Here is a 125375-nt window from a genome sequence, read left to right as displayed (position 1 = left end):
AGCACTACATTAGACATGTCAAATGTTAGCTCTTCAACTGTGAAGTTAGAAATAACAACATATGATTTGTGTCCAATGCTCAGCGTTAAGAGGCATGCACTTTTTACATTAGATGTAATATTTTGATTCATATTCTGTTTTGTGTTTATTCCTATGAAGTGTGTGTGAGTGTTTGTCTACTGTTTCATTTCACCCGCCCAGGGCCTACATATGGAAATGAGCTAAATCTGATACAAAGCATATTTTCTATTTTTTGAGATTAATGTATTTTTAGACCCCTGAATGTAAAAAACTCAACTAAATCCAACCACCAACACAAATAGTTATGCTGTACTGTATATTATGTTGTACTTGCTTTTTCCTTTAGAAACCATATCTTTATTTAGCATACATTTGACCTTTTATTTCATGTCATTGTGTGTAAATTATATTCCGTAAAGTTATTCATTTAAGAGATAAGGCACCAGGACCACACTCCGTCTGCACTTCACAATACAGCTTAAGTCAATGTTATGGTAACATTTTAGCGTCACGATGAACACACGATGTTTGTAAAGCAAAGATCAGCAGTCCTACCTGTAGTAGTCAGCTCGGTGCTGTCTTCAAACATACAATGCAAAGTTCTGTCAGCTGTGAATGTGCTTTGTTGTCGTCGTTTCAGAGAATATGTGTACTAAAGCAGGAAGCCAGAGACCTTTAAGCAGCAAACGTTGGAGCAAATAACCCTCTTGACTCGTTACGTCATCACGTTTTTCTGACGGCGGAAAAAAACAACAGAACAAGCATAAACACGATAAACTTTAAACAGCTGTTTATCTAAATGACCAATTATAAAAGAAAGAACTAGTGCTTACCCCGGTGTGATATGACATATATAAGATATATCCCGTTCACTGTTGAAATTAATGTGTCATGTATTTGCGATAATGCATAGCAACGGACCGTTGCTAGCTAACGTTAGTTACACACGGGCCTTAGTGCAGACGGGTCCTCGGTGATAGCAACGATAACGTAAATACAAACGGGTATAAAAGTGTTCAATTCATTTTTAAAGTTATATTTAAACATGTAATGTCCGTGAAAACTCACGTTCCTAGTTATTAGCGTTGGATGTTCTGACAACTTCCACAGCTCCGCAGTCTTCTTCTTCTTTTTCTTCTTCTTCTTCGGTTTTATTGCGGGTAGCAACCAGCGTTCAGCCGCATGACCGCCACCTACTGTGTTGGAGTGTGGACCAGAATTGTCTGTCCCTTAAAAAACTAAATAGTCTCCTAACCCAGACTCCGTTCTTTCACTCCAAGCTGATTTCTCTTTTTGGTGTTTCTCATTCTCGACAGTGAAAAATTACCTGCTCAGCTGATTCCTCTACTGTCTACTCGACAGTTCTCATATAATCCTGACGGATGTTTCTTTATTAAGTGCAGTGTTTTATTAAGTCCGGTATGTCCTACTCTCAGCCTTGTTCAAATGCTCTCCTCTTTAGCAGTCCTCACTGTTCCTACTTCTCGCTGAAATGCATAAAGTTGTAGACCTGTCTTTCCTTTATCCCAAATGTGAGGCCACTCCTTAATAACGCTTATCAAATCAAATTTATTTGTATAGCCCAATATCACAAATTATACATTTGTCTCAGTGGGCTTTACAGACTGTACAGGTTACGACACCCTCTGTCCTTAGACCCTCTGTCCTTAGACCCTCTGTTCTTAGACCCTCTGTCCTTAGACCCTCTGTCCTTACACCCTCTGTCGTTAGACCCTCTGTCCTTAGACCCTCTGTCCTTAGACCCTCTGTCCTTACACCCTCTGTCGTTAGACCCTCTGTCCTTAGACCCTCTGTCCTTAGACCCTCTGTTCTTAGACCCTCTGTCCTCAGACCCTCTGTCCTCAGACCCTCTGTCCTTAGACCCTCTGTCCTTAGACCCTCTGTCCTTAGACCCTCTGTTCTTAGACCCTCTGTCCTTAGACCCTCTGTCCTTACACCCTCTGTCGTTAGACCCTCTGTCCTTAGACCCTCTGTCCTTAGACCCTCTGTCCTTACACCCTCTGTCGTTAGACCCTCTGTCCTTAGACCCTCTGTCCTTACACCCTCTGTCCTTAGACCCTCTGTCCTTAGACCCTCGCATCGCACAAGGAAAAACTTCCTAAAAGCTTCTTTTGATCATTCCTTTAGCTTCAGATTTACTGAGTGAAAATGTCCATGATTTCTTTATGTTTCAGAGCATGTTTGGCTAATACGTCCACACTTGTATTACCCTTAATCCCTCTGTGAGGTGGTATCTGAGGGAAACAGCCAGGGTGGTGTTACTGGTGACGGTACTGTAGGGATACATCGTTTCAGACTTAATGTCATATCTCTCACTACTCTCTCACTGCTCCATGCAAAAACATTCCTGTTTGCTCTCTCTCCCAACATGGGAGAAGTATCCTTGTAGTTGTATCTCGATCTTCAGACAAGATTTACCCGGTAATGCATCATTAACTGTTTATAGGTAACAATAATAGGTAACGACATCTACAACCTGAGTAGTTTTAAAAGCACCACAATAAAGTCTCAAACCTTGAGCTTGTAAAACCTCCAACTGAAGTTTTTGCAGCTGTACCATAAAGCAAAACACCCATAATCTGATCTAATCCGTGATACATACATATGTTTAATAGCAGATCTGCTAGCTCATTCAATATCTTTATATCTTATGAATATGTTCATTCCATGTTAGCTTTGCATCCAACCACATACCTGAAAACGTTCACCTGCTCAATCCGTTGTCCGTACATCTTTTTATGGTGAACAATACTGTTTTGTCATGACCGAAAGAACGAGATCACGGGTACAAGCGGCCAAAATGTGTTTTCTCAGGTGGCTGGCGTCTCCCTTAGAGATAGGGTGAGAAGCTCAGCCATCAGGAGAGACTCGGAGTACTGCTGCTTTACGTTGAAAGGAGTCAGTTGAGGTGGTTCATCTAGTAAGGAGCCACCTGGGCGCCTCCCTAGGGAGGTGTTCCAGGTACAGCTGGGAGGAGACCCCGGGGAAGACCCAGGACTCGGTGGAGAGATTATATCTCCTCACTGGGAACGCCTCGGGATCCCCCAGTCGGAGCTGGAGGATGTGGCCCGGAGAAGGAAAGATTGGGGTCCCTTACTGGAGCTGCTGCCCCCGCGACCCGATCCCGGATAAGCGGTAGACGATGGATGGATGGATGGACAATACTGTTTTGGTTTTTCCTATAAAAAGCTTGAATCCCCACGAATATGACCACTTTCAACCACATTAACTGTCTCTTTTATTTTTTACATAATATGATTGCTGTTCTATCCTCTTTTCCACAAGGTCCCATCATCAGCAAACAATAACCGTCCAATATCGCCCTGAAAAAACATCATCTGTCATAATGGAGAAGAGAATTGGGCTAATGATAGTGCCCTGAGGAGCGCCGTTTTCTACCCAATACATTTCTGATAAGGCTGGCACAAATCTGACTTTTATAAATGTATCAAATACAAAATCTTAAATCCAATTATACGTTCTACCGGCTATTCCTGTCATGTTTAATTTAATCATTAATCCTTCCAAATCTACATATTTGTTTTAACACCATCACCGATAACTTGCGTTTCCAGACATATAACAGTCCTGAATCCACTCTGATGACAATTCCTCTGCTTTTGATGTAAAATGTTAATCTTTCTACGATCACTATTTCCATTATGTTTCCTCTGTGTGATGTTAGAGTTATTGGCCTGTAGTTCATCAGACTTGATGGGTCCTTGCCTGGTTTCCTAATAGAAATAATCACTGCTTCTTTTCCCACTTCCCATAGAAACCTAGCAACCTCCTCGATGCTAAATCTCCTAAATGCTTTAGTTAGTCCCGATCTTACTATTGCCCTCTTCATTTCTTCCAGAGTAAATGAAGCATCTATTGTACTGTTCATATCATCTCTTCTCTCTATTATTCCAGGACGAGCTGCTCTGGTCATTTCCGCTCCTTTGTTGCCCTCCTCAGTCAAGTTATCAGAGCTTCAGATTTGAGTGAGCGCTGTTTCCTCTTCCATCTTCAACACTGGATACATTCCCTTCTTGTTCCTCTCACGCTCCAAACATCTCACAGGAGTTGATCTTCCAATTTTACTACACAATATCTGCCAGCTTTGCCTTTTTCCTTTGCGTATAATTGTTCTAACCTTTGCTTGTGCTTGCTCATACTTAATTAAATTCTGAAAATGATGAGTTATTTTTTAATCCTGAGTGCTTTATTAATTTCTCTCACTGCTGCACCACACGCCTGTGGCCACCAGGGAACAGCCTTTCTCTTCATTACTTACTTCTAGAAATTGACTGATTAGCAGCTTCTAGTAATGTTGTTTTAAATTTATTATCAATCTCTTCAAAACCTTCATTTATGTCTAATTGATCCATTCTTATCTCACGTATAAACATTTCCCATTTTCCACTACTAAATACCTATTTCTCAAAATGGTGTCACTACCTTGTGATGTTTCTTCTGATACGTCCTAATTACATATTGCAGATCATTCCTAGAAACTAGGGTTGGATCTAGTACTGAAGTGTTCCCTGTGTGTGTATTTAGTTCCTTTCCCATCATTTAAACAAACCATGTCCTTTTTCTTCAATTGTTCTTCAATTACCTCACCATTTGCATGTGTTCTTACTTACAAAATGTCAAATCAGAAACGGTGTTTTAAAGACTCTTTAGCCTCTCGGGGATAATCTAGTCCAGATTTGACTTGTCACAAATAGGTTAAAGCTTTCACAAATTCAAAAGTGGGTTTCAGACAGCGTTAAGGTTTCCCCCTAAAATGTCTAACATGGTTTCACAACATGAGAGTAGATAGTAAAGGAGGATCGGAAGCTAACGTCAGCGTCGTTGACAACTCTGCAACACATTACCAACTGATATCAAATTACTTCCAGAAATAAAAACCTTCACAACAAAGGTTAAGTGCAGACTAAAAGCAAAACAGAGCTGTGCCCATTTTCAGCAAATGTACTGTAAATTACCAAGCTGTATTGTGTATTTGATTATATTTCCATACGTGTGGTGTTTTGTGGTTTTATGATATTGAAAGCTGCATATTTTAACTACACTGTAAAAGCCTAACTAGAGTTGAAACTCTCTGTGCAGCACATCAGTTTCATGCTCTGTTTTGGAACTATGTTGAATTGTGTCATTGCTATCAAATAAAAGTAAATTCAATTGAATTATTTTTGTCATTGTAATGTTTTTCTTTAACTTTATTTTGAGTTAAATGTAAATGTTTTTCATTCTCTCTTGTTTTACTTTCCAGTTTTTCATCTACCAAGTACACCTGTCCACATTCTAGCATTTGGACAGTCAAATGCAATATAACTGGAGTCCATCTTTGTAGGATAATGTGCATCTTCATTTACAGTTTTCATCTTATGTACTCCATCGTGTAGTCTCTGAGTCCATTGAGTTTGCGTCGTTGAAAGCGCTTTCCTCCAATTTATAGTTATAATTTTTTTTAGCAATCAGTAGACGTATGCGTGTAATATATATATATATACATATATATATATATATATATATATGTATATATATATATATGTATATATATATATATATATATATATATATATATATATATATATATATATATATATATATATATATATATATATGTGGTCTTTGTCCCTTACATTTGCATAGGATTCATTGGGATGGCATTATTATTTCAATCTCTTCCTATATATTTTGCCAAAATCCCTGCGGTACTAGACTGTCCCAGAATATATGTGAGTAGTCTTATTGTATTATTAACTAATTAGAAATAATACATTTAATTCAATTTGTTTTCTTTATTGGAAACTTTTTGGTAGATTTAAAGTCAACGTGTGTGGAGCAAACGTTAAATACCCGGCGCGGCCACTAGGTGGCGGTGTTATGCACCTAGAGAGCAGGAAGTTAAATAACAACCACATCACATCCGTGAACCAGAACAGCAACAAAAGCTCTGAGCCAGTCCAACCAAAGTTCTGCTGTAAGTAAACACGTTGTTACACGATTATAGCCACTACACATATGTCGTTTTTCTATTCGTGTGACACATCCACCCGCGTACAGCCTCGCGATGTCATTATCTGTACTGGACATGAACGTTAGCGGAGAAGCTAGCTGTTACAATCTGTTGAACTACCAGCAAAGTTGTATTTTATTTAACTATACACATGTACCGAATGTAGTAACGTTAGCCAAGTTTCCTCGGAAATGAATACTTGAATTGATGCTGGCGACAGTTCCTTCCGTATCCTGTGTGTAGTGATGTGGCAGTGACCAAGCCCTATGTTGACGAACAGTATCCACTCCCCAAATACTGCCCTGGAGCTAAGCTAAGCTAAGCTAAGCTAAGCTAAGCTAAGTCTGTGTGTAGACGTCCAACTGCAGTTATAAACATGATGATAAACTACTTACACTTGCTCATTTTTCTTGTGAAATACTGTGGCACACTGTTTTTCAAGACACTTCAAATTGCAACTTAATGCAAATCATTATTAATTAATGACTAGCAATTCAGATTTAAATTTATTTATCAAATGTATAAACTATTCAATTTTGTGAAGCTATAACTAGCAAATGTTTGGTGTTTTGTATTCAATAAATACCTTAATTGATGAGTTATTTATCTGAACTTGACTTGATTAGTTATCCGATAAATAGAGAGAACTGATTAATCTAGGGGTGTCAAACATGCGGCCCGCGGGCCAAAACCGGCCCGCCAGAGGGTCCAATCCGACCTGCAGGAGCTCAAGTGTAAAAATGAGTTGTTTTGATCATAAAGTAAAAGCCTTTGTAGATACACTGTGATCAGTAAATTGTAACACACATGTGTAAATGATAAACTAATAATATTGTTGAAATTGCATCTTTTTTTCTTAAGAAATTTCAGGTTGTTCATAATGTTTTGTAAAAAGATAAAGTTTGAACATTTTCAGAATGTATTTTTTTGCACTAAAACGAAGGGAAGTTGTGGTTATTTATATGTTATTATGCTGTGATGTTACTGGTCCGGCCAGTAATTGTGCTGCATGTGGCCCCTGAACTAACATGAGTTTGACCCCCCCCTGGATTAATCCAATAAGTGTGTCAGCAGTAGTGCTTTTTGTTGATGTTTTTGTCATTACTGTTGCTTTGCAGCTGACAGTCTCGAGATGCCATTTGGAGCTCCAACTGGGGAGAACTGTCTTCTCGACATGGACAGCAAAGCTGGAGATCTGTTCGGTGCTGAGGAAGCTCATCCAACTGGCAAAGGTGGAGCTGGAATCTTGGGAAAGTAAGAGCCCGTACATTTTATTTTCAATTGTGATGTGCGCTTAATTAATCACACAATGATAATGCTATTCTCACGAGGGCTTTTTATTCTATGTTGCTCAAATTTGAAGACCTATGCTCTGTAGGCTTAGCTATGCATTTCTTAATACCTCTCTATGTATTTACCTCTTACTGTCTTTGTCTAATTTAATAGGCTCTGGCTCCCAAAAGGCTACTCTGTCGGTATGGCTAAAGAGTGGATCGACAGGCGCCGAATGTCCATCCGACCTTGGGCCAGCTTCGTGGACCAACGCAAGTTTTCGAAACCCCGCAACTTTGGAGAGTTGTGTCAGAGGGTGGTGAAGAACGTGGACAATTTCAACAGCAACTACACCTTCATCTTCATGGGACTCATCCTCTACTGCATGTAAGGCCCACAAAGAGAAACTCATCAGTTGTTTTATCTGGGTATATTAGAAATCTTCAAACTATGCTGCTATAAGTAACACTAACTTGATTGGTGTGTGGATGTTTCGTCTCCTCAGCATCAGCTCTCCCATGCTACTGATTGCCTTGGCTGTGTTCGCTGGTGCCTTCTACATAATTCACCTCAAGTCCCTGGAGTCCAAACTGGTTATCCTCGGTGAGTAATAGTGAGATATCTCTGCAACACGACACATAGACGTCAACACGGCTACCGCTTCACATTCTGTTGACCTTGTTCGTTAATAACAGGCAGGTAAAGAACAGACTAAATGCATGTCTGCGGTTAGTGTAAGAAAATCCAATATATCCGTGAGCTTTTCATATTTATATACCTGGAAGAGGCAGCGCAGAAACACTTGTAATCAGTGGCATTATTTTGATATTGATAACCAGGCAAAGAGCTGAATCTCCCGCACCAGGTGAGTCTGGCTGGAGCCGTTTCTCTACCTGTGTTCTGGTTGGCCGGAGCTGGAGCTGCAGTCTTTTGGGTTCTGGGTAAGCTAAACCTCATTAGTCGTTCTGGGCATGCATTTAATTGTGATATTATTTGTAATTGTAAATGCATCTGGACGCTCTGTCGAAGAAAAGCCTTGTCATTGTGTTTCTCTTCACATTCCTCTTTTCCATTTGTCCCGCCTCCTCTCAGGAGCGACGCTCTTTGTGATTGGCTCTCATGCTGCGTTCCGTGAGCTGGATGGATCCGACATGGAAGAGCTCCTCATGGAGCCCGTGTGACGAGCAAGGCTGAACCCGCAGCAGCAGCAGCGGCGTGATCACAGATGAAACTCCTGGATCTGTTCCTTAGCTGTGTATTCCCTGTATTAGAATGCACCTTTTCTTGCCTCTGCAGTAGTTGTTGTTACAGACTTTATTGCCATTTAGGCAAACTCATTCACACATATAACTTGCCAAATGCACAAATTATTAATGTGTTAAGCATTATTTAAGCACATTATCATGATTATATGCCTTCTCTACATATGTAATACCTTGGATGCCTCAGGTTTGTGTCAAATAGCTTCCTGTAACGTTCCTTATACAGTGACATATCTTTCAATTTATTATTATTAATAATAGTAGTAATCATTTATTTTGGTCCCTTTTTTTTTTTTTACAGTTTTCCAAAAATATGCATATAAAATAAATGCATTACAATATTTCTTTATGTAAAGATTATGTACGCAATAAATGCAATGTTTGCAAAAGTGCTAAAAAATGATTCATTATCCAAAGAAAAAGTGCTAAAAGAAATATGCTGATCAAACTAAATGTTTTATTCAAGAGGATACACAATCAGATCTCACATCGGGTACTTAACGTAGATTAGTTGATGAGAATACATCTTTAAAGGTCAGCACATCGTCATGGTGTTTTGTATTGGGGGGGGGGGTTGTGGTACTTTGGTGTCTTTAAGCATATTTATCAGCTCAAAACATTCAGATCTGAAGGTCATTTTAGATATTTCTTTTTTTGAAATCCATTGTTCATTTGTTTGCATTTCTCTGTAATGTTCGGTGTTTTTGTATTTAAATTACATTTTTGTAAGTGCAATAAACCCCCCCCCCGTGTAAAGATATCTCCTTGTTATTCTGCCTCTGATGAACTCAGGTGTTGGTTTCCTGCTTTCTGCATCCCTGGCAGGAGTTGTAAACTCCGTGGCCCTTCACACTTCGTCTGCACGTTCTCTCATTATTCTGCTCGGGTGTGAATACACAGTGGAGCAGGACAGTCTCTATCTCTAATACATCGCACACGGCAGCGCCCACCAACCCCCTCTTGTCCCCCCTTTTCTTTATTTTTCACGTGAACCCTGTGACCTGTGGTCTGTGACAGCACAGCACGAGCACCCCATGCTCAGGTTGCCATGGCAATGACCTTGAAGGGCCCCAGTCAGACACATCCACAGACACACTCGCTTACACACTGCGGCAAAGGCGAGCGATCGATATTCTATTATACTGAGGGTGGCGAAGGGGGGGGGGGGGGGGAGAGGAGAGTCGCACTGCAGTGAGCTCACTGCAGAGACACAGGGGAAATTAGAGCGAGGGTGAGAGTGTGTTTGTCAGGGAGAGTGACAGAAGTGTGTGTGTGCGTGTGCGTGTGCGTGTGTGTGTGTGTGTGTGTGTGTGTGTGTGCGTGCGTGAGAGAGAGCAGGAGACACCACATTTGTCATTGGGCAGTGTTAGAACGGTGCCAGAAAGTTTTAATGTTCCTTCTCACTAAAAGGGACACGTCCTAAATGTTCACAGGATGTGGCAAAGTGACCTCTCAGATCACACCATGCTTACCTCGCACATCACAGAGCTGTATATGGTGCACTTTTATTTGTAAGGTGGGCACTAAGAGGCTCATTTAAACCCTTGTGGCAGAGAGAAGATGTACTGCCTTGCATTATTTGCAGGAATGTAACCTTTTGATAATAACGTGTATTAATCATAGTAGTTGCTTCCTGATTCACGTACTATTCATTCATTGTTAGTCTTGAACGATGAGTTTGGGGAACGGGAAGGACTCCCCTGCAGCTCATGCATGTTGGTGTCAGACCCGCTTACAGAGTGGTTTGGTGCATTAACCTGGGCCGCTGCCAACTCTTCCTCCTATGGCCCTTTAATTAACATTGTGCAGTTTGCAGGTCACAACACTAGGTGGCATCACATCCTCCTATTTCTACTTCCTCATTCCTGCTGTGAGGTACACCGCTTATGACTCACATCAACACATTTGCACCCAAGTGTGTGATATATTTGAATATATGTGTTGGAATAATAGTGAGACTGATACTGAGACTGGTCAACGGAAATAACCTTAAGGTATCAATACACGTGGGAAGCGATCCCATATACATGCGGGGGGGAGGGGGTAATGTCATTAACACGTTACAATCGACAGCAACGCTAACGCAATAAGATGTAACCACAGGGATTTATTGTAAGGGATGGTATTCAGTTCATTGTATTATAATATGCCAGCTTGATGCATCAGCTGTTTCTAAGACAGAGCAGCGCCGACAGATAAAGACTGAGGGGTTTATAAGATGAGCATTTTATTTGTATAAAGTGTGAAGTGTAGTTTTGCACGAGTAAAACAGAGACAGAAAGACACACAGACAGGTCTGGGTTGTATTAAATGTTCTAGATGTTTTATTGGTGTTGGTTTCATTTATTTGACACACATGTTCTACTAGTTGTGTTTTTTTTTTTTCTTGAATTTTCACCTCGTGCTGCCGTCTGAGATAGACCCAGCCCGAGACCTCTGGCCCTTCGCTGGTCTCCAACACATACATGCACACAGACCCGGGCCAGACCGGGCTGTACCAGGACCTGGACTAAACCAGAGCTGGACCCGATCCGGGAACAGACCCCAGGGGCATGATCTCACCATCACCACTCACCACATCACACTGGCACACCTGCAGCGACAGGAACCTGAAAGCCTTGGTTGGTGTCTTGTGTCTTTTGGTAAAAACACAACTGAAAACCCTGCTCTGCTGTTACAGGTTTAGAACAGCCTCCCGAAAAACCAGCAAAAATAACTGAAACCAAACAAAAAACAAAGACGGAGACACAGATCTCTCGCTTTTTTTTCCTATTTCACCAATATTGTGGATGTTTTTCTTCATGAATGTCTCTCTTGAGCTGTTTTTCAACATGTGTTTTTTTTATTGTTTCATTTAAATTCAGTATAGAATTATATAGATTTCCTAGAGCACACAGAAAGATTGAGTTGTATTTACCAACTTGGGGGGGGGGAGGGGAGGGGGGGGGTGTACTGTAATAGTTATTAACAAGGACAATGGTTCACACTGTGCACACAAACAGAGACAAACGGGGCAGGAGGGAGGGGAGGGGAGGGGTGTGAGAGACAGAGGGGGAGAGAGGGGGGACAGGACGCCATGGGGTGTGCTTTGTTAGGCCTAAATGAGGAAAAGCAGCTCTCACGTACCCCCCCTCCCATCTTGGAAATAAAAAAGACAAGTAAAATCATCGAAACCCCCCCGTACCCCACATATTAAAAAAACAACAACACTGTGGCCGTTGAGAACGGAAGAGAAGGAGAATGGATGGCGTGAGAACGGCAGGGAGACGACCACTCCGCTGGTCCTCCACAGACGGGAGACGGAGGCGAGAGGTGGCAGTGGAAGTGGTGTCGGCGGTGGGATCTCACTGTGTGATCTTTACAGCTGTGTGTGTGATTGGAGGACAAGCAAAGGGTTGGCGAGGAGAGGAAAGAGAGAGGGGAAGGAAGGTATAGAGACAGACGAGGGAGAGAGAGCAGGGGAAGAACAGGGAGGGGCAGGAGCTGGATGGCCCTTTTTTGCAGAGCATAGACACTCCCTTTGTATCCTTAGCTCATTCAAATCTACATACACAATATGCAGCTGCCGTTTGGTAGATATATTGGTTTATGTACACAGCAGTGAGAGAACACATGCAAAGAGTATCATAGGAGATGGGGAGAAGGGGGGGGGGGGGAGGGGGGCGGGGCAATGTCGAAAGTTGTAAAGGTGCTTTTGCTGTTTTTAATCTTTGGGGCAGTTGTGATGAAAATAGCTTAAAAGCGTTTTTTTGTCTTTAAGGGGGCGGGGCATCTGGAGGTGTGTCTTGCCAGGGATGTAGTGATAGGGGGTGGGGCGGGGAAGGGGGGGGCAGGGGAGAAATAAGTGGAAGATGTAGGGGGTTTGAGCAAAGATGCTCCATCGATCAATAGTATGTCTCCCTTTCAACCCAACCTGGAGTGCAAATGAGAGAAAGAAGAAACACAGAACAGTTCAGTTAATTCAAAGTTTCCAAGTCTCATTATATGAAGATGAAGTAGCATTAAGTAGAGGAATAGTTCAACGTCTTGGGAAGTATGCTACTGTCAGCAGTCAGTTAGCTTAGAACAGAAAGCGTGTGTCGATAATGACATCGTGGCAATAATCCAGTGCCTCTTAAATAATTGTTTACAGACGTTAACCCTAACCCTAAAGATACATTAACTAGTCTGAAGATAAGTTCATTAACACGAAACACGTTCCATCTTGTGTAAGAACTACATGTTGTGTTTCTACAGAAGCTGCACAGTTTCCTGGAGACAAGAAATAGTCCCGCACAACCGCCTTCAACTTTGCTTTAAAGAGAAACCGTACTAACCTCCAGGGTTCCTACGGAGGAGAAGTTTTCGGACTTCATCATAAACAAAGATGAGGAAACTATAGGGGAACGCACAGAACCACCAGCTAGGCCTGTGGGCGAGAGAACAGCAAGGATTAAAAAGAATGGAGGAAACAGAAAACACACTATGTCTTCATATCGCAGCGGGTACATTATGTAAACATGCACGACATGTAACGGTACTCACTTTAGAGGATACATCCTGAGTGCCACATCCATGCCTGGGCAGTAGGACAGGAAGGCAGCCAGGGCTGTCTCCTCAAACAGGCCGAAGATCAAGATCTTGTTCCTGGGTGGAGAAACAACAGATTCAAAAACTGAGATGTGTGTCACCCTAATCTAGAGGCTACCTCTAGAAATAAGATATCATTATCTGTTATGAATCATCTGATCAGCTCGTACATATCTAACCCGTACGTAACCAAAACAAGATGATACATCCTAAATTAATTGTAAACACACGTGAGTGTGTCGGTATCGCAGACTCACCTCATGCCCTGCTGGAACACAGAGTTACGTCTGGTCTTGCAGATGATGACATCAGCCCACTGCACAACCACGATACTGACAAAGAAGGCTGTGTGGCACGTGAACTCCACAATCTTCCTCTGCTCGTATGTCTGCGGGCGGGAGAGGACAGACGCTCAGTACCATGAAGTCACACAACAGCTAAGAGTTCACTCAGACACTTCACACTTACCCATTGCTGCCCGTAGCTGTCTTCCAGGTCGTTGCAAGAGCGGTCATCCCAGTTGAGCCTGATGCCGACTAGTCGAGTGGGCAGGAAACCGTTTTCAGCCAAGATGACAAAGTAAGCGAAGAAGCCTCCGAGAGCCTGGATCATACCTGAGGAGAATACACACACGGAGAGGTTTTTAACTTCCTTAATCTAGAATCCCACCAAAAAAACCTTGCATATAGGTCCAAAGATATTTACAGTGGTAGCCATTTTCATTTTCCACCTACCAATTTGTCCATAAGCGATGCTGATCAGCCTCTCATTCACCAGCTTGTCCCTGAAGGGGTTCCTGGGCTGACGCTTCATGATGTCGCTCTCAGCGGTTTCATAAGCCAGAGAGATAGCTGGCACCTGATGGGACAGATGTGAACGTTTGTACATTATGACTGATATAATGATAATATAGAAGCATGTGTGCATCCTTTCAGAGAGAATTGGAATTGTGAGAAAGATATTAAATATCCTAAATTAAATAAAACCACACAACCAAAATATGAACGTTATTAAAAAAGCATAACGTCTGCACAATGCCCAAGTCTTGCTGTTTATTCTGCCTCCATGTATTTAGCTAATTCTGTAAACAAGCACACATATGTCGCAATATGGTGTCAGTCCTAAGTATGTCGACAGCGACTGTATTCAGGGAGACAATGTGTGATGAGCTCTCACCATGTCGGTTCCCAGGTCAATACAGAGGATGGTGATGGTTCCCAGTGGCAGGGGGATGTTGACGATGATGAACAGCAGGAAGGGGGTGATCTCTGGGATGTTACTGGTCAGGGTGTAGGCAATGGACTTCTTAAGGTTATCAAAGATCAAACGGCCTGAAGGGAGAAAAGCACGCGGGTTACATCCCGTCTCTGACACCCACACGTTCACGTTCCAGCTCTGCCCTTTAGCTCTGCTCACCTTCTTCCACTCCTGTGACAATAGAGGCAAAGTTGTCATCCAACAAGATCATGTCTGCGGCCTGTTTGGACACATCTGAGCCAGAGATTCCCATGGCAACACCAATGTCGGCCTTTTTCAGCGCAGGTGAGTCATTCACACCGTCACCTGTCACAGCGACAATGGCACCCTGGGACAGGAGGAGGAGGGAGAGGAGGAGGTTATACAGAAGAAGTGCTACGTGTGACCACAAGTATCTGGAGGTTAAGACAGACGGTTAATTCTCTTCATACAGATTATTAACACAATGTTTAAGACCTGATCAGATTTCTTTCAAGAGGCAATACATTCAAACGTTTGAATTAATACATTTTAATCAAATTAAGCTGAAACCTTTCGGTGTTTCAAAAGCAATCTACCCATCTGACAGTGAATGTTTAATGTCTTCAGGGAAGCGTCATTCAACGGATCACTAGCGCCATCTGCTGTTGTAGAAGTATAGTGCTACGTGTAAGTGCACTCCCTGAATGTCATGTTAAGAACAAACGTCGTCTTCTCTTCACGCCAATATAAAACACAAGGACAGCGCTGCTTGGATTAGAGATCGTGTTGTCCATAAGGGGTTTTATTATAAACCAATATCAAGATGTTCGTACCAGTCTCTGGCAGCCCTCTACGATGATGAGCTTCTGCTGTGGGGACGTGCGGGCAAAGACGATCTCTGTGTGGTTCCTCAGGATGTCGTCCATCTGATCCTGAGACAGATCTTTTAGGTCTGTCCCGTGGATCACGCAGGCTTTGGCATCCCTGAACACAAACACGGAAGTGTTGATGCGAGCCTCGTAAATTGACCATCGTTTGTAAGACAGGCGAGTCAGTTTTTGTTTACCTGGGGTTGACCTGGCTGACGGGGATGTTGAGGCGAGCTGCAATGTCCTCCACTGTCTCGTTGCCCTCTGAGATGATGCCCACTCCCTTGGCGATGGCCTTGGCTGTGATTGGGTGATCTCCAGTGACCATGATGACCTGACGAGAGCAACGAAAAGGACATTTCATCACGTGATCTCAACTGCACTGTGACCCAGAAGAGATGAGATGTAAAAACTAAAGTAAACTCACCTTGATACCAGCAGATCGGCATTTGCCAACAGCATCGGGCACAGCGGCACGGGGAGGGTCGATCATGGACATGAGGCCAACAAAGCAAAGGTTGTCTGTCTGGAAGTTGACGTCCTCTGTGTCAAAGGCGAAGCCCTTGGGGTACTGATCTTCTGGGAGCATGACGTGGCAGAAACCTGGAGGGGAAGGACATGTGAGTGTTTGTGATCTCCAAGAATCAACGCCGATCTTCTAGCCTCATTCCTTAGCGTGTTAAATGTGTCTAAATGTTTATATATTGATTTTCTTTCTTCGGAAAACTACATTTCAATAGTGCATCGTTTTTAATTATTATGATGGATGAATCGCAGTTACCTTTAACGCATGTTTTGTGTTTCAGGCTGATGAACGCACTACTTTCACTGTAACTAATGTCTTTTAAGTGACACATTGAAAGCAGAAGCAACACAGTAGCACGCCAATAAAAAAAAGGATCCATCTAAATAAGGGAACCTCACGTCATGGTCACACTTACATACCCTGTCCCCATCCCTCCCACCCTATCTTTGATCCTTACCGAGCACTCTCTCTCCCAGTCCTCCCAGCTCCATGTACGCATTCTGGAAAGATTCCTTCAGCTCTTCATCCATAGGTTGTTCTTTGCCCTGCAGCAGGATGGTGGAGCAGCGGTCCAGGATCCTCTCTGGAGCGCCCTTCATCACCAGCAGGTAGCGGTTGTCATTAACATCTTCTGTTTCATGTACTGAGAGCTAAAGAGGATGATAGAAAGTGAGTTTAATGTAGTGAATAGGGTGTATATACTTTAGCTTTTTACTTAATGTTTACACACTGCAGCTGTGAAGCCTGGAATGAGACGCGTTGTGAAATCCTGTCATACATACTATTCAATATTATTGTATGCATACAGGGTTTCTCTCATGTTCTACATCTCAACCTGTAACTTACCTGGTATTTGTTGGTGGAGTTGAAGGGGATCTCGGCCACCTTCTTATTCCTAGTCTCTGGATGCTCTGACGGAGCCGCAGCACAGCTCGATGCACTTCAGCAGCGCGGACTCTGAGGCATCGCCGGCCACGTCACGCTTCAGGATGGGCAGAGCGTCTTGTCCTGCTTTGAACTGAGCACGGTTACACAGACCGGCGATACGAGCCAGAGACAGCCAAGTCACTGAGCTCTTGTCGAAAAGAGGCACCTGGAGCGGAGAGAGAAGAGATGGAATTATTAACCTTCATGAATTCTAATCATTTATCCTTGTTGCAGCGGTGACACACGTCGTCCCCGTCCTCGCTCACCAGACTGGTCCTCGGTGGTGTCGGCCTCGTGGATCTGGTTGTCAAACCACATGTGGGCCACGGTCATCCTGTTCTGGGTCAGGGTGCCTGTCTTGTCGGAGCAGATGGTGGAGGTGGAGCCGAGGGTTTCCACAGCTTCCAAATTTTTCACCAGGCAGTTTTTCTTCGCCATACGTTTGGCAGTCAGGGTCAGACACACCTGCAGACAAATCATGCATTATGTTAAACAATGTTAATCGCATATACACACTCATTCCCCCCCCCTCCACACACACACACACACACACCTATTACAATTTATACTTCAAGCTTAAGTGATTTTATTAAATATGTTTTGTATTTTAATTTAATTTAATTATCTATAAACAATATAAATAAAGTTTAATTCAACACTCAAGACGTTTCTAATGCTTTGTCCACTTACAGTGACGGTGGCCAGCAGCCCTTCAGGCACGTTAGCCACGATGATGCCGATGAGGAAGATGACAGCCTCGAGCCAGGAGTAACCCAGCACGATGGCGAGGATAAAAAAGGTGACACCCAAGAAGACGGCCACGCCTGTGATGATGTGGATGAAGTGCTCGATCTCTTTGGCGATGGGGGTTTTGCCGGTCTCCAGGCCAGAGGTGAGAGTAGCAATGCGACCCATGACGGTGCGGTCCCCGGTGCAGATAACGATGCCACGTGCCGTGCCTGGGTCGGAACGGAAACACAATGTGGTCAAATATCCGTAGTGATCAGTCCTATAAACTACTCGTGTCAGTTGTAATACTATGCATGCAACACTGTTGCCGTGGTGACCGTACCTTCCACACAGTTGGTGGAGAAGAAAGCCACGTTTCGGGTCTCTAAGGGGTTGTCATGGGTACAGTCAGGTGACCTGCTCTGAGGCTCTGACTCGCCCGTTAGGGAGGAGTTATCCACCTGATGGGGGAGAGAACAAGTAAAACATGTAGTTTCATACAACAAAGAATGCAAATATATATATATATATATATATATATATATATATATATATATATATATATATATAAAAGAATGCAAAATCTCTTTTATTGTATTTCTATATTTACATTACAGGTGAAAAGGGTAACAAACATTTATCTAAACCTCCCCAGTTGATTAGTTACAATTAGGAACATTTCTTTTCTGAAATTACATTTTTAAATTTGCTAATTAGAAATGATCTTAATCTAATCTAGAGATTAAAATGTACAAAAGTTAGTACAATAAAAACCTAAATGTGTATTTTTGATATTTTCTTTCCACTAGTCTGAAAGAAGACCTCTGTGTGTGTGTGTGTGTGTGTGTGTGTGTGTGTGTGTGTGTGTGTGTGTGTGTGTGTGTGTGTGTACCTTGCAGCCATGAGCAGACACCACCCTGATGTCAGCAGGGATCCTGTCTCCTCCTTTCACTTCAACCAGATCTCCGCCCACCACTTCTTCAGCATTGATCTGGACCTTCTCGCCCTCACGGATCACCAACGCTTGCTGCAGGGAGATATTAGCAATGGTTAAAAAATGCACACACACACACACACACACACACACATTGTACACTGTTGGTCTTTGATTGATTGATTGATTGATTGATCACACACGCCACTGCTAGTTTACCTTTTCCTTCTTTAGATGAATAAATCTGTTAACTGGCTCTGGTTGTGTGCATCTCCCTCTTTTGTCATGAAAATAAGCTTTCACACATACGTTGGCTTCGTTTGAGCATAAGACATATTTACCTGAGGCACCATGTTCTTGAAAGACTCCATGATTTTGGAGCTCTTGGCCTCTTGAAAGTATGAGAAGCAACCAGTGATGACGACGACAGCTGTGAGCACAATACCCAGGTACAACTGCAGAGAGAGAGACAGAGACACCATTTAAACATATGTAAACGTGGTCAGTGGACAGGCACTGGATACAGTATGTGGGGTGTTGTGGTGCAGATGTGAATATGTATGCGTGTGCTCACATTGTCTCCTGCGGGATCGTCCTCAGTGGCTGCCTGGATGGCGTAGGCCAGGAAGCAGAGGATGGCGCCGGTCCACAGCAGGACAGAGAATCCACCAAACAGCTGGCGACAGAACTTGACCCACTCCGGGGTGGTGGGAGGAGGGGTGAGAGCATTGGGACCATCCCTGATCAGATACTCTGCTGCCTTGGCATTGGTCAACCCCTAGAGGGAGCACAGAGGAAGTGGGAAGTGTCGTGAGCGGAGAAAGTCTGCACTGATGCAAAGCCAACACAAACACACATCTGTTTTCAGTTTGTTCACGCTCATATTTCTTATTACAGTGTTTGACAATAAACAATACAACCCAATGGAAGTCTGCCACCTAGTGGACAACTGGAGAAGCTGTCTAACGATACGCACAGAGAAATGAATATCATCAACTCACCTGGACGATGTCAGTCTGGAATTTCCTGCATACTTCCTCTATAGACATTTTATGTTCCGTCTGAAAGAAATAAAAATGAATACAGAGATAATTACTCATTTAATAAATAAATACAGTATGTTTAGCTATTTCTTGCATGCAAGGAACATTTGAGTCCAAATTGAAAGAAGAATTATGCTAACATGTAATGAAAAAGTGTTTTAAACATTTTCACAACATCCACTAACTTAATGGCATACAAGGTATTTGTAAATTTACTCCATGCATGCAGTTCACCTGAGAGGTAAGAGGACAGCCACATATGGCGACACCCAGGTGTCTGTTTCTTGCGCTGGCATGTGTGACGACCTCCAGAAAACAAGTCACCGCTCTTACCAGCGGAAATATGTTTTTCTGGCCTGCACGAGAAAGATTTCCCCTTCTCTCCAACACAGTTGGTATAAATTCACCTTTACTAGATCCTCAAAGGATGCATGGATGGTGTAAATAATGAGGGAATCGTATGTGACGAATGAATCAGCTTTGGACTGACTGACCCAAAGTTAATTGGTATCAAACACATTTTATTTCAACATTTAGTTCAAGTATTCACAGAATAAGAGAAGGTTTTACTTACAATCGGAACTTCCTTCTTCAGGTCGTCCATGTCCTTGGCCCCCTTCTTCTTCTTGGGGGATTTGTCAACTTTGTCCTGTGTGGTGGCAACGCGGTAACTGTCTGACCGGCCATACTACAGACACACACATATGTTTTATACATGCCTTCGGACTAGATTAAGTAGCCTGTGCGCCCTTCTTCATTAGCTTAACTGTTCTCTGGGATTGCACATTATATTAACAAAATAAATCGTCTCTTGAGTTGTTCAGAGAGCTGTATAGTCTGCCGTACAGTCTTCACTGACTGCCAGCTAAGTGAAGCCAGTGGGCTTGGTTGGCCTCGAGGTTTCTTTCACTTTACAGTAAATAATGTTGCGCCCTCGTGAAGTAGCCTTGAGAAGTAGCCTGTATTTGGTCAATTATTCTGAGGAGGAAGTTAGAAGAAGAGAATTATTATAATAATGAGTGAAGACATTACTGCTGCGTTTCCCCCGGACAACAACATCTACATTAGGAGTGCACTTCACACATTAAAGCCTCCCGTCTGCTCTGCCTTATCCATCTGATGTCTCCACTGATCAAGTCCTCTCGCTCTGATGTACACATCAAAACATAATCAAGTGCGAATGGTTTAACCAGGTTTCAACTAATCCTGCTCGTTTTCATTTATTCAGCCGCAAGGACACGAGAGAGAGAGAAAAGCAAAGTTTACACTCATCAAAGGCTTTCTGAGTCGAGTCCCGTATGTTCTCCACTATTAGCCCAGATACATCAGAGACACTTTGATGTCGAGATTACAAAAAAATTAATTCTCAAGTACATGCACGCAGCGCACGAGGCTCATGCACACACATCAAACGTCCTCTTCTGTCCACTTTACTGCACTGCCTGTTGTTCCAGGTGCTCTCTTGACTGTAATTGCCGCCTCAGAAATTGGCTTATGTTATTAACTAGACGCGAGTGGACTTTTAATAACCCTTCTAGTCCCTTAAGATCTATAACTGTAACTCTATGCTGTTGTCCGGAAGGAGAGCAGCAATACAAAAGGCCCCTCATCAAAGGTCAGAGGTGACATGGAGAGTCCTTCACTGACACAACCAACGGCCCTCAGTGGTCAATACGGCCAGAAACACTACGATGGGTTGACAGAGTAGCAAAGTCCTTTACAACGAATCAGACAGAAACATCAATCAACTAATAATCAATGACAGCATTCCTCTTAATTAAGGCACGCGTGTCCAGAGCTCATGTAATAAGATAAGAGGTACTGTAACGCTCTCAGAGAGGTAACTGCTGCTCCACCACTTGGTTTGCATCTGATATCAGATCTTCCACATAATGCTTAAAAGTTTACGTGCGTTTCATTTAAGATAAATCGGTGAGATTTCACTAATCAAAATTAAATATTTACAAAAAGCCCCAGTGAGGAAGTATGAGTTGAGATCTCAAGTCTCACACACCCTAACCACACCAGAACACACACACACACACACACCTGCACTGCGACAAAATGTAACAAAGACCAACGTGTCCCTGCATTTCCTACTTTGTGTGAAAACTCTTGTGAAATCCTGCATATTGAATTTCTATGTGGTAAAAGAAACCTGTTTTTCTGGTTTGTCATCTCAATGAAAATAAATAAACCGAGGGCTTCATGAAACAACATGTGGATGACGACGCTCGCTCACTTGATGGTGGAGGATCGCGGGGCTGCTCAACGACCGCTGCTGAATTGAAAGCAAACAATAAAAGCATTCGTTGGAGCACGTCAGGCGGAGTAGCATGTCAGTGTGGGAACGAGCTGTTTGACCTGACTACAGATACACACACCCCCCCACACACACACACACACACACACACACACACATGCAAACACAAAGAGTTCTGCAACTGAAGAGCAGGTGAGCAAATATCTTGCCGCAGCAAGACCAGGCAGGCCTGGTGAGGCCGAGGCTGCACGGAGCAGAAAGTGATGCAGTGGAAAAGTACTGCTGCTCATCCCCTCTGAGACCCTGCATGAGTGTGTGTGTTTGTGTGGGGGGGGGGGGGGGTGCATGTTTTATATGTACGTATTTTTTATTGGAGATTAACTGAGTTAATGACGGCTCCATCTCTCAATCAGGTGTCCAATCATCAACATAATCTCACAGATGACAGACAGGTGTGTGTGTGTGTGTGTGTGTGTGTGTGTGTGTGTGTGTGTGTGTGTGTGTGTGTGTGTGTGTGTATAAATGTGTTGGGAGAATATTGTTATGACTAGTTTGTCTTCAGACAAAGAGGAACGATGCAGCTGCTCTTCTGAGATTACTGAACACACACACACACACACACACACACACACACACACACACACACACACACACACACACACACTAGTGGTTGGTAAAGAGAAGATGAGGAGTGCCAAACAAAGCAGTATGTGGTGAAAGTAGAGACACGGAGAGATGGATGTTAAGGGGGTGGATGATAGACACGATTGGGCACATGGAAAGGGAGACATCAGTGGGAGGTGAGAGGCAGGGACAGATAAACACACAGAGAGAGAGAGAGAGAGAGAGAGAGAGAGAGAGAGAGAGAGAGAGAGAGAGAGAGAGAGAGAGAGAGAGAGAGAGAGAGAGAGAGAGCTACAGAGAGAGAGAGAGAGAGAGAGAGAGAGAGAGAGAGAGAGAGACAGAGAGAGAGAGAGAGAGAGAGAGACAGAGAGAGAGAGAGAGACAGAGAGAGACAGAGAGAGAGACAGAGAGAGAGAGAGAGAGACAGAGAGAGAGAGAGCCGTTGTCACCCTTCTCTTGTGCTCCTAATTAGATATTGACCAGCAGTCTTTGTCTGCTGGCTCTGTGTCAGTGTTTGACCTGCAGTGACCCCACTCTAATAGATTGCAAAACATTACTTACTTGTGTGTGTTTGTCTCTTCTCAACATGCTAATAGATTCTATATTGTGTGTGTTTGTCTCTTCTCAACATGCTGATAGATTCTATATTGTGTGTGTGTCTCTTCTCAACATGCTGATAGATTCTATATTGTGTGTGTGTGTCTCTTCTCAACATGCTGATAGATTCTATATTGTGTGTGTTTGTCTCTTCTCAACATGCTGATAGATTATATATTGTGTGTGTGTCTCTTCTCAACATGCTAATAGATTCTATATTGTGTGTGTGTGTCTCTTCTCAACATGCTGATAGATTATATATTGTGTGTGTGTCTCTTCTCAACATGCTGATAGATTATATATTGTGTGTGTGTGTCTCTTCTCAACATGCTGATAGATTATATATTGTGTGTGTGTGTCTCTTCTCAACATGCTGATAGATTATATATTGTGTGTGTGTGTCTCTTCTCAACATGCTGATAGATTATATATTGTGTGTGTCTGCGGATGTGACGGAGGAGTTATCTGCATGCCTCGAAGAGAAAAGAGAGGTTACTGATTTATCTTGCGTCTGTGTTTACAGTATGTTGAGTATGTTAAGTGCATAGCTGGCTTTGTGTGTGTGTGAGAGTGTGTGAGGGTGTTGGCCTCTCCCTTCCCCCCTCCACACACACACCCTGCTACCTGATAAGATTTATCTTTGTTGCACCAACAGTATGTTGCATTCTTTTTTGCAAAAACATGAAACTCTCTCCGTCTCCGTCTCCAGCCTGTTGAATGATTCAGCAGATTAAGATGGAGTCTTTATGGTGTCCGTATTCAATTTGAGGATCCTTTTATTTGCAGGAAACATCAAAGTGTGCCTGCATGTGTGCGTCTGTGTGCTGTCCAGCTGCCTCACACACTTCTGGGTAATGTAATAAGCCCCCTTGGTTCTGGGGAAGGAAACAGAGACTCACGGCTGGAATTACAGACGCTCGCTCTCCCCCAAGCACACGGACGAACAGACTGGACTGACACGTCTCTATCATCAGGAAATGGAAACATTGGATGCTCCTCTATGGATGACGTCGTGCCATCCCTCACACCCAGTTACATGTTGCTTTATTAAAACATCAATCAAGCCGACTGCTTCACGTGTCCGCTCGCGTCTTTGATTTGATACTAATCTATTCTGCGCTGGCGGACCAAACTAAACCTCGAGTTTTGTTCTCTGATGAGCGAGTGCGTTTGCAGAGCAAGTAACCATGGTGACCGACACGGCCATTGGCATGGTGACGAAGCTCAGCAGTGGCCTAGTACTCGTAGCCAGGATCCCCTGATGTGATCCGGGACGAGGAATAAATGATGCATCTGTAACAGGACACTGTATTCACTGCTGGATAATATAGACAGGTGATTGATTCAAGGAATTGGTGTGTGTGTGTGTGTGTGTGTGTGTGTGTGTGTGTGTGTGTGTGTGTGTGTGTGTGTGTGTGTGTGTGTGTGTGTGTGTGTGAGCAGAGGTGAGTCACTGCGTTGGCTACAGTCCGTATGTGCAGCGTCTACACGCATTGCGGCAGAGAGATGGAGGGAATAATAGAGAGACCAAGTGATTGTGAAATAATACGACAAAACCCTCAGACACAACGTGAAGCGTTACGTCAGAGGAGGGGCACACTGCCTTTTTCTCACTTGAAAAGGAACTGGTCCTGCTCGAGGCACATTTTGACTTACACACCCACCATAAAACTACGCCGTTAATATATTTTTGCAGACTGAAATGCAGTTATGCATCTGTTGTATGCTGTGTCTTTCATGCAGAGCACGTTGAGGACAACGGGTCGAGGCATGCACACTGAAGGTGGGTTTGACTGGGACCTGTTTGACTGGGCAACATATTGTTGTTCCCCTTTACTCGCACGCATAGAAAGTCCTACACCAGGAAGAACTAATGTGCATTTATACGCATACATTAGCTGTTGTCTTCACACAGAACTGATATAAGGAAGTGGTTTGTGAATGGTAGAAATACTACCCTGTTCCAGTGTATCATAAGGTAACCACCACAGTATCTGTCATAGCAACATATGAGTCTACACTTCCTGTTTGTACACAGCAGCCAGATGAAGAAGGAGCAAATCAGCTCCTCTGCACTGACAAGTGAGCGCCACATCATGGCTTTAATACGCGTGTTCCACTAGACCTGCAGAATGTACTGAAAGATAAAACTCTGCTCATTTATCTTTGTGCTCGTGGCACCGGTTTTATACAATCTTTCAATTTAAAGACAAGTAACATTCGATGGATATTGTATGTAATCCATGTAATCTTCTCTTGTAGTCGTGTAGTAGTTCAGGGAGTGGGTCGCAGGCCGGGTCGTGCCCGACGCTTAGCTCATTCAGGACATGTGCATAAGTCTGTCAGAGGGCTATGCATGAACGTTTGCCGGATTGTAATTTAAATGCTACATCTGTAGACATGCTACTATGCATGTGGTGTGTGTGTGCTGTTGCGTGCACGTGTGTGTGACCTTGCAAGGTCATTGGGCCATCTGCTGTTTCTTGCAGCAGGATGGCCGGCTCTGGACAGCCGAATGACATAGCTGTTGGGATTAGCTATGTAGTCTGATTACTACGCCGGATTACCCCATGTGCTTCGTCCTCTCTTTGTCTCTCTTCTTTCTCTGTAAGTCGCTCTCAGGAAAATCAAATCTCCACATTTATCATGGTGCACAATCATTTGGTGAATATCTTCTAACAGTGTTGAGGAAGTGACTAGATTAGAGGGCTACTTTCAACAGATGATTAGGGTTTGAATCCCTTCAAAAGAGATGGTAAAGATATTTGTTTCACTTATCTGTAACAGCCTTGAAAGTGATACGAAGGCTCCTTATCTTTATATGTAACACAGTGAACACACGGCAGAAGGAGGAGATGCCAGATAGGAAGAAGAAGAAAGGGAAAAGATGGCATTCAACTTTTTTGTGACACAGACTTGATCCGATGGAATACTTAACATACACAGAGAAATAAAAAGATGGTGGCCGCTTAAGCGCACTAAAATAAATTCTTAATCTCTGAAGCACATAAACATATAGGGATGAGAGAGATTAATTCTCTGTAGCTCTCAAATAATCTATGTTGGGCTCTCTCCAAAAACTACAAATACACAAAAAGCAAGAAACTCAACCAACCCAAACTCAAGTTGTCCCCCTCCACTCCCCCCTGTCCATCTGTCCCTTCCATCATTACCTTCGTCTGTTCATTGAGACACTTGTGTCACAGTTTATCTTCAGTTCTAAACGATGCACTGTCCCGCCCTGTGAGCTCTGAGGGATGTATCTGTGCTTTGAATGGGGCCTGCTCTAGATTGGGATTGTAAATCTTGGTTTGTTGGTGCTTGTAGGGAACATGGCATCTGGCCACGGTGTGACTGAGGGCACCTAGGACTCCTGAGCAGGCAGCTGGTCACACAGACATGTCCAGATGTGCATCCATACACACAGCTGCTGACGGCACAATAAAGAACATACCCATGGACTGGGGAGATTTTCAAGCACGTGTCTCATTGTGATTCTAAACCAGTGTGTCTGGAAGAATATAATTACTGTAAATCTTAAACCCACTTCAGACGTTTGTGTGAATGGCAGCATTACATGGTGACAGCATACAATTCAAATGCACCAAGTTGTTGTAAAATGATCTGTTTTTTGTCCATTGTGGCTGCCCAGTGTTACACTTTGGTGTATTCACACAGGGACACACACTCTTCTCAAACATGCACACATCTCCAGGACAACACCCTGAATTAGTCATCTCGTTGTAGTCAGGCAACCTGATCCCTCTGAAACGCTCTCATTATGGGAGACCATCAACACGTTAATGTTGGAAAACTGTCACTGTGCCTACTATTATCCTGTTTTAAAGTAATGTATGAAGGAGACAGCTCTGACCTTTACATTTTATTAGCATTACACAAGCTGCTACTGAGCTCACAGCTCAGGCTTTGCTCTGTTGGTCTAGCAGACTAACTCCTGTTTGTGCTGAGGCACAAGAGAAATCTGGACTCCGTCCTTCAGCAGTACTGCCACTAAGGACACTGTACTCATTACAGCAGATATTATTGATCAGAGACCTACAAGAGGCTTGAAGAGGAGCATTTCAAAGGTCACCACATTGACCTTAATTGACCTAGGCCGCAGGGCAAAAATATCCCAGAGTGCTGTGCGGTCAGAGAGATCATGCGGTTGATTAAATCCTATATGGACGTGCTTTTCTATTGGTTCCTGCGACGTGTGGGACAGATCAGCTGTGGTACGGTGCAGCCTATCAGCATCAGGCAGCAGGTGCAGTGGGGAGGGATGTGCAGTACTCTGCACCAAACTGAGGGCTGGGCCTCTGCAGAGGCCACGCTCATCCAACTCCTGAACTACCTTCCACTAACACCTCAGATTCTTCTCCATCAACGCCTCACTAGTGCCAATATAAAAGAACAGGCTGTTCTGGAAACCTTTACATCATGACAGGTAATCAGTGAGTCTAATCAAAGTCTTATATGGGATCTCAACACTGAACAGGTGCTTCCATAATGCATTCAAAGCAGCTCAGCCACACCCCTGGTCACCTTCTGCCTCAGGGCTGCTGCTACACCTTCATCCTGCTTTACCTCCCCTATCTCTCATGGGGCACCTGCCCACCTTCACACCTCTTCAATCTCTCATCTCAACCTTCAGTCAATGTCCTATGAAGATCATCCACCCGTCCACATCCCTCCACTTCCTATCCCATCTGTCTTCTCCTGTCCCCCTGATAACCAATCGCACAATGTGCAGCAAGAGGAAACAGGAGCCATGGTAATGTGAGCCTCAGGTCATTATCCAGTAACAAGATATACAGCCAGGCAGGCCCCCCTCCCCCACCATACGCCTCCGTCGTCATTTTAAATCCCTCTCTCTTTCTCACTCTACACCTGCAGACCAGCCACTACTGATCTACCCTTTCCTCCCTCTCTCCCTCTCTCTCTCTCTCTCTCTCTCTCTGTCCCTCTTGCTCTCTCAACAGTGGCACCCTCCCCACACCAGTGTCACATGTCTGAACGTGAAAATCTCCTCCTATAGTCTCATCAGCATCCGCCATGTATAGCTGCACCAATGCAGAGGTGAGAACAATTAGCAGGATGAGCAGGTGTGAGAGTAAAAAGACATTTCTTTAGAGATGCTCTGCTAAATTTAGACGTCCCCTCTCTCTGTGCCAGACTGCATGTGCCCCATGTCTTTCTGGTATCCCTGACACATGCACAAGCTTTGCTCTATAGCATCACTGCTGTCTCTAAGCCCTGTCCTTTCTGCGTGTTCCTCCTGCCAACCTATCACAGCTCTTTACAGGGAATTTCCACACCACAGGCCCCGCCCCCAGTTTGACGCAGAAGGCACGTCGCAAGCGATGCATCCTGCGGCCTTGGGAAAGGACAGCTGGCAATGCCATCGCACAGTGCACCAATGCAACATTTGTGGGGAAAAAGACAGAAAGAGCGAGAAGGAAGTGTGGACTGGCGACCTGTGATATCAATTTACTAGCTACACGAATCCATCCATCACTCCATCCCTTCATCCATCCCCTTTCTCTTTCAGGGTGACCTCAGCAGGCATCGAGTGAAAGTCAAGGAAACACCCTTCACAGATCGCCAGGCACGCTCATATTCGGTTTTATAATGGCAATCTCTGGAGAGCTGCGGCATCTTCCGAAATGTCACACTTCATTCCACACAGCAGCAGTACAGGCGTAAGCACTCCCATCCCTTTTGACGCAGTGCCCACTTATGCTACCGGGTTAGTTTCCCCTCCCCCGAATCATAGGCTAAATCTTGAACGTCTCTTCCGGCAGAGAAATGTCAGATGCTTGTGTAACTGCGATGATCTGCCTCTGCAGAGGTGGATATCTCTCCCTTGTCTGCAGCGCCATGCCACTGCATTATTCGGCAGACACACCGCGTCGAAGATTACAAATTACAACTCCTTCTGCAGGATGCAGATAGAGCAGAAATTGCGCAACAGCTCACAACGGCGGGCGCATCTGCGCCCTGGCATTTTCCAGGAGCCCTGTTTTTTTCCACCAGCTTCCTATGATTCATTTGCATGACTAATACATGTATCGAGATAACCGGGGCACACAGCAGCTGAGAACTACCATAATGGCAAATATAACTGGAACGAGGACATCTTGCTCCTGGTGTACTGGACACATCGTGTATTTAATCGGTAGTAAATGTGTTCACTGTTAGCGATTATCGAGTCCCTGTTACGTCATAAATTAAAGGGGAAATAATCTGGTGAGGCGCTTATTCCCAGTAACCGCATTATGACGCATGGGCCATCGAGGGTGCCGAGGATGAGACTCCTCCGCTGATGGCGTCCACAGTGAGGACGCGATGGGCTCAGCATCTCTCCTGCTTCACCGCCAGATGCGTCCCCTGTGCTGGACCAGACCGGAGAGAGGGCAGTGCCAGCGGGCTTTATAGCAGGAGAGGACATGAGGGGGAGGCGGGGTGGGCAGCGCGGGCATGGAGGAGGTCACAGTACATCGTGTTCATCCATCACTGACAATGTCACAGAACATTACATGTGTGCCTTCAAATGTAACAAAGTAAAAACTATTTAATCACAGTTTAATGATGGGTGAACAGAATGGGATTCTAACACATACGACCCCTCCTCCATCTCTCCCACAGGAGAGCTCTCGGTAAGAATAAACCGATTAGGCCTACTATAGGTGGCAAGGTTATAGTCACAGTAAGGCCTGTCAGAGACCTGGAATACATAGGACACACTGACAACCTCTAAACCACACACAGTGGCATCGTTCACATTTTTATTTTTAGCCTATAAATTGACTGAGTGAGGCAGAGGAAAGGACACGAGCAAATAAAATGGAAATATTTGTATTCACGTAAAACATACTCGAGTCAAAAGCAGGCTAAAGACAAATGTAAGTCATCGGTTCTACAGCCGCACTACAGAGGAGCTACGGGCTACATCAATTTGTCGCAGTCTCGGAGACCAGGGTAAAACAGAGTTCCGCATTAGAGTCAATGTCACTCAGGCAAACGGGATTTCCATAGAGGAAAAAATGACCTCACATCAGCCCTTCCTCGTCGGGAGTAAAATTGTAGGCTACCGCTCATTTCTCAGGCCACTTCACAGGAAGGCTGCAACGCACTACAAAGAAGTTGAAATCGTCAGTCTTACCCCCATGTTGGCGCAGTCACTCTTCTCCTCTCAGGTGATGCACAGCTTGAGAGGTGTCAGCCCCTCGCGTTGAATTGTATCAAAATGCCTTGCCTTGAAAAGTAGAAGAGAATATGCTCAGTTTTCAGGGTTGCTTAAATGAAAAACGGAAAAGACGTCATGGCAGTTATCTATAGATCTGACAAAATGCTTTTTTAGGATAAAATAAAACGGTCTGGCAAACCTTCCAAAGGGTTAGACTACAATCTTTCCCTCCCCCGTGAGAAGTCTTTCAAATGAAATGTTGCGGTCTCAAGCGGAGCATCACGCGGGGATGCGCTTCCTTCCTTTGCTCTCTGATACTTGCGGTGAAAGACCGGCGAAAATGAAGAACCGCACTGCTACCTTTTCAGGACTCGATCTCCCTCCGCGGCTCTTCCCGTTACCGCAGTACTCCTCGAGCCGCACCACTCCGCCAGTGAAAGAAGCTCCGCCTAAAGCAAATAATGAACCGAGAGGGGGATTACACCCGCCCATCACTCACACAGGCTGGCCAATCAGAATTCGGAGCGTCTCTTCGGTGATGGATCGCTGACCAATTGGCTTCAACTAAATCTGCGAACGGGCCAATAGAAGGCCCATTCTGCCCCTCCTGCTTTACTGCAGAATTCCGAGGCTTGCATCCAGCAGCATCGCCAGTCTCTAGGCTGAAATTTTATATAAATGGACTCACAAGGTTAGATTCTAGCTGTCGTGATTGTGTTTGTTCATTATGCAATGTATTTATGTACCATAAAATAGTGTATTGGTGTGCATTAATGCATGGGATAAGCACCCTTGGATGTCTTATCGGTCCTGTCATGAGCATGTTGTGCACCTCCATGTCACTTCAGTAGTAGGCCTTGGTGCAGCAGACAGAAGAGACAGCAGTACAGCTGTAGTGTGTGTGTGTGTGTGTGTGTGTGTGTGTGTGTGTGTGTGTGTGTGTGTGTGTGTGTGTGTTAGATTCATATTAAATCCTTTTCTTTCACAGTAAAGTCATCAATGTATGACTGCACATCAGGAGCATTGTCGGCTGCAGACAACCTGCAACCTGACTGCCAGTGCATCCGCAGGTGTACAGTTTAGACAACGCAGAGTCAGCAGCTTTAGCGGACGTGGGTAGACTTGCACTCGAAACTGACTTGCTTCAACACTTTAATCCTGTGTCTTTGGAGTCGTTACTCTACTTGACATTGATAACGGCAGTTGTAAAAAATGTTATCAATTGTTGTCATGTAGGACTGCAGCAAGTATCCACACACTGAGACGGGATTACACTGGTCTAACAAAATCAGACTACATTCCTTAAACACTGGACAGGCAGAAAGAAAAGAGGAAATGAAATCAGATGGAGTGGATGCTATGCCGAGGGCAATGACAGAACAAAACGCGAGTATAGGAAAGATGTGTATTTTCTGTAACAATACAAAACAATTCAAAGCATGAAAGAGGAACAGACAGAGGACATGCAAGAGCGAGAGGAGGTTGCCCCATATGCAGCAGTGAGTTGCCATTGCAGGCCTTTGGCCAGGTTTTTCCTACGTGCTTTTCACTGAAAGGGACAATGCAGCAGTGAGAGCACACACGCTCAGAGTCACTGAGTTAGATATGCACACTAACGCACACATTCATGCATGTAAAGCCGTGCATGAATTGCAAGGGAAATCTGAGAGTCACGCTTGCCGTCCCTGCAGCAGATTGTTGCCATGCCTCACTGCCTTCCTTGCTGCAGGCCCAGACGATGACCACGCAGCACCATGAAACCCCGAAGCATCAGAACAGGGTTAGCTCAGGGGTAGAGGACAGTCCGCTACAACCGTCTTCAGACATTCTCAAATTCTGCAGATGACTAACTAATTTAGCAGTGAGTAACCATGTTTTTGTTTTGTAACCTTCTTGAACTAGCAGATTGTTGGTACCAGGATGTGTAAAGCTAATACAAGTCTGGCTCCCGGATGCATCCGGCGCTATGTAGACATTTCTAATGCTATGAAACGCAGCATGAATATGCATGCGTAATGTACAGTATGCATCAATGGATTAGATTGGATTTGTAATCCTTGTGGTGATTTTCAAGTTGTAGAAGTACTGCATAGAGCGGAAGCATCACACTTCCTAAAGTCAAAGCACGTTGGCAGTACGACACTGTAATGCATTCCTGGAGACTATTTCCAAATTCATTGCAAAGTTCTAAAAGAAAATAGGGAATTTGTTTCTCAAAGATGTGAGGATAAGTGTTTGTGTTAAGTGAAGCTGTGCAAGGGATGTACAAAATAACAGAAACACTATTTATATGAGCGTTTCAGTAAAAGCTGTTTTAGTGAAGCGCATGTTTGGGGTTATTGTGACTGAGAGGTTTTGGTTTAAAAGGATGGATAGAACATTTTGTGTCGAGCTACTTCATGGTATATGACTTCAGTATCATTTTTCTGTTGACATTTATTTCTAGCTTTATAAAATCTTGGCATGGTAGAAGTGCTGAGACGTGTAAACCATTCAGGAAACTGTGAGGATTAACTGATAGAATTTGATCCTGAGTGCTGCCCATGAGGGTGACTTTGTCACCGTGCTGCTGCTAATAAAGTTATTTTCAATATCATTTCCACCAAAATGGCTGCCAGTAGTATCCTTTTTTTTTTAACCTCCGTCATACCTTCATGTTTCTCACTCCTTCCTGCCCCCCACCCCCTCCACCCACCTCACTGCCTTGCAGTACAAGAAAGGAGGGGAGGAAAAAAAAAAATCCCCCAATTCTCGGTCTCCACAGCAACAGCAGTCGGATGACCTTGTCTCCGACTTGTTTTGCTGAGTCAGAAATTGAGGGATGGGTGAGGGGGATGTGGGCAGGAAAGAATAGGAGGGAGAAAGAAAGAGGAAGAGACGGATGACTTTTACTTTTTGATATTCAAACTGACTCCAGCTTTGTGGATGCTGCTCTTGTAGACGGTGCTGTGTCGTAATAATTTACATGAAGCTGATGTCTCGAAGCGTAGCCGTCCACACAGGCCAACAGAGACAAGAGAGCCCTGTGCATGTGTGCTACTCAGTTATTTTGGAAAGCATGATGTTAATGTGTACTGTATGAGTCAGAGCTGCTGATAAATATCATATGTCATGAGGTATTAGTGTCATGGACTGTGTGTGGGGTTTAGTTAAATATGTGTGGGCAAGACTAAAATAGAGTCATTTTATGTGCAGCAAGTATTAGTGCATCTATATAGACAATGCCAAAAGTGTGTAGACAACCATGCACTACATTCACATCCAGTCACAAAAGCACGGATCGAGGTGAGGTACTGATGCTGGGCGATCAGGCCGGGCTCGCAGTCCAGTTCATCTTAAAGGTGTCGGATGTGCTTAAAGTCAGGAGTCTGTGCAGGAAAGTCTTTTCACACAAAAATCAAAAGAAACAATTTCTTTATGAACCTTTTTCTTTGTGCATGGTGGACATGTTGAAAAGGATCTCATCCAAACTGTTACGCAATGTTGGGATTACTTTACGCCTTGTAGCCTATATATCTTTTTAATGGAAATGTAGAGACCTGACCCAAAACAGGGGAAAAACAGATTTGTCCATATACTTTTGGCGATACTGTGGGGGTGTAAGGAGTCATCTGTATTTAAATGTGTGTGTGTGTGTGTGTGTGTGTGTGTGTGTGTGTGTGTGTGTGTGTGTGTGTGTGTGTGTGTGTGAAGGTGATCCTAGCTAATCCGGTTTTATAAATGTCTGACATAATCTGTGTTCCACTCACGGTGTCCAGACGGGAGGGAAAGAGGCAGAGAGAAGAGGGGAAGAGAGAGAGAGGAACAAAAAGAAGAGAGGGCTGAGATCTCAGGGGGGGAGATGATGGAAAGGCAGATGGGGTTAAGAAGGATGACACACATGTGGCGTGAGAAGGGAGAGAGGGAAGAAAGGGGACGAAGAGGAGAAGCAATAAGACAGGAAGATGCCAGTTGGGTGGTGGAATAATTCCTCTGGGATTTAGTGTGGAAAGAGTGACAGATGACCGTCAATGGGTTCAGTTATCATGGGATGGCAGACGTGCTAGAGAGGAGGGACAGAGCAGAGTCTGTATTCAGATAAGGAATGCAAGAGAAAACAGGAATCTGTCAATATACTGGGATGTAAGTCTGACTGCAATCCCTTTATGTGTGCAGAAGAGGGGAAGTACAGGCAGATAATTGGTGACTTGAGAGAGAGAAAGATGAAAGATTTATATTTAGCAGTTCTATCAATACATACTTGGAGAAATAACTGACAATTCAGAAACATTTCACAGTTTAAGGGAACAAAAACCAGCTCTTTCAAAATCTGCTTCTTCTTCTGGATTATTAATTAGTTTTCACCAGTACATTCAGTCATCACACTATATGATTGTCTTACACGATACTATGCTGTGTTGCCATGAGCATAATCTGCATTTTATTCTACTAATATTGTGCACCTTCAAAACAGATAATCCAATAAAGCCCCATTTTAACAGGGCTGTAGCTGCTGTTGATGCCGCTGTGGTCGTTATACACACAATTAAATCCTCTGTTCAGATTGGGGTTGAGTGGAGCTATGCTGCGAATTACGTCACCAAACTCTTTGTACTAATAATAAAATAGAGATTTCCCTTTTGCAACTCTAAGAGGTGCAAGAAAGCTAACACTAGAGGGGGGGGGGGGCGGGAGATGTCAATCAAAGACCGCGTGCACACGCCCACACAGTGCTGAGAGAGAATCTAATCAACCAAAATAATTGAGATCACCTGTGTGGGCGTGTGAGTGTGCAGGAGCTTTCAATATGTCACCACTACACGTTTCATTCATGGCGTGGAAACAGCAGTTACACCTTCGTATTGAGGATTTAACAGTTTAAATTAATAGACGCAACATGAAGAATCTACACATTTTTAGAGAATTTCTTTTTGACCTCAGTAATTCCAAAGTCCTGACGACAGCCCTGAAGTCAAACAGGACCTTTCTCTCTCGTCATAGGAAGACAAGCACCTAATGCAGCCCTTCATCATGTCATTAATTACACCTGTGCTTCTCCTGCAGTGACACGGCAAAATGTCCGCCAGGAAAACACCTTGAAGTTTCTCAGGAGACGCATACATGGAAACATATGGAATATATAAGAGCTCTTCATGATGTGAGAATCAACCTCAATGCACACATGACTCAACTATTGTACAATATGTTTTCTCTTTCTGTGCTGGTATGATCTACACTTGGTTTTAAAGCGTTTCCTCCCCTCCCCCTCCTCCTCCTCCTCCTCTTCCTCCCCCTCCTCCTCCAGTAGCTGTCCTTTCAGCAACGCCGCCACTGCAGCAAAAACCCTGCTCCACTCTACCTTTGGTGCATGTTTTCTTTCTTGTTTCTGACTACTCCACCTACATCCTAGCTACATAATACCACTTACAAGCCCGTCTGAGTAATCGCTGCAAACAGCAACACAATGCTTCTAATGTGGAGCATCAGCAAGGAAAGGTTTTCTGATTTAAGTGGATTTGATCGTGGAAATATTTATTAGGTTCAGATGGTTTCCCCCGGAAGATCATCAGACGCTAATATGCTAGTAATCCACTCGGTGGTTTCAATCTTTTTAGAAACTCAGAGTAACGAGTAATGAAACTAAAACAGATTTAATGAAGTCTCTCCGTCTGCAAGGCCATCAGAACAAACATCCATCCACTTGTTTTCCATTTTACGTAGCTGTCTTTTAGGAGGTATTCTTAGCGTGCACTTAAAGAACCCTTTCCATTAAGACTTCATAAACAACAATATGCTAATATCCTGTCATCAAAACTTTAAATGGTTCCCATGTCACTGCTTTTGACTGTCGGCCGAGGTTCATCTTTTATCATTTGACTCATTCTGTAAAACTATGATTCTCTTTATGTTTGCAGAGATGTCACATCATTACTTTGTTCTGTGCATTATGCTGCGTCACTGACGACACCCTTTGCACTCGTTATCGCTCTCTGCGTCACAAAGATGGATGGATTTACTATCTATAAAGGTGTAATGTAAAACTACCTCTGCAAGATCCAATAACTATGTAACCTTTATAGATTATATACATACATAATTAATTAATTATTCAACTGCCCTCAAGATAGTATTGTCCCCTTGTTGATTGTAAAGCTTTATTATCCGAGTTTGTTTTGTGTTGTTGTTGTGTTTAAATAAAGTTGCATTCATAACTTGTAATCAGAACCTTTCTTTGATGTCATATGTTATTCTGTTAAAATGCCTCATTTCAACACATGTTTTCAGAAATAAAGAAACTTTGAGGCCTCGGTGCTCAGGGTATTACATGATCTCCACAAACTCTTCGCCGCACTACTGTACTACCCTACAAATGGTAAAGGTGTAATCGTCACATCCTGAACAAATATGTCAATCAAGTCGAGTTTGTAGCTCCAAAACTGTCGTCTAATTAGGCAACATAAAGGAAAACACCTGTGTGTGTGTGTGTATGTGGGAATATTGATACCGCTCTCTACATGTCTGTATGGTAAACATGAAGCTACAGCCAACATCCGCTTAGCTTAGCTTAGCTTAGCTTAGCTTAGCATAAAGACTTAAAACACAGGGCTCTGTCCAAAGATAAACAAATCTTCCAACCAGCAAACGTAAAGCTCACTAATTAACAAGCTATATCTAATTTGTTTATTGCAAACAAGAAGCAAAGTGCGGCCGCAGACCTTTGGACAGAGCATAGCTTTGTGCTAAGCTAAGCTACGCTAAGCTAAGCTAACCAGCTGTCGGCTGTAGCTTAATGTTGTGTCGGTCTTATCAACTAACTAAGAAAGCAAATAAGCGTATTTACCCAAAATGTCAACTAACAGACATTCTGAAGCTTCTCTGACAAAATAACAAGAATTAATAAGTTATAAAATGTCAAACAGATTTCAAGGTTGCGTTTATCAGCGGTGCGTCCCAGGAGTCATTTCACTGCTCAGAGGTATTTCTATGGTTGGCCTAGTTCTTATATAAAAATATTGTTCATAATGAGATCTAATTCTTGAAGTACTTAACACACAGTCATCTGTATCCCAGATGTCATATTGCTTTATGAATGAGGTCACTAGGATGAGGGAAAATGGCTTCTGAGTACTTTGATTATTCAGCAGATTAGCAGATGAGCTTTTCACCTAAAACGGTGGCCGGATGGACTCTCTAAAACCTTTTTAGTGGTACACTCCATTTGTTAGTATTTTTTCCCCCTTGTTATGTTTTATCAGCCACCCTTTAATCCTCTTTCCATTCCAGAGAGCACATTTAGCACATTTAGTTCACTGTGGTAGCTATTCTGCTGACAGTCTATCGGCCGAGCTGCTTTGAAGCAGTTTGCTTTGTGTGTTTCAGGTCTGCTGAGCTTGTAGTGTGTCACGCTCACTTATCGTAAAGGTAAAGGTTTGCTTGGCTCAGACGGTGCTGGCCGTCTGTAAGCATGGGTCAAGTGTTTTCTTCATAACCTGTGTGTGTGCGTGTGTGTGTTGCCTCTTATAAGTGACCTGTCATGCAGAGTACGGCAACCGACAGGATAGTCTGTGAATGTGAGTGTTTCTGATCTTTTGTCAGCATCTTGTGTGAGCGGAGTGTGCTGCTGCATGTGCACGTGAGCTGCGGTGTGCGTGTAGCAAGTACAGTAAGCAGCCTCGGGAGTGAGGGGAATGATGAGTGTGGTAGCAGAGCTGGAGTCGAGCCATGTGCTCTGCGGGGGAACTGGCCCTTTAATACCCATCAGCCAATGAAGCCGGGGATGCTGGGAGCAGGTCGTCCTTGGGAATGACCTTGCAGGGGGGCTGAGGGATGGAGAGAGACTAGAGAGGGAAGAGCACACAGAAGGGGCAGATAAAGGGGAGTAAGAGGGGGGGGGGGGTTGTTACAGAGAGTGCAGGGAAGATGGAAGATGGAGGAAGCAGGGAGCGAGAGAAAGATGTAAAATGTGTTCATCTCTACCACAAGGGCACGTTTACAACCACAGGAAACAGACATATGATACAATAAATAGATAGTTAAGCACAGACAGATGAATGAGAGATGGATAGTCGAGGACACTAAGAGGATATAAAGTTCAGCTGCGCAGTTCTGTCTCACTCCACCTCTCTGTGTGTGACAGACAGACATGCAGACGTCACCCCGTCCAGATTAAATTGACAGCATGCCACGCTCTTACATTGCATAATAATTTTCTCTGAAAGGGATGAAAGAGAGGAATAAGAATAGGGCCCAGATGTAGAGGGGGTACTAATGTGGGCATAACAACTGTGAGTGAAGTCGAGGGGAGAAGATTAAAGAGTCTCAGATTTAACAAAACTGGTCAAATGTTAAACTCAAACATTCAAACTATTCAATCAGAAATACAATTTAGACAGAACTTTTTAAACTAAAGTGAGACACAAGACTGGTTCCGCTTCGACACACTATTCAACAGCGTTTAATTAACCTGGACAATAGCCTAATGATGCGTTCACTTGGACAAGCTTCCTCCAAATGTGGCGTCAGCAGCAGGCGCAGCAGTGGCCCCACCAGATGTGTTGCCGTGCGTGTGGCCCCATTCTGCTCAGGATGATAGAGTGAGCGTATGCTTGGGTGTGTAAGTGAGAGATAGTACCAAATAAATTAAGGCTCTATTTTAACATGTTGGAGTGCATCAGCATATATGTGCATGCATCATGTGCGTCAGTATGTGTCGTGTGTGTCGTGTGTGTCGTGTGTGTGTGTGTGTGTGTGTGTGTGTGTGTGTGTCTCCCTGGAATGCTGCTGCTGCTGCTGCTGCTGTGCCCAATGAGTCAGTGTGATGGAGTGTTAGCCCGACGCTATGCTAGCTAGGCAACCTCAGCAAGGTTTTCATTATCACTGCACCCAGTCACCTCATACATGGGTGGGGCCCTGTGCCCTCCGTCCCTCTCACACACTAAAAGGTGAAGATTGCAGAAATGTGCCTAATGCTAATTTTAGAAGCTCATTTATCTTCTGAGGGATGTCAGCTGTGTGCGCATGAGTAGCTGTGTGTGTGTGTGTGTGTGTGTGTGTGTGTGTGTGTGTGTGTGTGTGTGTGTGTGTGTGTGTGTGTGAGTGTGTGTGTGTTTCTGTGTCTTCTGTCCCCCAGGTTTGTCCGCAGGATGTGTGTTCTTGCCCTTATCCTGAGCTCGATCGTGACAGAAAGAGGCTGCTGTGTGCTCGTTACTGTAAGACTCTTGCAGACATTGTTCCCTCAGTGCGAGTGTGGAGTGTGTGGAAGGGACTGGATAATTGGCTCTCTACTGGCCACTGCTTTGTCCCCTCTGTGTGCACTCACTGCTCCAGGCTGTAGCCCAAATGTAAGCTGATGGTCTGTGAGAGCAATGTCATGTGTATGACAGGTACTGTACAGATGACATCCATCGTGACTGAAGCATTCTGCATTCAACAGCTGCAGAAGGTGTAGCATTGAATAATAACGCAAATGCTAGCTGCCAGGGTCACCCCCGTCAAGTGACCCTGGAGACTGGAGCGGGTCGCCCTGGCAACTACCAGCTCTCCTCCCTCCCATCCCCCTTTCATTTCATTCCTTGTCACATTACTCATCCGTCACACACGCTGCACACACAAGACGTCCAGAGCACAGGGGCTGTGTAAGATTAGCAAGAAATGTAACCTCCAAAGAAGAAGAGGGAAAGGAGAGTAAGGAGGTAAAGACGTGATGGTGTACGTAACCTGCATCAAATATTTATGCACAACCTTCTTCTCGCTCATCAAGAACAAACCACATCCCAGTGAATCCCTCCAGCCTGCTACTCGGATGGAATGAGTGGTTACACCACCAGTTTCCTCCACTAACGTCTACGTCTGTGGAGTGAATCGTGTTTCTATGAGAGAGGGAGGATTCTCCAATCTCCACTCAGACGTCCCTTTGACTCTTGGCACCTCCTTGATTGAGCTCAGTATTAGGGGAAATTAGACCTTAAGCTGTACTGCATCCCAACCTCTGAATCTATGAATAGCAGTAGCTGTTTAAAACAGACTGTTCGTTTAAGACGGCATCTATTTATGGTATTAATTATTTATTATTCATCCTGCATGCCCGCTCTTCTTTTCCTTCCTGTTGTGCCGACTACTTTGCTCTTACATTGTGGCAATTGGACATTTCTATTCTAGTTAAAAGTATGCAATTATTATCATTATTTATAGAATCACTTGCTATAGGCAGGAGAAATGTCAGCTGCACGTGTCACCCCATCTTGTATCTTCTATTCGTTCGCTCCGTCCTCAGCCCTCTCCCACACTCAGCTCCCTCTCTTCTTCTCTCTCCTCCTTCCCCGCTTCATCTCTTGCGAGCGGACTCAATGGTGAGTCTAATTTTAGCTGTAACACGTCAGCTACACGCAATTCTTTTACTGCCCTAGATATTTGTGTCTTACATATGCGTTTTCACATCGAACATCTTGAGTGGATTCGAGTGTGTGCAGAATGTGTGAACAGATGAGTAATGTGACTGGGGTGACCCTAACAGCTGATTGGCTAATTCCCTGTCCTCTGAGCCGTCCCATGATGTGTCGAAGAAGGAAAGCTCCCAAGGTTATGTATGCCAACATATGGGGAACATGCAGCTCACAACAACTGCACACACACACACACACACACACACACACATGCACATGCACACATGCACAGAGAAGTGGAGCAGAACCTTATCTTTGGCGAAGCCTTGGGGATCGTCACATTTCCATTTAAACTGCTACAGACATGTTATAACAGTAAATCACAGGTCAGTCACATCCCCACAAGAGCAGACAGAGGATGTGTGACTGATCTATGATGCTCCTGGAAGCAAACCTGCTGTTTATTTCTGTATTTGTTTGGAGTTGAACAAAAAATAATCCTGAAACATCAAGTGACACAAAAGTAATCACCAACAATTAAAAAGAAATAGATTAAACCATTAATAATGAGGATGATAGTCATTGCTCAGAAGAGTCATTTCTGGTTGAAGCTTAACTCAATGATTTCCTGTCTTTTTGTGTTTTATTTCATTGTAAACATGCATTAATATAACATGTTCATGTCCATAGAGCGCTTCAGGAGTGAGTCCTAAAACACGGAAATGAGTTAGCAAACTACTTTATGGGGAAGGGAACATGGAGGGAACCAGTGCGATGCTAAACCTCCGGGTTAGCCTACAAATATACATCCTCACTTCAGCGCTCGATGCTGAAATACAATTTGAAAGTCATCACATTTCAAAAATATTAAAGAAATTAGAAGGCATTTCATTTGTGACTGGAAACAGCAGCAACTGGAAACGAGATGAAGACCACAAGACACAACTGAAAGGTCCAGGGAACAATGTAGCAAGTAACCTTGAGTTTGGATTTGATTGAATGTTTTTTGGGCAAACATTAGAAACATGATATTTTCCTTTGCAGCCCATATTGAGCGCCTGTCAACTCCTATTCCAGCCAGATAACCCACAATCCAGCTGTTTTCCTAATGCTGCCTGTAGCCCGAGGACGCTGGCAGTGGCAGGGGTCAATTAGGATTAAGCTCTGCCATATTACACACTGTTGACCTACAGTAGACAACTAATGTTAAGAGGTTAAACTCAATCTTGCATGAATATAATTAGGGGCGGACATCTTTGTGTCCTTGTGACATCTGCTGACTGTGCTTGTAAATTCATTTGATAATTTCAAACCTTGGCGTGTTGTTTCCAGGAGGATTATAGAGAACTGTGGGTGTGGCTGCAGGCTTCATCAAATTGAAACAAACATCTGGACACACCCTGGCAGTCTAACAGGCAGAGGCACACACACACACACACAGACAAACACACACACACACACCTCATTAATTTGAGTAGCTCTAACCCTCAAATAAGTCATGATTCATGCCATGTTAGCGTGCGCATGCTAAAACGCTGTGCTAGTAAATCAACGCTTGTTTACTCGGACTGGATGATCAGCCGGGCCCATTCATCACTCTGTGGAAACAGGACGGTGTTCGAGTGTTTCCCTGGCAGCCATGGGTGTGTCTGTGTCAGTGTGTGTTTGTATACGAGACGGGGCGGTTGCACATGTGCCCAGAAATGTGTTTTGGGATTGAATGGAATGAGGGTTGATGGAGGGGAGAGAGAGTTTGGATGAGAACCCAAGAGGCACTCGGTTGTTCAAATGTTGTGTCATCACTGGGGAAAGAAACATTTGGCTCTGTGGTGGTGTGTTGGCCTTGCCTGGCTGGTTTTACACATTCAGTCTCAAATAAAGCACAGAGTAACCCCGGCTGACTCCATTGTAAATAATCCCGATTAAACATTTTGTGTCCATTTTATAAACACGTGGTGAACTTTGGCTCTGATTCAAGTGGCTTCTCTTTATTTGATTATCTGCGCAACAAACAGAAGGAAGAATAAATGAATGCAGACGCTTACAAACACAGAATGAGAACTCGTGAAGGGTTAGAAGGGTCTGAAAATGAATAAATAAATCACACTGTGTGCTGGGGCTTTTACAGGCACCGTATTTCAACCCAATTGAACGCCTCTGGCAGCTCTCCCCCCCCCCACCGACATCAAAACATCAAGAATGATGTTCCTCCCTCCAGTAGATATCGACACACTTGGAAAATGTTTTCCAAAGCGCATTGAAGCTGTTCTCTTGCAGCTCATAGTAGCAGCTCTCTGTCACTACTGCTGCTTAAGTTTTAGTCTTTACATTCACTTAAGAAGGCTGTGAGATATGGTCGAAAGCTATAAAAGCACCTTGAGTTTAAAATATTAATGTGTTCCTGAGGTCAAGAACGCACCTTCAACCTCAAACATAATGAAATGATATATTTAGCGTTTATAATCTGCACAATGTTTGCATCCCAACCTCCAGCTTGATGCAGAATCCTCTGATTGATGCGTGTTTATGGCATTACCATTTGTGTGTGTCAGTTTTTTATTGCATCATCATTATACAAGGATGAATTACCACCGAGTATATGGAGAAAAGGGTAGTTTTACGAGCCCATCACTTGCCATCTCATCGTGCTGATTAAAGCATATTTCTCTCAGCTGCAATGTATAAGTGCCTACAGGACGCCTAAAGGTCCTAAAACCCCGTCAACTGTAAGTCTCTCTCCCTCGTCCTGTCCAGCTGGAGCTGCTTAACAACATATAAGAACGTCCACATCTGTGCGCACCATCCCACTGCCTACATCTGCAGTGCAGGTCTAAGGGCTGTGATTGGAGGAGCGAGAAGACACTCCCACGTATGAAAGGACAAGAGCTGGAGCTCAACACAACGTGACTTGATTAAGAGGATCTCATGTTGCTGGGCATGCTGGAAGTAACCATTGTTTCTGTTAACACAAGCAGAAGAAAGAAAAACAAAGAAAATGAAAAGACTGGGAGAACGTTGCATATCAGCAGAGCAGCGAGTGGGGGATGCGTAATATATCAGCCACCTCTCCGTCTGTCACACGACCCTCACACACACTTACATTTCAACACAGGAATGTTGCCAGCAGCCCTCTGCCGATAACAACCGAGCGGGTAGTTACGATTGTGGAGAACATATTTGTGGGAAGATATTTAAAGGGCATGTTGGACACGCTGTGACTGTGGAGGCAGTTAAAGGGGAGTCCACTCAGCAGGTAGAGAAGAACGATGCAGCCTGAGACCATCATTAAATATTAAACATTGTTTTAAACCAACTGCCACCACGATGGCCCCGGGGAAACAAGCTGCAGATGTCACACACACACACACACAGGGGGGAACCCATGCAAACACACACACACACACACACACACACACACACACACACACACACACACACACACACACACACACACACACACTTAACAGTATTTCTGCATTCACACTTGTATATTCTTTAATTGAAAAAAGGATTTTAAAGGGTGTTTATTTAACTTAACTCCTGGTACAAATTAAAGGCCACCATTGTTGAATTCAACACACTCCAGGTTTTGGTGCTGAAGTCCAGTGTGACCAGGAGTTTGTGTCAGTAAACGTGAGATACATTGTGCTTTGTAACTGACATTACTCCTCTTTAGACATAGTTCATTACATCTTGTAGAATGTGTTTTGTGTTGTCAGCGTGACGGGTTGTTCGTCTTTCTGTCAGCAGGATTACAGAAACACTATTGTCCCGATGTTCCTGAAACGTAGCTGAAGGGTGAAACACGGGCCCAGAAAGAACCCGTTATGCTTCTGAATCACGTGGTGGACACACAAATGATGTTTCGTTTCATTGCAAGAGAAAGCATTCGTGCTGCATTCATGTGGTGTCGGGAGGAAATAGTTTCCTAAATGGGAGAATACATGTGAACGCCTCATCAAGGTTGAAAAACAACCTGGAAACAGCCGCCAACGCTCCGAGCGTTACAACACAACACTTCGTAGCGCCCGTGTTGCTTCCACATTACGACCCTCCGAGGAGCATGTGAATGCACCATTGGCCTTAGTAAAGGTTCTCTAGTTCCTCTACAACAATATGAGCAGGATTCTGTTACGACGGCAGTCATCTTGTAAAAACAGTCATCACCTTTTCCAAGACAAAAACATTCAGACTTGAGCACAGTGTCAGAATCACAGAGAGAATAAAGTTGTAAGTTACACCACCATGTTATGTACAAAACAGGGTGTAGCTGAATTCAGTATGCGAGTGCTGGTCCTGCCTCGGGCATGCAGACAGCAGCGCGCTGTAATATTGAACTTTACAGTAGAATCATTCTCCGTGTGTACATGTTTTCACTAATCAATTTCAATAACCCAATGTGCAAGTTTTCACAGGGAGAACATTGGGAAATGAGTAACATACAAATTTGAACCAATCTGAGCCGAGCCAGGCCTCCCCCAGCTGTCCGTCGGCCTTCAGTGCCCTCCACCTTCATCTCTTTAATCCCCCAAAGCCTCTCTCTCTCTATTCTCGCCCTCCTTCACAGCCTGTGCCCCTTATCTATTGCGCTCGCCATCAGTTTCTCTTTCCATTCCTCTCCAGACTCACATGCCTTCCCCTATTGCGAGGGCGTCTCGACAGCGTCACTCACCATGGTGCCAGCGTTCGTGCCTCCCTCGTCCTCTTGCTCTCCTCTCTCACAGTCTGTCCTTCTGGCCTGGTGTTCACAGAATTGGCCCCGTTGAGAGATGATGCCAGAAGGAATGAGAAAGAAAAGAAAGAGATGGAGAGAAAGCTGTAGACCTGCAGTTACTTTCTGCAAAAACAATAATGGCTACCTAATTTATAATCTTCTTAGAGATCTTAATTAAGAATACATATCAGCACCTGAAAAACTACAGACGCACAAATTCTGTCTCCACGGGGGTGAAGTCATGTGTTCATTTCATCCTCTTATAAGCTGATGAAGGTTCAGATCAACATCTAAAGAGCGCTGAACCAAATTATCTTTATTCTCTTTGGACAGAATATGTTTCAGCTGCTTCTTAATTCTACTAGTATGCTTTAATCTGGATTTCTTCCCAGCTCTTAAAATAGACACTCAAGGTCAATCAAGGTGTCCTCCGCCTCGTCAGGCTAAAACAGGCCTGCATTTATAAATGTGTGTGTGTCTACTCACCAACCAAGCCAACAGCATGCAGCCAAACATGCTCATCATTGTCATACACATGATGAGCGTTGGCAGAGATTGTCAATCAGGTTAAATTGCTGGTTGCTCTCAGATCACTCAGGATCAACGTGGATGCAGGTTTCTTTGCGCTCCTTCAACGTGCGTTGCCACACATTTGTTCTACTGACTGTCAAGGTCACCTGGTAAATCCCTCCTTACCTACTTTGCTCAGCCATTTCCTCCATCCCCCCCCATCTTTTCTGTCCTCGCCGAATCTCTCAATCCCTCTCTTCTGCCTCTATTTTTAACCAGCTTAGCAGCATTGAAGGCATGAGAGGTTTATTCTCTGCCTTCTCCCTCACTCATTACCTGTCTGCCGATTCACAAAGTCTGTTAATCCCATAAGGCTGCACTCACTGCTAGTTTACTGAAAAGTAACACAGCGAAGCGTGAGAACAGTTTCCATTGAAAAATCTGTTCTAGTCGGTTAAATTCAAACATTTGATCCTCAAAAACACTTCCAACTAACTTATTAAATCTCGATGTTTCCTCTTTGTCCATCTTTATAGCTCAGTACATTCCCACCAGACTAATGTAACACTCCTTGGATCCACACACACACACAGAGCCAGAGTTACGACTCCATCCCCAGATCATATTTATTGATCCAGATATTTATATACTAGGCACCTTAATGTACGGTGCAAAGTCAGCACTCGGGAGCCGCAGCTCAACTCTAATGAGAAGAAACACATGAATAAATAACCATGTTCATAGAAGCCACCTTTAACTGAAAGTGCAGAGGGAAAGTCAGTTACCATATTGTTAAGAGCAGTGGGAGTTTTCAGTGCTTCTGCAGCACGAGCCGACCTTGCTGGTGTTAGTCTTGAATGGCCTTCAGTTGCAAAACACATAAAGTCAGCAGTAAAGCCCTCACACACCCAGTTCTTCTAGAAATCTCCATCTACCTGTGTGACGACAATACAGGCAGAGGGTAGACTGCAGAGTCATGGTGGGCTGCTAGTCAGGCCTCACCTTCCTCTGCAGCACGAGGAGAGTCTGCACCAGGCGTCGCTCGTTCAGCACACCGCTGCACTTAATTAATATGGATGCACTGCAGGACACAAGGGGCTTCAACATGAGAGGAAGTGGTGCAGGAAGACGATGTATGTACTCCTGATATTCCGCATCTATAAAAGCTGCACATTCTGCCTCCTTTGATGCAGTGTCAGTGCTGGAAATGAATCACGCTGATCTAAAATTGGTCCTCTTCTCATGCCAGAAGAGTTTTTCATGGATTGAGAGTACGGGATTGGAGGAAATGAATCTTAAGATAGAAAAAGATGAGTCAGACATGAGGGGAGGAAGCAGAGAACAAGCGTCTGCCTCTGTATCGGGTGTGATGCTAACGCCTCTTGCAGTTTCAGACTTTCAATGCTAGAGCCCTCACATGGACATCTGCAGGTACTGCAGCTGCAGTCTACCTGCAGATGTCTCCGCTCCCTCGTAATGCACTGATCAATGTAGTGAAGTGACAATACTCACTCATTACTAAGGCGCTAATATTTTCAAAATCATTTTGCATTATATTTTAGCATATGCGACATATGTGACTCCCTGTTGTGCTAAACCCCCCCCCCCACCCCCTCTATATTTCAGTCCATACTGCCACCAGGTGGTGAAATGGTGGAATTACAACTAAGTAGGAAAATATCTGCAGCTGCAAAGAAGAAATGAATGAATGAATAACTCCAGTGAACAGATTCAACCAGGATCACAATTTAAATGTTTATTCAACCATCACAACGAATTTCAAGTTATAATTCATTTCGAGCACAACAGATTAAAATCAACATCATTCAGTAAAAGAGAAAATAGATCATGTTTTTAAAAAAAAAAGGCTATTTGATCAAATAAACAGCAACACAAAAAGACCTTTGGGTTTATAATCGGACAAAGTATTACTGACCAGTTTAACCCTTGACCCTGATAATGGACGGACGTCAGTATACTAGCAGGCTCTGTGTCAACCCCAGTTTGAACTCCATAAAAAACTATTTAATCCTCCACTAGAGAGATGAATCGGAACAGATTTAATGGACATAATCCAGATTCATCCTAATCCACGTGAGCATGCTGGTAGACAAAGTGAAAAAGAAAAGACAAATAGGCACAAAAGTTACAGCGCTGTGGCTACTCATTGTTCTGTTTTACTACGGCTTTAATGAAGGATGGGTGCAAGTAAAAAAAAAAAGCAATCAAGTTAAATCAGCCACTAGCTCTTAAATGATGTCCCCTTCCACCTGAGGTGAACTAAGTATCACTGAATGTTCACAAGGAAGGCAAAGATCAGCTGCAAAAACTATACAAATCAAACATTTAGTACATTACTGCTGCAATTAACTCCCACATTGCAGTTTACACCCTGATGTCATCCCAGTCTGCGAGTCTCGTCTCGGCCCGATTAACTGCAGCTAATAGCTTCTCCACGGGGCGCCTGTTTTACACCGGCTTCATGCCAGCTGGGTTTGTAGACCAACAACAACAACAGACGAATAGTACGAGACGGAGGCAACCTGTAATGCCCACACTTTGCATTTCTGCCACCCAAGTAACCATAATGTACGTGATGGCTCCACATTCACTAATACAAGGCAGTGCAGTGTTGACATCAGGCCCATGTTATTACCATGCAACAGTGTCCTTAACATGTGTTCAAGTCCTCACTGTGATGTAACATTTAAACACAGCATACGGTATTTAAAACATGCATCTTTGATTGACCTACATTTGAACAATGACAGTTTCATTAAACATTGGCAACACACAACTACCCCCGATCATCTCATTGTACTGGTAACCTGACCACAGATAAATATTCTGAAACAAAATGGCAAAACAACTCCTTCTCTGCAGCACAGAACTGAAAACTCTGCATAAAATTGACATTCACACGTCTTCACATTTTGCATTCACAGAGCTCAAGCTATCCCTTTCTTATATAAGCTATGATATGCTCTCACACACACACACACACACACACACACACACACACACACACACATATATTTACACAGACACACACCTCCTCCGTGTCTTCTCACACATACATGGCGGGCGAAACAAAGCTCTCTCCACGGTTGACATTGGGGCCCTGATGATAGTCCTGGGGGTCGCTGTCTGTGCGCATGTAAGGAGGCGGGACCTCATTGTTCCCGGGGTCATCCCAGCCAGAGGGGGCAGCAGAGTGATAGTGCTCCCTCTCTTCTTCAGCATGATCCTCCTCGTCATGGTACGCATCCAGGTCCTTCCAGCAACAAGGCAACAGTAAACATGTCATCCTTCACGTATGATGGAATTGAAACACTGTCGACTCGTTGGAGTGACAGAAAACTAAAGTCTCTCTAGTTTCTGTAAAACATCTGGATCACAACATATCTTTGAATTCAGGCTTTCCTTTCATCCGTTTTTGAAACGCTAGAACATGACACAGCAGTTTTCTGTGCATATTTTAAGGTAAAAATACTACTTTAAACTATTTATTGATGCTCAACGAGTAGTTTAATGTGCGTAGATGAGGGACATCTTATAAACCCATTACAGGAGTGAACTGCATCATCTCCTCACATTCTGGGAAAACCTAATAAGGAGCCCCCTGTTGTTGTGTCCTCCTTCAGCTGTGTCCTCAAGCTAATCAGTGTATTTCTAACACTACTGCAGCTGTGCAGCGAAACACACCATTACCCAAAGATTTATCAGCCTCCAGTCAGTGGCGTCTGAAATTAGCTCGTTTGCAGACCTCACTAAAGGGCCGTCTCTGCCGTCAGGCTGATCTGAGATCGTCTTCTGTCTAACAACAGATTGCAGCTCATCCACAGTTCTCCTATTTTCATGAACAGGTCATGTGCTATTAAAATTAAAAAGATCTTATTTTAATGGACTAAAGTTGAAATTAATGATCTGCTTATTTGAAAGTTCATTAATATTTTCAAACGTCAATGTTTCCTTTGAAAAAGCTTAAAATAGAATAAAAAATGTTCCACATTGTGCAAAGTGTTAATTAAACACTGCATAATATTTGAAGTCTGCATATGTTTTTTAATTGTTTGGTGTTACAGAATATTCTAAAGGTGTTTTACACACACACACACACACACACACACACACACACACACACACACAGTTGTAATTAATGAATAATAACCTCAGACGTCACCTTGATAAAAGGTTTGGGTTTTCAAAGTTAGAGAAATAAATATATATAAAACATAATACTGCACATTGGAGTCACAGTATCTGGAGTGTATGTCAGCTCTGCATGTTCCCTTACCGTGACCGGCTCGGCACTCTGGGTATTGTAGTACTGGTTCTGCAGAGGTGTGTTCTCGGCCACCGGGACGTTACTTGCGTTTGGCTGCTGAGGACGCACACGTCAAACAGAATATATTAGGAGATGTAATCTGTAAACTCTGCTGTGTGTAGAACAAGGATTTGCCCATGGTGACTCACTCTGCTAGCGGAGCCGTTGGTCTTCTTGGGGGGAGGGGGCTTGTGCTTGGGTGGACCGCTGAAAAGACAAAAACACACCGAGATGTCTGGTCACAAAAGTATGAAACATCCTCTCATAGAACAACTTGCAGATAACACTCAGAACAAACAACGAGAGTGAAGTCACACAGACACTTACTCTCCGCTGAGCTTGTTTCGGTGTTTGCGGTACATCGCGATGGCCGTTCCAATGATGGCCAACAGTATCACGACTCCAATGATGGCGCCTATGATGCTGCCGGTAGTAGCACCCTTGCTTGGAAGACGAGTACCTGGAAAAACAGGAGAAAGAAAACATCAGACACGATCCGGCTACACGTGTGGCTCAGACTTCAGCTGTTAGCTTAGCTTAGCACAAAGACTGGAAACGGGGGGGAACAGCTAGCCTGCCTCTGTCCAACAGTAACAGCACCTCAGAAACCCAAAGTGAAAAAACAACAGTTAGTGTTTTAAGGGGGGGAGGGGGGGTTATGGGTTTATGTGCCGGACTGTCAGCAGCTTCCTGGAGTTTTTGTTTTTTTGCCCGGCAACAGCTCAGAACCAATAAACATGATGTGTGGCATCGACCTATCGATCCTCTCAATTATTCATTTAGAGGGGAAAGAAGAGGGCTGTGAGAGGCAACTGAAAGCTGTAGGAATTCTACAGTAAGTGACTCTTTAGCGCAGAATGCATCACGTTCTTCTCCCAGCATGAGAAGACACATTCATTGGTTGCAGTGTCCACTTCCCCGTCACCTGCAACAGCTGTTCTACCTTGTACTCGGCTCTTCTTACATGAGCAATTGGAAAACAAGCTTTTAAATGTATTAATGTGACTGAACTAAGTTACCGTCAGCTGACCCTCCTCGGGGGGCTTACACTTAAATATATTTACATATATCATGTATTCCCAAGGTCAGGAATGAACCTCGACACTCAAAGTAAAGAAAGTAAAAACTATCGTGTAAAACAGAAGTATGTTTCGTCATCTTTCCCTCAGATGCATCCTGTGTCCCCTGTAAGGGCCCTGCCCCCCAGGTTGGGAACCACTGATTTAACAAACATTAATGAGAAGTCACATCGTGCAAAACCAGATACACCACACCGTCAGAAGCATGACGGAGGGGGGCCTTATAAAAAAAAAGAGACTCAGCAATGAGAATGAATATATAAGAGAGTGTGTGTGTGTGTGTGTGTGTGTGTGTGTGTGTGTGTGTGTGTGTGTGTGTAGAAAGGGTTTTGATTAGAGAGTTGAATCACATGGGTGATTAAGACGAACCAGAGGAATCATGCAGAGGTTCCACTAATGAACCATGACCATCCTGAACATGAGCAGACACACACACACACTGTTTACTGAAGGTGCAACCTAGCTCATTATCCCACCCCCCCCCCACCCCTAGAATCCCAGGGGATTATGCTAATGAGGGGTTGTTAAAGGGCAGCGAGGATCTGAAGCTCATTTGATGAGAACAAACCCTGATCCCAGTAATTGGAAGGGTCATGATTGAATGTTGTTCGTCCTCTAATTATAATTCTCCAACAATAGACTACTTTCAAAATGTCCTGAAAATATTTTTCATTCTTTTGCACAAACAAAAGTGTCCAAATGATCTTTTCCTTTACAATCCAGTGAATCCTCTCTTACTGCTGACCCTTGTTGAACACCAGCTTCTCTCTTTTACGCTTTTTATTCTGCTCCGTTATTCAAAAAGCCCGGATTTCAAAAGGGGTCCCTGTGAACCGTCGACACAATGGACTTCATAAAACATCAATTTTGAAAAATGAAAACATGGAAATGACATTTAAAAAAAAGAAATGAATCAAAGTGGATTTGAACCTTCAATATGAAAAGCACAATGTGCACCTTAATCTGCGGCGCCACAACAATAATCACTGCGCTGTACCTCTCTGACGATGAAACCAGAAGGTTCCCTGGATGTAATAAACAGAACATCTTCTTTTGATGGGGTGAACAGAGTTAATTGTGTTGTTTGGTTTTATTCTGTGGGGTACAAATACGTTTTCCATTGTTTTCTCCCCCAGCGCTAAAGCAACATGTGGTGCCCTCATTGCATTTAAAGTAGTTTTCTGCTCCAGGAGGGACGAACACTTCCACGACTCTTGCATCTGAGTGCAATGTGAGTTTTATTTAGAAGTTATGGGTTTTATTCTCAAGACTCGAATCAAACAGGAATTATACGTTTGCTTTAAGAAGGCTGCACGACACTAGGCTGCGTTTCTGTGTGTATATATATATATTGCACATTTAATGATTTGCATTTAGTAGACTTATCATAAGAGATGCAAAGTGGACTTTTGTATTAGGATACGTGATGGACATATGAGATGAGATATGAGACTAGATATGTTCCTTATATTGATCAAGGTGATATGATATTACACACATAACACATCTCTCTTCTTAAAGGTTGCATTAGAGTAAAGTGATACAATTCTCCCACAATAAACTAATATAATAAATTAGAAATTATATAAATTATATAAAATATATAATTATATAAAATATATATACAAATTACCCAAAAAATTAAAATAAATTAATTAAAAATGACCTAAAACACTAGATTTACAGAATAGATGTTACTGGTGGTTTCTAACACTTCTGTAGGGCTGCAACAAATATTTTATTAATTAATTAAGTAATTGTTTAGTCTGTAAAATGTCAGAAAATAAAAAAAAAAAGCTCAAAACTCAAATATATTCAGTTAAATCCAGAATAAACCAGAATATATTTAAGAAGCTGAAATCAGAGAGTTTTGAATTATTGTTCCTTAATTAAATAATTACTCAAACTACTAACTATTAGCTATCAAAACAACTAATGACATCTGACAACTAATTGATGAATCTTTGCAGCTCTACACTTCTGGAATAACGTGAAGAGGACAAGCAGCTTTTATGCTGGAGAGGAAATTAAAACTAATTATTCATACAACGGTGTGAATTTAAAAAGGTGTCTAACCGTGAGCCTGTAAAACACACTTTAGTTTCAGCTCGCCCATAAAGCACAGACTTTGGGTTATAAAAGGAATGAATGTGATCTTTAAAATGAACAATACTAAATAATTAGTCAGATTTCTTTTTGCGTGGAGAACATTTTACGATGGCATGTTTCACAGTCACGACGGTTCTCCAGGGGGGGAATTATTCCTTTAATTAATTTAATGGGCATTGGGAGGGACGATTTGCTAGTAAAAACACAGAAAAATAAATAAAACCGTCTTCCCAAAACCTCAGCAGAGACAGACTGGAAGTGAAGCAGCAGCAGGCTTTCAGGCTTTAATAGATTTCCAACTGTTGCAACTGCAATTTGGCCTCAAACACATCTAATCACATAAATTCAAATGCATGTAGTGTGACCCAGCTGCCACATGGGGGTGCTGTGCCGCTTTAAAACCAACCCACTGCGCAGCTATAGGGCACATTCATTCTAAACCCTATACCTGCCCGGTCTTTCCAGTGTTGCTGCTTCCTCATTCCAGTGCCATGTCTGTTTATCGTCACACCGCTCCCTCCTCCATTTTGGCTCCGGGGATATATATTTTTTTAAAACTCTATAGGAGGCCGCCCCCTCCCCCTCGCTTCATCTCACAGGCGTCATTATCCAAGCAAAGTCATTTACACTCAGCGGGGTTCAGGTAGAAAGCGGTTCCTTCTTCTCCGAGAACCTCCGATAGAGAAGAGAGAGCTGCAGGAAAGAGGCCAATTTTAAAGCTTGAGGTGCAGTGAATGGCTCAACTCGAGAGCGTGCCCTCTGTGTTGGCCCTGGACACCAGCCATGTCTTGTACTAATGAAACATCCCAGACAGAGAAAGAGAGAGTGTGTGTGCGTGTGTGTGTGTGTGTGTGGTGTGTGTGTGTGTACACTGTATGTCTGATAGGCCCGTTTAAATCCCTGCAGCTCTTTGCCAAGGACGTACAACCAGCCAAGCACTTCCCCACACATATAGAGTACATTAAGGCCATAGACACACACACAAAATATATGTACACACACACACACACACACACACACACACACACACACGACATTGTATTAATAAGCAGCTGGCATCCTCTGCTGTATCCTCATCATTCAGTCTGACATATTTACACAAACACAGTCTGCAGCGTGCCCTTTGCCCCCGCTGCCTCCCCCTCCAGACAAACATCACATGCATACACAAAAACATACACAAACATATTTAAACATACAGAGAAATGAGCATGCGCACAAAATAACACCGATTCTAGCTGGTGTCTTTTCACACACAGTTCCAACTCAGTTAAAAAGGTCAGATCCATTTCTGTCAGCAGATCAGTGCAGGGACCATCCAGTCAGACACACATCCCACCCCATGTGAGCCTCCATTGCTCACCCTTGCCTGCCTGGCCGAGTCAGTCAACCATAGACCACCACTCTCCCACGGGGCACGGAGGAGGGGGAGGATGGAGTGGGAGTGAAGGAAGAGGAGATGAGCCTGGATGGTTGGCTGAAACTGTCTGAAAACACCACAGAAACCTCTGGAGCTCGGGGCTGCACGGCTGAATACAGGCCGCAGCTCTGCAGCCAACTTTCACCTGTAGTCTCTTCATTTCTGTCTCCAAATACATTTAGGGAGGTGTGTGAGGGGAGGGGGGGTTCAGGAGACAGATCAGCACTCCTTGGAAAACTTAGCGCACATGAGTCACTGACGCAAAAGCTGAAATGAGGAGGGAGAACTCAGCGAAAGAGGATTCGTCAAGAGATGAGTGAAGTCGAGACGACGGGGTCCAAACACCGGAGCGAGGGGGAGTGACATCGAGGAGCGAGGAGGTGAGGAGGTGAGGAGGTGAGGAGGTGAGGAATGAAAAGAGGAAAAGGAGCAGGAAGAGCCAAGTGAGATGGAGGCTGTGATTAAGACGCTGGCTTCAGATAAGTAGAGGGATTTCCCGGCTGCTGCCTTCAACTGGCTGATCACACACTGAGGGGATGAAGGAGAGACGAAGACAAAGATCTCACATCCCTCTCTTTTCCACCCGTGTTCTCTCTTCCTGTGTGTTTTACGCCTCTCCCTGAAGGGATTAAGGTTAACATGCTGGCCTATCCCTCAGCATCCCCGCACATGCCGGGGCTTTTGCTGCATTTATCCCTGCCTCCTCCCCTCCCATCCATCCCTCCTTCACTCCCATCATCCCTCTTTTCCTGTCATCCCCCTCCAGCGCCGGTGTAATTTGGGATTTGCCCGTTTGACCCGGAACTACGACCGCACACATCTGCAACGTCTCCCTTTGCATCTCTTATCTCCTGTACCTAACGAGTAGAGATAAGCCTGTTTTTATTACCCTTGCCCGACCTCTTCCACAAACCTGTGCACACACAAGTTTTTAATAACCCAACGCTAAAATCAGAAATGTTAATCTCCTCCAAAGATTGATATATATATATATATATATATATATATATATATATATATATATATATATATATATATATATATATATATATATGTGTAGTTGATATTGGTTTAAGAGATTAGCAGCAGAAAAACAATTCTACTGTAGCTGATGATCAAATTAATTCCTAATTTGTTAGCTTGACTTTTTTTAAAGGGACAGTTATTAAGCACAACTATCTAAAGCCTGAGGCGTCCTGCTGGCTCAGCGGGCCGTAGACTTGTCGATGTGCAAGGACTGTCCCGTGAATCTCCCTGCGTGACATCTTCCCCTCTTTTCCTCCCACACGTCTTGCAAATCACTCTTCAGTATGCTTCTTAGTGCGGAATGTGTATTTAATTATATAAATCCGCCGCACTTGATCACTCCACCACCATTAGTGTCTCTAAAAAGGAGCAAACTTTATTTCTTGATTTGGTATTCCCTTTTACTCTTGCAGACTTTTCTCTTTGTTGATTTTAGGATGTCAGTGGAAGCTCGAGTTTCAGCAAAGGTTTGAACATAACGAGACAAACTGGTTCCGGCTGAAATGTGAACCTTCTGAACTCCCACGAGACTCGAGGGATAGAAAAACACAAGGCTGCCATGGTCACAGCAGAGTGCCCGGAGATGAGATTAGGACCGAATGAATTGATGGACTCTGAAAGAGATTAAGATAAAGAACAGTACATGTAATCTCATTGCTCACTAAGAGAAAAGAGAAATCGTAGCATTTAGATCCAGAGGTTAACTTGGTAAAACACACACTCTGTCATCCATCGACAATTCATTCAAGTTAAGCTGCGTGTGCACCTGCCCAACGTCTCTGGTAATACACCAACCTGATAAGCAACATGGGTAACTGCACAAGAGGAGGACGGAGGGAGCAAGAGGAGGACTGAGGGAGCAAGAGGAGGACGGAGGGAGCAAGAGGAGGACGGAGGGAGCAAGAGGAGGAGGGAGGGAGCAAGAGGAGGAGGGAGGGAGCAAGAGGAGGACGGAGGGAGCAAGAGGAGGACTGAGGGAACAAGAGGAGGACGGAGGGAGCAAGAGGAGGAGGGAGGGAGAAAGAGGAGGACGGAGGGAGCAAGAGGAGGACGGAGGGAGCAAGAGGAGGACTGAGGGAACAAGAGGAGGACGGAGGGAGCAAGAGGAGGAGGGAGGGAGCAAGAGGAGGACGGAGGGAGCAAGAGGAGCAAGAGGAGGACGGAGGGAGCAAGGGGAGGACGGAGGGAGCAAGAGGAGCAAGAGGAGGACGGAGGGAGCAAGAGGAGGACGGAGGGAGCAAGAGGATGAGGGAGGGAGCAAGAGGAGGAGGGAGGGAGCAAGAGGAGGAGGGAGGGAGCAAGAGGAGGAGGGAGGGAGCAAGAGGAGGACGGAGGGAGCAAGAGGAGCAAGAGGAGGACGGAGGGAGCAAGGGGAGGACGGAGGGAGCAAGGGGAGGACGGAGGGAGCAAGGGGAGGACGGAGGGAGCAAGGGGAGGACGGAGGGAGCAAGAGGAGCAAGAGGAGGACGGAGGGAGCAAGAGGAGGACGGAGGGAGCAAGAGGAGGACGGAGGGAGCAAGAGGAGGAGGGAGGGAGCAAGAGGAGGACGGAGGGAGCAAGAGGAGGACGGAGGGAGCAAGAGGAGGAGGGAGGGAGCAAGAGGAGGACGGAGGGAGCAAGAGGAGGACGGAGGGAGCAAGAGGAGGACGGAGGGAGCAAGAGGAGGACGGAAGGAGCAAGAGGAGGACGGAGGGAGCAAGAGGAGGACGGAGGGAGCAAGAGGAGGACGGAGGGAGCAAGAAGAGGACGGACGGAGCATGAGGAGGGAGCAAGAGGAGGAGGGAGGGAGCAAGAAGAGGACGGAGGGAGCATGAGGAGGACGGAGGGAGCAAGAGGAGGACGGAGGGAGCAAGAGGAGGACGGAGGGAGCAAGAGGAGGACGGAGGGAGCAAGAGGAGGACGGAAAACAGAAAGTAAAGGAGTTGGCTTCTCTGCCAGGTGACATACATGAGCTGCAGGCCTGAACACACACACGCGCTTAAATTATTCACAATCAATGCAAGTGCTACAGAGTTGAGTGCTGCAGCTACCTCTGACATTAATTTTATGGCAGTTGAAGACCTGCTACACCCACTACCACAATCACCATCGCCATCACTGTCATTTACTATTCAGCTGCACTCATGGCGCCATTACAATTCATTTCAGCACAAAACTAATCACAGAGTCGATTCTTGAAGATTGATTACATTGATTGCGCTCGTTTGGACTACGCGGCCAGATGAGCGGCTTCCTTCAAACGGACTGTATCTATCTGACTGAAGGAAACACTGACTGTGTGTGTGTGTGTGTGTGTGTGCAGCTCAGTGATGCTGGTCATGTCTAATCTACTGTGATTCCAGAGCTCAATCTTGTACATTTCAACCATCCGAGGATTAAATGTATGTCACTGACACTGCATCTGGGTGCACATACTGTGAGTGTGCGTGTGAGGGTGTATGTGTGCTGGTAATGGGAAAGCTCTGTATGATGTGTGTGTGTGTGCGCTCCCCCTCTCTGGGGAGACAGTGTGTTCCCTGCCACAGTGCATCAAAGCACACTCAGTTGCCTTGGGAGGAGGCAGGAACTCACTCTCCCTCTCTCTCTCTCTCTCTCCCTCTCCCTCTCCCTCTCTCCATCTCTTCCGCCTCTCCGTGCCTCCATCATCCCCTCCCCTCCATCTCCCTCCATTTCTTTCTCTCTCTCTGACAAGGTCGCCGTTCGCCTCTTGCCGTCTGCCTGTCAATATTTACAGTCCACTTTACACTGGCACTGAGGTGATCGGCTGCAGCCAGCGGAGAAAGCGGGGTTGCATTAGCCAGATGTAGCTGTGCACTCAGGACATGAATGATCTGCTGTACTACTAGCAGCACTCTGCTTCTGCTTCTGCTTCTGCTCCTCTCTCTCTCTCTCTCTCTCTCGCTCTCTCTCGGAGGGAGAGGAGGGTCGGGGGTAACAGGAAGAGCTGGAAACAGCAAGCTGATACTTAACTGAAGAGTAACAAGTGCTCAAAAAGCACAGGTCGGACTGTCGGCGCGTCTATGGAGCACATTAAATGTCTAAATCCATTTTAGCACTTTCAAATATCAAACACATTAAGCTAATTGTGGTTCATAACAGCAGCGTCTCAAAATGTAAAGTGGTGATATTAAAAATGCTACATGTTGTATATTTAACATACCGTTTCTGCTGTACTCGAGTATACGTTATGTAATTACTCAGAATGATATTAACAGACACATTAAAGATGATCGAGGAATACATCTGAATGTTTTAAAGGTGTGATCAGTAATGTTTGTTTTTATCTTTATATACTCACTTCTGATCATCTGACAAACACACAAAGTTATGTGTTTATCAGCAGGCAGGGCTGGGAGATATTGATGAAAGAATTACCACTAATGTGCTGCAGATATTAATAAAGCAGCCTGTATCATATGCAAAACCACATAATGCATAATGTTTAATGAAATGACTGTTCGACTGTAAACACATTAATAATTTAGTTCATTTCTAAAATCTGAATTTTGTAAAACAATAACACAAAACAATCATAATCTTCCACTAAAAGTAAATAAATGAGAGAGTTAGAAAGTACGACGATCACGTGCGTGCGTAGAAATGAAACAGACATTCATCTTGACCCGTGTTGGGTCCTTGAATTTGAGCGAAGTGGTCGTAGAAAGTCCTTGAAAAGTCTGAGTTTGATGTGAAGGTGTGGGAACCTTATGATAAGATATTCATATCCCGGCTCTGCAGCTCCCCCCCCCCCCCCCCCACACACACACACACACACACACACAAATCTGTGTCATCTCTCTTCCAAGTCTCTGCAAGAAAGCGAATAAGCACCAAAATGTCAAAGTGCACCTGTAAGAATGAAAGTGAGACATTCTAAAAGGGGGGGGGGGGCTTTTCAAATAGCAGCAAGTGTCCTACGTGTTCAAGATGTGTGAACACACGTGTTTGTATGTAAACCTGACAGAATCTGAGATCTGAGATCAAATTACAGATTCTAATTGAAAACAAGGCAACTAGCAGCTAACCTCCCCGACCCCCCCGGGGGAAAGACTGTAATTCACAGTTTATGTTGTAATCTGAGAACAACCAGGCATCTACTTTACTTCACAACGCCTTTAGGCCTCCCATCCACCGTCTCACCCCCCCCCCCCCCCCCACACACCTCCTCTACCAGAGTGTCACTGCGGCCTTGAGGCCAGGCAGTCAGCAGCAGCTGGTATGTTTACCTGCCCTCCTAACCACTGCTAACCTCTCGCTAGAAGGGACTCTCACCTCATTACCTCGCCACTCAGCCACACAAACAACCTCAATCTCTGCTATCCTCTTAGAGTTCTCCCCTACAGCCGCCGATGCTACACCTCCGTGCACCGCAATCCATTCTGCAGCTTGCTGTGCGGAAATGTTCGATATAATGCGAGGGACAAAAGCAGTTGGCTAACGCTCCTTTTTGTTTAGTTTTTTTTCCGGCTTTTCCGAAAGTGTGGAGAGTCGGTTTCGTTCATTCCTCTCAACTCTCGCTCACATGAGAGTGCTCTTCATGTCGCCCTCATATCAAGTTCCTCACACAGACTCCCAAGAAAGGAAACGACGCACAGAGGAAGAGATGGTGAAGGAGTGTCGTGTGGAACATATAGGAAAGAACATGGCACTGAGAGAATATAAGAGTGACGCTGGAGGGGGGAGAAGTAGCTGATGTGCAGGTGGGAAAGGAATCACAGTGAAGTATGTGCGTCACGGGAAAAGTTGCAAATGCCCCCACTCTTTCAGCAGGATAACGAAAACTCATCATTCTCTCGCGCAAACGTGTTTTTACTTTGTTGAGGTAATGATTTTCTTTCTAGAGTTGTTTGCTGTGTTTGTACCGGCTTTATTGTTGACCGCAAAGCAGGCAGCCTGGAAAGAGCTTCGAGTCCTGAGAGTGCCGTCGCAGTAATAGCCCCAATCTCTCCCTCAAACTGCCTCTCATCAGCTCCTGATTAATGACACACAGCAATAATGGCCTTGCATGCTCTCCACAGTCATTCACTTTACTCTTCATCCCTTGGCCCCTGGAGAGAAACCACAACAATGCGAGCCGTCGAGACACCCAAGAACTACGCTCTCGCCAAACTCAAATTCAAACCCTCATTAAGAAAGACGTTTCCTCCATTGCCATTCAGTTATGCATTGCCACTGGAAGCGGGTGGACAGAAACAATGGAATACAGAAGAGATGGGAAGGTGGAGAAGAAAGCGTTCAGAGTTTAATTTATCTTCATGGGAAGAAAGAATGGTTTCATCAGTGTATAAACGCGGTTGATTGGCTGCTTGGCATCGAGCGCTGGTGATTTATGCACTTGTAAAAAAGATGCAACCTCTATTCTGGCAGAATATGTACACACACTGCACACATTCACTGCACTTCAAATCCATCTGTGCCTCTGGATATAAATCTGTGGGAAGAAAACTAACTGTTGTTGGAATCCAGAAATGTGTAGAGAAGTGCATCTTTGTGCACGTTGTACAGCTCTGTGTGATGCGTCACACGGCAACTCGCTGGCCGGAGTCTTTAAAGTGCAAAAGCGAACACATGCGAGCATGCATGCTGACACACACACACACACACACACACGTAAAAGGCCTTGCAGGAGCAGAAGTGCACACAGTCATCAGCATCCAAACTGACGCGCTTTTTGATGCCTGCGCAGAGATGCAAATATTCACATTGATGGGCGCGCTTCAACCCTCACACGTCACGGATATCAAACTGCCGTGCATACATCAAACAACATTACAGCAAGTGGCCTCCGCTAAAAGCCCTCGCGCCATTAATAATGAACAAATCCACATTCTCATCCTCCACCGTGTACCGAATGCACTGGAGGAGATTCCACTGTTCCACAACCAGTAATGGGCGCAGGTTACTTATTGGAAAAGCTCTCGTATTCATGGGAATAAGCAGATATTACCAAACTCCTCACTCTCCTCCACCTCACATTTCTGCCTGTTCAGACGCTCCCGCCCTCCCGTCTGTTTATCCGGTGGTTATCTGTGTGTTCTCGCAGCAGCGGTGTTTATATTCAGTGTTTCTGTGGGGTAATCAATAATGTTTCGGTGAAGGACACTTAGGAGCAGACTGGAGCCTAAATCCAAGTCGGCATGAAAGACAACATGACAGAAACACTTGCTGCTCGACCTGAAGCGGCTCAGTGTGACATCTACCCTGACTGTTGTCAAGAGCGCACGCACACACTCCTTTACACTTACTGTGAACCAATGAGAGTATCTTCAAATACAGTTAAAAACATTTACACACTGCTACATCAAAGCCAGAGAACTAATGAGTTATTGACCGATGTGTACACACACACACACACCATCTATTGCACACCACACTGCATCCACCCAGACGTGACCAGCGTCTTTGTCACAACTAAGCAGAGTGTGCTACAATGAGTGTGTGTGTACGTGTGCATGCCTGCCTATTTGTGTGTGTGCATGCATGTTCTGGGCTCACTATGTGTACACAAGTCATTATTAGAGGTTTAGTGTGTGCTCACCAGTCAGTCAGGCTCCAGTCAGAGGAGTCAGCTTAAGGGCTCATAGCAGCTCCCTGAGGAGACACTAAATACCATCAGCCGTTTAAATCCATCCATGACCATTTTAAATATGCAGCACATACTCACTCCATTTTTAATAAGGGCTCTGAGCAAGACAGAGGGAGAAAAAAAGGGAGAGAGAAGAAACAGAGACAGACATAGAGAGAGAAAAGGAGAGGGGGCAGATCGAGGAGAAGGAGAGAGGGGGGGGGGGGGGGGGAAGTATGAGTGGAGAGGAGGAGAGTGGAGTCTGTTGCATTGATTTCTTGGCAGTTTGGCACCGGCCCTGATTCGCCGGGAAAAGCCACAGATGTGTCAGAGCCAGTTAGGCACGCCGGAAGAGAGAGAGCACGCACACGCACACGCACACACACACACACACAACTCAGTCACATGTGTGAAGACAACACACTCGAACAGGGTAATGTCCATAAATAGAGAGAATACGCAGTGGGAACTCAAAAGAGTCAGGGTTTGTGCAGATTACAAAAGCACCTGTGTGAAGGCAGGAGATGATGCAAGAGGAAAGCAGGCATTTCTCTCTGAAGGAAAAGTACAAAATAGATACTATTACACACACACCTAGATGGGCAGAACATTTCTCCTTAATCCCCGACTTAACTTTGCTCAAAAACCTGCCTGCTCATCTTTCAAAGCACACCTGACTGTGTGCGGGTGCACGCACAGCACAGCGGAACAGCAGGGAACAGTCGGATGTACATTCTGATCTAAGGGCGGATGAGACATTATGATCAAAGTCTGGGACTGTGGAGAATCAACTGATCTTAGCTCTGAATCCACGAGCAACCTCCAGACAGACTGCCTGATTAGATGGGCATTTGTGGCCTACATCCAGCGTGATAGGGGAAGGGAATATTGATGCTAACGCCGGGGGCACAATTGTTTCTTGCTCCTCTTATAGCTCAAAATGATAAACTAATGTCAAGAGTTTAGATTTCTATCGGGGGTCACCTGTCCTACATCCGTGGGGTTAAATCAAATCTTTGTAAGATCTATCAACACAAAGAATACATATTTGAATAACTGACTGTTATTAATAAGAATAAAGCCTATATTATAGCAGCGGATGGTGTCCATGACTATAAGTCATTTATAATTCTGCTTGTTGGACCCGTTAGACGAAGCTCTGGATCTCTAGTCGTCTTCGATAAGACGGTCACTGTAGTAAGTGCGTCTTTTCTATTTAGAAATAGAAGTTATACAGAAGTGCTTGTAGTCTTACACGTTTATGAACTGCTTGCTTTATTCAGCCTGTTGAAGTGGTGAAAGAAACGACAGGTGCGAGCTCCACCCGAGTGCGCAACACTTAACAGCACTTCAGTAAATCTTACAGCAGCGTTCATCCTCAGTGGAAGAGAGCAGTGGCGCCATTTCCTGCTTTGGACAAATGCACACCTATGCAGCTCGGCCCTTCTTGCTCCAGGTGACAGGTGTGTCGCAGTGGTACATGGCAGGAGCCTGGTGATCTCAGCCGACACACCGAATGACCGGTTATTCAGCGGCTGACTCACCGACCGGGAGGATGAAGAGCGGCCGCTCTGTGTAAACACGCTCCATTCTCCCAAGAAGAAAAGGGAGAATGTGTCACTCAGGTCAAACAGGGTTACACGTGGAGATGCTCAGACTCACAGAGACACTCGAGATGTAGATTAGACACGGTATGTTTATTAGCCCCTGTGCCACAGACCAAACCGGTTCTGAGACCGCCGTTCATTTGGCTGTCAGTAAAGACACAATAGGACAGTCACACTTTCTTTGACGCGCCACTCTGGAATGTTAATCACCACAGAAACCCATTATCTTCACATCCTCTCGTTCCCTCCCCCCATTTGTCTCCCTCTCCTTTTACAAACCTGACAAACCCATTGCTCGTTACTAGAAAGTACCATTGTTTCATTGAGCGCACATGTAGAGGCAGACAGAGACATGAGGCGGAGGAGATAAGAGGAGGCGCAGCGGAGAGGGGAGGCCTGCCTGACTGCTGACATAAATTGGGGATCATAAAAAGTGTCGTCCCAGAATTAATCTGCGAAGAATGAATAAAGTGAAGTACCGCGGGGAGGTGTGTGTGTGTGTGTGTGTTAATGTGTGTCTCTTGAATCCATAATGAAGACACAAGAATGGAAAGCAACATGAAACACATGACTTTCAAATGTATTTATAAAGCTTGATGATCTAAGTTCATGAGTGTGTGTGTGTGTGTGTGTGTGTGTGTGTGTGTGTGTGTCTGTATGTGTGTCTGTGTGTGTGTTTATATGCAGTGGAGCTATTGTATATGCTCTAGTTGTGTGTGTGTGTGTGTGTGTGTGTGTGTGTGCCTCAGCTGTGACATACTCCTCTCCTCTCTCTGCTGCAGCGCCTACAGGAAGTGCCACATACATCATGAATTTTATGCATAAGGCTGAATGTCAACACTGATGCATAATTTTTTTTTTGCGGTAAAATGCTAAATGTCACCAAAGACCAGGCTCTGTTTCGACTGACGGCCGGCCCTCGCATCACCAGAGGTTGTGCCGGCAGCCAGAAGTCGCCACGCCAGCCGTCACACCAGAACTGAAAGGCTACAACTGTACAGTAGCAGTTGTGGCAGAAGTGGCAGAGAAGGCGACAACGGAGATCGGGGGACAAGGAGGGTAATGAAAGCAGATTTGAAGGAGAAATAAGTGAAGCATTTGCATTTCTGCTTCTTTTTCCCCTCAACACAATTGCAATCCGCCCCCCCCCCCCCCCCCCTTCCACATGCTTTAGTTCCCTAACAAACATGTGTACTCTTTTACTTCCCCTTCAGTGTGGACGCTCAGTCTGACAGCATCATATATATCATCGTCTTCCAGCTCCATTGAAGCAGTACATGATTCCATATGGTGAAAGCTCAGTCTCTTTGTAGACGCTCACATCTCCGCTCACATTTGAAGCCGAGTTCTGAGAGATTCAAGTTTAGTTTTTCCTTTTTATGATCGACAACAAGGTTCAAGACATTAAGTATTAAAAGCTCTGTTTACACTCTTACTTCTGGTGTCTAGCAAGGAGATCTTTTCTGATCCATCTCTCAGAACACAGAATCGACATTAATGCATTATTCTGCGCACTCTGTGATTGGATCTCTACGGATGGGCGTCAGTTTTAAATATCTTTGTGCGAGGAAAGACTTGCAGGTTGCTTAAGCTAGCAGGAACACAGAAGTATTAAGGACAACTGGATACTAGTCTCTGCGGGCTCCTTTGCGCTTCCTTCGCAAAATTCTGGTGGGCGAGGCTTCCTCTGGCTGAGCCGACCGACTTCCTGTTGGCTCCCCGCACGCATGAATGGGAGAAAAACAATGTAATCATAAAGCCCTTCAAGCCCAGACTTGTTGTTCAATGTAAAGTGGTTATATTGAACGTCTGGACAAATGAATATCGAACTATCTGCACCTCGAGATGGAGGTGACAAAGTGCTTTGTAGTTTTTCAGGGGCTGAACTGTTCATTGTCCTTACCACTACTTTTAACTCATTATACTCAAAGGACAACACACACACACACACACACACGCACACACACAGGGAATGTGAGGACAGAAGAAGTAGCCGGTGATTCAGATATACGGCTTACACTCTTCCTCCAAGGCAGGAGACCACCAGCTGAGCTCCCCAAATGAAAAGCTACACTATTAATATCTACGTGGAGAGCAGTATTTCTCAACAACACGTGCACTGAGACGCACAGAAAGACGGGGCGCGTGCACGAGCAGACACAACAACAACAGCAGAAGTTTGATATTCTTGCTTTTTAAAGTGCTAAGCTTGTGCTCATGACCTTTAAGGTCGAACGGGTGAGTAACGAGGAGCGGCTGAATGAAGGACAGGGATGGGTGAGAGGAAGAGTTGGAAAGTAGAAATAAGAGGGCACTGTCATCTCATTTCCCTCCCTCCGGCTCCCCCAGCTGTTGTTCTCTCTCCCTCTGTCTCTCAATCACTTCTAATTGTCACTCATCACTCCAATCCCCCCCGAACCACTAACCGCTGCCCTCCCCCTGCTCTCGCTTGTTCTCTCCCTCCTCCTCTTTCCCTCTCTTTTTCTCCATCCACACAAATGACTCAGTGAAACAGGTCAAGTGTTACAAAATTCCCCCTGCAGCTCAACCTGCCTAATACAAGGCCTGGCTCATTGCACCAAGACAAGTAATACGCTGCCTACTCACTGAGAGGAGGGCACGCACACACACACACACACACACACACAATGAATTCAAGCCCATATAATGCCTACAAAATTAACATGTTTATTCATTATGTACAAGCATGCCAACTCATGCCATTAAACATTGAAAGTAATCTCGATTGCTGTATTTCCCAGTTTATTTTAATCCAATTTGTTTTTACTCTATAATTACTGAGACAAACTAATTCCAACTGCTTGTGATAAACAAAGTCTTTTGAAATCTGAATCTACAAAAAACTAAAGAAAAAACATCCCATCCATGTCCTCTTAATAGAATTCAAACCATTAGTAGATAAGAACATAGAAATAACATCTAAAAACAACATTTCCTACTTCCTGCTTTTAAATTAAGGTTAAAGTTACTGAATTCTGAGGATTTAAAAGAAATCTGCAGATTAATTAGTTATCAAATCAAGTGTATTTATAGAGCCCAATATCACAAAGTATACATTCGTCTCAGTGTTTACAGACTGTACAGGATACGACACCCTCTGTCCTCAGACCCTCTGTCCTCAGACCCTCTGTCCTTAGACCCTCTGTCCTTAGACCCTCTGTCCTCAGACCCTCTGTCCTCAGACCCTCTGTCCTCAGACCCTCTGTCCTCAGACCCTCTGTCCTCAGACCCTCTGTCCTCAGACCCTCTGTCCTCAGACCCTCTGTCCTTACACCCTCTGTCCTTAGACCTTCGCATCGCACAAGGAAAAACTTCCTAAAAGAAAGAAAAGTGCCGTCAGTTGCAGCCATACATAGCAATACTAAAGTAAAACCAGTGTAACAATTGGGAAGCAGCCACATTTAAACACACACACGCCTCTCTCTACCTCTCCACACTAATGAATAGCAATTGGGCGACAGAAAACCCTGAAGCGTTAAAGTAAAAGTGGTATTAAGAGGAGGACAGCAGAGTAAAAGGGCCTTAAAATAGGATAAATGACCAGTCAACACACACACTTGCCCTTTAACACACACCATGACGCTGCTCGACAGGGCAGTATGCAAGTGTGTTTGCTTTGCAGGCAGAGCGTTGTGATATAGAAATGTAACAGCTCCATATATCAGGTTGGTGGGGACCTATGGAGGATAAACGACCTGCGAGCAGGACCTGGACAGTGTGTGTAATACACAGATAAATAACGGGGAACTGGAAGCTATACGATGACACGCAGACTCCCGCAGAGAGCATGCAAACCACGGCACACACACGTGAGATGATAAAGAGGATAGAAACAGTGGCGCAGAGCTCGCTGTTGTTTAGAAGAGTTTTGTTTGTCTGATTCCCCGCGGGAACGACGGTCGTTTGGGAGGGTAATGACTTAGGGAAGCTGAAATGTACTGGAACATAAATTAATCAAAATGTGAGACCTGCATGCACACTGCGAGTGCCATCTATCTTTGCAGTATATACCCAGCTGTAGGAGCACGACAAAGAAGTTCCAGCTATTACCCGCAGCGATTCTGCAGCGATGTTCACGCCCGCTGCCCCCCGTTGAAGGCGGGCTGGTCACATCAGGTCTGCGATGAACCAGTTGTTACGACCAAGGTGACAAAGATCACGTCCACGTGTTTGAGAGCGATAATGAACTCGTGTTTATAAACATTCCACGTAGACTTCCCGTGATGCCAAACGCCACATTTCAATAACATTTAATTTCCTCCACCAAGATAAGACCTTTTGTCCACGCGAGACTATTTTACTCCATCACTGCCCGATGCTGACAGTTACACGGACAGAGGATAGTGCAGCGTGGCTGTGCTCCGCATGGCAATGCCAAGCTATTCTCTAAACTCTCCCTCGCATTACACACTGAAGTGCACTTTGACTGTGAATGGGGTCGGTTACCTACGATGACCTCGACCGCGGGGTTGAGTGACAGGTGATGTGGTTAAAAATCAGAAGACCCTGAAGGAGAGGAGGGGTTAAAACGGGGTCAAAGACATACAGGAGACCCCCAGCAGGTGCTGCACTGTGGTCACAGATCACACACACACACACACACATGAAAACACTCAGAGCGACAAGTAGAGGACAGTGTGTGAACGCAGACAGCGATACGGTCCGATTTAACAGCTTGGAGCCGTTTGAATTTCGCATTCAGATTTCTGTTTCTTGAAGCAATAATTAATGGGTTAAATCAATAATGTAATTCCCTTTTAAAATTATGCCTCTGGGTTGAGAGAGGACAGCATTGGATACACACAAACACACACACACACACTCACAGCTCTAACATTTAGTCCGCAGCAGACGATAAGAAGATAAGAGCGTAAGAGTAGAGGAGGACGCGGCAGAAGCAGTGATTACAGGGAAACAGATGTCTAGATAAGATGACAGACAGATGAATGGGAGGCAGTTTGTGACTATAAAGGAGGAGTTGACACATGCACATGAGCAGACAAAGACGCAAACACACAATTTTGTGAAGTCCTGACAGTCCTCTCCTCACTATGGCTGTTATTTACTGTCAAACAAAGAGAGCAGAGAAGACTTGAACCCTACAGGGGAACCGGCCAGTGCAGATAACATCACTCTGACTGCTGATGAAGGCGCACAGTGCAGTCGGCTCCATCACTTCACCACACAGGGCGGCGTGTACCAGCAGACACAGGAAATAGAAATCTATCTATATATCTATCTATCTAGATCGATATCTATTTATAGAGAGATATCTAGATATTTAGATATATATCTATCTATCCATCTATATAGATAGATAGATAGATAGATATACACATACATACATACATCTATATATATATATCTATATCTAAAGCTGCATAAGGATTCAATATTATCGCTTATCAACAGTCAGTGGAATGCTAAAGGTGTGTGTACAAGTATGAATAACACATACTATATACATGATTATGATATATAATAATAATAATAACCACCAAATATTTTGATTACTCAACAAAGTATTTCCTGCTTTAGACAGTATTATATACGTTACAACTACTTCAAGTATATATATATTTATTGTATTTTCTTTAGGACGAATAAAGTTCCATCTTATTAAAAATGTAATTAAAAATACAATTTGGTATTCAGCTTTGTAGTTGTGTCCTTATTCTTCACATGTTGACAGACTTCAGACATTATTCTTATTAATATTATGTAATTTCAGCCTTTTCACCCTAAATACATCCAGGATGTTGATGACTACGCAGACTAATGCAATCATAATAGCATGGGGCATGGTATAATTCAAATCTGATGCGATTTTGAGGCATCATATACGGAAAAAACCCAGAAAGAGAGCAGCACAAACATTAGTTGTTCAACAGCACTCAGAAAACATTTGTGATGAACTCCCACACAGACACAAACATACATTTGCGTGCACGTTCCGTACCGTCAGGCAGGCAAACATCTGCACAGCAGTTACATGCACAAATGAACGTGAACACAATCATGCACGATTTACTTTGGACTTAGTAGTCCCCAGAAGACTATCTCCAGTCCCTAAGACCACATATTTGCAGACTTATTTAGTTTGTATCTCCATATTCATCTCCCATTCTGTATGTTTATATATGAGGTTATGCAGACGTGCATGTGCCAGTGCGTGCATGTACTTTGTAAGAGCTGCCTGTTGAGATGGTGAATTAAACAGCAAGTGCATTTGATCTGCAAAACACTCCAGGGCAAATACGCACAAAATGAGACAAACACACACAGACACACACGCACACACACACACACACGGGCTTGCATACAGCATCAAAATCATTTCCGTCACAGAATCTATTCTTAGGAGCAGAAACAAACCATTCTTTGCCCGATATAAATCTCTTTTATTCATACCCACACAGTCACGCACATAAACACACACACAGACATGTGCACACTTAGCTCAAAGCTACACTCCCTGGTGGTCATAATGCATTCACATAATGCTCTTTGTTTTCTATCTTCTCAAACAGGATTTGTTCCAGGTAAGTCTCAGCATGAAAACCTTTTGGCGCTCATTTAACTCCCAAACACGCAATCGCGATGCAACTTCCATCTGGTGATGTTGGCCATTTTTGTAGGTGCGTCGAGGTCAGCGGCATTTAAAGCTTCTTTCCCCATCTCCCTTACACACACACACACACACACACACACACACACAACAACTCAGCCCTCATCGTGGTCCACCCTTCACTCAGCCGTCTTACACTCCATCTTTAATCAGGCGTCTCCTCCCTTTCTCTGTTCTGATTTTTGCCCTTTCGCTCCCTTAGTCCTCCCAGACGTCTCCCCTCCTTCTTTATTCTCCCCTTTTATTCAATCATGCATTAGTCGCTGTTAAATGTATATGCTGGCTAGCTCTCTTTTGCCAAAACACAAGACCTCACTCTCCTCACACCTCTTTGCCCTCCATCCATCTCACTCTATCCATCTCTCCCTGCCCTTCTCTGCCCTCCCAGCAGTCGGCCCGAGCATGTGCTACCCCGGGGGAGACGTGCCTCATCCGGCCAACAATGCACTGCAACCAACCAGCTACCTCCAGCTCTGTTAGCACAGGACAGGAAGAGTAAACGCCCAGGGGCCTCCAGGAAACAGGAGCGTCCACTTCCCCCTGTGTGTCTGCCTGGGTGTGTATTTATATAAGAGAGAGAGAGTGTGTGTGTGTGTGTGTGTGTGTGTGTGTGTGTGTGTGTGTGTGTGTGTGTGTCTGTGTGTGTAGCAGACAGACCACTGAACAAGACTGAATGACCAGCAGCCAGAAGATCGGATGTTATCGTTTAGCGCTTGAGGAAGAGGAATGATACGATTTCCAATTTCCTGTGATTATTTACAAATGTAACTTCCTCTTTACTTTGACCTTGCTCAACATGATAACAATACTCTATTCGATCGAAGAAATACATTTGCCAGTCTGGTATTTTTAAAGCACCGGCTCTTGTTTAAAATAAATGTGTTCATTACTTGACAGGAAGGTCCTTGGGACATTTTTGTTGAAATTGATGTTGTCAATCAAACAGGCTTGCCAGTGTTTGACGCTGCATTTTCTCTATGAATTAAGGTGTAGAAGAACTATTATTTTCATTAACATCGTAATGTTCCCAGAGCAAACCGCGGATGAGTGAGTGTGACGCTTTTGCCCGGCGGGACTCGCCCAAAACAAGCTCCTTAACAAGAAATCAAACTAAGAGGACAGCAGATTAGAGCAGACGTCATATCCTTCCCACAAAAAAAACTGAAATACCAACGCCACTATATATAACTTGTGACGCTGTCTAACTTTCACAAACAACCAGAGTCAGAAACTGAATTTGCTCCAATTTGTCACAAACTGGCTCAGACAGTGTGAAATTAAGAACTCCATGCACACTCGGAAAAAATATATTGATTTCAATTTTTCAATATAACAACAGAGTGTGAAAGTGAGTGATATCAACAGTGAAAACAAAAAGAGTGTGTGTGTGTGCGTGTGTGACTGTATAAGATTAGGACAGTGACACAATGTTCATGTTTAGACTTTGTACAATGACTGAGGTTAAAGTCCTGACATCTTTGATTTGAGGGTGTTTACGTCAGATGAACAGCGCAGGGACTGTAGCGACTTCAGGCTGGTCTGTCCATCACTTTGATCCAGAATGAAATATTTCAGATTCATGACTGACTTTGATGATCCCTCGAGTTTTCTTCTCGCGCTACCATGAGGTTCACATTTGGTTTTAGGTGAAATGTTTCAACATGGAACTGTAATAAAATGAATATATATCTTTTTTTTTCTTCCTTTCATCAATCGTCACCAGAGATAGAAAGTGTGGGTATGACATTCATTGAAGATCCTCTGCCTGGGAGTTGAACAGTGGATGTTGTGGTTATGTGGTACGAGTCTTCATCCCTTGTAATAATTTTGGTGAATCCTACACTTTTCATCCAGCATCATCGTCAGGTTAAGATTAGTTTGGTATTTGGTCATAAACCAAACTAATGACATCAGACTATATTTAGACTTTTCATAAATAAACTAAGAACATGATTAACAATATAACGTACCTGCTAAACATCAGCGTGTTAGCATCGTCACTATGAACGTTAGAATGCTTACATTAGCATTTAGCTCCTCACAGAGGATACTAACGTACGGTGTACTAACATACTGCATACTAACTTACTGCATACTAACATTCACAAACGTACTGCATACTAATGTACACTAATGTACAATAACGTACCGTATACTAACATACGGCATACTAACGTACACAAACGTACTGCATACTAACGTACACTAATGTACAATAACGTACCGTATACTAACATACGCCATACTAACGTACACCAACGTACGCCATACTAACGTACACTAACGTACCGCACACTAACGTACCGCACACTAACGTACCGCACACTAACATACCGCACACTAACGTACCGTACACTAACGTACACTAACTTACTGCATACTAACGTACACTAATGTACAATAACGTACACTAACGTACTGCATACTAACGTACACTAATGTACAATAACGTACCGTACACTAACTTACTGCATACCAACGTACACTAACGTACACTAACGTACCGCATACCAACGTACACTAACGTACACTAACGTACCGCATACCAACGTACCGCATACCAACGTACACTAACGTACACTAACGTAACGTACACTAACGTAACGTACACTAACGTACCGCATACCAACGTACACTAACGTACACTAACGTACCGCATACTAACGTACACTAACGTACACTAACGTACACTAACATACACTAACGTACCGCATACTAACGTACACTAACGTACCGTACACTAACGTACCGCATACTAACGTACACTAACGTACACTAACGTACCGCATACTAACGTACCGCATACTAACGTACACTAACGTACTACGTACACTAACGTACTGCATACTAACGTACACTAACGTACTGTACACTAACGTACACTAACGTACACTAACGTACTGCATACTAACGTACACTAACGTACACTAACGTACTGCATACTAACGTACACTAACGTACTGCATACTAACGTACACTAACGTACTGCATACTAACGTACACTAACGTACTGTACACTAACGTACTGTACACTAACGTACACTAACGTACACTAACGTACTGTACACTAACGTACACTAACGTACTGCATACTAACGTACACTAACGTACTGCATACTAACGTACACTAACGTACACTAACGTACTGCATACTAACGTACACTAACGTACACTAACGTACACTAACGTACTGCATACTAACGTACACTAACGTACACTAACGTACACTAACGTACTGCATACTAACGTACTGCATACTAACGTACACTAACGTACACTAACGTACTGCATACTAACGTACTGCATACTAACGTACACTAACGTACTGCATACTAACGTACACTAATGTACAATAACGTACCGTACACTAACTTACTGCATACCAACGTACACTAACGTACACTAACGTACCGCATACCAACGTACACTAACGTACACTAACGTACCGCATACCAACGTACCGCATACCAACGTACACTAACGTACACTAACGTAACGTACACTAACGTAACGTACACTAACGTACCGCATACCAACGTACACTAACGTACACTAACGTACACTAACGTACCGCATACTAACGTACACTAACGTACACTAACGTACCGCATACTAACGTACACTAACGTACCGCATACTAACGTACCGTACACTAACGTACCGCATACTAACGTACACTAACGTACCGCATACTAACGTACACTAACGTACCGCATACTAACGTACACTAACGTACACTAACGTACTACGTACACTAACGTACTGCATACTAACGTACACTAACGTACTGTACACCAACGTACACTAACGTACACTAACGTACACTAACGTACTGCATACTAACGTACACTAACGTACTGTACACTAACGTACTGTACACTAACGTACACTAACGTACACTAACGTACTGCATACTAACGTACACTAACGTACTGCATACTAACGTACACTAACGTACACTAACGTACACTAACGTACTGCATACTAACGTACACTAACGTACTGCATACTAACGTACACTAACGTACTGCATACTAACGTACACTAACGTACACTAACGTACACTAACGTACTGCATACTAACGTACACTAACGTACACTAACGTACACTAACGTACTGCATACTAACGTACACTAACGTACACTAACGTACTACTACAGTACTGCATACACAATCAGTACACTGCATAACGTTTACTAAATTTACGAGTACGTATTACCAGCAGGCTTTTCACAGTGAAGTGAAGTAACACACTACATTCTCAATTTTACGTCATACTCCGTATAAATTTGTTTGCTCGTATGGGATTTCGAACAGACTTGTATATATTGTATATATTATATAGTACAAAGGGAAAGAAAGCAATTAGACAAGATAACAAACTTTGAAAAAGTCATCTAAACACAGACATCACCAGACACTTGTTATCTCCCCTGGTGATGGACTGCCGGGCCTGACCCTTTCTCAGCCTCATCTTCAGAAAATGAAACACATTCTTGGACTGAGGTCAAATGACGTCTCAGTTTGGCCATAAAACTCCTAAATGACCTCGTCTCCATGCTCAGGATCATTGTCCTAAAACTGAAGGAGTATGCACTCTATTAAGTGTCAAATCCAATGTGCTGCAGTAAATGTAAATGTAAGTAATGAGAAACGTATCATTGTCAGTTAAATAATGAGCCAGTTAAAAGTTACAGTGTTTGTAGAAATATTCCAGGAACAAGACACACGCCGCTGGAGATTGGATGATTCACCACAGGCAAGATCAAGACAAGCCAGTCACTTTAAAGAAAAGGAAAATATGCAGGAACCTACTTTAATAATTGAGGTCAGAGGCAGGCGCACGCTTTAATCCCTGTGAAGGCCCAGGTCACCACATCCATCACTCAGAAAGCCATGCAACAGTCCAGGCAATCTATCACTCACTCTGGGATTTATTAGTTGGGTCTGGAGCCGGAGGTTGAGAGGTTAAATGAGGAGCATTGTGTGAGCAGTTATCAGCAGAGAGAGCCCAAAGTGGGTCTGTGTGCTAATCCACACACACACACACACACACACACACACACACACACACACACAATCAGATGCTTAATCAACACTGCGGCTGTAGCTTCCAGAGCTGGAAGTTAAATATACAGCCACATCCAAACATGCACGTGTGAAACAGTACACACACACACACACACACACACACACACACACACACACACACACACACACACACACACACACACACACATGATTGCGCTCCATACCAAACAATCTGATAACACTTAAGCTCATAAACACTTTGCCACATAAACATCCGGTGGAAATTCGAGCTGTCTGCAGCCCTGAAAAACACTAAAAAGGTGCCGAAACACACGAACATACTTCTTTAGCACGCTGTATGACCAAAGAACACACTCACATGCTCATTCTCTGTCCAATACACACCTACACTCGCACAACTTTGTATAAACAGGGCCACTACCAGCTAGCCGGATTGCCCTGGGGCACTGCACCATGTCTCATCACTGTAAGCTAATGTTGAACACAGCGGTAGTGCTTGGCGTAGCTGCTGTCACTTTGGCTTCAGATCCAGGTTATTTGCTAGGAGCTCAAATAGGCCAGGTTCTGCGATACAGGGTCAACGCTTTCACATGAGGTGCACACTTTTTCGGTGACAAACGCAGACTAAAATGTAAGTGTTGCACAGGCTTTTATAACTAGCTGCCGCTTAAAAGCCTTTCTGCTGTGCTCCAATCTCTCACATTCAGATAGAAAACCAAAGCAGTCAGAGTGTGTCTGTGTGTGGAGTGTGTGTAAGTGCTCTCCATCTCACCAGCCTCAAATCTAAAGCAATTAGAGAGGCCAGATGGTGGGCTGGACTCACAGTAAATAGCTGTGCATTGACAGAAGAAGCCTGCAACAAAAATGAACAGTGACAAGGAGCCAGGATGACACAGAGATACATGATGGCATCAAAGCAGCAGGCAAACGTCGAGGGCGCGCTGTTGTAATCGCCATAAACCAACTGTCACAGTCGTGGGGCTGTTAACAGCACAACTTCATTGTAGCGTTTGGTGGCGGCGGCACAGAGGGGTTACTTGTATGTAAAAACCAAATAAGGCAGGTGCACATACATTCATGCATGACCACACACATTCACTCCCATGCGAGAACATTCATACATAAACATGCACACGAACAACCCTTCTGTTAAAATTTGACCAAACCAGTTTGGTTCAGTCAGAGTTCAAACAATGCAGCCTTTGAGAGGCGCTCCATTCAACGAGTTTCAGCTTGGCCTGCACATTCTCCAACTGAAAACACAAACTGCCTCCCTCCAGGAAAACCACTGAAGCTACGGACGGCACCACATTCCTTTTCTCTCTCCATGTGCGCGTTCATAGTATTTGCCTGAGAGATGTCGAGACTCACACTGAACATAATGATTTTATATATGTTACATGCATCGTGAAATAAGAGTGCATGTGGGCTTACTTTTGTCCCTCTTCATAATCCACACTCAGGTGAATAATGTGCCCTTTAAACCACCACAACAGTCTCCTACATACCTGTTACCAAGGCAGCAAGTTTACTTCAGCCAACCAGAGACACAAGTACGAATCAGAGAAACTGAGAGGAGGTGGAGCTCGAGCGTAGGACAATTGTTTAACACAAAATGGCTTCTGCTATTCCCCATGAGCCTGTTATCACACCTCTGTTGACACACGCACAGATTTAACAAAGCTGAAATGAGACAAACAGCCAGACCAGGAAATGAGAGTGAAAAAACAAACAAACAAGGAGGCGGCGTGTCTGGAGTGTGAAGGATTGGTGACAAGAGACAGAGAGGCCACTTCATACGCCGATCAATTAATCTATAAATCTAAATCAATGGCCGACACTTCTTCCCCATCTGACTCCCCAGTCGCCAAAACTAACCTCAAGTGTTAAAGAGACAGAGGGAAGGAGAGACAGATACCACGCACAGGAACACTGGCACAGTTCAAAAATCAAGAAATCTTTAATAGCAACCAAATACGAAAGAAATATAGAAAGACATGACAAAATGTTGACAACAACTCTAATTTCAGTTTGTTTTTGTTTTTTGTTTTTTTCAAAAGAACAAAAAAATAATTTGAAATAAAAAAAGAAGTACAAAAAAAAACAACAGTTACATATAGCAGTCAATAATAAAAAGCACATTTTGGGTACGACGTGTTTTGTTGTGTGTACAATTCATTTGTATAGAAGCACAGTTTGCCAGTTTTTGGCAGCAATCACAGCGCAGCAGTCAAGAATAAAGCACTCAGAAAACATAAATTATAAAGCACTGCAAAATAACAGAAGAGAGGGGAAACTGTAATAGGAGAAAATAAATCCTTCATGCTTGCCGTCACTGAGAAATACACAAACGTGACACCATAAATTAGTAATATCTTTTTCTCTGCTACATATTTATATATTTATACTATGTACACAGGGAAGTTCTCTTTTTTTTTTATTCCTTCTTTTATGCAAGTGAGATGTTAAGGCTTTGATTAGTCATCAGATGTTTGGAGCCAAAGAAAAGCAACAGTATGTACCGGGTGTTTTGACAAACTAACCTTGTGCTAGACCCGGGCCAAGATCGTGGATTTCTCTAAAAGCATTTTGTCTGACATGCCTTACTTGGGTGCTGAGGTGGGTAGCATCAGTGTGTGTGTTTGTGGAGGCGGTCGCGGAGGTGGCTGAAGTGAGAGAAGTCGAAAACAACATTTTGGAGGCGAGTAGGAAGTTGCAACTCTAAGAGCATTCAAAGGAATCCGGGAGGTGGAGCGGGTCAGCACAGTGGCATTTTTATGAAAGCTATATTCCCGTGTGGAACAAAAGTGGAACGGACAAACGGTCTCCTAAAAAGCCCGTTTCTCCAACACTGGGTGAAAGGTGTGTGTCCCTGAATGTGTAGCTGTCTCTGGTCTACATGGTCGCTCATTCGACCATTTGAACAATAGAAAGCAGTGGCGCAGGGGACACATCATGCTGCGGCTCTCTCAGTAACAGGACACAGTATATGTCCTGACAGAGCCACTGAGCAAGAATAGGAGAAAGAAGTGTTTTCATTTGCGTGTGTGTGTGTGTGTGTGTGTGTGTGTGTGTGTGTGTGTGTGTGTGTGTGTGTGTGTGTAGCTATGCGAGCGCTTTCGAGTGGGCTTTTGTCAGGCGATGGCAGAGTTGTCAGGTATGAGGTGTCTTCTGCACAGTTTGGCTGTGGGAGTGAGCGTAATGAGAGTGACTGAAGGGTGTTTGTGTGTGGGCGAATGTTTCTCTGCATTCTGCGTTATGTATATGTACAGTATGTGTGCGAGAGTGTCTTCGAAATGCACAATAATATCTTCAGTTTGCCAGTTTTCCATGGTGACATAAAAAAAGGGTGGCCACTCAGGTTATAGCCCCGATGGCTGTGCGAGATCACGGCTACACAAACACACACACACGCACACACACACACGCACTAATAAATACACACAGGCAGCGCTGAGTCAACACACACCATCGCCTGTGTGGTTTCGGTCTAGCTGATAAATTATAACTATTGTGGCTATTTCTGCATTGTGCAGGAGTTTGGCAGAGGAGAGGGAGAAGCCAATTGTGCAAAAGAAAACGCAGTGTGCTTATTATGTGGAAATGTAGGCAATGCTAACTTTTTTAAATTATACAATTATATAATTTTCGCCCCCACCCCCGTAGAAATAGATTCTTAGGCTTTAGGCTCAGTATGTTTTAACACCTAACCCACCAAGGTATTCATTAGATTATAAATTACATTCTGAATGCCCTCTGAGACTTTTGAACTTTAGGCTTCGCCGACCCAGACGCCTTCTTTACTTTTCTTTTCGATACTGGCAACACTGGCTCCATCGATCTGATATTTACATCGTCATAAATATCCACATTTTCACAAGAAAAATAAAGATGCTTACATTTATAATACACAAGATACCTCACACCAAAATGTACATACAACAGTTTTGTCCCGTATCGCTATTTTGACCCCAAAACCCAGTATTACGCTCTTATTTCTCTTTGTAGCGGTGACACATGTGCAAAAATAAGTAATACATTTATTTTTATTTTGAGTGGTTGTGACAAATCAGCTGGGTTCAGTACATTTACTGTACCCCGGGTTGACAGGTGCTGCATTTATATATAAGCTGAGGCCATTAGACGATAATCCTATTGAACACACTGGCTTACAATATGCTTGATGGTATTCAAATACTAAAAGCAGTTGCTCTGTTTCCATCATCTGCCTCCTGTTTCTCTCTCCTGTTCCCTTTCAGCCTCTCTGAAGGTCACCTGCCACCACAATGGCAATCTAGGTGTCGCCCTAAACAGATACTTGTACTGTTTGCAAGTGTTTCTCACCTCTATAGCTCAAGGTTTAAAACAGCTATGATCGGGAATACAGGCAAGAAAAGTCATCGCTGCTCACGGCAATGGGGCAATGCATTTGACCTCATGACCTGCAGCGAGCTGCAACCCAGAGCTTTTGCCGGGCCTGACAAGAGGGCGGTACAGTCATCGAGAGCTGCACTCACCAGAGGGTCAAGGGGGGAGTTGATTAGAAAGGTCAGGAAAAGCACGATTAGAGGAGCTACAGTAAGATTGTCCATCAGTCATCCAGTGGCTACATAGATACAGTGGCACATGCTATTGTAAACACGCTGAGCCTCAAAGCCAGCAGCGTGCATTAGCCGCGGAGTAACGTTTGCCTGAGCTGGACCTCCGGTGGCTCGTTAGAAGGATAAATTAACAGTTAGGAAACAATCAGCCCTGAAGCTGCATCGTAAAGGGCCTTTTCACCGCTTGTTGCCCGTTAGTCAATATGACTCCCAAAGCTTCGCTGTGGACGCAACCTTTTATGTGTCCCGATCAATTCACTACATTTAACAGCATCCCTAATGGAAAGTAATATTACACGATCTTATTGAAAATCTATCTACTTTAACGCAATCATACTTTAGGGGGGGGCGGGGGGTTACGTTACATCCGGCCATTTACTAAAGTGTGAGACGAGGCTGTCGCGCCCGTGCAGTGGAGTGAACATGGCCAGTCCAGGTGGATTAGTCAGTCCTGGGGTGTCAGGGCAGGAATAGAGTAAGTGGGGCGTGTGACACATCAAGAGCAGTAAAATACTCCGCTGCTCTGTGGCCCTGACCTCGACACTACTGGATAAATCATAAACTTCCCATAAACACTGGGAGAGAGGGGTGAAGAGAGAGGAAGGAGAGAGACGGAGGAATGATGGAGAGATAGAGGTGGGGGGGGGGGGGGGAATCGTCACGTCATAAACGATAAGTGGTGGCAATCTGTTGGTCCCGGCTAAGCGAGTGACTTCACGGCTCATTACCAATCAAGCTCCTCCTGTCAGGAGCGCTCTGAAGAGACGAGGATGAGGAGGAAGAGAAGAGACGTGCTTCTCTCTACTTCTCCTGCATCCCATCTCCGTCCCACGACCCTGTCGGATCGGCTACACCTCATTCCCTCATCTCTTGTTTACCGTCTCTTACCACCAGGCACAGTGCAAAGGTTTGCATGTGAATACCTTGTTAAGAACTTAGCTCAAACTCTCTGCAAACTTCCTTTGTTGAATTCAGCAGCTCTTGTGTTTGTGCAGCACACAAGGACCTAATGTTCCTTTTACATTTCGTAAATTCAAGCGCGTCTACCGTCTCTGATCGTTGGCAGAGCGGAAATGAAAGCTAGCCGGTAGACTCTAGCAAATACTTTGTTCTCTTCCTTAAAAATCGCCTGATTGCTACTGTATGTACACTTTAAAATATGTTCCTCCCAACCCATCACTAGCTACTAACTAGCCACCAGCTGTCACAGCACCACGCATCACCGAAACAAAAGGTTAACCGCAGGAGGACTGAGAGAAGCAGGCATGTGTGGAGAACTGCTTGACAACCGCTTCCATTTCTACAGTTTTGGTGAAGATCAGAGTGAATATGCGAGTGAGTTGCATCTTCTATAGCCAAGCGTGTATCATGATGCCATTATCATACTCCCACACTACATAGTTTTTCTCTTTTAGTCTGTCTGTCAAGGTCCCAGTGATAGCGATAGCATGAGCAGAAGCCGTGGGAGACGGGTTGTTTCTCGTCTTTGTTTGATTTTCAGTTCTTGGGGACCAGGTAATAGCAAACGCATCTCTCTGCATATCCTTCCACACCCTCCTGTTCGCTCAGTTCATTCTGGGGCTGCACTGTGATTAATAATAGGCTATGTTGAAGATCAATTTTCAAAAATAAAAGTGGTATCATTTTCTCTTCTCCATCAAGACAGAGGCGAGACCCTGGAGCCACGAAGTCCTCGGGAGGAATCCTCCACCCCTCCTTTATTCTTCTCCTCCTCCTTTTCTCTCCTCCTCCTCCTCTATACGTAGACAGCAGTCCGTGAGATGACAGAGCCGTCCCGCTGGGACTCCATGTCATCATCGAGATAATCTCCAATTATATCATTCTGGTCATGCGGTGGGCGAAGCTGAAGGATGGGGGCCCCTCCGGTGTAATGGTCATACCTCTCCTCCTCCTCCAGCTCATCAAACTTCCTCCTTTCCGCGTCATCCAACTCATTGCTCAGCAGGATATCTTGGGCGGTGGGTGTAGTGGCAACGACTTCAGGCCGGCCCCCGATGGTGAGCGGCTGATGGTGGTTGTTTTTCTCTCCGAGGCCCTGAGTGGACGAGCTCTCGTTGTAAACGTACATGGGGCCGTTGTTGTTTCCGCCTCCGACGCCGCTGCCTGTGCCTCCACCCGTGCCGTTCTTGCTGGCCTTCTTGCCGACTCCAAAAATGCGCGTCTTCATGTCACTGCCTCCATTGGCGCGGTAACCCTGCTGTTGCCTGCGGCTACGGGTGACAAGCACGGCGATGAGAGCGGAGACCAAAAGGAGGGCCAGCAGGGAGCCAATCACAGCTCCCGCCACCACGCCGGCATTGGATGGGTTCACTGAGGGCTCTGCAGGAGGGAGGACAGGCAGGGAGGGAGAGAAAGGAAGAAAAGAATATGGTTGAGAAAAGTGGAAAAAAAAGAGAACAGAGTGAGGGCAAGAGGGGAAAGAGAGACAGCATCAAAAGCAGAAGGAAGAAAGGGTAATGTCAAGGAATAACGAGAAAGGTAGATGTTGGATGATGTCAGTGGTGCTGGTCTGAACTGTATTCAGTGAAGTGTGTAAGAGTGCTGAGGTGTCAGTACAGTCAAAAGTGTGTGTGCGTGTGTGTGCTGAGCCTCTTCCTACACTGACATTTCCTCCTCTCCCTCAGAGCTGCTCCTGTCCCCATTCCCACAGCCACGTCACAACGGCGTCGCAGCCACGTTTCCCCGTGTGTTGCCCTTCAACGAGCAGGGTCTTTCCAAGGCTCACCACAAATCACAAGGCAGGGGGGGGAGGGGGGGTTAGGGTTAGGGTGCAAGCCACATACACACACACACACACACAGGGGGGGGCAGGGGCAGAACAGGTGGAGGCCATGCAGCGGAGGAGGATAATGATGGATGGAGGAGTGGAGGTTGGATATTAGATGAAGAGGAGGAGGAAGAGGAGTGAGTGACAAAGTGACACAGCGGAATGACAACTCTTCCTGGAAGCCACGAGCACAGAGCAGAGGGACAGTTTGCCACCCCTCTCCCCCCCCAAAAAAAGAAAAGCACCGCCTTGAGTGCATGTCGGTCCTTGACGTGTCCGTTTTTATTCCAGCACTTTTGTTTTAGTCACGACTGCCATGTTTCACACACATGAAAAGAAGCCATTTTAAATAAACAGAACGCTCTCTTAGAGTGCAGACGGGCTAAGGAGGGTAGAAATAAAAGTAGGGCTCCACCATCCAACACACTGTATTTGTGTTTGTGTATCAAAACACCAGGGAGTGGTAGTGGTGTCTAAATAAAGGGCTGTGTGAAGACGTCCCATATGACTTGTCAGCCATGTAGAGCTCCTTCTCTGCACTCACTCCCCGCTCCCTCGGCATCCCTCTGCACTGATATTAGTACAACTTTCAAAGCAGCAAAAAGATACAAACTGCTTTTGCAGAAAAGGAAAACACCAGCTACTATTAGGCTGAATGTTTGTGATTTACTGAGGCAATAACACACCTAAGCAATGGAGACACCCAAGAAAAGAAAACGACTCAAGTAAGAATCGAGATTCCCGTCGTATTCATATCTATTTAAATATATGAAACTCTGTTTATTGAAAAATACCACAAAATACCAGTTTCACAGTGTTATTTTGTGAACAATTTATTTTTAAAATTGGCACGTTTCTGAAGAATAAAAAAGGCAGCTAGCCTAAATCTACCAATTGTATTCATGCAACAGGCAGAATTTGTATTTATTTAACCGTAAACTTATTCTTGAGCATTAAAATGTACTAAAAACTTTTATAAAAATTGTTTATTTGTGCAAGTTGAGCAACAACTTTGCAATGTTTACATCATTGCAGTGTGTTGATATACATGATTTGCCTCGATGCCTTTGTTAGCGCGCAGCAGACTGGAGCAGATATTTAAATGAACCCCCCCCCCCCCCCCCCCCACACCTCTAAATACCACTAATACCAAAACAATACTGTTCTTGATTCCTTACATCGAGGAATATAAACATGCTTTTCTAGAAGAACCTCTTTTTCCATTTATACAAATGCATTAGTTACGTTTGCAGCCGTAAAAAAAAAAAGTGTGAAATCAGGAAGATTATGATTTTAATCTGATCACAATTAGGAAACTCACTGTCAGCTTTTAGTACTTGGTGCCATGGACACATTTCAGTCCGTCAGTCATCTTGATACCGGGCCTAGTTAAGACACTTCTGGTGAATAAAGCTCAGAAAGCCCCGACGGCGTTACTGCTTTGCACAGACTTTTCAAGGCCATGAGTTCAGGGCTCTAAGTGCTTTCTGGGAGTATGACAACTCCCTGCAGACCCTGTGACCGTTTCCCCCATGTGGTCCTCCTCTATAGCTCAGTGGGCAGGGTGTATGGCACCAACACTGGTGGAACGTAAGGGTTAGCTCCAACCACTTTGAAAAGAAATGTTCTCCAAATGACATTGTTAACCTGTATAGCACTTTAGTTTGATGGACACAACGTAGACTTTATGCAAACTGTTGTTTTTGCAACAATGCGCCTGTGTTTTAGTAGGAGGGAATATTGATGCCTGAATGTACATCATCCACACTTTTAAAGAGCTGATTTATTCTGTATTTAATGTACTTCTTTATTCCATTTGCCTGAAGAAGACACGTTGTTGTAGAAACATCATCTCATGGAATAAGGTCCTTTCATCATCCATCATGTTCCTTCGGGTTTCCACGCACGAGCTAGGAAACAATAACATTTTAATTCTAGTCCCCGGTTCAAAGTGATCAAGAACACTTGGCTAAGATGAACTTCCTGTCGGTCGCCATGGCTTTCCATTCCACTCTCTGCACGTTCACCCGCCGCTGCAGAGGATTAACCAGTACACTGTTCAAATCCCTGCCTAAAATGTGAAAGCAGCGAATCAGCCCGATTCTTATTGTCATTCCCATTTCAAATCCATCAGAAGCCAGCCCCTCTTGTTAAGCGTACAGAGCGCTGACAGAATTACTCTTGTAACTCCGCTTCTTGTCAAGAAAGAAAATGGTAGTCTACTGCCGTCTACACCTGCGCTCAGCTCTTCTCCTCCACTAGCCCTTCCTCCGTCTCTGCCTCCACTTCACCAGCCGTCTCCTGCAAACACGCTTTCCGTCGTCTCTTAATCCATTTTCCCTGCCATCTCTCCAATTTGCGTTTGTATTTCTGTCACACGTTACTTTTCTCCTCTGCGCTTCACTTTCAACATGCGCCTAGGGAAGAAATGTATAATTTAATGTGAGTATATTTTCTCTTCCTTTTTTCAATTTCTCCCACCAGCCTCCTCGAGCACACAGTCCGTCTCCCCTCCTGGAGCAGTGCTAAACATTCCTGTTCACACACACGACAGTGAGAGCGAGCCCTCGGTGTCCACTTCTAACAGGAACACAAGAAGTGCATTATCACCTCGGGCTCTGTGGAGCTCCGGCACATGCAACGTGGCAACAATCTCTGTGCACACTTGGGGCCGGATGCTGCCACACATTGCAGTCACATCAAAGGGAATTGCAGTGAAATTTTAAATGCAAATTCTCCCTAAATTCCTCTCATCCTATTATTTTTAATGCGTCGCTCAAGCCAGTTCTTAAGTGTCTCTCTCAAAGTCTGTGCTGGTAATTCCTTTTGTGGGTGATAATTCATGTTTTATTCCACCCTTAATCTGGACACAACACTTCAAAGATTCAAGAGATGGATGTAAAAAGGAGCTACCCCGGGCTCCCAGTACAGGCCCACTACAGACGCAGACGCATCCCAGCAAAGCACCAGTGGAATATATTTCAGTGGGTGAGGAGAGGACATCTTATAAACACATGCTGTTGGATGAGCCAGCAGAATACAACTGCAATATGCATGCTGTGTGGATAACAAGGGGAGAAATTATTTTTCAAAAACGAAACATGCAGAACTACAGTGCCCCACCCTCCCCTGCCCACACACACACACACACACACACACACACCATACACACACACACCATACTGTGGAAGCCAAAACACAGCATGCTTCTTATGAAGTCACGTCCAGCAAGACCGTAAACTCCAAGTGACCGCAAGTAATGAGAGAGATGGAGCGGAAGTAACGTCTACTGCAGCCTCCTAAAAACACGCATGGTCACATACACACACACACACACACACACACACACACACACACACACACACACACACACACACACACACACACACACACACACACACACTATCTTGGTCATCAGTGGTCTTAAGCTGGGCTGGACCTAGAGCATAGCTTAGTACTATTCTCTGTCAGCATGCTAACTTATTGAACAGAGCTGTGTGTGTGTGTGTGTGTGTGTGTGTGTGTTAATGAGGGGTGGGCAGGGGGCCAGTAGCAGGCTGGAGGGAGACTTGGCTCCATCAGACCTGTTCTCTAGCTGTTTTCGCATGGCCGGAGACACACACTGACACACACGGACAGGCACACACACACACACACACACACACACACACACACACCCAAACCCAGTGGAGGAAAATGTCCAAGCCCCATGCTCTTAAGCTGCCTTCTCAGATGAGTCTGAAAGGGGGAAAGAATGCACCGAATTGAGATGAAATCAGTTTTCTGTTGAACTTAAGAGCCCCTCAGACCATGTAGAGGGGGGGGGAGGGGGTTGAATTGGGGACATTTAACTTTTTGGAGGTTCAGCTGAGGCACCCCTGTAAGAAATGATGGTTGGTGGGGGGGGGGGGGGGGGGGGAATAGCAAGAGGGAAGATGGAGGAAATCTGGGTTAGCCACACAAGAACCCCCGCAAGAGGAGACTGGAATGGAGGGATGGATGGAGGGATGGAGTCTACTAAGCTGTGATTAAAGAAGAGCTACTGGTATTTAAGAGTTAAGCTTAAAGAGAGGGAGATAGCACGGGCACGAACAGGAAAGAGAGGGAGAGGATGCTGGGGGCAGGAGTCTCTTCTGAGCAGGGAGATCAGCGCCAGACTTGAAGAGGCTGAAAGACAACCTGAGAGAGATAAGGAGGATGAGGAGGGACCATATGCTAACTGAGGATGAGAGATGCAATGAAAAGAGCAAACTGCAGCGAAAGAGATGGCGAGGAAGCGATAAATCGAAAAGAAATAGGAGGAGAGAGCGCGGTATGATGCTTTGGCTTGTGTGAGTAAGCAGCAGGATCGAAGATGAGAGGAGGAGAGGCAAGGAGAAGAGAGGACATCCATCCCTCACTCTGCCTCCGGGAGCACAGGACAAGACTGAGGGCAGAGGACACGGGCAAACACCCACACACAATATTATATGTATGTGTGTGTGTCATGCAGCTGTGGGGTAGAGAGGAGTGGGGGACCTGCTATGTAGCAGGTGCTGGCCATTTCACGCCTGTCGGCCCCTCTTAGCCCTGTTTGTCTACACACATTCACATTAGCCGCCACAGGTCTGCATCACACTCCCATCTGGAGTCATTCCACTCGCTCCGTTTCGACCATCATCCACGCTTTCATTGCACTACAACAAATACAAACTCAATCTCTTTCTGAATACGTCTCGCCATCTCTCCGACTTTGACAAACCCTCCTTCACTCTGACACTAGCTGGGTGCCGCAGTCACCTCTTGACTGCCAGCTCATCCTCCTCCGCCAGTGAGTAAGAGAGGAGTGGGAAGGAGGGAGTAGGTAGGAGGCCGCGTGAGAGCAAGAGGAGATGGAGGAGGGAGATGATAGGACAAGGAAACTGTAGGAAGTTCAACACTGGAAGAGACCAGAGAAACCAGAGAGAAAATGAAAGGGAGAGGATGAGAAGAAGAGGAGAAGGTTGGATGAAGAACGGGAGTGGAAATGTAGGATAAAAAGAAAGAGCGAGAAGAGAGCGGATGGTGGAATAAGGAGAGAAGCAGCCAGGAGCTGAAGCAGCAAAGGGTGACTGATCCGCTCTGAGAGGCTTGGAGACAGACAGACACACACGCTATGCTGAGAGATAGTGGAGGCCAATAGCGGTGGAGATGGGATGCAGTGGCACAAGATTCCCATGGGAGTTTTAAATGCCGTCAGCATCCGCTCTCTCTCCCCGTCTATCCCTAATGCCTCGCTCTCTTAGTGTGAGGATTGCTTGGCACGGATTTATCCTGGTGCACGTTCTCTGGCTTTTTAGTCTAAAAGTAGCAGCCTCCATCTTCCTCCCTCTGCTCCCTGGATCGTTGTATCTTCCCCGCTTGTTGCTTGTAATACACAGCAGGAAATGGCGACATCCTTTGTGCTACAGAAGCCAGTTACGCTACTGTGCAGCAGTACAGAATGGCCCCAGAGGAGTGGTGACGCATGCTGTGGCACCATAATGAGCCAAGGGACTTGTAGAAAGATGGGGGGGGGGGGGGGTTAGAGAAAGACTGAAGGGAAAAATAAGGAGAGACTGAGCGAAAGGACAAGGAAAAGAAAGGAGCGAAAATGAGGGCATGAAGTAGCGCTGGGTGGCTCCAAAACTCAAGGCACCAGAGAAATGCACTTTTCCCCATTACGGGCACGGTTTACCCCCCATGTCAGCAGAAAATAACTTCCGGTTAAGTGCAGGCACAAGAGTGGAAGGGGATGTATTTTGTATGAGGTGAAATGCGGGAGTGAACCTTGTTGAGGGGTGCTGCTAAAACTATTGAGGAGCTGAGGGGGGTGGAGGTATCGACTGTTTTTCAACATAACTGGCCCCGTTCTGGATGGTTTAACTCAAGAGACCTGAGGTGGTACAACAAGCTTCACGGCACACCTGAATACACACATAACGTATCACAAATATGAATCAGCAAACACACACACACGCAGACAGAGAGTATCAGCGCACGTCTCCGCTAGACCCAAGGCAACACGGAAATACAGATTTATTTCAAAGGCAACAGTGTCACCTGAGTTACATTCATCACTTTTAGTGATTACAGTCTTATCTTGAAGTCAGTGGATCTGAATGCACGCTGCTCATTTGCTTTGCTTTCGTCTCTCCTTTCATTAGTGATGGCCATGAGCACTGCTGAGAAGCTCCTCTGTTGCCTTTGTGATCATGACTTCAGGGGGCGAACGGCTCCCTCATTTTAGAAAACGAGAGGAAAAGTGAAAATATCATCTCGTCTGTGCAACACTCCCCATGTGAACTACCAAGAAAAGCCTTGTGAAGAACAGCTCTGTAAATGCCATGTGATGTACAAAGCCGACAGACAGACCTTGGGTACCACTGAGGCATAGAAACCTCGATAATTCATAATGAAAAGAGACGTAGAAAAGTGACATGCATTCTTAAAAGGGCACAGAGAAAGAGAGAAAGGCGAAGTTGAGGGAGGAAACAAAAGCACGAAAATACATGCATGTAGAGAACAGTCACGCACACACACACACACACACGCAGACAGAGCAGCTGGATCCTCTAGCCCTACACTACACACCCAAGACTCAGCATAAAGGATGTGTGTGTGTTCATGTGACGTGCGAGGCAGGTGTGTGTCCGTGGCAGAAACACGAGAGCAGAGCACACCAGGAAACGTGTAGCATGTGTGATAAAAGTGCACCGATGATATAAATGTTTTTATATACAAGCTAGGGGAGGGTTCGGGTGATGACCGAGAGTCAGCCACAAATGTGTTTTTCATTTCACTTCTGAAATGTTCTGCTTTACTGACGCGTTTACTGTGTGTGAAGACATTAATGCAATTTGTGCAAATAACAAGTAATTCTTGTAATTCTAATGCAAAAAGAACACTTTTATGTTGTTACATGTTGTACTCCAAGCAGGTTAAAGTATGTGTGTGTTTGTTTGTGTCCTTGAACTCACCTCTGACCATGACGGTGACCTGGTCCTTGCCGACTCCGATGCGGTTCTTTACCTCGCAGACGAAAGTGGTGTTGACAGAATCGTCCACCTTCAGCACCTTCAGCACGTTGTCTGTGATCTGCACCGTGTCTGGCATCTCTCCCGACATCCTGCAGGGACATGAGCATATTGGCATGAGAGAGAAGAAAAAAGGTAAGAGGCCAAAGAGAGAGAGAGAAGAATAGGATTGTGGTTTGTTTGACTTTGGGCACAATGAAAGCATCGAGACCGATGTACATTCACAGAAATGTGCTGTATTGTGCACGGTCATCAATTTCCACTAATCTTGATCGGCAATGCAAAACCAATCAGTTTCCCCTTCCTCAAAAGGAAATCCATTATCACACAGTGGAGGAAGATACGATGGGGACATGAGGAAAATCAAATCTGCTGGATCCAAGCCCAAAAACTCATCTCTCCCATTTTTAAGTACCAGACATTCCTCTTTTTCTTTTTTCTAACTTTGTCACAGTTACGTTCATCGCTGATAATACCGACAAAGGGGAAAGAGGTAGTCATATTGTGCTTCTCATTATGCGAGGGTTAAATCTCTAGCCACAGAGTCCATTATGAGAAATGATACGGCTATCTCCATAATCAGAGCAAAGGGCTGTAGTGGCAATAATAAGAAGCCATGTGGACCTGAGAATGGAGGGGAAGGACGGGGGAAGAGAGGAAACGAGAAATAAATAAGAATAAAGAGAAAGCAAATGATGGATGTGCGGATACTCACGTCTTCCACTGGATAGTCGTTGGAGTGGGGTTTCCAGAAGCCTGGCAGGTGAGCGCCACATTTGTACGACCCACGTACCAATTATTGTCATAACCTACTATTGTCACCTGAGGGGCGTCTGGGGGAAGAGACAGGTGAGCGGCAGAAGGGAGGAGAAGAAATATCTAAATTAATCACTCCAAGGCTTCAAAGGAGCATGAACAGCATAGGAATTCATGGAATGATAAGTGCTGGGTTGTGTGCGACTGTGTGCGACTGTGTGAGGCTGTGTGAGGCTGTGTGAGGCTGTGTGAGGCTGTGTGAGGCTGTGTGCGGCTGTGTGAGGCTGTGTGAGGCTGTGTGAGGCTGTGTGAGGCTGTGTGAGGCTGTGTGAGGCTGTGTGAGGCTGTGTGATTGTGTGTAATTGTGGGTGGCTGTGTGCGGCTGTGTGAAGCTGTGTGAGGCTATGTGAGGCTGTGTGAGGCTGTGCGGCTGTGTGCGGCTGTGTGAGGCTGTGTGAGGCTGTGTGAGGCTGTGTGAGGCTGTGTGATTGTGTGTAATTGTGGGTGGCTGTGTGCGGCTGTGTGAAGCTGTGTGAGGCTGTGTGAGGCTGTGTGAGGCTGTGCGGCTGTGTGCGGCTGTGTGCGGCTGTGTGATTGTGTGCGGCTGTGTGTGGCTGTGTGTGGCTGTGTGAGGCTGTGTGAGGCTGTGTGCGGCTGTGTGCGGCTGTGTGCGGCTGTGTGCGGCTGTGTGCGGCTGTGTGCGGCTGTGTGCGGCTGTGTGCGGCTGTGTGCGGCTGTGTGCGGCTGTGTGCGGCTGTGTGCGGCTGTGTGAGGCTGTGTGAGGCTGTGTGCGGCTGTGTGAGGCTGTGTGATTGTGTGTAATTGTGGGTGGCTGTGTGCGGCTGTGTGCGGCTGTGTGCAGCTGTGTGCGGCTGTGTGAGGCTGTGTGAGGCTGTGTGAGGCTGTGTGATTGTGTGTAATTGTGGGTGGCTGTGTGCGGCTGTGTGAGGCTGTGTGAGGCTGTGTGATGGCTGTGTGATTGTGTGTAATTGTGGGTGGCTGTGTGCGGCTGTGTGAGGCTGTGTGAGGCTGTGTGAGGCTGTGTGAGGCTGTGTGATTGTGTGTAATTGTGGGTGGCTGTGTGCGGCTGTGTGAGGCTGTGTGAGGCTGTGTGATTGTGTGCGGCAGTGTGAGGCTGTGTGCGGCTGTGTGAGGCTGTGTGAGGCTGTGTGAGGCTGTGTGAGGCTGTGTGAGGCTGTGTGCGGCTGTGTGCGGCTGTGTGCGGCTGTGTGCGGCGTCTTACATTGAACTGCCAGCTTCAAATGGAAGCTCTCTGGTTTGACCTGCGTCCTGTGGGCCACCACGCAGCTGAGGTCCTTCCCGTTGTCTGCTGGTGTGGGAACCATGCGATACTCGCTGATCATGGTCTCGGTGTTGTCGGTACCCAACTTAGCCACCGTTGTCGCGTTGCCATTAGCTGTGGTCACCCAGGAGATCTTGGCAGCGGGGCGGCCATCCACAGACTCGCAGCGTGCCACGACGACCGGCTTATTGCCTGCTACCGCTGCTACGATGGAGGCCGAGTTCTGAGGCTTAGCTGATGGATGGATTGTTGCAAGGGAGGAGGGTGGAGAGAGGCAGAGTGGCAGAGAGAAGATTAAAGGATGTAGAAATAGATAAAAATGGAAATAAGACAGCTGAGGGAAAAGATAATGTGCACCATTATTGATAAACAATTTGAGTCACCAGTATGGCAAAACCAAAACCAAAAGCTCAATCTCCAAACATCTCCCCCTCCCTTCCCTCTCTCTCTCATCTGTCCATTTCCTCTCCAGAGCCTACATTGATAAACACTTAAGAGCACTAGAGCAGCACACCCAAACCCTAAATCTTCTTTCACTCGCCCTCTGTTTCTTTAATCCATTCCCTCTCTATCCCCACCACCCGCCATTGATAAACAATTTCTCTGACTGGTCCAGCGCATTTCCATACACAAATTCTCAATCACAACATGATCTCTGTCATCCGCCACCCCCTGCTCATACCTCTTCAATCCCCCTCTATGATACGAGTGTGGGGATCAGAGGAGAGCAGGCATGACAAGCAGCCAGATCAATATGGAGCCTTAGGGAAGGCAGGGAGGCATGATGCGTTGGAGAGAGAGATGAGAGCAGAGCAAAGGCACTGGTGCCGGGCCAAGGTTAGACCAATGGTTCCATTGCATTAACAAGAACACAATTGATCTGACAATACCACTTATAATAGCAATTAAGCCTAACTGGACATGCTTTTAACCTGCATGCTACCTTTGGGTGGAGAGAGAGAGCTAGAAGACTGACAGAGCTGAGAGTACTTTGCATTTATACATGTAGAAAGCAAGGTTAATATGCATACACGCACTACATGTGTGATGGTGACAGATTTAAGGAACTGTTTGATTTCTTTGCACCCAACACAGAGCCAACATGCTCTTAATGTCATATTAGAAATGTTAAAGGGAGAATCTAAAGTGTATAATTCTTACAGTTCTACCATCTTTATATTCTTGGACTTTATCGTGTCCTATTATTTGTCACCCATCTGCACATACACACGTAAATGATGCGACTTACCCAGCATGACGAGGTACGTGATGCCTTGCTCGTTGCCACTGGGGTAGGTAGCGTACTCGCAGATGTACTTCCCCTCATCGGTCATCCCAACATTGCTTATCTCGATGGAGGGGCTGGCGAGGTTTGGGGGGCTGGGCGTGAAGCTGACTCGGCCCGTCACTGGTGATTGGGGGTAGCTGGGATCAAAGCTGGGGTGAAACACAGCAATGTTGATCCTCTCTCCTTCCTTCGGCTCGTAGATCCATGTGACCTGAGGGCAAGGAGGCACGGGGTCAGAGGTTAGGATGCGTACAGTGAAGAATCATTTTATAATGTTAAGAGACACAGGAGAGCATTTTCAGATATGTTTCTGTGAACTCCACGGGGCAGCGTACACAGCATCAGTACTCGCTCTCTGCTCAAACAGAGCTGTGGACTAAGAAGTGTTATCATTACCATATTCAATCGCTTAAAGCCAAAAATGAAGCTTAGTATTGTTTGTTTGGAGCAATAAAACATTAAGTCTAAATGTGATAAAAACCTATTACTAGCCTCGGGATCCTTTCTGTGGGCTGTGATCTGCTAGATTAAGGTTTAATGGGCTAGCTAAACAACGCACATGGACCTGTAGTATCATATTAGGGTTATTTTGATTGCAATGAATTGCTCTTATCCATCTGGTCGACTAAGTTTCACACACCTGCGGAATGAGGTTGACACAAATATCTTTCTTTTACAGGGAAATGGGCATATGTTTAGTCAAATATCACGCTGTGAATTCGCTTAATGGCCGATGTGCTCGCTTCAATTGTGACAGCAAACTGTAGACTCAAGGTATTTCAACGAATTGCGTGTTAAGTCAGCACAATGAGCTGCAGTTTTGGGATGAATCAAACATTTTTTATTCAATTTCATACCACAAACCCAGTTGAGAGCGAACACGAGTGTGGCTGTACAGAGAAATCAAATCCTAACAGACATAAATAATAATTGAATCGTGTGTGTGTGTGTGTGTGTGTGTGTGTGTGTGTGTGTGTGTGTGTGTCGGACCATTGTGAGCTGAATCCCAGTGGGGTCGGAGAAGGCACAACGCAGGTTGACCGTCTGGCCGAGATACGACAACACCTCTGGCTCCACCTTCACCCGCTGACCTGACGCTCCTGAGGGAGAGAAGCAGAAACATTAATGTCTTTCTTCCTTAACTAGGAGAGGAGACGAGGGAAGGCAGCAGTACAGTTCGTTAGTACAAACCCTCCTGATGATCGATGAGGACAGTGTGGAAGTGTCTGGTACAACAGAGGACAGCATTAGTGAACTCAGGCAAGTAGGCCAAGAGTCTGGTATCTCGGCATGTGCGTGTGGACAAAGTGGGCGAAGAAAAGAGAAAAGAAAAAAGCGTAATGTGTGCTGTAAAAAAAGGGGAAGCCAGTTCTCTTTTGCACATAGGTCATAAATCATCTGGATGCGTTATGCTTTTCTGTAGCCTGCCATTTGCTGCGCTGACACATTCCTGCGTTACAGCAAAGAGTCAAAACCAGTTTGCTTTTCTTAGTGTGTCAGTGGGTGTGTGAGAAACAGAAAGTGGAGCTTTAAAACGACAATGTGCCGTGTGTGTGTGTGCGTCTGTAATCCAGGTCTCTGTGAAAATGTAATTACTTGTATGAGTAAGCGTGCATTAGTGTATGTCAGCAAGATGGCACCTGTTTTAAGTAACAGTGGATTACCTGCGGATACACAACTTCAAAAACGTCTACGCGTGCATGTGTCCTTACAATGTGTTTACCAGCACGCTAAACACATACAAGAACATTCAAGAAACACAATTTCCCCTCCAGACAAACAATTACTTGCGGAACTGGTTCCACCAGTTTGTGCTGAGCCAAAGCTGTTGTGTTGAAACTAATATGATCTGCAGGGCCGATACAAACACCCACACATGAAACCCACAGGCTAGGAGATAAGGAAAAGGCCAGAGCTGTCTTTCTCTTTTGACGAGCAATAAACACCTCACCTTCTCTACTCTAGGGAGATCTGAGATATCAATACAGAGGAAGAGAAGAAGGACGAAGCAGCAAAAGACTGAGTGGGAAAGTGAAGGAAAACAAGCCTTTCCTAGAATAACACCAGCTCTCCCAGGACCAGCCCAATTTACAACCACAAAACAACCCCCTTGTAGCCACAGAGGAACCTCTGGACAACCACTAAGCAGCCCGTGGGAGCAGCAGAGAGCCTCATTGGGCTGGAAAGAGGAACATATTGCTTTTTTATTCTCCCTCAGACACATACACACGCATATCTGTGCAAGAACAAGCACAAAAGCTCATGACAGCTTTATTGCCGATCTCCTGGCATGTGATCTTTCAAATGTCCAGAGCATTTAGAGAAGATGAAGCTACAACCCTCCGTCAGTCAACGTTAACTAGTCACTAACTACAGATTAGCTTTGGGAACGGGAGCAAAAGAAAAGGTAATGAAGGGTTATTGAAACCCGTGATTAGTAGTCTTGTTTGGAGTGTATGGCCCAATGTCAAAGGTCATTACACAATGTGCTACTGCAGATAAGTTTCTCAGCCTCAAGTTTCACGTGCACATTAGCAAATTCACACACACACAAGCGCATGCACAGCGTCTGCGTCCACACATAATGTGGGGGCAGAGCCGAGCGGAGTCTGTTGTCTGTCGTTCTAAAGCAATAAGAGGAGAGCCAACCCAGGTCAGCTCCTGCCAGAGCTCAGATGAGAGACAGGCTGGCCTTATGAGACTCTATACCGCTCCAGGGAAATGAATATTACACACAAGACATACAAAGACGTGCACGTCTTCATCCTTCATGATCGTCCCTAAATCCCAGCCCTGAAGTCTCAGAGACTCTGTCATTAGAACGGCAGACGCAAAAGGAAAAGTCAGCGTGTGCATGCGTGTGCGTGTACGTGAACACAACAGCCTTTTGGAATTGCTGAGGCAAGGCGCCATTTGAAATTGTAATTGTCAGTATAAATATTGAGAGAGCATTGGTCATATTAAACTGAAGAAAGAGAGGCGGAGGGAGACAGGAACCAGGGGAATTAGAGAATAAAAGACGGTTCAAGGGTAAGACTGAGAAGAGGGGGGGGAGCGAGAGAAGCAGAGAGATGGAGGGAGAGAAAGAAGGTTGGAGGGGAGGAGAGGGATAACAGAAGCCTTGTGTCAACGCTGCTCTACTTTACAGTAGCTCTGCTGCCTGCAGGTGTCACAGGAATAACGCTACCAAACACACACGAGCAAACAAATTCATGCCCACGCAAACTGCCCTCTTCAGCATCCTCAAGTTGTCAGATGTCACCGTCCCAAGTACTGTCACCTATCATTATATCTTTAACACCCACATGATGTGCATGGACACACATATTATGCTCACATATTATCCTTCCTGACTCAGGAAGGAAGGAGAGAGGAAGTGTGCGAAAAGGACGGAAGGATGAAAGGAGGAGACCAGAGACAGCATGGGAATGCCAAAGTGATGGAGGATGAGAGTGGAGGGGGGGGGGTGGATGAGGGACTAGGAAAGTGGGGATGAAAGTGTGTGAAGAGAACGCAGTGCCAGGAATAGAGAATGAAAGAGGGAGTGCAAAGAGAAAGTGGTGAGAGAAGAGGAGAGAGGAGGAGGATCTCGGAGGGGAGACAGTGTGAGCTATAAACAAGGTTAATAGGAGACAGCTGAGGAACAAAAGAGAGAAATTTGGAAGAGAGAAATAAGAGAAATGAGAGAGGAAGTAGGTGAAACAGAGACCAAGAGAGAGACTAAAAATGGAGATGGAGGGGGCTGGTACAGGTGGAGAGAAACAGAGCGAGGAGAGGCAGATGAGGGGAGAAGCGACAGGAGGTGTAGCGTGGTGCGACGCAGGAGAGGCTCCACACCTGACCTTGTGAGAAGCACTGTGGCTCTGAATAGAGAATTGGAGGGGAACAAAACAGCAAAACAGACTGAATGAGCCAGAGGAAGCGAGAGGGGGGGAGAAAAATAAATGAATTAAATAAATAAAAATCCTAATTTTCTCTGCAGCCCAGTCGAGCCAGCCGTAGCTTATAAAACGAACATACGCTTATCAGCCTGTGTCCGCCTGCCTGGCTGGCTAACTCTGACGCCTAATGGCATTCATGTCCTCCGTCTGATCCCCGCTATAGTGGAGAAAAGCACCGCGTCAGGGGGACAGGGAGTGCAGGCCATCACCTAAAATATCTAATGGCCTTCAGAGCTCACTGACTCTCTGCCATTTCATCAAGCTAGTGGCTATGCACTGTCAGGTGGGCAAGAATGAAGCTTTCCCATTCTCCATGTTCTTGAAGATTGCTTCCCAGAAACACAGTGTGTGTGTGTGTGTGTGTGTGTGTGTGTGTGTGTGTGTGTGTGTGTGTGTGGGGAACAGCACAAGAGAGACAGAGAAAATGTGGGTGTGTTTTTTTTTTTTGGCCTTTCTAGCACATTCCTGTCTTAATAAGAGTTCTTGGCTTTCGTTATTCTTACAGTTCTGGGTGATTCTTTTCCGTTTCCATTATTTTCTTGTTATTGTTCCCCCCCCCCCCCCCTCCCTCCTCTCAACTCCTGAAGAATAATTGCTTTGATTCAGGCCGTATGGAGCGTCACTATCCTGGAATCTTCTTTGACTTTTCACCCACAAACATGAATCACACCTTTCAAACCTGAGGACTTGACCTGCTGAGTTTTAGACACTTGTGGTGCCATTTTGGACACACACACACACACACACACACACACACACACACACAACAAAGCACGTCTGCAGTATATAAATATAAATCATCTATGCAGTGTTGGTGGCTTAATTATTGCTCGAACTAAAATAATGTGAAACAGCTAATCACGAGTACACCACTTGCATTTACAGCTCCCATTCTCCGCGGGTCGATGCACAGGCATAAATTACCGTTGAGCTCGATGCTCAATAAATAAATGTCCATTAAAAAAAAAAAAAAAGAAAAAAGGGGAGGGGGGGAATGTTTAGATCGTGCGTTTACAAAAGTTTTTTTTACACCACTTATTTATGACAGCGCTCGAAACGGTTCAGTTGTGCAGATCACAAAATGCCTCACTCATAATAAATGCATGTTGAGTGTCGATGTGTTTTTATTCATTACGTATTTACCACTACATTTCACAGTAACCATAAGACACTGCGGGTTGAAGTCATCCTGTGACTTCCACTCAAACAAGAACCTGCGTGTTGAAAAAAAATGGTAAAAGGATGATCCATCAGATTATGTTACTTTTCCCCATTGTTCCATGCTCTAGGCTTTGTTCTCCATGCGACAGCGTGTGTGCGTGTTTGTGTGCCGGCCTTGGATACAAGTGGTTTCTAAATGAAAGTGCTGCCAAACACCAGCTTTGCGAGGCTCCCGATGTGCAATTTTGTTTTTGAGACATTGGCACAGAGACTCCGATTCAATTCCACGATTATTTCTGGAGTTGTATTTCTGTACGGTGGAGCTTGTAAGCATTGGGACGGTGACACATTCTGTTGTTTTGACTTAGTACTCCAGAAAATGGAGTTGAAATGAAACAATAACCGAGATTAAAAGTGCTGACTTTCGGCTTTAAGGGTGTTTGAGTGTTTACTTGCATGCTGTTCCCCTCCTGCCTGGGAATCAGTGCCCCTTTCTGCACATGGATTTTTGAACTGTGCTGCAGTACAATGACAGGGCAACAATCCCTGTAGTTCAACTAATGACGGATATTAACACTCTACAATTAAAACTGGATTCAAAATGTTATGAGAGGAAATGACTGACTTTTATTTTTCTGGTATGAAGAGCTAACAATAAAAATCCATCCATGGAGAGCAACAGCTTGTGACCGCTGCTCCTCCTCACTAAATCTTCAACACTATTGCCTTCATCACTTCAGATCCTTTAATATTGCAAGAATACAACTGATGCTCGTGTCATTTGGGAGCTGAAGGTTTGAACTCTGTTGGCTCCGACGCAGAGACGGTCACATGATCGTTTAGTTAAGAAGGCCTGCTGTAAATCTGGGCTTTCTGTGCGGTGTTGACATTATTGAGTCCACAGCAACACAGTGACACTGCTGTGACTGCATGTCACTTGCACACGGCTACTGGTTTGTACTAATAGGCGTTATCAGCTGGAGGCTGGAACTGCACCAACCTGAACCTGCTGTTGGCTGCTGCTGCTGCTGCTACCCGACACTGTTGCGGCGCCGGTTGCTCTGACCTTCACATGCAAATGTGGACGCACATACAGCCACACAAACCTACAATGAACGTGCATGCGTTGCGCATGCGCACACACACATTTAGATGTGGATACTTTGGTATGCAGGAAGCAGAGTGGGAATGCAGCTTAGCTTTGACAGGCGAGGCAGCTTGACAAGCCAAGAATAAAACTAGGAAATGAAGACTTGAGGTGCGTCTCAGCTCCTCATTGACCTTTCCACTGGGCTCTCTATAAGAGGCCAATCGATACCACATGAGAAAGCTACATTTAGAAGTAGCCACTGCTCATTATGGACTTCTCCGATGACATCCTGTTGTAATCCATTCATGCTGTAAATGTTACTAGTGAGAACAACCGGGGCGAAAAGACGCACACTTAAAGATCAAGGCCATCGTGTGAGATCTGAACTCAGCTTGGAAATGTAACAAAGACACACAGTTGTACAAGGGTTTGTGTTACAGAGAGGTTGCATTGCGGGAGACAGCAGGTATGAAAACCAACCCTTGTGATGCAACAGGAGCAAAGGAGAGAGAGCGAGGAAAGGTGCAAGAAGAAGGGAGTGCTACATTTCTACTTTGTTCACAGTGCCATGATGAAATATTTGATAACGGAGTCTGAACACAGTGGGGAAAGAGAAGGGGAATCAGACACACGGGAAGAAATGAGGAAGGGAGGCAGAAATGCATGAAATGTAACAGAAGGGGAGCGAAGGAGAAATAGGGGTTTAGAGGGAGGGACACACGGAGACATGAACAGGCTTCAAAGTGCCAAGGAGAAATGAACAGCTGGAGGAGAAATCTGCACAGGGAGGTGTGAGTGTTTGGTGACTGTGTGTGTATTGATGCATATTTCTATTTAGTTGCCTGTTTATAACCAACATGCCCTAGGACTTGAGCGAATATCATTTGGAAAAATAAGCATTTGCCAATTCAATTAAGTGCATCGTCTTAATGACAAAAGAGCCAGCCGGGAAGTTTAAAAACAACATCTACTCTCGAAACTGTGAACACTTCAGCTTTTAAATGCCAAAACCTTCTGCTTCCAAAGCCGGACCATGACCTCAGTCTTGCCGTGAGACTTTACATCTATACAGTATGCATGAGTTTGAGAGTAATAGGAAACTGATAAAGTAGAGGAACTCCCAGACATATCACTGCAGGGGCCCTGATATATAATTATATACACAATAGCCGATGCATCTGTGTGGACCTCTCTCGCTCTCTCATCCTCAGACCGGTCTGAAATAGGAATCCTGTTTGTTTGAATGCAATTGGGTAAAAGAAACCAGGAGCGATCCATCAACTATAGATGGTGGTTTCTTTAGTTTAACTGCAAAGTATCGCACCTCGCAACAGATGAACCTTACAACCAACAACACGCTAAATCTTTAAGTATCTGCCAAGCTAAGGGAAAACCATGCATAAGAGATAGAAGTGTGTGTGTGTGTGTGTGTGTGTGTGGTTGGACAAAACACATCTCCACACGTACAACTGCTGGGTAAGGTATAACCACATTTAGACAGGCAGTCAGAGAAACGCACACTATCGTACACACACACACGGTGGAGAGGCACTCTTCTCCACCGGGTGAATTATTCATCCTCGGCTAAGAACGAAAGCAGCGTGCTCTCCTCCTCCTCCTCTCATCTCTTCATTATTGATAAACACCAACATCTACACTGTACCTGACCCAGGAGAGAGCGAGCGAGAGGAGAGAGAGAGAGCGAGCGAGAGGAGCGAGAGGAGCGAGAGCGAATGAAAGAGATGGTCAAAGAGAAACGACTGCGACAAAGATCGACCGCAGGACGTGAAGGAATGCAGCAGCTGTACAAAGTAGGAGGTTCACAAAGCGAAGAACACAAAAAGGAAACTGACCAAGGCTATAAGATGTGAGTTCATGCCATTGCATATTTCCATCTGGCGCTGGGCCCGTTAAGGGTCAGTAAAGTCTTGCTTGTAACAGGCAGTTTACTGTGGAGAGTAAGGACACAGCTCTCCTGAGCCAAACAAAGAATTGCTGCTTCTATACTTGCTCCTGCTATCGCTCCAACACACTGAATAAGTGACTGAATAACTAACTGGCTGGATGGCTGACAGACACCCAGCTCCCCTGCGGCTCCTGGCTCTGCTTGGTCTGCCCGGGTCCTGCACATCATTCTACCTCCACAGCACTCTCCTTCTCCCAGGCATCGCTCTCTTCTTCTTTTCCTCCCCTCCGTGCCTTAGCGTTGTCCTGTCTTTTCATTTTGGAATAAATCCTTTTCATCCCTCTGGCTCATTCTGCTCTTCCTTGACTTCTTCTTTTTCACTCTGCTAGTTCTTTTCTGTCTCACTTCTTCATTCGAGCCCCGTGTGCCATCGCTCCTTATGGTAATTGTACTCGGCATGTTATTTTAGCCCTGCATGTAATTTTGGGGTTTTACTACCGGGTGACCGAAGTGACAGAAACGCAGTCCGTGTGCAAGCATAAAATGTAAATCTGAAGCTTTGGGGGAAAACATTTTTCAGACAGGTGTGTGGGGAAATATCTTGATCTATTCTCCATTATGTATTCTGAGGCCTTGCACCTCTCTATCAAGTCCAGCAGTAAGCTCGGCGAAAGAAATCCTTCTGACATCACTCTCTGAATGACTTTGGGTGTGTGTGTGTGTGTGTGTGTGTGTGTGTGTGTGTGTGTGTGTGTGTGTGTGTCCAGAGTCAGGCAGCATCTGACTCCAGGAAATAGCCATGAATTAAAGGATCAGGCTAAGTCAGAAGTGCACAGCTGGAGAAAAGTGCCAGGTACTTCTGCAATACGCCTGTGTCTACCTTTTCATCCATCATTTCCTGTATGTGCGTGTGTGTGTGTGTGTGTGTGTGGTGGCGTGTGTGTGTGTATGCGTCCATCCCTTGGTGTGTCAGTTGATAACATAATGTGATTATGCGTCCTTTTTTTTCGCCTCCCTAACAACACTTGGATGTGAGAGTCTGCCGAGGTGTCGGAGAGGATATTTCAAGCAGGGTGTGATCCTTTCCCCGAATTAAAAACTGAGGCGCCTGTTAAAGTGAAAGGAATTCCATGACAACCCCCGCCTCCAGAGCCCAACACAGCTGTGTTTCCACGTTCTCCATCGCCAACGCTCACCTGTACTTCACCTTGGAGAGGGGGGGGGGGCACTTCCCACAGCATCAGGCCCACCAGTTAGCCCACTACTGAAGAGCCCAATGGTCAACAACGCTGTCAACACGCAGATCATTCATAGTTGAGGGGGTGAGAGACTAATCCAATATACTGCATATTAAAGGATTAAAATGCAGTGCGGTGATATGAGGGAGACGCTATTAGCACAGCCAGTCTGTCAGGAAGATCACACAGCGTGTTACCAAATCAATGCCGGCCATATGGAAGACAGAAGGTCAGGCACCACAAGGAAACAAACAAGGAGGTGTGTACTAATATTATGATAGACTGTGTCCGTCACAACAACCATCTGGATTGAATTACTGACGGCAGGTCTGTGTGGGAGCACTGAAAACAAGTCTGCAGGGGCACATTTGAAGAAGACAAAGGATTTTGTTCTAAAATATGACACCCACCACCACAAAATAAAAGAAAAAGTGCGTATGCTCTTGCCAAAGTATTGCTAACACAAGACTCGTATTACCAGAGCATTGCAATGTATGGCTCAGATGTCAGAGATATAGATCCGCTTGCATTTTAATAACACAGCGTCATGGGACAGCTTTTAAATTACATCTCGTTTTACAAGACAAATGAGAGAGACGCTGAGGTGGGAAGATGGCAACAATTAGTAAACACCAGGCAGGTAGGATGCGGGAAAACAGAACAAAAAGATAGGCGTGGGGGACGATAGATAACTGAAGCAATTAAAGTAGAAAGAAGCCACGCTGCATTGTATGCGTCGGCGTTTCTTTCCCGCAGGTCTGCAGTGAGCTGTGAGGGTGGAGGTGAACGGCCTTTTGTCTTCAAGTCTCAATAGGAGGCAGGTAAGATGAAACTTCTCACGTCAACACATACCTCCCATCAGTTCTCCCGTAAAAGAAGGAGGGGAAAGGTGATACAGAGGAGGGCGGGGAAACAGAGAGAAGGCTTGGACTGCAGTTTCTATAAGAGACAATAAAGCAGCCGAGTAACAAACAGCAGGTACGTATGAGGAGGTTGTGCTCAGGGTTGTTCTCCGTCCCGTCCCCCCCCACCATCTCTTCCCTTTAGTACGCCACGTTAAGATCGACATGGAGTATCCTCTGAAGGACAGTCCCTATGACAACTTGCTTTGGGAACACGGTGTATCATGTTGATGCTGTCGGCTGGATGGATGACTGAAGAACTAATAGACAGACGTGCAGCTCGAGGAGACTCATTCAAAGAGGGAGTGGCGCATAACCTTATATTCCCTCTCCAGTCAATCTGTGAAATATAATTAGACAAAAGATACTAAAAAGATGTGTCTGTCTGCATGAACAAGTCAAGGTAAAATAATACAGAACAACTTTAAGTATACTTACACAAAATATCTACACGATGAGATAAATAATCATTAGTGTGGAGAAAAGCAAATAATAGAAGTAGAACAGTTTGGTTATATATATATATATATATATATATATATATATATATATATATATTTATTATGTCTCAGTGTGTGCATTGCTGGTCACTGGAAGTCTCGGTTACATTCCAATGAACTTAAAATAAAAAGGTGTGAACAATACCATTTCTGTCCTTCAGCGATAAGCTATGAAACGCAGATAATGAGAGAGGGTCTGAAGAATAATTGCACTCACGCATCTTTGTTAACGTTCAAAAAATAAATATAACACGTATATGAAACAAAGGAGGTTAATTAACAAAAACAATCTTTCCATTTCAGACATGATGAGTAACTCCTCTAGATTTCAGTATCAAGAATAAACAGCTTGCCGTCCTCAACACCTTTACCTGTCGGAGAGGCAAACGGCAGTTGATGGAGTTTCTCCTCAATAACATTATGAAGCCGGGTTTTAGCCTGTAATGGCTCGGCTGTCACGATGCTACAATTGATCAGCCTGTGATGGAAGTCACTTCCCAGTGATCATAGAGAGGAGCACAACAACAAACGCACGGCACACCAGAAAGCACACAAGCTGCTCCTTATTGCATTGGGTTGGAGCTGCCTTTGTTTACCATTTACACCCTTAAGGCAGAGTGACAGATAGAGGATTGGGAAGTGAGGGATAGATAGATGGGGGTATGAGCAGACAGAGATGGCCCTGCCATGCTCCAGTGGCCAGCTTCAAGGACAGACGGGCCTTTCAATATCACAGCTTCTGTGTAATTAGACAGTGCTCCGTCATGCACCAAAGAATTGCTCCTATTTGTGTCATATTAAATGCAGCATGGATATCCCCTACTGTGCTCTGCCATTGAGACCTAATGCAAAAGGAGCGCAAAGAGGGGATTTGTAAAAATTTAATTACATTCATAATTCGCCCATCTTCAGCTGTAATCACTCGGGGTAAAGTTAAGTAAATCCACTTCTCGGCTAGCCGCCCACGCCCTGTGTTGTAAGTGCAACGTCTGTTTTCCAGGGGAATTTCATTGACAGGCTGAAACTCTCATGGTGAAAGTAAACAGAGTTCTTGGTATGCAGGAGTGAAATATTAACAGCTGTACTCTTTCTACTGAAGTGCTGCATGCTTTGGTTTGGAGCGCTGCAGCTCACTAGTGTTGGAGTGTGGCTGTCTGCTGGTCTATGATACTGTGTCTCTGAGGCCACCTGCAGTGTCTCCGAAAGGCTGGGAAAAATCTGCCACTGTGTGCATCTTTGTGTGTCTGTTTTTGAGTCTTTGTGCGTCTGCCTGAGTGTGTTGGGTGCAACTCGCAGCCAAATCGCAGCCCAGGCAGGCAGCCCTTTCCACTGAGAGTGAGAGGAGTGAAGCAGATCAAACACAAGCCAACTAATCACAGACGCCGGCTAATTAGCGCAGTCCTCAAAGGGGAACCAGGAATGAGTGATTATTCGCCTTTATGAATTTCCCAATGCCGCTGAGCCGTATGCCACCATGAACACTCAACGTCACAGCGAGGCGAGAGGGTAAAGTGCAACGAAAGCCACCAGTGATCTGGCCTTAATGCAATCTTATCATCTGAGAGCACAGAGGGCAAAGTATCGCTCGATATCTCTTATCGGCGTTTCAGTCATGTGCACAGGGCACACAAAAAGCCATCACTGTCACAACCTCACACACGACAAAGTTTTATCTCAATATCCTCAAATTAGACTGCATGTAACGTTTCCCATTAAGGGACTTTCGGAGCGATTCAATCCCGAGTGCAGTGATATTCTAGCCTCCAGAGCGACACACAGGTTGACGTTCCAGTGTGCCGGCTCCGAGTGCTGATTAGCAGGCGGATCTGCCACGCTGATCCCAGATTTCCACGAGATCAGAGGCCGAGCTGTGAGCACGACGGCGGCTGCAGCAGCAGCCAATTACAGATGTGACACGCACACGCATGCTTATGCACACACGCGCCCTGCCACACAGACGCAACCACACGCCTGTCCAGAAACAGATTCCTCCAGGCTGAAGTCATCAAAGTGACGCGACACCCCCACCCTCCCCCTTCAACTCCTCTTCTCTTTTAATCTCAGGCAAGAGGGCACCTGTCAGAGAATGCTCAGTTCACCAGACAGCCAATCCCCGCAGCCATGGAGGCAGAGAAAGCCAAAGAAAACAGAGAAAGCCAATAAAGACTCTAATAAGTCCATGTGAAGAAGCACTGATGGGAGTAAGCCTCGATAAAACCCACTTCATCAAGCTTCCAGTGTCCAAATCCCATTCTGTCTCCGTACATCGTAACATCAAGCTAAACAGATATTCTAATTCTAGCTCTGGCCTTGAACAACACTGTGTTATTGGGTGGACAGCAGCATAAATACACACTTGCATTGACAAACAAACAGTCATTCAACATTTCTCTCATTTTGCCAGATTTCTGGTGGAACAATTCCCGCCCCTCTGCCCTCTGCAGCGCTGCCATCAATGGCCAGCATTTGTTTCACATGATTACAGTGTGACAGTTGGCATTCATGTTGCAGACAAACACACGGGGACTCCAGACTTATTGTTATGGCAAAAATCCTAATGTGCTTCGAATGTTAACAGCTGCATCGGGGAGGCTGGAAAGCGAAACCAATTGGTGGTCAGAGAAGACAAAACAGACTTGAGAATAATAAAAAAATCAAATGAAGCTCGTGAACTTACAGTTAGTAACAGCAGGGAAGAAAAAGACACGTATGTAAGAACATAGACATTAGAGGAAGGCAGAGAGAGAGAGATATATAGAAGGGCATGTGGGGGTGATGCTGCAGAGCAACAGCTGCTCAGAATCACATCTGCTCCAAGTGGAGTCATCAGCGAACAGACAGACTGGAACCGACCCACTGAGGCAAGCCCCAGGGAGAGCAAGGGATGGACAGAGTGGAAGGGAGGCAGGGGTGAGGCGATGCAACGAGAGGAGATGCGAAGGATACAATTAAAAGAGAAGGAGGGTGGAAACAGATGAAAAGGAAATGGCAGTGCACAGAAGCAGAGAGAACTTGTGCAACCTGTTACTCTTTCCCCCCCAAACGGAGGTGATGAACAGGGCGGGGCGTGCCTGGTAGATCATTTTGCAGGGAAGTCAAATTACTTGTTGTTCTTTTCTTTCTCCGCCTTTACCCGCCCCCTTCTCACCCCTTCCCTGACATCCTTCCTCCATCTCTCCCCCCCCCCCTTCTTTCCCTTCAGCGAGACTGACAGAACAAGAGAAGCCTGTGAGAGTAAAGATGAAAGGCCTGTGAGGGAGGTGTGTGTGTGTGTGTGTGTGTGAATGAATGACCCCTCTTATCCCTCATCCCCCACTGGATCCTGCCCTAACACAATAGCAAAAAAAATAATACATACAACACTACAGGGGCAGCCGTGGAGGTCACACCGCGCCATGCATGTTGGACATGTACGTGTTATTCCAAGTGTTTATTCCTACTCGCACCATGTTCCCACAGAGACAGATCAAACATCTCTCCAACAAGGCCACCTCAGCATGATATGCATTGCTCCTTGGTGTCCTGTAGTGTACACCTTCGGCCTGCGGAGAAGCACCCCGAGGAGAGGCAGGGACGCTGAGAAGTACACATTGTTCATTCATGATAGCAGCCACTGGCATCGAGGGCAACCCCGCAGCAGAGTAAGCGATGTCATTTGGCAGCAAATGAAGGGGAAAGAGCAACGCAGTTTATGCTAGCGTCTCCGAGGTCCAACAGCTAGCTCTAACATTAAGTTAGCCTCGGTGCAGGACAAGGCTCAGTTTGTGTTCACGTCTCCGCGTGGAGGAATAAACATAGCTGCCGCTTCTCAGTTTCCTCCAGCTCGCCGTCTCCGTCCCTCTCATCTCTCCCTCCTTCGCCGTCAAGTCACCCCCGCTGCTTAGAAGAACAATCTTCAAACGCAGCATGCCCTTCCAAAATATTTACTCACTCTGAATACAAAGGCCATTCTCTTACAGTCTCTGATGTCTACCATTCAAACAAGCCATGCACCCACATGCACTTGCTGACTGCACCTGCTCTATATCGCCCGCACACACTTGTTTACTGTGGGGAACCCTCCCTTCCTAAATCCTCCATCTGGTTCGTGCATTTGACTGATCTGGAAGTCGGTTAAGAAAAACAGGTATAGCGGCGAGTACAGTCACCGCACCGCTGTAGCCTGCGGCAGGAAGTGTGTAACTGCTGCTTCCCTCCTCGCACATACCCCTTGATTCAATACCCCCTTCCCCATCTTAACACCTTTTCCTGTGCAGCTTGTGCCCTTCTTTCCTCGTTTGCCTCTCTCCCCCCCCCTATCTCAATCCGTCACCTTACATTCTCCCCTCAGTCCTCCTTAATCTTTTCCTTTCTGCTCACCAATTTTCGAAGCAGCTTTTCCAACTAATCCAACATTTTCTGTTTTTAGCAAGCGAACCCAAATATAAGTTCATTAACAATCAAGTGCTGAAATCAGTTGCAAAGCGTTGGCTTTTTCCTGGCTCCTCGTTCATTAGCATATGTTTGAAAACCAAGTCTAAATGAGATGATCAGAGATGGTGATGAACTACAAACAAAAGACACAGAATTATTCCTATGAAGTGGCTGCGTGTCATGCTTGTTTTTAATGTGTTGCACTTGTGATTTTCTTTTTTAACTAGGCTCAAAATAGATGCAAATGAATGGAGAGTTAGATAAAGCCTGGGCGCCCAGAGTAATGACGCGTCCCCAGGGAGCCCATTGTTTTCGGGTGATTGTTCAAGAACTCCTTCGGGGGTGCGGATGCTAATAAGTAATAATGTTCTGTCAAAGTGAAATGTTGCGTTGAGTCTCCCGTCTTGGAGCTCTACAGTATTTTTGCCTACTTTCCAGCCTTCCCCATCGTCCTCTGTGATAGGGGCGGTGGTTCCACGGGCTGCACCTGTGACTCATTACCACCACTGATGGTTCTGTAACAGGCTCCTCTCTCTGCTTGCCATTGTGCTCTCACTCTTTTCCTCCCTTTAGCTACTGCCAAGATACATTTACCTCTAGCAGCAGTGCCTGCACTCCCCTCTTCCCTCTTGCTCATCCCAATGCATGCCATTCACATGATGTATGCGGTTGCGTTTCCTCCCTTTTCCTCTGCAATGGCAGACTCAGCACAAGTAGGCTTTGTCAGCGGTCAGGTGATCTAATGATTTTGTGCTGGACTGGAATTTGTCATCCAAGCAGCCTTCCACTTGAACACACAGCTCTACTTTTTAGCACGTGTCAATCTAGTGTAACCCTGGTATCTATGCGACTCCCATTATTACTACCCGTACCCTGCAGTATGGAAACCTCTCCAGTCCAACGATACCTGCATACCATTCTTTTTGTGCGCGGATCTAGAAACAAAAAGACTATTTGTATAGTATCAGATTAAAAAGATATCAAATGAAGCTCTCTATTGGTGTCTGAGTACTGGTAGCGTAATGTTTGAAACAATAGCCAGCCCTATTCATTACATATGTTTCTATGGCAGCAACTAACAACTATTTTCATTATCTGTTTCTGCCAATGAATCTTCATTAATCTATTCATCGTTGTGTCTTCAAATAGCTTGTTGTGTTCCAAAAACATTCAGTGTACTTTCACATAAGACACAAATACTCATAACATCTATTTATTTACTGAATATTATATCCAGTTCCTTTAGCGACTTCTTCTAACGGTGCATCCCACTGCTGCATGTTGTGTGGAGAAGTTTCGCTTCCATATATGCAGAGTAGGGTATTATCGTGTTGACAATAAGCCATCTCGATTCTTGAAATGTTTGGCATTTCAGCTTGAAATCAACTCATTTCCGGCGGTGTGTCTGACACATCATGTACAAACGGATACTGATAAACAACTACGTGCACTTGTTACATCTTTAATGTGGCTGTTGCAAAACTAGGGTGAGAAAAAATGTTGTCATGCCACTGCTTTGCTTAAGATTATCAAACCATTTCTTTAATAACAAATGTTTATCGGCTCAAGTTGAGATAACCATGAGTGAAAAACTCACTTCTTTTGACACTTTATCACCTCAGGCAGTGCTGCAGGAGTTTAAGCTGCACGTTCTGTAACATCTCCGGCTGCAGACTCACTGTGCTGACCTGTACTTGGTGCCATGATATATGGCACAGGCAGCTGCACTGCTTTACTCCACTTCCTGCACTGGTACTATTAATGTACAGTAGTACTGTACTACCACCAAGCACATCCATTTCACACTGAAAGGAAAAGTTTTCTTTAATAATCTTGCACTGCATTAACAAACATTTTGGTTAGAATGATGGAAAAACCTCCAAAATAACATTTAAATCAAAAATACATGTGAAAAGAATAGTAAATTATACAGAAAATAACGTGCATTTAGCTGGTTTCCAATAACAAAATGCCACATTAAAATCTATACAGGGTTGAGATCGCCATAAAAGTCAAGTCTAATATTGAATTATGCATTTAATATGTAATCAGACTTGCATTACTATGATAGCATAGCCTATATCTGATTCCCTTAAGCCAATTAACCCTTGTGTCAGCATTAACTGACCCAGTAAAAACTCAAAGCGCATTCATTATACTTGACAAATGAATGCAATGCGGGTGGAGATAATACAAGTCCCAAAAACGTACGACTTGGTGAAAAAGAAGTCAGTCGAACATTAGCCATGATGACTTCAGAGATAACTTGCTCCAGAGTGTGATAGCTTCCCAAAAGAGCGGAGGGGAGTGAGTGGCTGTAAGCATTAGTAGATCATGGACAGGCTCCCTCCTACGCTGTGCATATTAATTCTTCTAATGCAGCTAAGCTCATCTTGTCACACGTTGACACTGCATAATTATGTCATCTACAAGGGACGAGCTTTTAAAAAAAAAAAAAAGGGCAGGTGTGCGGTGCGGCAGAGCGTCTCCGTCAGTGGAGGGGTTCTGTGTTCCAAAATGTCAACATGCGTGTAAAGAATGGTTTAGCTCGTTTGGACCTTTAAGGGCCACATTATGGAAATATTTTAGATCTATGGGTACAAGAAGGACACCAGTGGTGAAAGTAATGTTAATATAGCCGGCGAGTCTTCCACACCTTACAATAACCAACGAGCCAATTCTTTAAGTAGTGTCCTGACTGACAGGGGCGTCCATCAAACGCCCAGATCCCCTCACCCTGTGGCCTCTCGCCATCCATCAATCCATCCCGACAGCCCTACCTCCATCCCCTTTCTATGTAAATAAACACCAGAGAGAGGGGGGGCGGAGCAAAGAGCAGGGGGGTGAGGCAGAGGAAATCAAAGTCGGACACTCAAACCTGAGACAAGTCAGGTTCAGAGAGGAAAAGGAAGAGTGACGCATAATGGGGGGGGGATTTAACAGTTGGAAAACGAAGAGGACGAGGAGGGGGAGAGAGGAAGGATGTGAACTCACAATGGGCTGAGGTGATGAGGGGAGAAGAGAATCATCTGGAAGGAATGAGGAGGCGATAAAGTGAAAGAGAGGAAGGGAACTGGCTGGCACAAGGATGACAGCCAAATGAGCGGCCACACGAGAGGGAATCATGTAAAAGAATGCAGAGGAGAAGAATAGATGAGGGCGGGATGAAGGAAAACATGAAGGACATCAATAATCTATGTCAGATAAAGCAGTTCTGTGTCAAAAGTGAAAGAGCACACAGAGACGGAGACCGTGTGGGGAAGAGACAAACAAATGAACAAGGGAAAGTTGGTAGGTGGAGCCTCAGGGACTTCTATTTAAAACCAGAACAACCGAGAACACTTGCGTTAGTTTACACAAGCAGAGGAACCACATCCTCACCATACTAACCCCCCCCCCCCCCCCGTCTTCCCGAGGCTGTGTCTATTTAAATGTGTGTTTAAATGGCGAGTGCTACAGCTCTAATCAGGGCTGGCATCACGACACATTCCAACTCTGCTTCTCCCTCTCTACCTTTCCCCCCAGCATGCAGCCTTCTTCTGTCGCTCAGACCCTGCGCAGACTCCACACACACACACACACACACACGCACACACGCACGACTGTGCCGTGCCAGAGATAAATTCATGAATCACTGGTGCACGAATCAGCCGCGAGCTTGTTGCAAGAAGAGGGAAGTGGGAAGAGAGGGAAAGGACAGAAGTAAGCGGTTAAAGTGTTTCCTTTAAAAGCTTTTAAAAAAGGAGGTGGGTTCAGGAGAGGGCTCCCAGCAGTCTGAGGGAGCGAGCACACACCCAGAGGGGCCTCGGTGACAAGTACTAGTCAGCAGAGAAGATACTGTGTCTCCTGCTCTCGCCGTCTTTCCCCCTCGTCTCTCATCCCCTCCCTGCTGGCTCTTCCTAAAGAGGCCAAGATAGAAAGCCAAAACAGCAAGCAGCCAAATAACGAGCAAGTGTATGATACACGAGCAGCGAAAGCCTGCATATCGCTTAGGAACGGGCCAATATTTGACTTTTTGCACACAAACGCCCTTTAGGGAGCGGATCAAGGACTTGTGTACCAGGAAAACCTTTTAGGAAGAGAAAAAAAAGGCACCACAGTGGTCAATCCACACAACACAAAAACCCCTCCATCAGCCTCCATTTCAAGAGAAACGAGCCAATCTTCTCTTGTTACAAAGCCACTTTCCCTGCAGAGCCACTTCTCAAAGGCAGGCCTGTCCATTCATACAGGTGTGGTGCAGAGGGAGGAAAGGCAAGGGGGGGGAGGGAGGACAATACATGGCCTTTTCAATGCTCTCCCTCGGATCACCTGGATTACGGGGGGAGAGCCTGAGGGGAGGAGGAGGTGGGTCTCTAAGTTTGGGCTGAGAACAATAGTGTCTCTGTGTCCATTCTGTCTGGCTGCAGACAGCTGATCGACTGGACTAAAAACAACATCGCAAGGTTGCTGCGGTTGAATGTCGAAATAGTCTCGTGGAAATGTATGTTAAATACACAGTTTTAAAATAATGTATGGTTCCCATGGGGGGCATCTTCTAAATGCTTGATTTGTATCATCAACAGTCAAAAATATGATGCAAATATCCGCAATTAAGAAACTGGCACCTGCAAATGTTTGGCACAGAAGTGCAAAACATCAGAATAGTTTCCCAAAATGTTTGTTGCATGACTAAATCAATTAAACCAGTAATAATTTATACTTTAGAATATTGTAGAGTATACATAAAAACAATATTCTAAAGGGTTAAGGTACAGACCTTTTTTACAAATAAAAATTAAATATGATAAACAAGATGGGTCAGATTTAAAGATGCAAAGGGTTCAACTATTCAATTAAATGGCAACTATTTTGATAATCCATTAATCTGAAACACTGATTCACATTTTATAGACCAAACTAGTGTAGATGTTTAGAGACAGCTTTACTCAACAGAGTACCTCTCTCTCAGTCTCACCAAAGAATTAACATTAAAATCGTCACAAAGCGAGTTTTCTGTTGTAGTACACTGGGAATTAACTCTTCAATTGTAAGCCCCGTTCAACTTCAGTGTGAGGTTCTTGTTAGATGAGTCAAGCTACATTACTGGCCTAGTAACCGCCTGCGGGGGAGAGGAGTGTGTGACAGCATGTAGCAGCAGGGGAGTGGACATTGTCAGCCTGATCCCGGCACTGCACGACAGGTTAGCTCTGCTGAAATGAAGTACAACCCTGCATCGGTTTCCATTTCCCCGCTTTACTTCTCATTCTTCGCTCACCAGCTTGCTTGACTTTGTTCTGTCACTTCTCCTTTCCCGTCCTCTGGACAGTAATCAAGTGATTCAACCGTCACATCAGCCCTGAGAAGTGTGTGCGTGTGTCCGAGACGTATGTGCGGTTTGTGCTCTGCGTTTGCGGTCGTGCGTAAGGGAGGTGGTGATGACTGTCGTTCCCGCAGCCTGGGCGAGGGAGAGGAGGGTGAGACAATCGGGAGTGGGGGGGGGGGGGGAGGGGTGAGCTGGGGTGAAACACTGTAAAAGTGTCACAGCAACTTAACCTTCAAAAAAAAAAAAAAATGCCCACCAGGGTGGAGTGGGAGGAGGTGTTGTTGGCCATTACAAGAGAAGGGGGGAGAAACATGTGAGAGAGAGAGTGATTGATGTGGAGAAGAAAAAAGAAACAAGACCTCGTTAGCAGAGGTAGGAACGTACGGACGCCTGCAATACAAATGTCTGGGGGCGGGGGCTGCTGGAGGTATGAGAAAGTAGAGCGAGAGACAGAGGGAGCAAATGAGAGTAGGAGAGGGAAAGTAGCATAGGCAGTTTGGATAGGCTTAAAGAGAAACTCTGGGGCTGACATAGGTGGAGGAGACAACTGGGGAATTGGACAGTGGGATGGGGAGAAAGCAGCAGAAGAAGAGAAAAGAGGGAGAGAGAGATTAAGGGGAAAGAGAGTAAGAGGATAGAAGAGGAAAGCAACAGACATTCCAATTACAGAAGCAGAAACGAGGGATTGATGACTAAGAACGAAGCGAAGGAGAACAAAGAACAGGACGAGAAGAGGGAGAGAGAGATACAGTAAGGGACAGCAGTTTGCTGAGCAGATGGAGCAATTATGCAGACCAAATTACAGAGGGAAGGAAGTTTGGAGCATTAGGAGAAGACGTAAACAGAGAACGAAAGAGGGCAAACTAAGAATGAATCAAGATGGAGGAGTGAGAGTGACAGGGGGAGAGTGACGGAGGGGAGCGAGTGGCCGATTACAAAGCAGGCAATCAGTTCAACACATGAATGAGACAAATCCCTTCCACTAAAGGAGGCTCTTCCGAAGGAGCCACACCAAACAAACCCTGGCACACCCTGTTGACAAAACACAGGCCTGATAAGTGAATAAACCTGCTGCCTCTATTTGACCTTAATGTGCCGTTTGCTTCAGGGGAGGATTTGAACACTGCTGCCATTTCAAGGCTCTGGAGACCAATGACGACGGTACTGCTTCTTTATCGGCATAGCATGACAGTACATTAATAAACCAACAAGTGAAACAATAGATAGCGCTGATATCAGAAACACAAGAACACTCTTCTTCCTTTGCTTTCAGGAGAAATAAACCGGTTGTGCATTATCTCGGCTATGGCGTATTCAGTTTTCTTATCTCGTATTTCTGAGATGATATCTATAAGAATACAACATTTTCTTTATATTACAGTGTGTAATTTTCCCCTGTTCCTCAGATAAATCTGCTGAGATCACGAGAAAAGCTGGCTGAATTGTGAGCAGTTGGTGTGCAGAAGGATTTTGGAGAGCGTGACTCTATATGCAGCTCCCAGCGCCCGGACAAGACCATGTCGCACCAAATTCAATTTTCTCCTTTAGCCCGCCTGTCCACTGCCTCTGATAAGTGTGAATTTGTCATGACCTTGTCAAAGTCAGATGTGGCAAAGATGCAGCACCTCTGCGTGTTGTGTATTAATAGAGAAGCAAAGGTGTGCGGAGAGGGAACAAAACGACTAATGTTGCTGGCGTCACATGTTGTTAAAAGGAGCAAAATGTGTGTAAAAATAAAGAGACGGAAAAAGAAGTAACAGCAGAATTCGCTCGACATTTCACAAACTGGGGGCAGGGAGGACACAGGAAGGGATTAGCAGAGGAGGAGGGGAGAGAGAGAGATGTTTCATGGTGCCGTCATGCCGACAGAGCGAGCCCTAAATGTTTTCAATATCACATAAGGGCACTGCATCATCCACCATTCAATACCGGATCGATAACGCAAACCACCTTCCACCTCGCAAACTACATTTAGACACATTAAGGTGACTGCTAATGAGCTGCCGTGTGCACGTGCGTGCAACTGTGGGGACACGCTGAGGAGGACACGGTCAAGGGCCTCAGTGCTTAGTTGCACAGAGATCTGCTGAGTCCACTAGTGGGAGGATTTCTGAAATAAAAGAATGTGACAAAGACAGAAGAAAATCGAGGGAAGATGACGGGGATAGGGTGCAGGTCATGTAACTATAATAAAAAGAGAAAGGTTTGTGCAAGCTGTCCTTTCTTCTGTCCACAATGGAGGGCTCTTTGGCTGTAAAATAGGTGTCTCGTGCTTTAAGGAGGGAGAAGAGGGGAGGTGCGACTAAATTACAAATGAGCTGATAATTCTCGGCCTCCCTGGTTCACTCCCGCACACTTTCTGAAATCCTCCTTCATCCCGTCTGCCAAGATGAGGAATTTGAAAATGTCGACATAGTCAACCCAGATCCTCCTTCGTCCGCCCCTCCTCTGTGATTTTAGGGTCACAGAGACACCCATCTCCCAAGTCTAGTTAATTAAGGGGATTTTATTTTTAAAGACTTTGGCTGCCTTTCAATGGATCTTCAATTGGAATTACCGCTCAGTCTCCACATCGACGGAGCTGGAATGGGTTTGACCTGCATCTCCCAAAACTCCATCTGGGGTTTGTTAGACATAAGGAAATGCAGAATTGGCAGAAGGTATCTTGACTAATGGCGTGGAAATGTGTGTGTGACTGAAAAATAAAGTAAACCACATGCCTTATAGCATTTTCATACGAGATAAGCTGCTGGCATGCCACTCCTGCAAACAGTGCAGTGTTAAAACTCCATTATCTACAAGCTACCGTGGGTGGTTAGAGTACATTATGAATTGGTCTCTTGCAGTGAACTCATATCAGTGTGTGGACTAAATGCACACAGATTCGATGCGGATAGCTCAGTTAACCCAACACCTCTGCCAAAAACATCATCGACCCGAGCAGTTGTGTTTTTGGAAACCCCCTCAGTTGCCCCTTTTCATATTAATGACGTTTGGCATTCCTTCTAAGACCAGGACTCATTTTCCTTTGGATCAGATGGGACCGACTCCAGCAGTCTGGCAACCCTGGGAGCCAAACAAACATCCCCGTGGGGGTTCTCAGTGTGACCTCAACACAGGCCGCCATCCCTCCAGCAGGAACATGTAGGTGGCGGGGGAAAGGGGGGGAGACTTCTACCATGGAGATGGCGCCGTCAAAGAACTCCAGATTTGCAGCCACTATTATTACTTACAAGTTGGAGGAAAGCCGTCCTTAAAGAGAGTCCGTTAAATGAACAGGGAGGATGAACAGATGTCCTCAGATCTGTCTTAAGAAGATAACAGGGTTGCAGACGAGGATGATACACACCACTCCTTCAATCACTAACCCACACATGCAACGACGTCCTCCCTTTTATTGCAATGTCATCCGACTTACAGCGCAGCCTCCAGATTCTGTCGTTATTCATCACCAGCTGTGTGCGTGTGTTTACTTCATTTAGTTTGTGGTCCAATGGCGGCCTAAAATGCAACAAGATGCAGTGACTCACGCTCATCGACGTCCCTCTATTCAGATCCAGCCGTCCCGTCTCATAATAATTGCCTAGTCAACAATAAACCTGATGGATCCTTTGCGTTTCTGTTCATTGGTGATGAAAAGGCTACAGCGCCAAGTAATTCAAAGATATCTGTACATCTCAAACTCTGTTAAGATGCTGAGGATCAACATTATTTAAATCAATATAGCTGCCATATAAAAAAAGCTTTGGAAAAATGAAAAGTGCCTGCCGCTAAAATGTTTTCAATACATCTATTAAAAAGCTTTTCATCCATCTCTAGTTTAATGTTAGATAAGAGGTACTCCATTTTGAGGCAGCCATTAAATATTGCCACTAAGCTTGAATCACTTTTTTTCCCAATAGCGTATCTGGTGAAATAACAAGTAATAATAGAAAGCTGTCTAAATCATTAGGCTCATTGGCAAAATGCCAAATAGTTGCTTCAGTCATTCTACAATATAGTTATTTAAAATTAATGGGGCCACAGACACACACACGCACACACACACCTCGCTTGGTATCACACTCACATCTCCATTAAGCTGTAAATCCATGCACACTTTTATGTCTGAATCAACAAACTCGTAATGGTGATTATAAAGAAGGTTATTGATGTGTCATTTAAAACAGGAAGGCCCGTTAGTAAGTGTGTGTGTACGTACTAGCGAACGCCACGGCCAGAACGAGGCTTTCTTACACACATATAGACACACACCTGACCTTTTCAAAACCCTTGTGACATTTACAGGGCCGGTGCAAAGGAGCGAGGACAGCTCATTTACATAATGACAGGACATAACTGACAGCCATTAAAACAAAAAAGCAAACCAAGACCGAAGCCCTTCGCTCCACTGGGACTAATGAGATACTAAGGACTTACTTTCTGCTTCTTTTATTAGACAAGGGGAAAAAACTAACTCCTCTCATTACCCATTAATCAGATTCCTCTTAATAGACAAAGTGTAATGCTCTCGCTGTGTTATGATGAATGTCTCAGGCTTGGCAGGACTACACTGTTCACACACAATCACTCCATGTGCAGGGAAAGAGCTAATCGTTAGAGCTATTGCACGTAGGACTGCCAAAACAAACATCACTTCAGAGTTTGGGATCGTCTATGCATGTATGCGTGTTTGTGGGAGGACGGGTTGTTGGGAAATGCAAGTCATTTATTAAATGGAAGAAACTTTTCTGGGCGTGGGGGGGGGGGGGGGGGGGTCGGTACTGCTCTGAGTGACGAGACGTCCAAGAGCCACGGTGACAGAGTATGGTGAGGTCACAAGTGGTTTATTCTCCTGTCTGTCTGCATGTTGTTCCTGTCATAAACAGCATGGCCTTCAGTCCGAAGAGAGGCAGGGAGACGGGGGAGGGAGGCCATTTGAATAAACCAATGAGTACCGTCACTCAAACAAAAGCGCTGGACAGGAGAGAATGAAAGATCGACGAAAAATAAAGGGACGAGAACAAGGCCCCTGTATGTTGTCGGCGGCGGGGGTGGGGGAGGGAGCGAGAGATGGCGGGAGTGAGGGAGTTTTCAAGTGGCGGGTGGGAAAGAGGGGAGGTGGAGCGTCGCCTGTCTTAATCAGACGCTGCCCGTTTAGTTTCCCAGCCAATCCTGAAACTCAGCCACAACCCTGCACACTGCAGCAGGCCCCCGAAGAGCCACCTGTTCCCGTGAAGCTAAGGAGAGCCTTCAAGAGCAGCTCTGCATCTGCACCAGCGTCGCTGGACGACTTCAGGTACAACACAACAGTTGCTTTATTTGTGAGCAGAGAAGGAGAGCAGCCTCCTCCCCCGGCTCTGACCCTGCATGCCCACCAGTCACCCCCTGCACACACGCAGCTTACTCAGCCAGAAAGACAATGCTGCCATAGCCTCATACCCCCCCCCCCACCCCACCCAAAACTCCCCCTCACATAAGCCCATCCCCTCTTCCAATAAAAACATCTCCATGGTAATGGGCCAAGCCTTTCTGACCCACATCCACGTTCCCTCGCAACCTTTACTTCGGGGGATATACTGTCATTTCTGAGCTTCAACTGGACCCCCACCTGCCAGCTTCTGTTAAGTTTTATACACATGCAACTAACTTAATTAAAAACCCATCAACCTTAATATTGCATTTCGACATTACAGCAATAAGCCATAATAAAGTTTGTGCAGAGGGTTGTATGAACTTCTCTCAGACGCAGAATAGAAGGTGGAGGCGAGAGGTTGCAGCTCCAGAGGTAGGGGGGAAACAGAAAATGCAAATTAGACAAGTGAAAAGTTCCAGCTCCGCAGTTGCAGCTTAAGTTGCAGAGCTTCACTATTACCCAGAAGGAGGTCAGAGGTTCACTCTGGGGAAAAAATGACTTAAATGAAAGAAAACTAAAAGCAATGTTTTGGCTTGCACTGGTTAAGCCTTGCGTTTTTTCCTCGCTCATAAATATGTAAAACCTTTTGTTTTGTTTACCCCAGTTTTCTCCCTCCCCTAAGAGCACTTCATGTTCAGTCAAATTAAATTGGACAAAAAAGGTCCACGTCATGAATAAGTCAAAAGATTGACGATATGCTTACGAGTCTTGATTAAAACAACATCCCGATCAAAAACATTACTGTACACTACTGACGATGTAAACTGGAGCCAGAGAACTAGTCCTACATTCTTGCCCCAATTACAGCACAAAACAAATAGCTCCCCCAGCAAGGAAGTGGATGCAATGTTGAACTGGTTTCATGCATTCATATGTTCACAGGTTAACTGCATGACAGGAAAGTTTCCTCTTGTTTATGGGCCTACTTACTGTGGCACCTGTAGTCTACCTGGGCTCCAGTGGACTGGAAAAGACCTGAATAATTAACATATTTAAAACATGTGTGGCCTGTTTCAAGTAATAGTAACTCATTTAAAATAAAGACTTACATAGGGAGTGGTTTCCCTGAATGAAAACTATGTAGAAGTTACAAAGAAAGGGGAGGATAAACAACTCGTCATCAGTGAGAATGCTTTTAGTTTCAGGTTGTTGCCTTGTGTTCCTCTGTGTACATTAAGAGCTGTTTCCAGACCCATCTTTCACAACTCAAGTGTAACTAATAGAAGATGATGCGCGGACAGAGGGAAGAAAGGGAGAATGGGGACGTTGAGGAGGGTGGCTTCAGGCGAAACAGTACCAAGGACAGACTGGCTCAGTTTAAAAGAGGAGAGGACTCTGGTATAGAGGCCAGCAGGCACCTGGGAAAAACACCTGGGAAAAAAACACCGTGCGCTACAGAGCCACACCTTAGAGAAACTAATCATGGCGGTGCGTCACCGACCGAAACTCGGGTTCAAACAGCGATACAGACACAGAAAACACGCGAAGAATGAGGGAAACAAAGAAGGTAGCAGTAGGATACAATTTCAAGCGACTAGTCATAATTCTTAAAATACATTTGAGGGGTTAAAAAGCTGAAAACCTCGCGAGGACAGTGAGTTAGGAAATCACCTGCTCCTGTCACCGCCCTGACAGGTGGTGGCAGTCAGGTTTTACCTCTTACATTATTAAAGCTGTGAAAGATACATCAAAAGACAATGTGGTGCCCACAACCAGCTGGACACTATTCACTTGTTATAAGTGCTCATTTCTTACCGTGTTGGAGAAGTATCGACGCGACCAAGCAGAGCAGTCCGATCATTTTTGAGCAGTCATGCCAATTTCGGGCGTCATGTCTCGCCATGGTCGATTACGGTCCCCTTTATGAAACCAGGCAGTCTCTCCGGGAGAAATGCAAAGTGAAACCTTCAAATGCCGGACAGTTTCGGTGGAACAGCTCACTAATTCAAGGCGAAATAAACTTGTTTGTCTTCAGGACAGAGCGGGAGTCCGACAGAGATTCTTGTTCCAAGTGTCCTCACTGCGCCTTTAAGACCGGAGTCTGCAGAAATAAAAGAAAAGATCCTTGTGAATGCGTCCTGGCAGCGCACAGGTGAATATTCCCCGCAGCTGGTGCTCTGGATGTAATGAAGTGCTCTCGCGCTCTCTGTACTCCAACAACTAGTTCTTCAGAGCGCGCGGCTGCTGTCCGACTGTGTGTGACTGACTGGGTGATGTCATCAGGCTGAGAGGCGTCACAGCCCTGCTGCCCCAAAACCAATTAGGACCCGCGATGGCAGGAGGGAAACTGTGGGAGCAACTTGTTGAAATCACCAAAAGCATCCCCCCCCCCCCCCCCCCTTTGGAAAACACAACTTGCACATAGAAGGCATCTTAAGTGCGGGGAAGGTTTTAATTTGATTTGTGTTATGCATGGAAATGCACCAACGCGTGATTCATATCGACGTCTGTCCCTATATGGAGATGTTTTTTCCAAGCTCCCAACATTTGAGAAGTATCAGCTGTTAATCCACTATTGCCTTAAAGTAATCTTGATCAATTAGCAGCCACCGCTTCTAAATAAATACAATTAAAGAATCTGCAATGTATGTTAATATAATTTATACAAAAGCGGCATTTAATCTTTACAAAAAGAATGTAAACTTACTACACATCCGTCAGACTGTTGTCATGTAGTGGTGAGCTACGTGGATGCAGATGATTCTTACGCCCTCTGCTGTTTGATTCTGCACACACACGCACACACGCACACACACACACACACTTGAAGATTAGCTCATATAAACCCCAGCACAACAGATGCCAAAATCAATAAACATTCATTAATGAAGGCAAAAGACAAACAAATCCAGTGGCAGTCAGCAAAATGAAATCAAGAGGAAGCAGCTTCTCATGTATCTATCTGCAGACTCTCTTGTTGATGACATTTTGTTTTGTTTCTTCTTCCACAAAATAACTTCCAATTCATTTTCCCGCTATTTCCTTCTGAGGCAGGGTGGGTGCATACTAGCATAGCAAAGGCATTATCTGGTTTAGGTCTAATCCCTACACCCAAGTGTTTTACAGCCAATGTAATTACATCTCCATAAATCCCACAGTTTAAACTGCGCCGCTCGGATCCTTCTGTTCTCTTCCATTTCCAGTCCCCTCCAGTGACACCCTCTTATTGCCAGACTGTATTTCTGAAGACGCTGATAGTGATCAGAGGTCAAAGAAATGTTCGAGACACCAGAAAAAAAACAAATGAACGGTTAAAACATCTTCCTCTTCTGGGATTGTATGTCTTCATAGAGACAGGATGAGTTTCCACTCCTTGCCCACTGTAAATCCAGAGGCTGTGAAAGCATCTGGAGAAAGCAGCTGTGGGTTTTTAAATGCCAACAGTACTTTGCATAGCCATATTTTAATTTGCATCCGTCTTTTGGCCATGTAGCCGAACGTTAGAGGAAGTGAGCAGGGACCACCCGTACCACTGAATCGTATGCACTCCTTGCAGAATGAGGAACTTTAAAGGAAACGGCCTCCAAATGGACGATTTCATTCCTTTTCCTTCCCATGCTTATCCATTTTTCATACCCATACCAAATCGACCTTCACACCTCACACTCTCCAGCTACCACCCACTTCACTTATGCGGTGCATAACCTCTTTTTTTTTCTTGTCATCTCACACCCCTAACACCTTCCTTTCACTTTCCTCTCCTTCCTCCTCCCTTATCTCCCTCCCTCTCTCCTTCTTCCCGTGTCATTCGATTTCCTTTGTCCACTCGTCCTTCACTGCTTGCTGCTATTCATCCTGTCCTCCGTCCTCGTGCTCTCCGGGGGTCTGTGGCAGTGATAATGAAGCACATAGTTAACAGATATTAGCTCATTGGCAGTGGATTCATTAGACAGAGCCAAGGCTTATGGTGATTATTTACCCATAGAGGAGGGGCCACGGGATCAGCACCATGCTCTGTGTCAGCAGCCACAGGCTTCTTTGAAGTCACACTGTCTCTGTTCCCTTGCAACACTCTCACACTTCTCTTCTCCCCCGGGTTTTCTCCTTCTGGCTGAGCACCTCTCCCTTCACATTTCTCCCTGCTTGCTGCTATCCCATATTTTCCCCCCCTTCTCCTTCCCTGTCATTAGACACCCACAATACATATCTACATTCTCTCACTCTCCCGCTCCATCGCTATCTCTCTTCACCGCCCCCATTCACCCAATGGTAATTATGGAAAAATCTGTAATAGTGCTCAGAGGAGCTGATAATACCTTTAGCTTAATTAAAGACATTTATGGGATGTAAAGACATGTAGCCTAGGGGTTGCTGTGCACCCACACTCACCCAAACTCTTTATTTCTGGCTTTTTCATCTCCCTCAATCCCTTTGCTTTCTGCCATTCTTATCGTTTACTCTGTTTCACACACGCATTGTGATACACACCAGTACATGTTCATTCCTTTTGTCGATCTGAATGTTAAGGTCAGACATGCTGTAACTAATTACCCAGAAGTTCAGCTTCAAAGGGTTATAAAATACTGTAGGCCTGCATCATGGAGTCAGGCTTCTGTAGGGTCATGGTAACACCAGTATTTGTACTTTATCAGCATCAAACACACACATACACACACACGAATGGTGACGGTCTTTTCCTGTCGCTTATCCCAGCCACATCCTGTCAGGCTGTAGTTAACATGCCAGTAATATTGAAGGAAAGTGAACAATACTTGTGTTTCTGCAGCATCCTTAGAAAGGTCACAGAGTTGGAGAGACAGCTGGTGTCGTGAGAGTGTTTTTAATTTACTTTCAATGTGTCATGGAGTCTGCTTTTCTCTCCGTTATCTTTGTTTCTTTCATTGCGGTATGTTCCTCTCACTCTGGCATCAAAGGTATGAAATACTTCCTGAGATTTCTTTTTAAATGTTTTTGCTAAACTGGATCTAGCTGGGGAAGGAACACATCTACATTTCTCTGCTAATGCAAACATGAATTAACCTGTTTCCTCCTCCGACAGCAAGTTAATCTGGTTTTAATCTAACCCAGACCATCTTTACAGAATAGGTTCACATTGTTTCTGGTCTGTCGTAGAACATCACTCTCGTGTCTGTATTGAAAAAGTCGTTGCAATTGTTCCCCCTGTCCAAACTGGGTGCACAAGGATCTCTTTTCTTAAGTGATTTCCCTGTGAGACAAAGTCCCTGTTTCTGCAGTCTGCGTGAGATAAATCAAGTGTAATCTTCTAAAGTTAAAGTCTATCTTTGTTACTATCCATCTGACGCTGTCCGGAGAAGCAGAAAGAAGACGTTTGGGACTGAAAAGACTTTGGAAGACATTTATTAGATCCGTATTAGCTTTAGTGGAGGAATGTAACATTTACTCCAGTGCACATCTGAGATATTGTTCTTCACTTGAGTGTTTGAACTCTAACTTTGTTGTACTTTGTACTTCACCACATTTGTCTGACAGCTTTATACTTTTCATTCCTCTTCTAGTCAAGTGACACCCCTGCATCTCCAGATGTGTTGGTGTTGAATGTTTGTGATAAACTGAAGGATGAAATGTTAATATAATAATAAAAATAATAAAAAGCCTCTTGATTCATGTGGAGAACGCATCGTTAACAAAGGGCGTTTCTTCTGAGCTCACAGGACACCAAAAACTAAATATCGCTAGAAATATATAATGATCTTATAGAATAATGCTATAACTTCAACATCTACAGCAGTAAAATGCAACAAACACGTTAATGCAGCAGTCATTTTAATCCAACAAAAGTACATTTAGCTGATAATACTTAAGTGAATACTAAGTGTTTTCACAGCGTGGTGTTGATACTTGCAGAGGGGATCTCTTTGTGGCCAGAAGGAACACTTAGAGAAACCTTTAATGTACTTATGTGCATGTGAGTGAGACAAATGTGAAAGCATTAAAGACTCCACCTCTCATACTGCTTCACTGTTTGTCCTCTCTCCCTCAGACTGGGAGGATGTTGTGGTGGCTCGAGAGGGCATTCCCACCGTCTTGTTCTGTACTGATACGACAGTGAAGGGTCCCGTGGTCATCAACTGGATGGTGAAGTCACTCGCTGTGGATCAATGGAAACTGGTTCTCTCAGCCAGCAAAAAGAAAAAGTTCCACGGTGGCGCCTCGAAGACGTCCATGCGATTGATTGACCCTAACTTTCAGGACAGCGGGGTGTTCTCTCTGTTCTTTCATCCCAGAAGGGAGGACAGCGGTCTCTACTCATGCTTGATAAAGCAACACGAGAGGAA

At 44.9% G+C, this 125375-nt stretch overlaps 5 protein-coding genes across 14 annotated transcripts in view; 2 read left to right on the top strand and 3 right to left on the bottom strand.

Moving 5' to 3' along the window:
• Positions 1-1215, bottom strand: part of dedd1 (death effector domain-containing 1) — a 19283-nt gene extending 18068 nt beyond the window's left edge. For 5 of the 7 annotated variants that reach the window (XR_003833715.1, XR_003833716.1, XR_003833717.1 and 2 more), the window contains exons 1-2: positions 855-1175; positions 577-754 (exon numbers count right to left, since the gene is read on the bottom strand). The gene's annotated coding sequence lies outside the window, so the exon portion shown is untranslated. Of the gene's footprint in view, positions 1-576; positions 755-854 lie in introns of all 7 variants that reach the window. The other 2 variants (XM_029451725.1, XM_029451727.1) reach the window with 2 other exon arrangements.
• Positions 1216-5929: 4714 nt separating this feature from the next.
• rabac1 (Rab acceptor 1 (prenylated)) lies at positions 5930-9349 on the top strand. The gene is made up of 6 exons (XM_029451731.1): positions 5930-6019; positions 7174-7309; positions 7502-7714; positions 7833-7930; positions 8167-8268; positions 8420-9349. Exons 2-6 carry the CDS (start codon positions 7188-7190, stop codon positions 8506-8508), a joined length of 624 nt encoding a protein of 207 aa, XP_029307591.1. The 5' UTR covers positions 5930-6019; positions 7174-7187; the 3' UTR covers positions 8509-9349.
• A 1541-nt stretch (positions 9350-10890) lies between these two features.
• atp1a3b (ATPase Na+/K+ transporting subunit alpha 3b) lies at positions 10891-30486 on the bottom strand. Its single transcript, XM_029451732.1, is given in 24 exon segments — positions 10891-12502; positions 12906-12997; positions 13114-13215; positions 13416-13546; positions 13627-13772; positions 13893-14016; positions 14335-14489; positions 14575-14743; positions 15210-15360; positions 15443-15579; positions 15673-15848; positions 16229-16421; positions 16618-16668; positions 16670-16864; positions 16942-17163; positions 17389-17657; positions 17771-17888; positions 18320-18454; positions 18703-18816; positions 18936-19139; positions 19363-19422; positions 19979-20092; positions 30054-30146; positions 30277-30486. Coding segments are annotated over 23 exon segments (3093 nt in total). The 5' UTR covers positions 30060-30146; positions 30277-30486; the 3' UTR covers positions 10891-12473.
• A 16917-nt stretch (positions 30487-47403) lies between these two features.
• On the bottom strand, positions 47404-122060 carry LOC115021339 (nectin-2). 4 transcript variants are annotated; one of them, XM_029451721.1, is made up of 10 exons: positions 120874-121386; positions 94258-94367; positions 93229-93478; positions 91920-92213; positions 90636-90753; positions 89864-90012; positions 50317-50449; positions 50139-50196; positions 49960-50046; positions 47404-48936 (listed from the first exon to the last, which is right to left on the bottom strand). In XM_029451721.1, exons 1-10 carry the CDS (start codon positions 120959-120961, stop codon positions 48730-48732), a joined length of 1494 nt encoding a protein of 497 aa, XP_029307581.1. In that variant the 5' UTR covers positions 120962-121386; the 3' UTR covers positions 47404-48729. The 4 variants fall into 4 exon arrangements, with proteins under 4 accessions (XP_029307581.1, XP_029307582.1, XP_029307580.1 ...); XM_029451722.1 differs by having other exon boundaries at positions 49960-50043; XM_029451720.1 differs by lacking the exons at positions 47404-48936; positions 49960-50046; positions 50139-50196; positions 50317-50449 and adding exons at positions 77434-82438; positions 121766-122060 and having other exon boundaries at positions 120874-121159.
• Positions 122061-123846: 1786 nt separating this feature from the next.
• Positions 123847-125375, top strand: part of g6fl (g6f-like) — a 10614-nt gene continuing 9085 nt past the window's right edge. Inside the window, 2 exon segments of the mRNA XM_029451723.1 lie at positions 123847-123992; positions 125081-125375. The exon segment at positions 125081-125375 is cut by the window's right edge and continues 38 nt beyond it. Coding sequence (XP_029307583.1) covers positions 123920-123992; positions 125081-125375 — 368 coding nt within the window. The 5' untranslated portion in view covers positions 123847-123919.

Source organism: Cottoperca gobio, chromosome 16 (genome assembly GCF_900634415.1).
Source record: "Cottoperca gobio chromosome 16, fCotGob3.1, whole genome shotgun sequence".
Taxonomy (NCBI): domain Eukaryota; kingdom Metazoa; phylum Chordata; class Actinopteri; order Perciformes; family Bovichtidae; genus Cottoperca; species Cottoperca gobio.
The sequence above is the reverse complement of the archived record's forward strand: the minus strand, read 5'-3'. Positions and strand labels throughout refer to the sequence as shown.

Coding starts and splice junctions, on each gene's coding strand:
- rabac1 (XM_029451731.1), top strand. CDS start 7,188: ATGCCATTTGGAGCTCCAACTGGGGAGAACTGTCTTCTCGACATGGAC. Junction 7,715..7,832: donor GGACTCATCCTCTACTGCAT/GTAAGGCCCACA, acceptor TCGTCTCCTCAG/CATCAGCTCTCCCATGCTAC. Junction 7,931..8,166: donor GTCCAAACTGGTTATCCTCG/GTGAGTAATAGT, acceptor ATTGATAACCAG/GCAAAGAGCTGAATCTCCCG.
- LOC115021339 (XM_029451720.1), bottom strand. CDS start 120,961: ATGGCGAGACATGACGCCCGAAATTGGCATGACTGCTCAAAAATGATC. Junction 94,368..120,873: donor GTCGATACTTCTCCAACACG/GTAAGAAATGAG, acceptor TCTCTCCCTCAG/GAGCGTCAGGTCAGCGGGTG. Junction 82,439..89,863: donor GGTCACCGTCATGGTCAGAG/GTGAGTTCAAGG, acceptor TCCCTCCTGCAG/AGCCCTCAGTGAACCCATCC.